Source organism: Miniopterus natalensis, chromosome 4 (assembly GCF_054644295.1).
Source record: "Miniopterus natalensis isolate mMinNat1 chromosome 4, mMinNat1.hap1, whole genome shotgun sequence".
NCBI lineage: Eukaryota > Metazoa > Chordata > Mammalia > Chiroptera > Miniopteridae > Miniopterus > Miniopterus natalensis.
In genome coordinates this window covers 36222994-36332945 of record NC_142084.1, presented here as the reverse complement: position 1 = coordinate 36332945, position 109952 = coordinate 36222994, and the positions used below count along the sequence as shown (strand labels likewise).

Sequence of the window (109952 nt, the reverse complement as noted above, 5' to 3'; positions counted from 1 at the left end):
AAACCTGTGACCTGAACAATCTCTGCCCACATCTGCTTCCCCAGCTTCAGGGGGCAGAATCCCGAGTACGTGGGAGCCATGCAGACCCTTGGACTCCCTCCCAGGGGTCCTGCGAGTGGCCCGAGTCCCGGCGCACACGGAAAGCCTGGCGTTTCTGCTGGACCGTGAGTGCAGTGCAGCGACGCTCAGAGGGATGCTTCTGGGCAATTAAGATCGAAGCAAGTGGGATGCATTCTGTCTGATGACGATGGGAAAGTCGCTCTCTGGGAGTCGTGTTCCGATCAGGGCAGAGATACCTAAAGTCACCAGAGAAAGAAAAAAATGGCTCTCAAACCAGCAGGACTTGATTTGATAAAATATCTTTCAAAACATTCAGGATGTTTGGGATTTTCTTCAAATTCCAATGCAGGGGTTGGGGAAGTGGATGGGAACATAGGTAAAACCAGACTGGCCCTGTGTGGATGGTGACTGAAGCTGGGTGATGGCTACGGGGGGTTGTTATCTTATATTGTGGATTTTTATGTTTCTAAATCTCCATAACAAAGTTAGAGAAAATTATTAACTATAAACATATTTAAACACAAGTGTCACAGAGACCAACATTACCCATCCTAATTCTGTCCAAGTAATTAACTTCCTTGAATTTCCCGGGCTCATTGCAAACTAAGCTCTATTGCGAAACAGATCTGTTAGGTAGCATTAAATGTTACATGTATGTAAGTGAAAACTCCCTTGTTCTCATTCCTGGAGAAAATATTTTGATGGCGCTAACACAGCTCCTCAATCAACTATCACTGTCTTCATTCCCTGTGACCAGACCAGGATTCTGGTTCTGATTCTAGTCTTATTACAAAGAATTATAAAAAGTATACCATCTAAGATAATATTACTAGTAAACTCACTTAACCAGACACGTGTAAGCCCATATTGTCACAACCCACTGGAAGTGAATGAACAGTAAGGGTGCTGAGGATAACCTCCCCACTGTGTGGACTGCAGAATCAGGATACCTGACTTTACACGTGTGAGGCATGCGTCTGTCTGATACCCAGTGTCATTTCATGTGTTAAATATTAGCCATACTGAATTTCGATATCTATCGCAACATCACCTATATTCATGCAAACACAAAATTCTAATGTCCTTCCCCTCCCCAGTAAATTGTCTTTCACACCCGCTGGGGTGCATGCTCTTACTATTCTGTTTGATGAAACAATATTTCCTAGTATAACAGAAGACACTATTATTTTATTTTTTTCCTCTCTTTTTTAAAAGGCTTCTTTCCATTCTATAGTCTGGTCTGATAACCTGGCATTCCCCCAGTGCCCTTCAGCCGTGATGATTGCTCAGGTACACTTGACATTGAACACAGAGCTGGAAGAATGCCTCACTAGCAGACACACCAGGACACATGTAACAGGGATCAGCCTTTCACAGCGTCCAGAACAATGAAAGGCCATGAGATGAGCACCTTCGATTTGAGGTCAAATGATCAGGACTCAAGCTCTATGAACTTTGTGCTCTTTAATGCTGTTTCCCCTTCACAAATGAGTCCAATAAAAATTGCCTATTTCACAGGCTTGTTTTAAGTATAATGCAGATGGCTCCAGTGGCAGACACTGAACTAGCTACCCAAAGGCCATTCACAGCCATTTGTCCCTTTGCCTTCCTGTGCCTAAAACTTGCACATTCCAGGAATCCCTTGCAGCTAAACTGGCCACCAGCCCAGTAAGATGTCAGGAGGACGGGTGGGCAGCCCCTAAGTGGAGCCCTTAGCTGGCTTGCTGCCTTCCTCTCTTACTTTCCAATCTACTTTCCATGAACAACGAGAGTGACCTTTAAAAATAGTAAGACAGCCCTAGCCAGTTTGGCTCAGTGGTTAGAGTGTCCACCCGCAGACTGAAGGGTCCCAGGTTTGATTCCGGCCAAGGGCACGTGCCTCAATTGTAGGCTCAATCCCTGGCCCCAGCTGGGGAGCATGCGGGAGGCAACCAATCTATGTGTCTCTCTCACATCGATGTTTCTCTCTCTTTCTTTCTCTCCAACCCCCCCTTCACTCTCTCCAATGAGTAATAAAAATAAATATATAACTAAATAAAATAGTAAAACAGATCATGCCATTGCTCTGCTGAAACCCTTCCATGGCTTTCCATTGAAGTTAGAATAAAATCCAAACTATTCACAATGGACTGGCTCCCTCTTCCTCTTCGGTGTCATTCAGTCTGCTCTCCCCCACTCGCTGCAGGCCAGCCAGACCTTCTGTTCTTCAAACATGCCAAGCGTTTTCCTGGCTCCGGGCCGTGACACCTGCTTACTCCTCTGCCCTGTGCTCTCCTCCAGTTCTTTGCATGACTTGCTCTCTCAACTGTTAGCTTTTAACTCGTATGGTCAGTGTTAGTGATGCCTTCCCTGATCAGCCTGTCTTAGAAGGCCCCCGCATTTGCCCTCTATCTCCCAACTTGTTTCATCGCGATGCCTTATCCCAATCCAGTTACTCTGTGTATTTGTTGACTTGTTATCTTTTATCACTGGAATATGAGGATCAGCCTTTGTCTACCTTGTTTATTGCTGTATCCTTAGTCCCTTGCACAGCGCCTGAAACATACGAGTCAAGGTAAAATTTCTGCTTCCTGTAAATTCACATGCTGGGGTGAAGTGGCTCTCACTGTTCATTTAAATTCCCATTTCTCTTTATTTCCTCTCCTCACAGGCCTCCTCTATTCAAACCAACTACTCGGATTCACCTCCTCGAGTTCTTCAAAGCACTTGGTAACATTTCACCACATTTAGTCTCTCTGTATACGTGTTTATGTATAAAGGCCCTCTCCTTACCATAGGGTTACATCTGATAAACCCATCATGAACTGGAAATATTCTAAATCGAAAATGCATTTAATATGCCTTAAACATGCTCAGAACACTTACATTAGCCTATAGCTAGGTAAAACCAACACAAAGCCTATTTTATAATAAAATTTTGAATATCTCATGTAAATTATTATGTGTACCACTTTCAGGCTATCATAAAGTCAAAAATTCCTAAGTTGAACTCTCCAAGTCGGGACCATCTATATGTATATATAAACACACCAACATATATTTATCATTTTGCAGAAACTTTTAAAAGCAGGTGGCTGACATGATGAGTGGTTTTCAAATGGGAAACACTTCAGGGAAGGGGATGATTGTGTAGAAAACAAATGACATTCAAATAAAAGATACTGACCGCAATGATGTGGAAACTATTATACATAATCAAGGCTACTATGAACAGAATAAATGAGACTAGTTCCTCCTCCTTTCCACCATATAGTTGTTACTTTGCAGAACAATTTGGAAGCAGGTTGCAGACATCAAGACACTTCACCCCTAAATGCTTATACAGGTATCTCCTAAGAGTCTCCCACTTAATCCAGTACCACTGTCACAACTAAGAAAATTAGCAAGCATTTCCTAATATCATCTAGAACACAGTCCGTATTCAAACTTCCAAGCACTCTTTCTTTTGGAGGTCTCATTCTATATCATATCAAATATATTAAAATGCACCCCTAGTACTGTTTTTCTGAAAAAATTTTTTTTAATGATTTAGCTACAAGTAAACCATTTATTCTGTGATCAGCTAGTCTCTCAGCAAGCATGGTACATGGTCTTTTTGAAGGGAAATACTCTAACTTACTGATTTAAAATATAATTACGTTTTTTTAGCCTGGCCGGTATGGCTCAGTTGGTTGAGCATTGTCCCATGCACCAAAAGGTCACTGGTTCAATTCCCTGTTAGGGCACACACCCAAGTTGCAGTTGGATCTCTGGTCAGGGTGCATACAGGGTCAATGTTTCTCTCTCATACTCTCTCCTTTCTTCTCTCTAAAATCAATAAATATATTTAGATATATATATAATTACTGTTTTATGAATATTAACATGTTATCAATTAATGTCAGCATAATTTTTAGTTTATAGACATTTAATTGTTTCCTAGTTTCATTTTCATATTTTGGGGTCACTCCTTTTTTTTTCAGGTCTCAAACATTTTCTTAGGTCTTCAGAAAGCACCTTGGCCCTAGGCACTGGTGTAGAGCTGCCTACTAGATAGAGCTAGCTTGCTGGGAGCAGGAGGTATGAGAGGGTAACTCAGCCTGTGGCCTCCAAAATAGAAAGGGATCTCAAGCCCCAAACCTCTGCCTCCCTGAGGCAGCCGCCATTGCCCAAGTTCCAAAACCTGGGCTGAAGTGAGGAGTCCTGAGGCTCAGAGGGGAAGAAAGGGTGAGATAAAAGCTGCTTCTAGGAGACAGCCACTTCCTGCCTACGCATCCCAGTGGCAATGGGTCACCTCTGAGGGCACTAGGCTTTAAGGCAGTAGTTACAAGATGTAATCTGAGCAAGCCTCTGCACTGGTCAGAAACTCCAGAGTGGGGCTAATTTGGAAGAGTTTGGTAGCTTTTTGTTTTGTTTCTGCTGTGGAGGATATCTGAAATCATGAGTGTCTAATATGAATTTAATTCATAAAACCAAAAAAGATTCTGGCTGTAGGAAATTTTGGGACGATGGCTCTCATAAGACAAAAACACAATAGAAAGTAGAGAAGTCTGTATTAGACACTTTCTCAACTGAGGAAGAAAGGAGTCCTATTTATGCTTCTAAGAGGATTTCATTAGTATAAGTCAACATAATAATAATTGTCTTAAGGCATAAAAGGGGACAGGTATTATTATTGACCCTATTTTGCAGATGGGGAAACTGAGGCTGGGAGACATAACATGCCTTGTAGAGGTCTTGCTGAGATTCAGTTGGTAGAACTGGATGGACCTTGCTTGCCATAATGATTCAAGAGAAAAAAATGAGGACTTCAGTATTTTAAGTCCATTTTTAAAAATAAAGAATTGCTTTGTTTTTTTAAAGCTTAGCAAAGGAGTTAAAAGCAGAATGACTTCATTTTTACTTTCATGTAAAGCTCCCAGAAGACACATGTTCTCAGCAAAGTCTGAATGCAATGCTGCTATCACACCGTGCTGGGCATGAATTGCTCATTTCACGAAGCATGACTCAACCATCACATCAGGAATGTTTTTCCTCTTAAAACCTCTTGGAGCCAAATTGTTAAAAGAATCAAGAGGAATCACTTAGTGAAATGAGTGGTCGTCAAATAGCAAACACTTTGGAGAAAAGGATGATTGTGGAGGAGACAGATGACATCAAATACTAGATGCTGACTGTGAAGATGTTAAGACTATTACATGCAATCAAGGCTCCTAGAAGCAGAATTAATGTAGTTCCCCCTCCTCCCACGGTAATATTCTAGGGAGAAATGGAGTAAAAGTGGTGGGATTAACTGTTTCATTATTTTGAAAATCTTGACTTAACACTTCATGATCTATTTCTAAATCCAGTGTATGCTGATACTTGCATTTAATGACTGTCAGAGTTAAGGGGGAAGAAAAAGACCTCACAAAGATCCTTGGGTCCAAATAGAGGAACATCACCAACCGAGCTTATTAAACCTGAAATCTGAGTTTTCAGCCCCGCCCACCAGCTACACAAAGGTTTTTACTGAATTCATTTGCTAGATTTCCATGTCCCCAATTCATTCTTACAAACTAACTGATGTCTCACTGACATTTTAACAAATGGATCCAAAACCTAGTGTAAGTCTTAGTTTGGAACATTTTGAAACAGAATGGAAAATTTAACTTTTAAAATGCTCGGATAGGAGCATGTCAGGTTACACAGACTTTAGAAATAAAGGCAGACAGATGGAAACATCTCCAAACAGACACCAGGAAGAGACAGAATGTGTCTGTTTCTCTCAAACTAACTCCTGAAGTAGCATGGTTGTTAGTATAAAATACATCCCAGATGCCTGTTGTTACAGAAATGGTGAGCAATTGGAGTCGTGTCATTTTGGGAAAGAAAAATGTCTAAGCACATCTTTCAGTTGGGTAAGTGTTTCTCTGCCATGAAATAACCAGGGAATCATCCAAATGGCCCCAATCGAAACAATTTCTTTATGGCAAAGCTGGTTTATTGAACTGCATGGGGGAAATGTTACAGTGACATTATTCCACAACAAAAGTATTGAGTTTAGATTTCATGAGGAAACATAGCAGTACACCGTCAATAAAGCATTGTCATCAATAGCTAACTACATTAGATTCTGGATTAGCTTCCTTTGGTGTTCTTAAATTAAGACTTCTCCAAAACATATCTGATGTTTTCAATTAAAGTCACAGTTTAAATAAATTCACACAGGAGTTACAAAATGTGTGATTTGTGCTTTAAAATTAATAGTTGTTTGATAACCACCATTCTGAAAATGATTTCTCAATAGTCAATGAAATAATTTATAAACATTTTAGAAAATATCTAAAAGTTTTATCCCCATTCAACTAACATGTATGTTCTTTTCAAAAATAAAACATACATAGAAAAAATTTAAAACAATAAATCATTACAAATGAGATACAAAGTTTTAAATTAATAAATATTAAAGTGAAAAAATAAGTCCTTTCACAGAACTGTAAATACTTCCTAAGTTCTTACAAAAAGAAATAATTTCCTTTTTTAAAAATCATTAATAACATAATGAAAAAACACAAATGTGATTGGAAAGTCTGTAAACTTTCTTCCCCCACTCCAGAAAATGTTTTGAAAAGCAATAAACAGATTCCCTTCTTTAAAAAACTATTATGCCCATCACAATTATTACAGCTGTCACTGTTTCACTATAAAAATAGTTACAAATCAACATTAATTTACATAAAGTCAAATCATTTTTAATTCTAGCATGATAAGAAAAATGAATTAATCTCTCTAAATACAAATAACGCCAACTTGTTTATCCTTAAGTTCTAATATTTAAAACTGAACAATTATTTTCTATAAATTTGGTTAGTTCATTTAATAGAATTATCCCATTTTTATAATTAAATTATCCGTTAGGACCATCATGATGATAAAACAAAAAACCTAAACTAGATTAGATACATATTTAATTGGCTTCATATATTCTGAAAATATTGTAAGTACAATCATCTTTTGGCTTGATTTCCTCTAAAATGATCAAGGACGCCCAGCTGGTGTGGCTCAGTGGTTGAGGGTAGACCCATGAACCAAGAGGTCACTGGTTTGATTCCCAGTTAGGGCACATGCCTGGACTGTGGGCTTGATCCCCAGTAGGAGGCGTGCAGGAGGCAGTCGCTTGATGTTTCTCTCTCATCCATGTTTCTATCTCTCTATCCCTCTCCCTTTCTTTCTCTAAAAATCAATAAAAACATTTTTTAAAAATAAAATGATCACGGACAGCAATCTTTCAGAATTAGTCAATGTGCACACTTCAGTTAAAGTTCATGGCTTACATTCCATTCATGTAAGAGTTTCATATGCAAGCTTATTCTTTTCTATGTGCAAAGTCCTAAATTCAAAGTAAAAATATTTAGGGTAAAACAAGTCTTTGAAGTGTTCTTTCCACCACTGAGGAATAGGCAAGATTTTTTTCAGTATCTAACTTGATTTTCATACTGAGGAGAAACAGCATGTTGTGGCCACAAAATTTAAAGATTTTAAAAATCGGTGTACTATAACACAATACTATTCCAGAAATATATGTACACTCACAGCAATTAGAGGTGTATCCTCAGAGCTACAATCCAAATGGAAGATGATTTGTTAATTCAGCCTTGAGTCATTTAAGTTGATTGGGGGTGGCAGAGAGCAGGAGATACTATGCCAGATACTTATCTTGAAATTACTAAAAGCTAAGAATAAGGCTCCTGTGATAGCCAGGAATCATGTTTACCTATATTCGCCCCAAGTTACAACTCCTCAGATGCTTTCATTTTTTCACTGTTTAAAGATATCATAATAAAATATAAAGCACCTTATTGTCACTTCATTTGCACTAGAATTTGACTCATTTTTGCACATTTTAATAGAATTTATTAAGAAAACAATACAAATTACTCTTTTAAAAACAACGATATCTGGAAAACTCATTGACATTCATTAGAAATATTAAGTATCTAGAACTGTTGGGAAAGTCCCTTAAGAACTGACACGCCGACACGGACAATGGTGGAGAGGGGGACTGGGGAGGGGGAAGGGAAGGGGGAAACGGGTCATTGGGGAGAAAAAGGGACATCTGTAATATTTTAAACAAAAATAAAATTTAAAAAAAAAAAGAATTGAGACCCAGCCCGGCCCTTGTGACTCAGTGGTTCAGCATCAACCTATGAACCAGGAGGTCAGGGTTCAACTCTCCATCGGGGCACATGCCTGAGTTTTGGGCTCAAACCCCAGTGGGGTGAGGGTGGGGATTGGGTTGGGAGGTAGCCGATCAATGACTCTCTCTCATCATTGATTTTTCTCTCTCTCTCTCCCTTCCTCTCTCTGAAATCAATAAAAATATATTTGGAAAAAAAACAACCCAAAAACTTGAGACCCAGAAAACATTCTATGCCTTCTCCTCCCACTGGAACTAAAAAATTGGCTCTAAAATATACCAATAATAATGCAATTAAGTCTATTAATAATACAAAAAGAACTCTGGGGAGAAGCAAATACAAGTTTTGATCCTACTGAGAACACTTCCCATTTAAAGGACATACCATGATGTGTGTACTAAACCCTTAATATTTTTTGTCAATCTCAGGAACATAGGACTGAACAGTTATTGACTGAACTCCATCATGCTCTCAACTGAAGCCTCCTTCACTGGGCTCTAATGGGAAGATGGTCTGATCATCCTACCTCTGCTTCATTTCCAGCCTCGCCTGAAAACCAACATTTTCCTTGTGTTGTCACACCGACAAACCTGATTATGTAAAGACATAATAAAGAAGTGGGCATGACGACGATAAACAGTGAAGTGCCAGGATGATCCATTATATCTGAGATTAAATCTTATGACTATCACTGTCATACTTCGCAACTATTTCTTTAGTCAAAACTCAACAGCATCGTAAAGACTGTTGTTTAGCACCAGCACGTCATCACAGGCTTTGGTTCAGGCTTCAGGGTAACTCCATCATCAGGGGGTTGACTAAGCATTAATGGTTTGTGGCTCTTAAGCTTATGAGCCAAGGTCATAAATATTGCTTCCACGTGGTCATTATCATTGGGGTTTTTAGCAGAGGTTTCAAACAAAGGCATACTGTGTGTGTCAGCAAATTTTTGTGCCAAGTCTGTAGGTACCTGAATGGCACTTCTTAAGTCACATTTATTTCCAACAAGAATCCGCGGTATATCACTGGCTAGCAAATGCTGTTTGCACTCTTCTATCCAAGATGGGAGGCTATGAAAACTAGCCATGTTGGTCATGTCATACACAAAAACAACGGCATGCACGTTTCTGTAGTAGTGCTGCACCATGCTCTTTCTGAAGCGTTCTTGGCCTGCTGTGTCCCACAGCTGGATCTGAAAATGAAAAAAAGAAAGAGGAAAACTGAAATTTCATTCCAATTATTCATACTGAAAATCTGAATCACCTTTGCATGGGCTTTAGTATGTCTTCACTTATATTACTTGGTTCCCTTCCATAATGCCTTTTCCGTGTTATTTATGGGATCTATACTTCATGATGCTAGTCTACACACCTCATAAATAATGCAAGTAACAGAACAAATATTTCAATTTAGCACTTAAACCTCAATACATCAGATATGTCTGGATGAAATTATGCTTCAAAAAATGATTTTAAAATATTAAGAGAAAACTATATCAGATTTTTACAAACATTAAGTGTCAAATTGCTATAAATTTGGTTACTATATGCCCTTGTCTACCTTTCACAGATCTAATTTAAAATACTAGACTTAATACAGATGTTGAGTCATGAGGTCTAGCCCCCAAACCAACAAATATATACATTCTATGAAATCTAGGCCCCCTTGAAAATTTTTAAAGTTTAGAAAATCACTTTTCTATCCTAAACATCTCTACCAACAAAACTATTACACTGTCTCCTAGGTGAAATACGGAAGAATTGAGGAAAATTATATCTAAAGCTAAATATAAGTCATGTGTACTTATCTTAAAACACTGAATTATCCTGCATTTAAAAAAAGAGTTAAATGATGAGGGTTTACTAGTCACAGTAGAAAAGACTAGAGGCAGATTTAACTGAAAAATGTGTACAATTTATAGATATCCAAAGTATGGACTGGAAGCCTAAACTGGTGCCTTCACACAGAGCAATACAGAAATAACAGGAAACAGGATATATTATAGATGGTCCTTAGAAAATGCCTCATTAACCTAGTAATGACTTTTATGGCTCTCCAATAAAGTATGAAGTTATTATTTCATACTTCTTGTTTCCCAGGTGTCTTGATATGATTAGAATGCATAGAGTTTTGAGCAGGATTGATGGGAAGAAGACTATGGTTGAGTCAATCCTATCCCAGAACAAAACAAAGGCTGTCTTAGGGATCAACATCCTCCTCATCACTACTTACATTTACTAAGGACTTCCACAGTTCTTCAAGGCAGGTCTAAATTCTGTGTAATTTTTTTTTAAAGTTTCATTGTTATAAAAGAGATACATGGAAAACAAAAAGTTAGAAATAAAGGGGGAAACTGCCTTAAAGATAACCATTGTTAATATTTTGGTATATTTCCTTTTCGTAGGTTTTTTAAAAAAACTTATAGACTGTGCTTAAAACATTATAAATGATTCTTCATCGATGAAATCACTTTTAAATACCTGAGTTACAAGAAATGTTATTAAAAATAAAAGATCAGCTCCAATTTCTTTGGATAGCATTTATATGAGTCATCCAAATTATTCCCAAAATACCTTTCAAAATGTTAAAGATACATTTTGAAGTGGATTCTTTTTTAATTAAAAAAATTGAGATAAAATTCACATATCATGAAATTTACCCTTTTAAAATATACAATTCAGTGGTTTTTAGTATATACCCAAGACTGTTTATCATCATTATCTAATTCCAGAAGATTTTATCACTACAAAAAGAAACCCCATACCCATTAGCAGTCACTCCCTTCTTCCCCTGGGTGATGCTGAGGAGAAACAGGAGAGACAGATTTGCCAGGAAAGATGGATTCCTTCAGACATTTGAGGCAAAGGAGGGATTATCCAAATAGCCATGTCTAGAAGACAGAATGAAATGCAGAATGATAGAGGAGGAGAGAGGTCTGGGCCAACCAAAGATTTGGAAGTTACCTTCAGAGAAGTGACAGCTGAAGTAAGAGACTACTTACTACAAAAAGAGAGAAGACAAGAGAGAAGAGAAAGTCAAGGGGCAGACTGAGTCTCACCCGGATTCCCTCTCTTAATTATCCATACAGGGTGTCCCAAAAAAAGGTACACATGCACCGAATAACTATAAAGGCAGTGTTTATTAAAATACATTTCATTTTCAAAATGTATTAGAAATCAGCTGTTAAAGTGCGTATGCAGTCTTTGGGGACACCCTGTATAAGTAGTCAGGAACAGATGCACAAATACAGACTTTATTACATTTCCTAAAAGGTCACTGATATAAAACATGCTCTCTGAAAATTTTCCAGTCCACAATTAAAAACATTTAACACATCTTATTTTTATCAAACAAAATAAAGTCTAGAATTTTATTTTATTAGTAAAGTGACATAGCGCTTTCCAGCTTTCACTTTAAGATTAAATTAGAAGAGCCCAGCCGGGCCTGGCTCAGTGGTTGAGCATCGACCTAGGATCCAAGTGATCGGAGTTCAATTCCCAGTCAGGGCACATGCTCGGGTTGTGGACTTGATCCCCAGTCAGGGGTGTGCAGGAGGCAGCTGATCAATGACTCTCTCATCACTGATGTTTCTATGTCTCTCTATCCCTCTCCTTTCCTCTCTCTGAAATCAATAAAGATATATTTAAAACAAAGATTAAATTAGAAGAAATGTCATTTCAGATTAAAGTGATAATTTTCCAAAGAGAAAATATAAACATGGTAGAAACAGCGGCACTTAAGATGTATTAACAGGTTAACAAAAAAGAAGCAAAAACAGTACATGGAATAAAGCTCTTCTATGTCACTTCAGTGAGTATTTTTTTAACACTATAATAACGAACAAAATAGAAACAGACTCAGATAAAAAACAGCCTGACAGCTGTCACAGGGGAGAGGGGTTGTGGGGCTGGGTGAAAAAGGTGAAGGTTAAAGCAAAAAACAAACAAAAAAATCATAGACACAGACAAAAGTATGGTGATTACTAGAGGGAAAGGGTAGGGGGAGGAAGAGGGCATGGGGGAATAACAGGCGATAGAAGGAGACTTGACTTCTTGACTTGGGGTGGTGAACACATAATACAATATACAGCTGATGTATTATAGAACTATATACCTGAAATCTGTATAATTTTATTAACCAAAGTCACCCCAATAAATTCAATAAGAAATAAAAATTAAGTTTTAGAAACAGTGTCCAATATAACCGTATCTTTTTCCACTACAGAAATCTCAGAACATTGCTGTAGTCTTTTCAACCACAATAAAAATCTCTCTCAAGTCTTACAGTTGGAGGTACAAGTCAATGACTAGGGCCTTAGAAAGAAGAAAAAGAAACTCAGTGTCCAGGCCCCTATTAACACAACAGGTTAGGCTGAAGCTCAGGAGGAATAATTCCCCCCAAAATGTTTTCTCCTTGCCCCTCTCAACCAGAAAGGTCAACTCTATGCTCCCAGATTCATTACAGCAGTGGTCCTGGTTTGCTTATCACTGCCAACACTCATCCCAGCAAAGAAGTCAACTTTATACACTGGGCATGTTTTATTTTCAATGTTAAATATCTCTTAAATTTGTACATGCGTGATTCATCTGTGATCTTACTGTATAAATGGCAACCCAGAAACAGGTAAAGGGCCATCAAATCTGAACTCCTTCCCTGCCTCCCTTCCCTCTATTTATTTTTTAAAAATATCCTATTCCCGTTTGGGGGGAATTTCTCTCCTCTGCAGCCGTCTGCCTGTGCCCTGCTTTATCTCTGCTTCACTCTCTGGTTATACAGCCACAGAACTGATGGTGCCAAAGAGGAATAATGATGTGAAGCCACCAGGGAAGGAGGTGATGACTTTTCTTAAGATTACCAACTACGAACGTGGCAGTTCATATATGCCCTCTTCTAATCCTCCCACCAGCCTGACGCGGTATCATTATCCAGTGTTTCAGAAGAGAAAACATAGCCTGCCTGAGGACTAGAGTAACCAACCACACCAGTTCACCTGAGACTGAGGGGCTTCCAGGGACTTGGGACTTCCAGTTTTAAAACTGCAGCGGTCTTGGGCAAAGTTGGTCAGCCTACTAAGGACACAGCCCATCGTTACCCTTTCACAGGTTCACATGTGGACCAGGAAAGCCCACACACTTTCTCCCAGAACTCCTGCTTCTTCCAAACTAAACTCCCTCTCAAACCTCAGAGGCCCCATTATTTTCTCACAGGTTCCTGGGCCTAACCTAATTCTGATGAAAAAGATTCAGCCCCTCTCATTCTATCTTTTCCTCTGTAATGGATACAAATCGTTCTTAACTCACTAATACAGGGCACCCAGAGGACCACCAATGGCAACTTGAATGGAACAACGAAAAATTAAAGTGAAAATAAAACGGCAAAGGAACCTACAGAAGGCTGATTTCTTTTCAGCCCTACCTCTCCTTCACCATCATTAGCATTTAAACCCCTTTAGGGATGAGGAGAAGGGCAGTGGTCAGGGAATTAAAAATTAAATATTTCTTGCTTCAAGGATGTAAAGGTAGAAATGAAGCAGTGAGCCTAGTTGCCCCCAGGGGGGAAATGAGGCAAAGATGAATATTCTAATTTAAAACAAAAAAGTAAAGGTAGTATGAGGAAGGCAGGGCAGTTCCTAGGGCCCGCATGTTTTAAGGGGTGGTATTAGATGGCTAAGGAGCTGGTGGTGGCTTGCAATGAAGAAGTGTGTCTGAGGTTTACACCATCAGGAGGCCTTGGCCCTGTCACTGATCCTCAATCTCCAATGCCCCATTCCAACTCCTCAGAAGCCCAGTCTTGGCCCTGAGCTTACTGCCTTCCCCACTATTTCTGTGTCCCCAGTCTCAGGAGCCACCAAAAAGAATTAAAGAATTGGGAGAGAGTGGTGCCAAGAATGTGCTTCTGGTACCCGAACAGGAACTATCATGTACAGGCTATTTCAGCAGGAAAACAGATTTTTCTAAACAACTCAATGTCACATAGAAACCTGTAGCAAAACTGGATGCAAAGCATTTCTCAAAGGCAACAGAGCCTTACTGCCACAATATCTCAGGCAGTGCTCAGATGACTGTTCAATAAGTAATACTTATTAAATGTTCCATGATTGAGAAATTCCTTTGGTCTTACTTCACTGGCTCCCAGCACAGGAGACACTGACAATGAGTCAGTGGCTGCCCCCTACACTCTTACTACTCAACAGTGTGGTCCTCGGGCCGGCCGCATCTGCATCACCTGGGACCTTACCAAGTCAGAATCTGTCTTTAAAAAAAAGATCCCTGGGTAATGAACATGACATTAAAGCTGAAGAAGCACTGCCTTAGAAGTTTGCTATATACAAATCCTTCCAATCTCCACACGAGCGTGAGAAAACATGGAGCGCACACCTTGCGCGGTGCCGGCGTTTAACCCACCCTGAGGCGGGGGCACGTGTCACCCCGGGGCGTCCTTCCCCCTTACAGTCCCCCCCCCCACCCGCTCACCTTGATGCGCTCCCCATCAATCTCCACTGCTCGCTCTCGGAAGTCCACCCCGATAGTAGCCTCCGTGCGGTCAGGGAAGCGGCCGGCGCAGAAGCGGTAGGTCAGGCACGTTTTGCCCACATTGGAGTCGCCGATCACGATTATCTTGAAGATGCGGGAGCGTGCGGGCGGCAGAAACACTGACGACCCTGACAGCGCTCCGCTAGACGTGAAGCTCGCCTCCAGCGACGACTCCATCTCCGAGGCCATTCTCCAGACCCGCCCCAATCTGAGGCGGAGGAAAGGAGGTGCAGACCCGCTGGGAAATTACGCCACCGGGAGCGAACGAGCGCGGCCAGCCCGCCGGCCGCGCTGCGCAACGTCGCGGGAGCCACCACTCCCTAGGCCGGGCGTGCGCGTGCGCACCTCCCGCCCCGCCCCCGCCGCGCAGGTGAGGCGCCCACCGCAAAGCCTCGCTGCTCCTCCCGCCCGGCCCCGCCGCTCCGCCCCGCCCCAGCGACACTCGGTCTACATGGGAGGGCCCGGGACCTGTCGGGGGCTTGGCCGCGGCGCAGGGCCAGCCTGCCGAGGGCTGAGCGGAGCGGCCCAGGCCCGGCGCCCTGGCTGGCCCGGCCCCGCCACGTCCAAGGCCTCCGCCCTCCGGAGGAAGCGGCGCAATCAGCCCGGGGGCGGGGAGGGAAAGACAGCTGAGAGGAAGGAGCTAGCGCCCGGCGCCGTCTCGCGAGAGGGCGAAGAGCCGCCTCTGCCGGGGCGTGTGCCCGGGGAGGGTCTGCAAGGCGCCGGTGCGTCGTGAGGCACCGTCGTCGACGTATTGTTGGGGTTTGTCCCTGCGCGCGGGTGCAGGCGGGTTCCCGGGCCTGCCGCCGGGCCGCGGGGCCCGCTGCGCTCCCCGCCCCCTCCGGGCTGTCTGCGCTGCGGGAGTCAGACAGCGACCAGAACTGGAGCGGGTGGGGAGCGAGGTGCAGCCGGAAGCCGGTCCGGCGCCGGAAGCCCCGGGGCGAGCTGCGGGCCGCGCGGACGGGGCAGCCTTCAGGCGTGGCAGGCACCTCGTGGTCGGGCCGCGGGCGGGAGTTCGAGGCCGCCCACCGCGTCCGCTGTATCCGCGGGACCCTGGTGCCCGACACTCGTTTGGCTAATGCCCCCGGTCTAAGTAGAGTAGGTAACATGTGAGCATCGAACCGAGGAGTTGCTGCTAGACGGCCTCTCTGATGAGAATAAAACCCGTTATGCCCTATTTATGTCTAACGCCTGGGTGAGGATGATGTCGCCATTAAATATTACTAAGCGCGCGCAGATGTTGTCTTTGGCAAACTGACCGAATAGACAAGAGCACCCAGCCTTATAGAGTTTTCTGTGGGTTACCTTGAAGTCTTCAGAGGAAACCTACCATACATTGTCATACAAAAGGTTCACAATGTGTGCAAACGTTACTTTTTGTGAAAAGGTGTTTTGTTTTGCAATGGCAAGACTATCTTATTTTTCCTGTTTGGGCAAATGCTTATGCCGTTTTGAAAGTCAAGGACAGCCCCGCCCGGGGTCCAGCGGTTGAGCATCGCCCTAGCATCCAGGGGGTCGCGGTTGGATTCCCCGGCAGGGCACATGCCCGGGCTGTGGGCTCCATTCCCGTTTGGGGCAGCCGACCAGTGATGACTCTCTCATCGATGACTCTCTCTCCCTCTCACTTCCTCTCCCTGAAATCAATAAAGATACCTTAAAAAAAAAAAAGTCAAGGACAGTGGAGAGGAGGACATGGCAGGTCTTAAATAAGAGTGCCGGGAATGATAGACCACTAAGTTCCAGGAAAGGAGATAAACTGCTTATTCCATTAGATAAAATGAAATTGTAGTTTGAGCAAATTAGTAATAGAACCTGAGCATGCCCGAAGTTAACAGGAATTTACAAAGCCTTATATACAGTAATTTGCAGCAGAAAAACTTCATACAGTCACTAATATACCAAGTTATATTACTTTATATTAGCCAGGGGGAAAAAGTTGACTCACCTGGTTGAACGTGTGTGCCAATTACATTTGTTGTTTCCAGTTACAGGAATTGGAACGTATGCTGGGAAATTTTCATTGTGAAGTTATTTTCATGAAGATTATTTATCCCAGAAACTATTACAGAGCCTTAGAATATATTCCTCTAATTTACTTCTACCTATATCTCATTCAGAGGAGAGAATCTGAAGATTTAGGGCAAAAAGCAGTTGAAGAATTCAGAGATGTGGATAATCATGTAATTTCAGAGATGCTGAAAAAGGCATCGAACATCTTTGCACCCCCAGGACTCCTGCTCTTTGTTTTTGTATTCTGGTTTTTTTGGTTTAGCTCTTGCTTAACCACATCAGAAATTCTTTATCTTGTCTGTTTATGCAAATCCTATTCATATTTCACATCCTTACTCAAGTCTCATTTCTGTGAATCTTTGTTTGTTTAGTTCAGCTCAGAATGTTCTTTGCTTTATTCTAACACACTTTTTTTTATTGTTCAAAATATTACAGATGTCTCCCTTTTTTCCTCATTGTCCCCGCACCCACTCCCCTCCCCAGGCTTTCACCACGCTATTGTCTGTGTCCATGGGTTATGCATATATGCTATAAATTCTTTGGTTAATCTCTCGACACCCACCCCCACCTTCCCTCTGAGATTTGTTAGTCTGATCCATGCTCATGTGGTCTTTGAATGCTGTTTCCACTGTTTAAGTTTCATGATGATGTGTTGCATTTTCCCAACTGGATTGTCCACTATGGACTATGGACCGAAAACTCATTGTTATTCAGGAAATGATGAATAAATCAGTGAAGTGAGAAATTTCTTGTGCAAGGAAATTATAAAGTTACAATTTACCAATTATAAACAGCTCAGCACTGCTTATGGAAAAATCACTGTAGACACTGGTCATAGTTGGTTATGAGTTTTGTATTTTCAGCTTTAGTTTGAGACACTCGTCATGTGACTATAGTATATGTTACTTAATTGAATAACCCGCTAGAATGTCAAGGTTTGATAGTTGAAGGAGATTCTACTGTTGGGAAGAATGGACTTTTTAAAAGTGGGTAAATTTTAAAAAGTGTTTTCATTTTTAAATTTCACAGTTTAAAGCAAAATCTAATGAACATTAGAGTTTGTGAGTTTGTAATAGTTTTCAGTAATAGTACTATTGTCCCTCATTTTACTCAGGAGTCACTCTTTGGCCTGAAGCATATAATAGTGTAGTTGGGGTGAAAGCTAAGTAGAGATAGACCCTATTTTCTTGGTTTCTAATTATAATACTTGAGCAAGATTGCCTGGCCATCTCTAATAATACATCTATAACATACACCTCTTGGCCACTTTACAGCTGGCGTCTCTTCCACTGGAATGGTTTATCTTGCAGGACATTGTCTTCCATTTCTGGGATATGGGGATGGTAGTTTCTAACGCACAGAATTGGTAAATGATCTTAGAGACTTATCTTCACCATCTTGAAGATCCACTTCCCCAATGTAAAAGTCCAAATGCCAGCATTAGCAGGAGGTTTTGGGGAGAAGAAAGATAAATTTGAAACACAAAGCAGTGTCAGCATAAAGTATATTGAATAATTAAGAAGGGATAAACAAATAATGTAAAAACACATCGTTTATAAAATACCCTTTATTTCAACAATTTTTTCTTCTAAGGAAGTTGTAAATAGCACATTTAACTTCAGTAATAGCATTTAACTTCAGTAATAGCTCTCTAGGAAGAATAACAGGATCCAGGGATCCAGGAACAAAGCATAGGTTAGAGTGCCTTGAAAGGAAAAACCTGGGTTCAAGTTCCTGCTCTAATGTCTACGGTTCAGTGACCCTGAACACCCAGCTGATAATGGGAGGAGCAACACAGGAAAGGGTACACACTGGTTCTTTGACCTGGCTCTCTACCACTAATTTGATGATGACCTTCCTAATTGCAAAATCTAATAAACTAGCAAGTCATTTAAGACTCTGAGACACACATCTTCATCTGTAAAGAAGGGAAATAATAACTTACATGTGAGCACTATGGAAATTATAAATGGTAGAAAATGCTTTAGATATTATTGGAGCCTCTTTTCCTCCTGAAAACTGATGTTACACATCCTGGTACTCTCCCTCCTGCTTTTCATTTTCTCATTCTCCATAAATCAGTAAAAGTACCCTTGACCTTTTGGGAAGGTGTAAAAAACTAAGTAGCACTTGTTTCAATTGTAGATAGTTTCTGAGTGAATTAGTATTAACCAGTATTTTTGTCCACTCACTTTTTTGAAAAGTATCCCATATAGACCCAACATTAACAAAAACACCAAATCTTAACACTACCACATTACCTCAACCATGTTTTTTAAGAAATAAAAATTATAGGCCACCTACATGCTTCTCCCTTCTCTAAAGAGAACCATTGTCCTGAATTTTGTTTAGAACTCCCAAGCCTGTTTTTAAACTTTTACTTTACATGAATATATCCATAAACCATACTTAGTATTGTTTTAAATTATTTTTAAATTTACATACAAGATATACAGTATGATGCCATCTAACTTACTTTTTTTTAGATTACTGTTTTGGAGGGTAATTCTTGATTCACTTAATGCTAGCTTCTTCAACTGTACAGCATTCCATTAAATGAATATGGCATAATTCATCCATTTTCATGTTACATTTTATTTCCAGATTTCATTATTATAAACAGTACTGTGATAAACATTCTGACACATCTCTCTGGCAAATGTGTAGGAATGTTTACAGGGTGGAATTGTTAGTTCATAAGATATGCATGTTTAATTTTAGTAAATGAATGAATATTGCCAATTTCCTTTATAGTGACCCCAGTGCCTGAAATTTCCTGTTGGTTTTCATCATTGCCAACAATTGATATTCAGACTTGTAAAATGTTACCAAATAGATAGTGAATTATAGGATCTTGAGTTTGACCCTGTTGACCCCAATCTTTGAAAAACTTTGATTCCTCAATATTGTTATCTTCTACTTTTTGACTATTTCTTGGTCTCTCTGGTTAGCTTCTCTTCTACCTGCTTCTGTTGGCATTTATGTCATCTTTGCTCATCCTTTTTGAGCAGTCTTGTCCAGGCCACACACTCCACTCACAACTCACTCTTCAATTACCTGTATTCTAGGTTTCACACTCATCCCTATCTGCCAACTAAACATCTTAATGGGGCTTACATGTCCCATAAGCACCTAAAATCCATGTCTGAAAAGGATCTCACTTTTTCCCTCAATTTCTTCTTCTATATTCTTACTGTTTAATGATACCGTCAAAAACAATATTTTATGCCAAAACCCTGGACATCACTAACTTTTCCTTCTCCGTTCGCTGTTCCACTTCCTTCCAACACAGTCAGCTGATGTAGGTCCCAGCTTCTTACTCTCTCATGTGTATCTTGCTCCTTTCCATACTTACTACTGTTGTCCTTACAGCTTGCAGGTTATGTTGATAAGAAGCAAGCACCCTGGAGTCAGACACAACTGGGCTTGAATGCACGTTTTCATCACTTACAAGCTGTGTGACCATGGGCCAATTATGATCCTCAAGTGTTCTGTGAAATGGGAGTGGTACTTGCCTCATATGGTTTTTTAAAGGATTAAATGAGCTAACGGATGCAAAATGCTTACTACACTGTCTGGCACGTATTAAGAGCTCAGTGAGTTATAGTTATTATTCATCAGCTCAACTTGAGTCTCTAATTAGTCTTGGCACCTCCAGTCTTGCTCCCCATTCCCCTTCCCATCACTTTAGTAATACAGTTCTCTCACTTAATCATCCTTCCCTAATTCTCCAATAACTGTCCTTTGCTTACACAAAGCCAAATCCAGACTTTTAGTAAGTATATCATCTAAGTCTCTTTAATCTGAGCCCCAGCCTCATTCCCAGATTCTACTCACTCTGTTTTACATAAAGTCCCTGAATATTCCATCTTGTTTCATGTCTATGCCTTCAGGCACATAGTATCTTTTGTCTTCTAGGAAACTCATCTTTATCTTTCCCAACTTAAGTGAACATTGTCTTTTCCTCGTACATCGAGAAAGAAATGAGTACTGACTCCTAGGGGCTTATATATTACTGTTACCGTCATTTCTTGATTTGTCTGTCTCCTTTCCAGCCTGCAAAAAATGTGAGAGCAGACTATGTATGTCATATATCCCAATGTGAAGCATAGTTACTGGAGGTAGTAGGCATTCGGTAACTACTAGATTGATAGAAAGAAGGAGGGACACTGGGACTGGCCTTATTTCACATCTTCTCAATAATTTTAAACAGCAGAGACAAATCCGCAAGTCCACTAACATCAGTAAGCTTCCATGAATGTCAAGATGATGATGGAGGATGGCAGGATTACAGGTGGTTTCCTCTAATGTGTGAAAGGCAAAGTGGTATAAGCACAAGTAAAATACTAGGGGAGAATTCAAATGTTGAGTTGTTGGTACCTAGGAAAAGATTATAAGCTACATATTTCCTGAATATGCTCGCCCAAGGTACTGCAATAGACAGAAAAATAAGTAGAATACTGACAAACAGAAAAGAATACCCTTTTGTAAAAACACGGTGAATGCTTACCATTTATAACAAGTATTTATAGTGAATGCTTGTGGTAATCACTTCATATGCCATATGTTACTAAATCCTTCTAACAATTATATGAACAAGACATTCTCAGGCCTAAGGGATCTGAGCCAGATTTAAACCTAGTTCTATTTTTACTTAAAAGCTTATGTTTTAAACTACATCATACTATTGTTGTACATCAAGCCACAGGTTTATACCAGAAATGTGATTTAGTCACAAGGATGAGAGAAAAGTAATGAAAGCATAAGGCAAATCTATGTGAAGACACTAAAACACTTGAAACCTCCCAGTTTGCAAAGGTGAGGGAAAACCATCCATGTCCTGTCAACTCAGGAATGGTGAACAGTGTCAACACTACCAGGGTCATTTATCAACTCCTTTATCCAGTCAGGAATAAACTAGACAGAATTGAGGGGTGGTCTATAAAAAAAAACTATTTTACCAAAGAAAAATAATAGGTTGGGTAGATTTGGGACATCTAACCAGAATGTTATTTCAATAGAGCTCCTAAGGCAGGTTTTAGTTCAATACATGATTGTGTAGCATGTAAGCCTCCTTTTCAGGTTCTACACCAACAGGCCAACATTGAAATTGTTGGTCCTAGAATCACAGTTCCTTCCACATCTGAGATTTGTAACAGTAATTCACTTGTTTACAAAAAAATGCAGTCCTTCAAGGAGAGAAAAAATATGAATTTCATTGGGGGTTGGGTGCCTATGGCCCTTCAGGGAGTAGTATCTACCACCCATCCTTTAAAAGCCCGCTGACTGCTTCGGTATTCATCCACTCAAAAACTCAAGCACCTACCGCCAGCAATTATATTTCAACAGTTGCTTCAATGGACACAAGTTACCATGACATCTAACAAAACCGTGAAGAGGCGATTTACATAGGGAAAAGCATGGAATTTAAAACTAACCAGAACTTATATTTTGACAGAGAATTCAAATACAAGTTCTTCCCCTTAATATAAAATGGGGGAAAGTTACTTTTTGCATGTATATGTTTGCTTGCTTCTTTGATCTCTTTGAGGAAAAAAATCCAATACTAGAAAACATTTTAAACTTCTTCCTTAGCAAACACACAGGTTCTCAATTTTGGATGCACCTTAGAGCCACTGGGGTAGTCTTTAAAAAAAAAAAAAAAAAGAACCTGACTCCAAATCATTTAAATCAGAACTTGCAGGTGGGCCTGGGCATTGAGGTTGTGTGTTTTTAGAATAGTTCCCCTGGGATTCTAACACACAACCAGGGTTAAGTCTTTGACTTAAAAGGATTCAGTTATATATCTTAAATAGAGACCAATGGTGCAGCACTGCGACTAGTGATGAACACTGGCTGTAGGTCACGTCTAGAAGTAACCATTGCCGATCCCTACCTAATGTCCCCTTTCTTGTCATGATTAAAAGGGATACTAGGCTGTAGAAAACAGAGCCCTTCAGGTAGTTAGTGTGTACCAGTCTCCTCATACTGTTTGAAAGATGAGAAACAACTACTGAGTGACAATCTTTGTAGTAACTTAATTCCATTGGACATGTTACCTGGGTGGTTGGTTGCTAAAGACATGAAGGATGGATAGATTCACTGCCAACTAATGCCACAATGAAAGGCAACTGAGAAAAGTTAGAGGGTGGTCTTCCAGTCATCTGCTTCCTACAAGGCCAGTCACAACCATTCCTGACAAACTATAGGGGGCGGAAAAAACACAAAAATTAGGTATGAGAAATCCATTTAGATACGAGAAATCCATTTGACATAAAATATACTGGATCTGTGTTCTTTTGAGGAAATTCCTGAAGCCCAATAGAGAGGGGCAAGGGGAAGAGGAATGGGAATACTTCAGATCAACAGGGAAGGGGTAAAAAATCTGTGAGCCTTTGCGGGTGACCTGAAAGTTAATAGTACTTTATTGCTATTTTCTACAATCTGTAGAGCAATATTAATATTTACAGCAAGTTTAACAAGAATTTGAATATCCACTATGTATTTTCCTAGTCACTATACCTTTATACTAAAATGTACCCAGTGTAAATCCTGAAAATTTCATACATCACATTAGAAATGGATTTACATGAGTCTGAACCAAAGCATTAAACATTTAACTTCATATTATAGACATTTCTCAGAAAAATGCTGTGAAACTGAATGCTTGAAGTAACAAGTAGGCTCTTGAAATAAAACTTTTAAGTTATAAAAAAAATTACAAGTGAAGCAATTGGCTTATTCTTCGGTCCTTTTCAATGAACATCTGAACAAATAATGTAAACAGTGTAATAATGCTAGCTCAATGTGTTTCTGAATACTTCCATTACTGTTATTAATGCATAGTAATTTTTTTTACTGTTAATAAAGGGAGGAATTAGTATTTAGTATTCCATAGTTCAGAACTTAAAAGGATCTGGGAGACAGGTCTGTTATAAATGGCCCCCTTTTCATTTAGAAAGCAATCAAACAGCAGAGTGACTACTTGAAGGCCAAAAGGTAGTTCAAAAGATGAGAGGTGGTAGCTAATTTAGTTATTAATCACTAAGGAAGAAACACCAGAGTTCTGAGAGAACACTAAAAAACCCAGGTCCTATCCCACTTACAATGAGACATCAAGCACTAGAAAATGGACCTAGTAAACTTCAGAGCAAAGTAAACTAGTGGCAAGTTTACAAAAACCCAGTGTTAGGAAACCATAGTTGTGATTAGTCAAGTGTAATGATTGGCTCAAAGCAAACCATGGGATCCAGAACATATTCCAAAATTCTCTTTACTCCTAGTGTTATTGAGGCCTAGCTGGAGATTCAGCAACAGAAAAATCTTTGTATAACAGATAAAAAAATTTCCATCATTATTCATCACCAATTTGTTTTCAATTAGGAAGTTATACCACTTGTATGAAATAGACCCTTAAAGGAGACACAAAGAAAAGCCTGATATAAAAAATGTGAGAAGTACACTAGTTTTGTTAGAGCGCCAAGTATCAACTTTTCTTTTGCTGCAAGAGCCTTGAAACAAAGCCTATATTGTTTTTGGCACATAGAACTCTATAAAGAGCACTAAAGATTAAGATGCCAAGCTTGCCTATAGTTGATAATTTAGTAAAGTTCTAATTTAAATAGTACCATTTTTTTCTTTCTTGCTACAATCCCAAGATGGCATCACTTCAAAGGCAAGTGGATAAACTGAGAGGCTGGAAACCTTTAAACCCTCTTTCCTACAACATGCTGCTCCCTTTCCTTCTGCCCATTACTATATCATAAGAGGAGTATGTCCCTCTATGGAGGTAGCAGTGTTAAATAGGCTGTATAATCTAGAGCATGTGAGAGTCTTCTGCAGGAGCATTCTTCTCTTCACAACCTCCTCCACACTACCAATACTTTATTCCTCTTGTAGGATGCATACTGAAAGGTGAAAGTGCAATTCAATAAAGGATAACCTTTTCCAAAATGTTTTATTGCTACAAATTGTGAGATTTCCAACCATCAAAACCTTAAGGTTTCAGCTCCCTATGGTGCAATGTAGCCATTTCCTAACACTTTGTTTTGGCAGTGGATTCGGCAAAGTTAGGTCTAGCAGAATGGTCAGAAACCCTATCCGTAACTTAAAGAAGAGGAGCATGAGCCAGAATGAGAAGACAACCTTCCATCTGAAAGGTCAATCTTTCTTGGAATTCTCTTAAGTAATTTCAGAATTTAAGGCTGGTAATTACTAAGACAAGTATATACGTATCTTGTAAGAAAATCCAACACTTCACTTGTTATTTTTTTCTAAACAGATGCTATACGTGGCAACTAGAATATTCCTAGAAATTGTGCAGAAGTGAGACTTCCCTGAATTTATCACAACCTACCTGAATCTAGACCACATTTCCCTGGTCTCTTCTAATAATCACAGCTTTCATTTCACAGCTCTAACAGCAACACACCATGGAGGACAAACAGCACTATGAAAAACAAGGGCCTGATAAAACCCAGGGCCCGATAAAACCCATGGAAAAGCTATTCACTAATGCCGGGACTACTTATGGTCATGCTATTAAAGATCACACTTTATTCTTGTGCATAATACAGAAAAATGTTGAAAATGTATGATTCAACTATCTAAAGTTGAGTAAACTAACCTACTCAGACTTTAATTTTTAAATGAGAAATGACAAGAGTAGTAAATATGAAGAAAAACAAAAAGAACTTTACTTTCCTATGATAATACAGGTCAAGGGACCCTTTCTTCTCAAAAAGGGTTGATAACACCAGTTCTTAGCAATAAACATAAGGCACTTGTTTAGATTACAACATCACTGCATTCTCTTTTCCACTTGTTTTTCTAACCCTGTTTCCCCCCCACAGTATCATTTGGAATTAATAGAATGAATGAGGCAAATGTGAGATGACCCAGTTGATACTACTCAGGGCAAGAGTACAGTACAATGTTTTAGGGGTGATGTCTGGACATAAAATGGACCCTGTCAAGGTCCCCTGACACCAGACAATGTATCCACTATTGAGTAAACCTGAAAGAAAATAAAATATTTATTCAATAGTTCCAATAAAATTGAGTTGGAATTACAATATATGTGTTAGGAAATTAGCTCCTCACTGGTGGCATCTGCATCGAGAGTTGAGTACTTATGAATATTCATTCTAAGACAATCTACATCATTTGAACATTGTCAAGACAAATATATGAATTCCATTTCAATATACAGTAGAGTTTAAACATAATTCACACATACACCCCCTATCATATGGCTGGTGCCTCCTCCAAACACCTCATTAGTGGCAGAGGTAGCACTAGTGTTCTTTCCCAACAGTAAGAACTTCAGTTGCCACTCACAGGAGAAGCTGAAAAAATGTTGGGTTTTGTTTTGTGTTTTTTTGCCATCTGTTAAGATGTTCCTGAGACAGGGCCAGTTAATAAAACATAACAAAGCACTGGAATTCAGTTTGTACTTTTCTTTACATCACTCAATTGCTGAAAGACTGGGATGTGGAATGCAGGAATGTACTATGAAAGGTTGAGTTTAGCACAACTGTCCAATCATAAAAGGATCAGGTCTCCTGAAAATTCTCTTTAGAATATACTCTTCATAAAAGTACCACAAAAGGTCAATTACATATACAATTGATTCATTTTACTTAATCTTATTTGCTCAGATCCTGCAAATACAGTGAGAACCTTGAGCCAGAGGCTAGTTCTCAGTGTATAGGTTTAACATTTTAAGGCTCATTTTCTCAATCAAAATAACAGTGCTCAGTTCTCCTTTCAAATTATGAATTACAAATTACATTCATAGTGCCTGCGGCCATTCCAGCCCTCAGTGAAGTCTCTGCTGGAGAGGCCCTGCACCTGCACTGCGGAACTCCCTGACACCAGCACCAGACCATTCTGCAGAGCTCCAGTCTGCACTAGCCTTCCAGCACACTACAGCGCCTCTGGCTTGCACCTCTGTTTCCACCTGTACATTTCCACAGAAGCCCAACACAGATTAGTTGAAATATTCACACAACTGTTTTTCAAAACAATTTATTGCATTATATTTGGTACCTCATTTTGACAACAAAAAGGAAATTACATCTGTAACTGCAGGAAAAAGAAGCTGGTCTGTTATTGAAAAAAAAATCTTGGGCCCTTTAAAAATTACAAAGTCTCGGGCTTGCCTGAAACAACTGAGCAAGAAATATATTCTTAGAAATGTAGGGCTTCAAGTATTACAAACCTGTGACACTGTGGAAAAATTCCAGAGGTATCTAAACTGCAGCACTTTTTTTCTGCATATCGTGAACAAGGCCTGCTGAGGTTTTTTAACTATTAGTCTCTTGATCAGTCATAGAATGGTAGTCAGGAGTTCTGCTCTTTAACTTCAAGCCATGGTAGATTTCCGTTTTTCACTCTGGGGTGAAAAAATTCATGCTTGCTAATTGGTGCCATATCACAGTGCATTTGGTTCTTGCATTACAGTTTTAACAAGTTTGGCCAAAACAATGCTAAAAGATCTGCATTGTTATTTTAGTTCTTCAAGTTTTAGTTATAACTGAGATTGTTCCAACTGATTCCTTCAGTTAAAAACTGTGGTACAAGAACACCAAACTGATCATGTACAGTGAATTTTGGAAACACAAGCGTATTTGAACACCCTCTCTAGGTTTCATAGAATCCTGCTTGGTATCTATTTGTCCCAGCTTCTACAACATCAAGCATCTGTTGTAGGTTTCTCTGTAAATAGTGATTCACATTTGCATACTTCCTATGGCCAGAATCAACCCCGTAACAAAACCAGTCAGATGCTAAAGCCCCAACAACTCTTTGTGCTCAGTGAAAGAATCCAGTGCTAAAACAGCATTTATGCTGTCTGAGATATAGTAAAATCTCACAAGACAAATTTAAAGTAATATTTCTGCCACACACCTGCTTTGTTAGCTGTAACAGCCTCCAGATTTTATATAAATTAGTTTAAAAACATGGGTGGGTAGGTAGGAAGAAGATAGGCATTCTTTTTTAACCACTCAATTTTAGCAGCTTTTAATTTTTTTAAGAAACTGAACCTATATCCTGTAATATGTTAGGTATTTTATATATACTTTTTCAGCAGGATAAAAAAACGTAAAACACTATTTGAAGGCAAAAACATTTACTCTTCTCGTTCTGTGTAAGTCAGAGCAATGCAGCAGGTGCGTGACAAAAATATTATATACTAGATATGGTCCAAAGTCATTCCATTTGCTTGTTTAATGATGTTCAAATTTCATTGGCCAGTTCTTCAGTTTCCGCAGAACTATCTCCATTAACTGTGATCTTCATATCCTCTTCATATCCAGGAGGCATAAAAGCCAAAGCATAAGGGAAAAGCTTATGACAATTTGCTCTATAAACTTCAGCAGCTTCTTTACAGTCTCCTAGGCTACCGTCACACAAGGCTTCTAATACCTCCATACATGTCTAAAGAAAAAAAAAGGTCATGTTATAGCTCGTCCAAAAGAAAAGTTTTTACTGTGAATCTGATATTTTGTTATCAAAAGATTTCTGAAATAAGAGGCCAATGTACAAACTTAAGATAAACAAAACATTTCCTCCCACATATATATTCCATTAGAATGAGTTTCTTCGGAATTGCAGGGTTTATACAAAGGATGAATGTTTAAGCAGGGCCAGGACTAAGGTTAGGCAAACAAGATGTATAAGGTGCTACATTTAAAGTGACGCTCACTTTCAGCAAGTGCTGGATCCCAGGTGACAACCTCACCTCGGCCTAGACTGGCCCTGTATATAAAAGTCAAAATTTGCATGCCCACATCAATTACTGCACTTAAGCCTTTTAATTGTTTTGGAGGCTGAGAACCAAACATTGTTTTTCAACCTTATATTCAAACTAAAGAGAACCTTAAGGTATATCCAATAACCAGGAAAGAGTCTCAAAGGCAAAGGGCACATATGCAAAAAACCCCACAAGTACTCAGGAAAATTGATAATTCTTCCAACTAAGCCCCCAAGTACATCTGCTTCTTATATTTCTAAATGATTGGTGTTGACTTGCATTTCTCATGTTTTCTTTCTTCATCTTTTCACTTGGAAAACACTGTCATTTCCAGATATATATCCCTATAAACTTTGTGAGTCTAGAAAAGCTCTGATCTAAATGCTGCATTAATTAGCAACCAACGAGTCTAATTTTTCCTTAAAGATATTTCCTTCACTTGCTATTAAAAAAAAAAAATTTAACTTTCAGCAAATGCTTTTTTTTTTTAAATCTGGCTGCTCATCATACAAGGTAGCTTTCCTTCTGTTTTTGGTCTAAACTAGAATCTGTATTTTGCAACACATCCATACTATCTTTCACTCTACTTAATCTCTTGTTATATTACAAGCTATAAAATGAGTACTTAAATTCAACCCATGGTAGATACACCTTAAATATCAGAATCTTCGCTGAGACCACAGCTTGCTCAGAAATGTGAGATATGAATTAAAATCCAAAATTAACCATGAAATGTATACATGATTTTACTACAACGTATTTCTAAAAAAACCTAGTGTAACAGGTGTTGAACTAGTTATTAAATGCCAAGTGCTCGACTGCATGTGTGCACAAACACACAATCCTCATAAATTTAAGATAAGGTAAGTTTCTGACACAGAATCATAATGGTTTGAAGAACAGTATGCGTAAATAACAAAAAAAATATCATTTGTGACAGTTGTTCTCTGGATGAAAACAGGAACAAAAAGTGGTCAGGTGCTCGTACAGAGAGGTTATAAAAAACTCTTTACCTGGAGGTTTCTGTTACTGAGGGATTCGTCAAGTGTTGTTGCCAACTCTATAGCTCGCTTCTGACTAGAAGGATCTAAATAATATACCATTTTGGCAGCTAAATGAGAAGAAAAAAGAACATTTGTTTTATTTCAAGGTAAAACCAGCATCTTATCCTCCATCCATTCAAATATAAACACAAGTTGTATGTGCACAAAGAGTGTGGCACTTTATTAGAAAAATGAGAATAGCCACTTGAAACATTGTATTTTTTTAAAATTGTAGACGGTAGACCAGAAACAGTCTAACTAGAAGGTGAAGGCCTAAGAGGGGTGGAGGCAGGGTGGATGGAGGCGAAGGGGGGGGGGGGGGGGTAATGGGGGACATCTATAATAGAGTCAACAATAAAAATTTTAAAAAGAATGATTAAGGTAAGAGAGACTACAAAGAAATGCAAATATTCTAACAGGATGCCTTTCGTGGCAGGACCATGGGTAGTTTTCTTTCAAAATTTAGCATAATTTGGGGTTTAGGGGAATACCCAACTCTGATGTCTGAGCCAAAATCTGAATTCAGAATTGCACAAAGGCATACAAAGCTGCTGGGTTTCTTAGCCAGGTATTTTAAAGCACCCTGCTAAAGCACCAGCCATGCGATCCCATCAAGTCCAGAATTTGGCTTATAGCACAGACTCTTGCCAGATGACCCTTGCCTGTGAGATGGTTTCAGGTGTGTAGTACTATCAAGTCTGCAATCTTACATAAACGAGAAATGGAAGATGATGGTCACATCCAAGTTAATTTTAAGGCCACACTGATGGGAGAAAGAAGTAGAAAGCTCCTCCTTTATCGCATGTAATATATATAACTAAATTCAGTTATACCTGCTTCTCTGTAATGCCTATGTTGAACCAGGAGAAACTACTGACCTTGATTCAAAGTCAAAGTTTTGTCTAGGAAATTTAAAATTGTATGGGAAGCATATTTAAGCTGCCTGTTTTCTTGGATTAAAATGTGACATACATACACTGCCTCTTCCATGCAAAAAATGTGTAATTTTGTTACTGACCCATTAAAATAAAAAATAAAGTTGTGTTAGGTGGTCAAGATAAGGACACAATTACCTGATAATCTGTGTGGCAATGAATCAGAATTCCTTTTCAGAAAAGTCTCATTAAAATTCTTTGGATTCGTTGCTCCAAAAAGACGATTCATTTCTTGTTTTAATACTGTTCTAACTGCATCAGGTAAATCTTTACTGTCACACACTGCTGAACAAATGAAAAACAAACTCCATTAGCAGGCAGAAAGTTTGTAGGAGTTAAAACAAATCTTCTGACAATTCAACATTTAAAGAGCTTACCTATATTAATTTAAAGAATTTAAATTTAAATGTGTCAGCGGAGTAATCTAATGAGTTTCTAAAGGCACTCAAAGACATTTCACTAACAGATCATTTATTTCCAGAAAACAGAAAGCAAAGTAGATGACAAAAGACGTAGTTCCACAGCCTTATAAACTCCTAGGTGTTACTCCTATCAACTTTAAAGGGAGTCTGCAAAGCAGGGACTTGAAGGCACCTACCTGGTAAATAATGTCACAGCAAATAGTGCTGAAGACAACAGAATTTTCCTCACCATCTCCATCTTCTTCTATACCCAAGTAAGGTATTACAAACTTATCAGTATTATAAGAAAACATGGTTAACTTCTTTGACCTTTATTTTCAGGGGCTATGTGAACTGAGCTATCACTAAGGAATAAATTCCAAAGGACAACCAAAGTATTTTCCTGTAATGAATACATGTAGCCATCATATTCCCAGGCCTTGAGATTTGGAGAGAGAAAAGCTGACCCCCACCTCTCTGGACTGAATCCTAGTTATGCTTGTTTCATTGCAGGCATACCCCAGCAATGTCGCAAGTTCAGTTCCAGACCACTGCAATAAAGTGAATATCACAATAAAGCAAGTCACACAAATTTTTTGGTTTCCCAATACATACTAAGTTATGATTATGCTATATTAGTCTATTCTATTAAGTGTGCAACAGCATTGTCTAAAAAAATGTACATGTCTAAATTTAAAAAATATTTTATTGCTAAAAAATGGTAACTATTATCTGAGCCTGTTGCAAAAAAGGTGCTGATGGACTTTCTCAATGAAGAGTTGCCACAACTTTCAATCTGTAAAAAATGCAGTATTTGCAAAATATAATAAAGCAAAGGACAACAAATGAGGTACACCTGTATTATTTTGGTATAGAGACAAAGTCTGAATCTTTGAGCCAGACAGACTTGTGTATGGACCTAGGTTTGGACAAATAATAACTTCTTTGGCTTGGATGGGCATGGCTCAGCCGTTGAGCATCGACCTAGGATCCAGGCGATCGGGGTTCGATTCCCAGTCAGGGCACATGCCCGGGTTGCGGGCCTGATCCCTGGTCAGGGGCGTGCAGGAGGCGGCTGATCAATGACTCTCTCATCATTCATGTTTCTCTCTCTCTCCCTCCCTCTTCTTTCCTCTCTCTGAAATCAATAAAGATATATTTAAAAAATAAAAATAACCTCTCTGAACCTATTTCTTAATCTATAAAATCGAAGTGATATCCAACCTAGAAGGATGACAGTAAGGAAAGGATAAATTATATAATATATAATAGATATTCAATAATAGATATATAATAGATATCCAATAAATTATAGTTACTATTTTTGTCATAGATTGAAAACATAAGTGGATTTTTCTTTGGTTAGGAACTATGGTGGTGGCTTTCAAACTTTGCCTACAACCAAGTGTTTGTACTTGGATGAATATGTATCCTAGATACACAAATTATGTGAAGCTAGTTTCACAGAATACTGATCCTTACTTTGTGCAATGCAGGCTGGTATTTTCTACTTTATTTTTATTTTAGGTTCAAATGCTGGTAACAACCCACTAAATTGCTTCCACTGTCTTAACAACAGATCACTACCCTACGTTTAAAAAACACTGAACTCTTGAGTAGTAACTAAGTAATATGTTCTACAATAAGTAGTAAGTGAATAATTGATTGATATGCCCTTTGTTGGTTAAACAGCATCTCTCTATGATCCTATAGAACTTCGTGGTTCAAATAAATGAGCTACTAGTTAAAGAATTTAGCTTTACAGTCATTATGGCTGCACTTTCAAAACTTGGTTTAAAGGAATCCTGTGGGGTATAACAAAGATGCCCCAATTTTGTGTCTCTGTTTAAGTACACACCTGTTCTTAACAAAGCTATTAAGCAGTCCACCCAACTTCTTGAAGGTTTTTTGAAGACACAGTGCATCTTTATCAATACAAATTATCACTGCTTTCATCACTTAAATTTAGTCAAAGTAAGGATCTCTTTGTAAATGTCTTTCTGACAATGTCAGCTGAACACCTGGAGAAATGGGAATAGCTAAGATGCATTTAATTTTCTGAAACAACTGTTGCAAGAAAATAGTCACATGTTCATTAATCCACACTTATCACAAATCCATTTAGAAGTGCAATTTTTAATGCATTTAAAGGAAAGTCTCTAATTCCATGGCACTTATATGTACTACTTTACTATCTTTCACAAAAGAATTGATTGTGTAAAACCAAAGTGTGGCCCTGGCCAGGTGGCTCTGCAGTTGGAGCACTGGTCCATGAACTGAAGGGTCCTGGGTTCGATTCCCGGGATATCAAGGGCATGTACCTGGGTTGCAGGTTCCATCTCCAGCCCTGGTTGGGGCCAGTGCGGAAGGCAACCAATCGATGTGTCTCTCTCTCATCCATGTTTCTCCCTCATCTCCCTCCAAGCCCCTTTCCCTCCACTCTCTTTAAAAATCAATGGAAAAAATATCCTTGGGTAAGGATTAACCAAAAGAAACAAACAAAAAAACCACAGGAAAAAAACAAAGTGTGTATGTTACTTTCGAAAACTTAAATAGTGTAAGTACATTCCATCCTAATTAAGAATGGATTAAAACTATTATTTCTTGCCTTAAATTTCTGGTTCATGATTTTGGAGTTTTTTTTAATACAAAAAAGAGAATAAAAAGAAACTTCTTTATTTTTTCTAAAAACAGCAATTCCTTCTATTTTGTATAATGTGGTTATATTATTTACTACTTTCTGAATTTAAAAAGACTGAGTAAAAACATTTCTATGACTCCATTTCTGTAACAGGAATAATTTCTTTGACAAGCCCTGGTTGGGGCCAGTGCGGAAGGCAACCAATTGATGTATCTCTCTCACATCAATGTTTCTTTCTCATCTCCTCCCACAGAGATGATTATATATTTAAATATATAATTTAAATAAGGCTTTACTTTTCCTCTGAAGACAAAACAATGTTCTTAATTGGGACAGTTTAGCAAATTTCAAAACAATGATTGGAATGTCTGGTTTAAATCTCCTTATTTTATATAATGTATGAATTCTTATGGGCCTGAGTATTTAGCAGTGAGATAACTAATTTAATAGTATTTCTAAATTCCATACGTTGTTCTAGAAAAAATTCCATTTCTCCTCCAGTTACTTAAAAATCAAAACAACACTACTTGACTAGAGTACTTTACCTACATTTAAAGCTCTTGTAGTAGATAGAATAATATGAAGACCTGGGCTCTCATCCCTGCCTCACTACTATTATCTGTTATCTTGAATAAGTAATTTAATCTTTAAGGGTCCCAAATTTCTCAACTATAAAATGAGAGAGTTAGCATAAAATTCCACCTTTCATTCTCTAAAATTCTGTAGTTGGACTTTACATTAAAACTAATGTATGGAATTCTCATCAAAATATTTGAAAAGTATGATTGTTTTAAAGCTCTTTTAAACCTACACATATTTAGTAACAAAAATTACATGACTTAAAGGATTGTGCTAAAGACCAATAAATAAGGAGATAACCAGTCCATTTCAAAGAGATTCAATTTCAGAACAATTTACTAACAAGCTTAATATAATAAAATGATTCAAAACTTCAACTTACATGTGTTTTAGAAACAGAAACAAAGGTGACTGTCAAATACCTGAACTGAACAATTCTATATCAAAATTAGTCAACATTTTAGCCTTAAGAAGACCTTCCACACAAAGACAAGAACCCTGCTTTTTGCCTCAGCTAATTTAATATGCAACAGCTTTAAAATGATTGAGTTTATGATGGTAAACTACAGATCACTTATACAGTCTCTCTCAACTACTGTAATCAAGTATTTAAGAAATGGAAAACATACCAGTACTAAAGAGTCGAATCATACACTCATGCAGCCAGGGATGACTAGAATCAACAGCAAATGCCCTCTTTACTGATTGTAGCATCAAAAGAAACTTTTCTATAAAAAGAAAAAGTGAGATATATTTTTTTCATTTGATAAAATAAGATGCCCTCTTTTGGAGGACTAAGACCTTACAAATAGAAAAACTAATTTAGAGTCAATCACATCTGAACCACAAAACATATGACTGAAGCCAATGATTTCCTCAGATTAGCAATGTCAGCTATTTCCACACAACCTTCTTTAAGAAAAAAGGTCTTATGAAGTATAAAAAATTTAGATAGTGCTCAACAATATTTGAACTAATGCCGTATCAACAAAGAAAGAAATATGAAGCCATTTCATTTCCTAACCTCCTTTAATCAAAATAAAGGGATTTTTCCTCACTACTTAGAAAACGTAATTATTTATATGCTTAAAACTATCTCCTTTCTTGCATTTCCTGACATGTGTAAGGATCTGTTCCTCTCCTGTCAATCCCCTGGCTCTTCTTCCCCCTGAAAGGTAGAGTTTTCAGTGATATTCTAGTCTCTGTCTACACTATTTGTCACTCATACCCCCATGTTCCCAAACTTCAGCAGTGCTTCCACCTGTTGAATGGAAGTTTGCACCAGAATTCTCACCATACTTCTACCATCTATGATTACGTCTTTGTAAGACTCCCCTAATTTGGTCCATTTTCCAAATACCAAATTCAAAACCCCAGGCTTTTCTGATCCTTTCTTTTCCCTTACCCTCAACACTCAGAAAGCTAAAAACACTGCCATGCCCTTTGTCACGACCCATTTCACTCTCCTGCAATGGACTGCTAATGCAGAGAGCGCTTCAGAGGTCAGAACACAGCCAAGAAGCCAAGTGAATGGAATTTAGATCTCCCTTCCCCACTTTAATCAGAACAGCTATTACATTTTACACTTTGGGAATGATTTAGGAGTACTGGTTAAAAGGAAGCAGTAGTAACTGTTAAAAGTTTAAAATTACTGGACTATTTATTAAACTTATTTTCCAAATTATAACACAATCATTGTGGAAAATAGAAAATATAATAGAAAATATTTTAGGCATTCAAATTCCACCTAGAGATAACCTCTGTTTTATCTATTTCTTCCTGGCCACTTTTCTACTGTACATATTCATTAAAGTATCTTATTAAAATGAAAATCAAGCTATAGTTAGTTTTGTGTCCTATTTTCAAACAATAGTATATGGCAACTTTTCTCCAACATTATAAGTTACTTTTGATAAACATGATTTTTAATGGATACTCTATAGAGGTACCATTTTATTCAATTTAGTTACACTGTCTGAAGACAATCTTCTATTGGATCTTACTAACCAGTTTCCCTTCCCTTCAATATGTATCACCCTCATAATTTTTTTTTTTCAATAAACCATTTGGATTACACCAATTCAATCCCATAGAATCTTTTTAGTATCTACTATAGATAGTATAAGCAACTATACTGCTCAGGCAGTATAGTCAATCTCAACATTATTTATACACACTTGTGTTTTCTTAACAAAGCTTCTTCCCTTCTATGCATCTTTCCTTTTAGAAATATGAGCCATCCTTCAAGATATACCTCAAGCATCACTTCTATTTTTAACAACAGCTAATAATAACTAACATTAATGCTTACTGTGTACCACACACTATTCTAAGTTCAACATGTATTAAGTACACACACACACACACACACACACACACACACACACACACACACACACACACACACAGGAGTTACTATATCTGACCCTAATCCTAGTTATGCATGTGCATCTATTGTTGATTTTAATGTCCAAGAAGAGATAATCATATCCTTGTACCTCACCACAACATTTTGTGCATAGCAGGCATTTCTGGGAGGAAGCTGAATTGGCATTTGCCAAAAAATCCTACAGTGGTGAGGCTGTTGGAGTTGGGAGACTATATCTAAGAAATACAATGATCAATGTTATCAGGGCCGCTATATCCTAATTGCCTACCTTTCCTAAAGTAAATCTCAAAGGCAAAAAGATGAGTTTCTATCTTGTTCTTCACCAAGTTCTTCAACGGTGTTAAAAATTTAATAGCTTCTTCCAATGGAGTTTCAACCTAACAAAAGTAAAAGATATTATACAAATGGAAACAAGATTTGGGGGGAGATGTGATGTTACTCTTTTTATTAAAAACACTTAAAAAAAATCACTTACCTGTCACCCAGGTATAACTGTCATATTTTAAATTTCCATAATCTAAAGAAGGAAGATTTTGAACTCTAAAACTCTTCACTGGTTTTTAACCATAGAGACTGTATTATTTCTGGATAGAAACTATCCAAGTAAAGAGGAAGATACAATAGAACCAGGGAAAGAAAGACAGTAAAAGAAACAGGTAAGATAACCAAAGGGGGGAAAAAGAGGGGAGATGTGAAACAGGATAAAGAGGGGTAAGAACACTGTAGAGAACATTACAGAATGAGTGAATATTGTTTTTCAATTCAAAAAAGTGAGCATAACCAAGCTATTAAAAAAAATTACAATATCCATTCTGTTTTGCTTTGTTCCACTACAATTTCTTTAGAAGTCCTTATTGTTCAAATGCCATATTAATGGTGAGATGGAATTTGAAAAGATTTCTATTTATAGAACTCTATCTCTACCACCTTTTAGTAATTACATAAATATCATATGAATCACATACTTATAATCATTACTGGGCAGGTATAATGTTTACTATGTAACTGTACTACTGTTATACTCTTAAACTGAATATTGAGACAAGACTATTCTCTGTAGACTGGGGTGAGGGTGGAGAACACCATATTTATCAGAAGAGCACTGAACATCCAGGTCCTGTATTTCTCCTCTCTCATGAGAGGCAGTAACAATTTATCCTCAAGGGAATGTGGATTTGCCATATCTGCCCAACATGCATCTCCCAGTACAGTAACTGTAGTTTCACCAACACAGACTGGCCAAGGAAATTATTTCACAGCATTTAAAAAAAAAAAAATTAAGCAATGAAGTGTTATCTATGGGAGTTACTTTGTACCAGCGTGTGAAGCAGCTGGCATTATTCTGAATACATGCTCTAAACCAGAAATCAGTACATGGCACTGCAACTATAACAGCTACAGATACTATGAAATAAAGGAAGAAATAGGGGCCCTCATAAGTATGTCTTTCTGACACATTTGTAAATATTTTACTTCTTATTCCCATAATTCTAAGTTCTACTGAATTGGAATTTGTGGTATACAGTGGAGAAATGTCTACCAGAGAAAGGAAAAGAACTGGAAAATGAAATTGCCACTGGTCTATATCAAGCTTTTCATGACTCTAGGGGTATAGACTGAAACGAGGATCACTGAGATATGGCTGCTACTAAAAAATGGAAAGAGCCCTGGCTGGTGTGGCTGTTGGTTAGGATGTCGCCCCATGCACCAAAGGGTCAGGGGTTCAATTCCCAGTCAGGGCACATACCCAGCCAAGGTGCATATGGGAGGCAACCAATGTTTCTCTCTCTCATCGATGTTTCTCTTCTCTCTCTCTCTCTCCCTCTCTCCTCCTCTAATTAGTGAAAAACATGTCCTTAGGTGAGGATTAAAAACAAACAAACAAAAAAACAGAAACAAGGAATACAGGGAAGCTGAATCAGTACAAGCATTATACTAACTGAAACCATCTCCTACGCATTTGGGGTCCTATGTTTACTGACTGGAGTAATGGATGGGATTGCCAGCATTATCCATATTCTTTTTTGTCCCTCAAAAAAAAATTTATACCGCCATGAATTTACTTAAATAAATGTAGAATGGAACTGCACTGATGGACAATGTAAGACATTTGCAAGGGCAGTTTTGATCACATTAATTTATAAACTAACCAGAAATCTAATCTGTTAAAATATGTTGTGTAGGATTATATCTCCCTACACTCCCAGCATAGAGACAAAAAGTTTAAAACTATTAAACCCTATACAGACAGAATACTAAAGACTCATTATTCCTGATAAAGGACATGTATGTATGCACAATATGGAAGAAAAATCCAGCTGAGATGAATACTGACTGAAGGCAAGGAGAACCATACGAGGGGCAGTGCACAAGGGAACTCATAAATAACAACTACTGCCTCATGATAGGATGAAGAAACAAGCAACACAGCGTCCACCAAGACTTTAGATTTTATACTTCATTAACTGAGTGTTAAACTCACTAACTAAACCTGTTCCTATTTTCCTTTTCTTCTTTTTAACAGGAACTACTAATTTAGTAATGCTTTTATTTATGTTATATATATTCTCAACTGGAGACACTAAACTTACCATTTACCACATGTAAGAATGCTCAAATATAGGATCCCAAACAAGCAAGTACAGATTATAGGCCCAGACATAGCAGGCAGCTTTTAAAGTGGCCTACAATGTCAGCTCTGGTTCTGATGGCTTGATGTAATTTGGCATTGCCACCACACTGAGTATATGGGTAAATGTAGTTGCTATTAGATGGGGGGCATCTTGGAGACAGTTATCCTAGGAAGAATGTTCTGTGCCTAACAGGTAAGAATAGTTTTTACTGAAGAGAAGTCCACGAAACTGGGAGTCTTCCATCTAGGCTTCCTCCAAATGAAGCACTTTCTGTAAGCATTATTTTGTTCTGAAACTCTACAACCCCCTAGCTCCAAAGAGTAGACTACAACTTGACATCTGGCTCTAAAGCAGCCATAACAATCTTAACAAAAGGAAAACGCAATAGTCTATTAAAAAGCCTGGTATAGAATTCTGCTCTGCAGCAGTACTTAATCCAAATAGATCCTCTCCTTTAAGACCTATAATGCAAAACATGAAAAGTTAGAGAAAAAAGTCATTAAGGAAAGTCATGGGGTAGAGAGGAAGCAAGTAAAAATAATAATGGTGGCAGCAAGTCAGTTATGGTAGTAAAGTAGTGGTAATAAAGAAAGCTGAAGCATAAAGACGGAGGGCCCCTGAAATTGATATTATCCCTGAGTAACTGCAGCTATCCATAAGGCCGAAAAGGTCAATTTTCTTCTTTTTCTAATCCTCACCCAAGGAGTAAGGATATTTTTTCCACTGATTTCTAGAGAGAGTGGAAAGGAGGGGAGAGGGGGGGAGAAAAAGAGAAAGATCGATGTGACAGAGACACGTCAATTGGTTGCCTCCCACATGCGCCCCAAGAGGGAGCAGGGATTGGACCTGCAACCCAGGTACGTGCCCTTGACTGGAAATGAACCCTTGACCCTCTGGTGTACACGCCAATGCTCTAACCAAGGAGTCACACTGGCCAGGGCGTAAAAGGTCAACTTTTTGTGCTTGCTTACTTCCCTGTATATCCCTCCAATAAACTCCTCAAAACAATAAAAAGGTAATGTATCTTATCCTAGAAAATATACAATTATTTGTGAATATACTTATCAATATATCCTTGTGAAATCCAAGCTAGATTTCTCTATAGTTCTTAAATAGCAATAATGCTATGAGATATTACTGTCACCATCTTCTCTGGTATAATTCTAAAACTATCTTCCAACTCTATTTGTTAGGTATTATAATTTTCCTTAGTTATAAAGCATTCAATGATTTTTTTAACTTTTAGTTATTAGTAAGGCTAAAACTGAACTCTAGGGTAATGTCCTCATTACTTTATTACTTTAACATAATCAATTGTGCAATTATTTTTACATGGAGTAGGAGGACGTCAAGGGCCAGAAGAGAAACTGTATAGGTATGTTATTAATCAAAATGGTTCATGTGACAATGATTATCTTATCTTGGTTTCAGCTTAAGGTATTAGGTTTAAATAGCAAAGTCCAATAAAGAAATACTGTAAACTGGCAACATGGGTTAGTGAAAGATACACATACAGAACTCACTTTTTAACAAGTGAGTCCCTATATAAAAATTTGCCTAGATATAAAAACATGCATGTTACTACTTATAAAGACACTACTTTCTTTACACATATATTTTCTCTAGCCCAAGCATCTCTGCCTAGTATTTTCCTAGTCCCAATTTATAGATGAGAAAAACATCCAAGAGGTTAGACACAGTGTCCAAGACACACAGTGAAGTATAGGAGCTGATACGTGGACCCAGATAAGAATGACTCAGAAGCCCAAACTTTCCACTACACCATATAGATTACCCTGATTGGGATCGTTATTTTAAGTTTTAAATGTGAAATGTGATCAAGGGGGAAAAAGACAATAAAATTAAAATGACTTTTTGCTATAAAATCTATAATCAAAATGGTTGAATAAGATAATTAAAAATGACAATAGCTGGTCATAAAATTTCACTCAGTTGCACTATAAACACCATTATCAAGTACCTTGGCCAGTTTCTCGGGGATAAGCTCTTCTTTTGGACCTCCAATTTCCTCATCATCATCATCCTTCTTCTTTTTCTGATTTCTCTGCTGCTTTTCTTTTTCTGCATTTTTTTTCTCTTCTTCTATCTGGGCTTTCTTTTGGGCTCTTCTTTGTTTATTACGTAGCTTCTTTAGTTCTTTGTCAGACATGTTTGCTATAGGCAATAAGTGTTAATAAAATTATAAGTATGTTAATCAGATTAGTAATGATCAATTACTACTAAATATTCCCATACAACTCCCATAAAAATATTACATTATACATGTTCATATACCAATGTGTACCTAGCCTTTTAATGGGTCCACATCTGATAGAAAGCACTGTAACCTCTTCAAAATTGTTTTGAGAACAGATGGAGACCTGGTGGTACAACCACAGCAAAGCATAAACGTATAAGAGTTCCTACAGCAGTATTAAATTACTTACAATTCTAGGAATATAACAAGCAGTTTCATATCCCTATGATTTTGGACTATGGTTTCTCCTAGTGATGCCTTCTCTATCCTTATCAAATAGTTATTCTCTACTCTGTGCTGCCACTATGCCTTATACACAGAACGGGGCAAAAGTAGGTTTACAGTTCTTTGCATGGAAAATACAATTATTAATAAATAATAACACAAGAATAAACTGTCTTTCACATACTCACAACTGTAAACCTACTTTTGCCTCACCCTGTATTTTGCTTGTCACAAAACTTGGTGTATACATGTTTCTGATTTAGACTGCAAGCAAACTGGTGGCAGAGACCATGTCTTACTTGTAATCTTTCTTTCTCAGGGCCTCACAATGAATAATTATATGGTAAATTAAAACTCTGACATTGAATATTAACATCACCCTGGCCTGATAGCTCAGTTGGTTAAGAGTATCATCCCCATACACCAAGGCTGTGGGTTTGATCTCCAGTCAGGGCACATATAAGAATTAACCAATGAATGCATAAATAAGTGCACCAACAAATAAATGTTTCTCTTTTAAAATTTTTTAAATTTTTCAAAAAAGAAAATTAACAACATCTCTTGAGGTAAAACTGAAACATCTCAAAAGTAAGTCTGGAAATCAAGACACTATGCCCACAAACCACATTCCTTTTTCATAGTTTAGTTCATGATAAAAACTGAGCGGGGAATATGATGACATGTTGAAGAGTCTATTTGGGGGTAAAAAAAGTCACCCTCTCCACCTCACATACAAAAATCAATTCCAGAAGATTAAATAGTCAAATGTAAAAATAACAAAACAAGTATTATATAAAAAAAAGATATTTATAAATATATTTAAATTTTGAAGTAGAAAAGCCCTTCCAAGCAAAACCCAGAAGCCATTAAAGGCTAAAAAAACTTATCTCATAAAAACTAAACCTTTTACATAACGAAAGATACCCACCATAAATATAGGTAAAACCTAGCTGACAGAAAGAAAATATTTGCAATACATAAACAAGTATTAGAGTTCTGAACATGTGCAGAACTTATACAAATCAAAAAGTTTAAAATGGGCAAAAGACATTAACAACAGCCAATTCACAGAAGATACATATACAGATGTACAACTCTTAAAAATCTAGGAATTTATAAATTAGGTACTTTCCCCAAAATAACAAAAAAGTAAAGGATGAATAACTGTCAGTGCTAGCAATAAAGTAAAATAAAGACAATCTGAACACAGTGTTGGTGGCAATAAAAACTGATAACCCTTTTATGGAAAGCAATTTAACACTATTTCAAATTCTATTTGACCCAGCAATTTCCACTTCTAACAGTCCATGCTAAATAAATACGTGCATAATGCTATACAAGGACATTTACTAAAGCACGGTGATGGTGAAAAAAGAAATCCACATAGATTCTTACATAGCAATTAAAATGATTAATAATGATAATAAACTACATCCAGACATGGAACAATACCATGACATGAAAACAGAAAAGTGTAAGTTGCAGGCCACTGGGTATGTTATTATCCCATTTATGAGCTTAAAAAAAATTTAAAAAGGAAAACCGAACTACAAAGAACCACTCTGAAACGTATGTGTAAAGTATATGTACACATAAAACTCTGAAAATTATAATTGTGTACAAAGGAAAGTGAACCTTTCATAGGGATGACCGTTTGAAAGGCAATAACCTTTGGGTAGGAGAAAAGTGAAAGGAGATTTCTCACACTTGTTAGGTATATTTCTGAATTGTTTCAATGTTGTATAGAGTTTACTGTGTATTATTTGTACAATAAGAGGAACAGGAGGAAGACAGGAAATGTGAACAAAAAGGTAAACAAAAAAGCCAAAGGATGTCAGTTCTCAGCTTCAACTATAAATTGTCCTGTAGAATCTTACTGGCATTTTCTTTCTACTTGAAGAAACAACAGGTAGCGACAGATTCAAGTGAAATCTGTATAAGGATTTCAATGTGTGACCTTAGAAAGTTCTAAACTGTTCTTGCCTAACAGGAAGTAAAATTTAATAGCAAATTAACAAAAAACACACAAAGGTGGTTAGCAGGAAGAAGGATACATAAAGCAACCAACAGTAACATCAGAAGAGGAATAAATTTAGGACTGAAGAAAAAATTCTAACACTTTTATGCCTCAACTCCTGTAACATTTTTGTCACGAGTCACAAAATATTTGGACATACAATTAATTTATATCCTTTTACATGCCTAGATCACTTTCATTCTGAGATTCTTTTCCAAATAATTATCTAAGGAAGATTTCTCCCTGCATACCCAGACACCCTGGTATAAAAAAGGCATGTTAAAAACTGGTCAAACAAACGATAAGTCACTGGGCAATTTTACTAGCTTGGTTTTTAATGTCCAAGCGATATTCATCTTTCAGTAGGTTAATTATAAATTATTAAAAAGAGGAATAACTAGCCCTGCCAGGCGTGGCTCAGAGGTTAAGTGTCGACCTAGGATCCAGGCGATCGGGGTTCGATTCCGGGTCAGGGAACATGCCTGGGTTGTGGGCTCGGTCAATGACTCTCTCATCATTGATGTTTCTATCTCTGTCTCTCCCTCTCCTTCCCTCTCTCTGAAATCAATAAAGATATACTAAAAAAAAAAAAAAAGAAGAATAATAACTAGACATACTGACAGTCAACGTTAATGTAGAATGCCAGCATTATTTATACAGTTAGAAATTTATAGTACTGGAGCTAGCAATTTACAGTATTGGATAAACCAGTTATTAAATGTAAAACTCATGAAATTCAACTTCTTAAAAGCTAATTATAAGTTACAAATTAAAGTCTTACTTAACTTTTGACAGTATAAACAGTATTTTTCTTTTGCTGCTTAGAGAAATTCACAAAGTGACTGTCATCATTTTCTAAGCATGTATACAGTCATCCCTCAGTATCCTCAGGGGACTGGTCCCAGGAACCCCCACCCCCATAACAAAATCCACAGATGCTAAAGTCCCTTATATAAAAGAGCAGTATTTGCATATAACCTATATTTGCATATAGGCTACAGCACTACAGCACGGTATGACTACATATCACTTCGTCTGCACAGATTCAGTACAGTGCTTGGCAGATGACAAATTCAAGTTTTACTATTTGATACTTTCTGGGATCCCTCACTCATTATTTCCTTTCTTTTTTCTTCTTTTTTAATTCTCACCCAAGGATATGATCCTATTGATCTTTAGAGAGAGAAAGGGGCAGAGAGAGGAAGGGAAGGAGGGAGAGAGGGAGAGAGAGAAACACTAATTCATCACCTCCTGTACACGTCTCAATGGGGGATCGAACCCGCAACTTAGGTATGTATCCTGACCAAGAATCAAATCCAAGACCTTTTGGGGCACTGGACGATGCTCAAACCAACTGAGAGATCCAGCCAGGGCCCCCGCCTCATTATTTTCAATCCATGTTTGGTTGAACCCACAGATGCAAAACCCACAGATGTCAAGGGCCAGTTATAGTATCTTCCCACAAGGTGCTTAACAAAATGCTCAGGAAAAATTTATATTACACAAAAACATAAATACACATACACATACCATAGTAAACAATACAACATCTTTGTGTATTATACCATACCTGTATCAGCTTCATGTTCTTTATTCTCATCTGTAAGGGGGTTGTCATGAAGCTTCAAATAGATCTCTATAGCAATTCTTGCTGCCTTGAAGTAAAATGGATGCTGTCGAAGTACATCTTCTAGTTTTAATAAGTCCACATATGATCTAAGGGTAATCTTCCTCATACAGTACGTATGAAAGTCAAACTGGTCATCAGTGATTTCTATAAAATGCTAACAAAATTGTCTTTTTTATTATACTGAAATACAGCGATGTCAAAGAAAACTACAAAAATCAAAGCCTTGGAATTACTTGTGTCCTAGTCATGAAAAAAATTAGTAAAATAAAAAGTTACAATCATTCAATATAAATACTCTGCATATCAAATAAGCAAATACAATTGGCCATCACCTAGCAAAGTATATGGCATACATGAGGTACTGAATTACTTGTTCAATGAAAAGGAAACACAATGCTTTAAAACATATATTTATTCCTTCCTTAATTATACTTAAATAAAGCTATCAAGACAAATCAAACAGTATACACAATGATGCAATATAGATTTACATGTTAAACATTCAGTTTTTATGTTCAGAATGATTTGCAAAGTATTATAATATGCAGTATTTGGAAATTTTTCTGAGAATACAAATCTGAATGCTATGCAATGGTAATACTGGTATGTAGAAGAGAAATCAATTAGCAAGTAAATCAAGCAACCAGTAACTAACACAATTCAACTAAGCTCTGGGGTTCTCTACTTAACAACAAAACAAGCATGAAATTATATAAACTATTTTTATCTGGGAAAAACACAAAAAAAATCAAAGAGGACTAAGAAAACAATGAATTTATCAAAAATAAGGAATTACACAGGCTACTGAAAGATTGTAAAAAGGCTTCAAAGCTCTTATCTCATAAATATCAAGGGTATATGGCATCACTGATCAAATCTATGACAAACAGTTTTCTAGGATAACTTGTTGACCTTTGTATGTATTACTAAAGAAACAGCATCTGTTTGAAAGAAACATTAAAAAATAAATCAATGCAACATAAGATACAAACTTTCCATAAAGATTTTTACACAATTCTTGCAGGAAGAGTAGAGAATAGGGAAATCCACAGAAAATGTAGCCTGTAATATTTCCACTATAAAAACTGAAAAATGTAAATACTAATATTTAGAAATCACTTACTATGACTTATAAAGAGAAAAGAAAAAACAACAGGACTTGCCCCAAATACTTAATATTTAACAGAAAAAAGTGAGAAACTCATATGTTCAGGGTACTTACTCTCTCAATCTCATGACATTTCTTAAGTGCTTCACCAAATTTATTCATTGTCTTATAAGCCTGGGCACATTCTGTCTGGAACCACATGCATTGCATTTCATTCAAATTCTCTACTGCTGATGTTCCTTCCTATGTGAAAATCACAGATATTCAAAACCATTTATCTTACCAAATACATTATTCCACCACAGGATTTCAGAAAAAGATGGTCAAATGATCTGAATTCTTTCAAAATCATTCTGTTTTTTAACCCATTCTCAGAGTAAGAGGGAATAGTTAATATGTGAAAGAAACTGAAATTATATTTCTAACCATTAAACAAAATATGTACCTTTGTAAACAATCAAAATATCTACATAATTGGGGTTGGAGAGTAACATAAGCAATAGAACACTAGCACATAGCAGGTATTCAATTAATATTAGTTTCCTTCACCCCTAAAAAATTCCTCTGAACCCCCATCAATATAAATCGGAGTTTCAAAACCCATTATACAACCATCTAAGAAGGAAATAATGTTTTATACTAATATCGATTTTTCCCCCCGATAAAGTGATTTAATTAAAATCCTGACTATTTTGGTATTAAAAATATTAGGAACAAACTTTGAAAAATAAGGTATACAAGCAACTGTTTATTCATAAGAAAGAACATTAGCTGTACAAACCCTTGTAAACTTTGAGCACATTTCTTCAGCCTCCTTTATCAGATTGGCTTTTAGCATATACTTTGCACACTTGGAGTTGATAAATCTGTCTGCTGTGTCCAAAGCCTGGGCCTCATCCATCCACCTCGCAGCTTCTTTAATATTCCCAGCATGCTTACAGGGTACAAAAACAAAATAAACCGGTCAGTATGCTAATATTACTATGCAAGTAATTAAGTTACCTGTTGATAAATGACTAAAACTACAAATGAAAGAAAGGTATTCTTCCGACTCTTAAGACCCTAATCAAAGTAGATGCATAAATTCTGACATAATGTAAGTTCTGATACCTTTCTGGCCATGTAGAATACAGACTCTCTAATAGTCAAGACTTGTTTTTAACATTATTATCTGCTGTTATAACCTCATTGCCTACAACAGTACCTGGCACATAATGAATACTCAAAAATAATGGCTGAATCAAAGAATAAATAATAATTGAAATCTTTAAGTGAGAACAACATAATTCAATGTAAAGGTCATAAAAGGCAAAGGGATGACCAAATTTCTACCCAAAGGAACCATGAAACATTACTGATTGGATCATTAGTAGACATTCCACAATGACCTTCATTCTAATTCAACTAAATAGTCCATTTGGCAAAGCCACAAAACATTTGAACATAACCTGACTTTGAAAAGTGCTTTTAAAACATTACTTAATTTCTTTATTTTTGGCAAATAAATTATTGGTTTGTAATCTCTTTCCCAAGAACTTTTATTACTAAATTATATTTGTATTAAGAGCCAATTTCTTTTAAGATAATGCTAAACGATTAGAATATGATTAGAAATTCTCATGCAAAACCCAAGAGTTAAAGAGGCAAAAGAGATAATATGTAAAATTCACAGCAGAAACTTTAGTTTAATTCATTATCAGATACTGATATATGACCATACTCAAATGTTAACAGGAACAAATATTTTACAGCAAATATAATTACTTTCGATATACTCTTACTACTTAAAACCAAGAAAATGAGGTATATGTGTGTGAATGTATGAGAATATATAGTATGAATAACCATTTATAAGTATATGTGTGTATATAGAAATGAGTGATCCAATTAGCATGACCATGACAAGTCTAAAAGTAATCAGACTGAGTGTGCTATGCTTGTTACTTCATGCTTTATAGGCCATCAAATAGTCATTGTTATTATAGCATTAAGAATCTAAATACAGAAAAATTTTTTATGTCTCATTACCTTATAAAATAAAAAGAGAATAGATTTTTACCTTATAGATTTTAGCTTTCACAAGAAAGAGTTCTATCAGTGTAGGCGTACTTTCAATAGCAGTATTTATGTATTCGAGAGCAATAGATGGCTGACCAATTTTGTCATAATGTTGTGCCAAGTAGTATTGAACCCAAAGTAATGTGGTTGGTGGTTCCTCTTTTCCATCATCTTTAAAAAGTGGGGGAGGCAGGTGGGAGAGGAAAGAAACCAAGATTAGTCATTATATATATACATATATACATATATATTATATATATTAAGAGGGTACCCACCTCAAAATAGGTACTCTATTAATAAAGAAAGTAATTTGAACCATGTTATTTATATATCTAGCTATAAAATTACCCCTAAATTTACAAGATCTTTGGGTGGGACCACCACACTTTCTGTTCTGCATCAAGATAGCCCCTAGCACAATGCTTTGCATTTAATAAGAAATTTACATAATAAACAGCAGATAAATGAAATCAAAGATATAACAAATTACCTAAAAGGAAACTGAAAGGGGTGGGGAAAGACAAGTTGTACTAGAACTATGAGAGTGTATTGACCAGGGAGTTATATATAAGAAGAAAAAAAAAATCAAAAGAAACCTTTCATTAATGTGAGATTTAAAAAAAAAAAAGAAGGCCCAACTGTTTAATTGGGTTTCTAGCTATATACTAAACTATACATATATTTGTGACATGGTTATTTTAAATTCTGGTGATTATTATACTCTAATATTATGCTGAATATGCAACAATTCATAATTGGGGTAGAATAAAAACTATACCCAGAAAAGAGATAAGTAAAAATGCTTATTCAATGTTTTAGTTCATAATTTAATTTTTATATACTCATAAGAAAATGTGTAAGTTAAATATACAACCCACACATTAAAAAGTGCCTTTTTAACACAAATTTCTAAAATCAGAGAATTGTTATTTGCTTTCAAAGAAAGCAATAGATTGCTTTTTTTTTTTTTTTTTTCTGGTAAAAGTAGGATGGCTCAGTGGACAAACAATAGGAGTGGAACTCACCAACTCCCGATCTGATAGATCTGCAACTAAAGTGCTGCATATTCTTGGGCATGTCATTGAACCTCTTCCACATTTGTAAAATATGTAGGAAAATGCTGATAATCAAAGGAATATTATGATGATTAACCAATGAAACCATGGTAACGCCTTCTAAAAAGTATTATTAAAATTAATCTGAGACCTAGAAATAATGATCAACCCAATAGCAAGGAGAACCCCAGGTCCCATACTGGGCTTCCCCACTGCAAGAACCAGGGCTCCTTGGGAAAAACAATTGATTCCAGGTACATTATGGGTAGTGTACAAGATAAACTGGAATAATCTTGTCATACACCAAATTGCAAAGAAGCTATCTACTACCATGGTATAAGAAGGCTGGAAGCATTTAAAACTGCAATGATTTAAAACAGCAAATATGTTTAAATCCGAGAGTTCATAATATCTTTAAGACATGTACTAGGCATCTTTGAAGGATACTACTAAACCAATTCATTCTTTTGAAAACTGGTAAAGAGAAAAAAGGTAGAAGAGGCAGGGGAGAAAAGGCAGCATTTATCTTGCTTTTCCTATACACCATGAAATATTGGCTAAGCACAAACAGATGAAAAAATCTCGTTTAAGGTTAAAAAAAAAAAAAAAGAATGATGGAATATCACCAGTTTGTAATTCCTACCAGTTGTTAACATGCATAAGAAATACTACACGCCTCCTGATGGAAAAAACACCAACACCACCCATGAAATTCTGCTCACTGCTCTTATATTAAAACAAAACAAAAGCAAACAACCCCCCAAAATATTTAAATCTCATCAAGCACCTGGTCAGACCTGTCCATTAGAAGTTTCTGCGATGATTGACAGACATGTCCTGTATCTGCCCTGTTCGATATGGTAGGCAGTCTGCTTTAGATAGCTATTGAGCAGTATTTAAAACGTGGCTACTATAAATGAGGAACTGAATTTTCATTTTAATAGCCATATGTGGCTAATGGTTATCATATTAGACAAAACAACTGTACGCCCAACTACCAATTTAAAATAAATTCAGCCCGGCCGGGCATGGCTCAGCGGTTGAGCGTCGACCTAGGATCCAGGCAATCCAGGTTCGATTCCCGGTCAGGGCACATGCCCGGGTTGTGGGCTCGGTCCCCAGTCGGGACCGTGCAGGAGGCAGCCGATCAATGACTCTCATCATTGATGTTTCTATATCTCTCTCTCCCTCTCCTTTCCTCTCTCTGAAATCAATAAAGATATATTTAAAAAAATAAAAAATAAATAAAAATAAAAATAAAATAAATTCAGAGAACAGAGGAATAACATGTTAAGCAACACCATGAGGGTGCATTCAGCAAAATATAGACTGCAGGAAAACTCAAGAAAAACATCTAATTTTTTTTTTAAGTTTCTTTATCTTTATTGTTGAAAATATTACAGATGTCCCCCTTTCACCCCCATTGATCCCCTCCACCCCGCATCCACCCCACCCTCAGGCTTTCCCCATACCAATGTCTGTGTCCATGGGTTATGCATATAAGCATATAAGTTCTTTGATTAATCTCTCCCTACCCACTCCCCCCTCCCCATCTTCCCTCTGAGATCCCTCAGTCTGTTCCATGCTTCTATGTCTCTGGATCCATTTTGTTCATCAGTTTGTTTTGTTTATTATATTCCACATATAAGTGAGGTCATGTGGTATTTGTCTTTCTCTGACTGGCTTTTTCACTTAGCATAATACTTTCTAGTTCCCTCCATGCTGTGCCAAAGGATAAAAGATCTTTCTTTTTTATAGCTGCATAGTATTTCATGGTATAAATGTGTCACAACTTTTTTATCCACTCATCTACTGATGGGCATTTGGGCTGTTTCCAGATCTTAGCTATTGTAAATTGCGCTGCTATGAACATAGTGGTGCATAAGTTCTTTGTGATTGGTGTTTCAGGTTTCTTAGGATATATTCCTAGAAGTGGGATCACTGGGTCAAATGGCAGATCAATTTTTAATCTTATTAAAAATTTCTTTAACAAGCAAATTGCAGGAAGAAGAGAAGATGGAGGGGAACCTATAGATTAAAAGAGAGTTAAGAAACATATCAACCATATTCAAAGTATAGATTTCATCTGGATCTTCAAACTTCAAAAACAAAAGAAAAAAATGACATGTCTAAGGTACCTGGAAATATAAGCATGGACCTTTCTTTCTTTGAAATTAAGAAAGTATTAATGTTCAGGTGTGGTGATATTATGGTTACAATCTTTAGAATATTAAAATATTCATAATGAAATGATGTGATGTTTGGGATCTGCTTCAGAGTAACATGGCAATAGAAGAAAGTAGGTAAGAGTATAAATGAAATAAGTTTGCTCATGAATTAAAAATTGCTGGAGCTGGGTAGTGGGTAAATGGATAATCATTATATTATTACATCTAGTTTTGGAGATGTTTTTAAATTTTACCTAAAATGTTTTTAAATAAGCTAATGTGATTCTCTTCCTACCAAATATTTTCACACAATGTTCAAAATAATGCATCTCTAGCTTAAAGGGGGAAAAAAGGTTAAATATACTAAACTTACTGACTAAATAATGAACAATACTGACCTTATAATTAAGAATTTCATAATACATTAAAAATTTCAAGATATTCTTTTAAACCAAAACTTGAGCACTTACCATTGGGGTTAAATAACCGGCAGCTTTTTAGAGAGGTTTCATAGCCTACTACTAATTCTTCTATGATTGCCACCTGGAGTACAAATAACAAACACACTTTAATGAAAAAATATATATATCTATATAGTTACTATTTCTGTGCAAAATGTGTTTTACTATTAAAGGGCTAAATAAACATTCACGCAACTTTTATAAATCTCTTAACCTATGGATAAAATTTTAAAGCAAGTGCCCAGCCAGTATGACTCAGTTGGTTGAGCGTCATCCCATGTACCAAGAGGTCACCAGTTCAGTTCCCAGTCAGGGTACATGCCAGGGTTGTGGGCTCAATCCCCAGTAGACGGTGTGCAGGAGGCAGCCAATTGATGTTTCTATCTCTCTCCCTCTCACTTCGTCTCTCTCTAAAATCAGTAAAAACATATTTTTAAAAAGTTTAAAAGTAAACCATATATTTTTGAAAGTGTGCATTAAGACCTAACTTTCTAAAACTTTACTGGCAACTCCTTTCCCTGCTAGAAAACAAGCATCGAACTGAACTAGAAATCAGGAAAAGGTTGGAGAGAAAGAGGATAATGTTGGGGATGATTTTTATCTCAGTTTGTTTTTATCTCAAGCCATATAAATAACACTCAAGTTAGCATTTGCTCTTCAAGAATCAAAATTAAATATGTGAAAAGAGAAATTCCGTAAGTAGATGATAGCATCAATGCCCAATTTCATAATCCGGGGGAAAGCATTAATAAAACCAACATGGAACAGTGCCTGGGTTTCTGAAGTTTAGGAGAATGAGTGGCTGTCTAGGTTCTGGTTTCTCCTGAGTAATGACTATACTACTTGTTCCTGGCTTCCTAAGAGCTCTGTGAATACTTTTAATTTATTAATTCCCTTCTTTGCTAATCCACCTATAATGGATTTGTTACTATAGAAGCTCTCTTAAATGACCTCAATTTAACTGATCCAGCAGATTAACACCAGCTCTCTCCATTACCTCAGAAAACTGTGAGGACTGAATGGCCACAGCTAGGTTATTCTGGTGCACCCATGTTCTTCTGCTCCCACAAGTTGAGCTACATGCTTACTAAGTATGTTTTCCCAAACCTGTTTGAATCAGTTGCATTTATTATCATCATTGCAAAACTTAATTTAATACTATGTAAACTTAAGAAATGAGAATAAAAAGAAAGAACTGTTTATATAAGTTGAATACTATGGAAAGACTCGAGGATAAATTAGATATTTTTAACTAATTTATATTTAAAGGAAACAACCATATATACCATAAAAATACACAGGGATTCCACAATTAAGACTGCTTTGCAAGCATCAAGTTCTTACTCTGCCCAAACTCAAAATAACAGACCACATTTTATAAATGTGATTTATGCAAGGAAAAAAAAGCGAAACAGTCATCAATAAAGCCCATGCCATGAGCCTCTCAATAAAAGACTGGCAAATAGTGTACCTTATGTGCTTTAGGTTAGTGTTTAGCATGTTTAATTTGTCCCATCTTTCTGATTCTTCACTGTAACTGATTTTTTTTAATCCAACCAACATGTCTTGATGCCACTGTACTTGCAAGCAAAATAATCTAAATTAAGATCAAAACACCTTCTTAACAAGCATTTGAATATTGTAATATATAGCTAAAAGAGTAACTTAACTTACTGGGACAGCAAATAAATTCTGACAGAATTTTTTTTCTACCAAATAAAAAAGGAGAAAGATTACTAAGCTAAAACTTAGTTTAAAAAAAGAAATCACTTCTGAGTTTTACCATGAGCAGGAATTAGAGAAAATATTGAAGAAATCACTAACTTACCAACTTTTCATATCTACACTGACTTATTAAAGTATACAGAGGAAACAAAAGACAGAGAAAACAAATAAGCACTAAGTTATTTAGCTAAAGTGCCAGGCCGGGCATGGCTCAGCGGTTGAGCATTGACCTAGGATCCAGGAGATAGTGGTTCAATTCCCAGATGCGGTGCCTGCCCAGGTTGTGGGCTCAATCCCCAGTCGGGGGCGTCCAGGAAGGCAGCAGATCAACGATGCTCTCATCACTGATATTTCTCTCTCTCTCTCTCTCTCTCTCTTCTCCCTCTCCCTTCCTCTCTCTGAAATCAATAAAGATATATATATTTTTAAAAAGTTATTTAGCTAAAGAAAGAAGAGGATGAAAAAGAAGAGGCACAGGAGCATTTAAACCACAAGCTAGAAAGACTGATACTAGACCCACAAAATGTGTACTATGTGCAGAGGTAACCAAGAATCAATTATTTCAACTACTAAGCAAAGAAATGAGAGTAAAAAAAAAATTTGTATTTTGCTTTACCTTTTCTTTATCTTTATATAATGACCTCAAAGTATTGAAGACTGGTGGACAACCTTTGCTGAAGTTCATCCTTAAGAACTTATCCAAACATTCCTTAAACTTCTCACCTTGGAAGAAAAAAATCCTGTTGATTTACATGTAACCAGACAACTCTAACAATGCTTACTAATATGCACACTCATATATATAAAACCAAGAAAACTGTAAATCATATAATCATTTTTATTCCTTTGCAATTATTCTCACCAGATAAAAAGTTTAATGGCAGTCTTCTTGGCACCAGTCCCCTGGGATATTTAGTCCAGGCCTCCTCATAAATTTTTAGTCGTTCTAACATATTAGCTGCAGACAAAAAAAAAAATTCTTTTTATATGTAATTTTAACTATTATATTTTTCTAACAAATTACAAATTTCTCAAAGTATATAAAAATTATATTAAACAGAAAATTTGCAGATAGGAAGAAAATTATTTATAATCTAACCACTTAAATGTATCAACAATCATTTCAGAATATTTCCTTCTAATATTTTCTTTCACATTTTAAATACCTATACTCATATAAAACACATAACTTTCTTTATCCTGTTTTGTTCCAGGTAGCCTTTCAAAAGCTGAGGACTGCTGTACTGTAGTTCTGAGAAAGGCTCAATTATTCTATTTCTATGTATGGCTTAACCACTAGCTTCTCCACTATTCTCTTCAACCTCTCCTTTTCTAACTTCTCTCTTCTAATTTACTTTGGAGCTTCTGGATCTGTCCCCTATCTTCCATTTCTCTTTCTTTTATATTTTCTCTTTTACTCTCAGGAGCTTTCCTCAGTTCATCAATCTTCTACTTCACTAATTTTCCCTCAGCTGTGGCCTCTCTTTTATTCAATCTATTAAGATTTTTAAGTCACTAACTGGTTTTCCATTTCCCAGATTCCTAATTGGTACTTTATCATCACTATTCATATTTCATCGCTGCAATTCCTTGTCCTCATCTTAGATTTCTCCATTATCTCTGCTCTCCCTTTTGCTAGCACTAATGATTACCATTCCTGTGCTGGTGTTCCTGGGGTATTAGAACATTCTGTTACAAAGTTTCTCCTGCATACATCAATATATCAGAAATGGATCAGTTCCATCTTGAGGGAAACATCAGATCATCTTGACTGAGGAACAGGCAGGCCTATTTGTAGATGACATGTTTCTGGGTCTGTCCTCACAAGTGGGTTCTGTTCATGGGAGAGGGTGATAGGGGAAAGGGGGGGCGAGCAGGGAAAGGAGAAAAGTCTCTGGACCCAAGTTTACTTGAGTGATAGAAATTTAGTCCCTCTTCCCACATAAGAAAGTGATGTTCTTTCAGCTACATTCACATGTCCCGGGCAAGCCATTCTGCTGTGGCCACAGGTTACCACAGAGTTATGTTTGCTTCTTTCCTTCAGGGAGATCTACATTTCTGTCAATGGAAATTCCCTTTCATGCTTTCGATGCTTCTATATGCATTTGTGAATTTTTAATTTAATTTTTTAAAAGATTTTTAATTGATTTTTAGAGAGAGGAAGAGGGGGCAAGAGAGAGAAACATCGATGTGAGAGCCACACATCAACGGGCTGCCTCCTGTACGCCCACTACCAGGCATTAAGCCTGCAACCCAGGCATGTGCCCTGACTGGGAATCAAACCAGCAACCTTTTGGTGCATGAGATGGCTCCCAACCAACTGATCCACACTGGCCAGGGATGCATTTGTGAATTTTTAAAAGTTGCTTCTAAATTTTTTTCTCAACTATTTCTATGAATTTGCATAGAAGAGAGGTTTCAGAAAATGCCATGTCTGCCATATTAAGTGGAAGTTTGCAAATGTACCTTTGTATGCAGATTCTGATCCAATTCTTAACCACTACTTTTCTAGTTATGTTTTTCAATGAGTTAATAAAATACACGTTAACAAAAGAAGCAATTAAAACTTAGAAAGTAAGTTTTAAACAATGCTACCTGGCTTGAGTGCCTTTTCCAGGCCTTTGTAATAGGCCCAGTTTTCAGGATTTCTCTCCTGTAATCCTCTATAAACATCAGCTGCATCTTCCAAACGACATAATTGCAACAGAAGTTCCCCTGATAAAAAAAAAACAAATTAATTATTTTCTGGTTTTAACTTTTCCTCAAATTTTGAAATCTCTTCAATGTTGGGAAGTGGATGGGTTTGGTATCCTCCTGAGTTCCCAACTCCCTTCAACAAGACTATTTACCATGTAATTTTATGGTCTCTTTTTGAAGTTCATATTTAGAAATACCATTCTTGTCACATCTTCACTTTATTCAGGTATTTGTCTAACTCCACGCTACTTTCTCAAATTCATTGAACACAATTACCAAACCACTGTAGGAACAAATTTAACATCCAAATTAATGACTCAATCTAATACCTTAAACTTATCATCCCTTACCTATAAAACTATTCTGCTGTAGCACTCATATTCATGGCCACATCCCAAACCTGCATTTTCTAGTGCTTCCAACTACCAAATAGGCATCTTGCTTTATGCTGAACTTACTTATCTTCCTTCTTCCTGTCTGACTAATCCTATCCTTCAACCTTATAGAAAAGCCATTCTTTTTTTTTCTTTAGGTCATCTCAGCAACCCACAGACTCACTGCATGTCTTCTCTGGACTGCACTACCAGTCTCATCCCTGAATGGTATCAGCAGCCCCAAGTATCAAAATCAGTCTCAAGACCTTGGATCCCTTATTTAGCAATATTAAGGCCTTGATCATCCCAATTGTTTGCTCCACACCTTCTCACACAAAAAAGCAAAGTCATCAGATGAGTGGGCAGAGGCACTGGTTTCGACAGAAATACATAACTTCATCCTTACACCCTTTGTTCTCACCAGATAATAAAAACAACACTTACTGAGTGCTTACTGTGTGCTAGTGACTTTGAAATGTTTCACATGCATTAACTAACTCAATTCTCAAAACTCTGTCAGTTAGGTTACTATTATTTTCATCATTTTAAAGCAAATAGGACTTAAACTTACTAAGGGTCTTTCGGCTAATCGTTGGAGTTAGGATTTGAGCCCAAGCAATTTGGTTGAAAGAGCGCATATTCTTAATGTCTACATCAGCAGTTCTAACCAAGGGCACTTTTGCCACATTAGGGGACATTCAGCAATATCTGGAGAATTTTTAGTTGTCACAGTAGTAGGAGAGGCGGGGGGGGGGGGTTATCGGATGAGTAGGAGCTAGCAATGCTGCTAAAATTCTGCAACATACAGGAGACTTCCATGCCCAACATCACAGTCCCAAAATCTCAAAAGTGCTGAGGTTGACAACCTGCTCTATATTAATCAAAAGCCTACTTCACTAAGAACATGCAAAATATCCTGCAACTGTTCTCTCCTACGCTATACCCAACCATCCACGTTTCCTTCCCTTAATCTTCTCCCCATTTTCTTTGTAAAAGGAACTGGTAGAATAAGGATTAATGAAACTTTATGCCTAACTATATGTTCACTAACCTATTTCAGAAGTTCTGAAATTATCCTGACCACTTGTTAATAACAATGCCTTTATTACTGGAATTCCCAAAGACTGATAATTCTACTCTCATTTCCCTTCTATTCTCTTTATATACACTGTCCCCAATACCTAATTCACTACAGGTATTCAATACATATTTTATGGAATGAACTGACGGCTCTGTTTCCTATTTTACTGAGAAAATAGAAGCAATTAGAACTCCCAAATGCCCACTAGATCTACATACCTATATACTCTTCCATCTCTTGTTAATGGGAATGAACTACTCATGTTGTTATCTAAGGCTAATCCTTCAGCTTATCCACTAGATCACAAACCCTCTACTGTATCAAATATTCTGTGTCTATTGGGTCATTCTCAAGTAAACATAAGCACCTGATATAAAAAAACCTTTTTCGAATCCTGTAACCCCTTTTATCCATCAGTTTCCCTATACAGCAAAACTTGTGTGAGTCACTTATGCATGCTATCTGCAATTCCTCTACTTTCAATCTCATTTTAATCTATTTGATTTGCCCACGCTTTTATCACCTTCCTTCCAAATGTTCAGAAAGTGCTTTTGTTAAGGTTAACCATGACTTCCAAATTGCTAAAATCCATTGGTAAATTCTGAGTCCTCACCTAACTTGATCTGTCATTCTTCCTCACTAATAAAATTATCAGGAGGAAGAAATGAAACAATTACTTAAAGAGTATTTTGAAAACTGTAGTGTACTTTCATAAAGAAATTGAGGCCTAAGACTTGCCCTTGATCATATAGCTAGTTAGCAGCCAGCCAATCAAGGAACCTGAACTAGTTTTTTTTCCAATCTAGTGATCTTTCCATTAAGTCATAAATCTCCTCCTTTTATAACTAATAGACCATTAAGGGATGACAACTCAAATAAAGAGAACTGTTCAGGATCTATAGTTCATAACTGAAGTCCAGGAACCTTAAACTTCCATTTTTTTCTTGCCAGTAGCAATATCATCTGCTCAAAGTCCATCTGGCAAATAATGGCTACCTCCAGTATGCACACAGATACTACAGTTTTCTTGTGTTCAACTTTAAGAGGAGCCAATGAGCCCGGTCGGCATAGCTCAGAGGTTGAGCATCGACCTATGATCTGGGAGATCACCTATTCGATTCCTGGTCAGGGTACATGCCCAGGTTGCGGGCTCTATCCCCAGTAGGGGGCATGTAGGGGGCATGCAGGAGGCAGCCGATCAATGACTCATCATTGATGTTTCTAGCTCTCTCTCCCTCTCCCTTCCTGTTTCTGAAATGAATAAAATCATATTTAAAAAAAAAAAAAAAGGAGCCAATGGAATTTGAAATCAGCAAATTTCAGTTCCCTAGACTAACAAGGGCAAAGCAACATTTTAGATGATAATTCCTAGAAAGTACTTGTATTTTCAATTATTTGTCATTCTTCTTTCATTTTCCATTATCAATTCAAGTTTTAAAACTATAAGACTCCTTTTTCTCAGCCCTCTAATAAACAACAGCATTAAAGATCTTTATTTAAAGATCTACCCGGCCCAGCCGGGTATGGCTCAGCAGTAGAGCATTGACCTAGGATCCAGGCCATCAGGGTTCGATTCCCGGTCAGGGCACATGCCCGGGCTGCAGGCTGCAGCCGATCAATGACTCTCTCATCACTGATGTTTCTCTCTCTCTCTCCCCCTCTCCTTTCCTCTCTCTGAAGTCAATAAAAGATATATTTTAAAAAATAAATAAAGATCTACCCCTCCTATTGCAATCCACACATATAAACTCAAATATCTGGTTTCGATTCATGTTCTTTCTATGTCCAGATAAACTATAAAGAACTTTAGGAATGTCCCATATATTTTAGTGAATCTATAGGTAGATTTTTTTATATAAGAAATCTGGTGTACACATTGTTTTGCCAATAGATGACTCTAAGAAATTTAATCCTATGTCTTATAAAACGACTTATAAAACGACTGCCTCTTGTGTTTTGATCAAAGCCTACAATATTTTAAGATCAAAAACACTTTATTTAAAGAAACATATTGAGTCGCTTCATTCAATAATTTTTATTGTTCACAATTTTTACCTATATCAACAATATTCATTGTTTAAATGTATATTTTCCCAGACTAAAAATTATTCAAATGGGTTTTCTATCATCAAAAAATTATTATATGCAATTATCAACAGCAACTAGACTTTTAGCCTTGCTCTTTGTTATAATTAAATACTAGAATAAATGACATTCTTTTAAAAAAAATACCTTTGGTTTCTTCTACAGCAAGTTTATCACAAATCTGCTTTTCATAGGTACAAAGATGTTCCAGAGCTTCTCTATAGAGACCTGCTTCCCGAAGAACTTGATTCTGATATAAAAGGAGTTCACTATATTCATAATCCACTTTATCAGGGGATGTCTATATATGGATATAAGGAATATTAACAATAAGAATTTTGTTTTCATATTAGAAAATTGTTTATACACGTTCAAATACATACAAATAGTCTAAGGATACTATCTGATTGATAAACTCATTTTTTTAAGATTAATAAATATCTGTCTAGGGAGCAAATAAGTATAATGACAGTATTAACTTATAACCCACTAAGAATCCATAAGTCCTTACATATAATAAGTAGGGGGAAAGGAAAGCTCTTACTTAACAGGAGAATGTCAAATAATAAATCTAGAAGGAATAAGAGAAAATCACCACTTTGCAACTACCAATGAAACAGTAGATTCAAGCAATAATTATAATCAATAAATGCTAAAGCTAGTGGTAAAATTTGATGAAGAACAGGCTACTCATAGTCTCAAATTGTTTATTAAAAACAAAGAGAAAAATAAGGAAAAATTAAGTTTATAGTGAAGAAACCTAATAGACACCACCTTAACCAAGTGATCAAATAGAACAGACAGACATCATGTGCCTCTTAATGTGATGGGCGGAGAAGAGCTCAACATTACTCTGTGGTTTCCTGCCAAAAACACATAACTATATCTAATTATGAGGAACCACCAAACAAATCCAAATTGATGGACATTCTACAAGAGCACTGCCCTATACTCTTCAGAAATATCAATGTCATGAAATACAAGTAAAGTCTTCAAAACTTCAAAAGAATAAAAGAGACCAAAGAGAAATGATAAGCAAATGCAAGGCATGATTCTAAAGTGGATTCTGAAATGGAGAAAAAAAAATTCTAGAAAGGATATACACAATAAATTTTGAAAATGGGCTATGGTTTAGTCTATCAATGTTAAATTTTCTAATTTTTAAATTATATAGTACTATCTATAGAGTTCACAACTACCAAGTTATTCTTAGGAAATACAACACTGAAGCATTTAGGAATAAAAGAGCATTATGTCTGCATGTACTCCCAAGTGTTTATTTAAATAAATAGATACAGGGATTATAAAGTAAATGAGTCAAATATTAAAATGAGTAATGTGTGCAAACGCCTCTATAAAATTTTTTGCATACTAGCAACTTTTCTCTAAGTTTGAAACTATTTCAAAATAAAAAGTTAGCAAGTCTATGTACACTTATTTCTTTTAGTTATATTTAGAATTGGACCTAGTTTACTAGGTCTGGCTTCTGAGTGTTACCTGTTGTGTTTTCCTAAATTCTTCTAAAATCTTTGCTGCCATTTCATAATCTTCTAATAAGTGGTAAGCAATAGCGTAACCAATCCATGATGCTCTCTGGGCAGGTCGAAGCTGAAGTAATTGATATCTTGTTTCCTTTAAGGTGAGGGGAAAACTTTTTCTTAGGTTTACGGTGAAAGCAAATGCTCCTTAAAAAGACCATATTAATTCCTCATAACACTGAGCAATTTTGCAACACAATGCTGGGAATAATAATAGAAAACAGTTTCAAACATCCATATTGTGTAGCTTTACAGAAGCAAAAATTATGTTAGGAAGCACAATTAAGTCCTGGCCTGTGTGGTTCAGTTGGTTGGAGCATCATCCAGTGTACTGAAAGGCCTTGGGTTCAATTCCTGGTCAGGGCACCTACCCAGGTTTCAGGTTTGATCCCCAATCTGGGTGTGTACAGGAGGCAGCCGGTTGATGTTTCTCTCTCAAATCAATTAAAAAACAAAACCAAAAAAAAATCAAAACATTTTCTCAGGTGAGGATTTAAAAAAACAAACAAAAAAGCACAATGAAGACTCCAAGGTAATCTTATAATTTTTAAAAAAGTTATGACCAGGTACTCTTCATTATTTCCTGATTTACTAACTCTAAGAAAAGACAGGATGGCAAAGACAGCACAAAGAAAAACATTTTTAAAAAGACAATGCCTAACTACTGAATTAAGATCTGTAGAAAACAATTCAGCAGGTACTACATGGGAAAAAGAGAGGAACGAAATAATCTAATAGAATATTTAAGAGTTAAAATGTAGCTACAAAGACAAAATATTAGTTTCAATGAAGGTAAAAATAAGAAACAGAAAAAATTTGCTTCCCAGAAAAATGGAACAACTACAGTTACATGTTAATAACAGAAAAAAGCATTGCCTATTTGAGGAATATTAATGTTAATTTTCACTGAACTAACTAAATCCTATACAGTAATCTAACTCTGCTTCACAGTAAAATAATTTATTTTTAAAATCTGATTAGTCCAGTCATAAACACAATCGCTACTGGAGGAGGGGGTAAGATCTGAATAAATTCTTTTAAAAAATAGAAAATTTTGTTATCAGAAAGTACTCAAAAAGATTTATATTTTAACAATATTTTCCCCTAGAATAAAAAAATTCTCTATTTTACTTACCCTGTAACCCTCAAGATCTCGCATTTGAATCTGTAGTAAAGAAAGGTCCCTTAAGATTTGAAGATTGTCTTTATCCCATTTTAGGGCATTTCTGTAACACTTAATGGCTTCATCATATTTCTTATCTGACCTCTGGAGAAGGCCATAAACATGCCAACCTAAAAGATTTAGTTAAGGATACAACCTAAAGGATTTAGTTAAGTCAAGAAATAATAGTCCAGTAATAATCTCCAGGAAACTCAGAGAACTATAGCTATTTATAAAATTACAAGCATTAAATAAAAAGGAGATAATACAAAGTTTTCAGAAGGTGATTTAATACAACGGAAAATAATACAGCTTTTCGAGCCAGAGAAAACAGGTCTAGCCTGCCTTGTTAGCTCTATGACCTTGGATAAGTTATTTAGTCTGGCTATGTTTCCTCAATTATAGAATGTAAATAGAAAGTCTTTAAAGCAAAGCATAGTAGTTTAGTGACTAATTGAAATAACACATATCAAGTGCTCACTGGCTGGCATCAAACAAATGCTCAATAAATATTTGCTAATTTCTAAAGAAAAAAGAGGGAATGGGTATCCATGACATATAATTATTTTAAATCATGTATATTTTCTTTAGCTAACAAGGTCATTAGGAGAGAACCCTTAGTGCAGTACAAAGTTCCTAAAAATCAACCACATATAAAATAAAAATATTCATTCAACAAATATTAAAATTTCTTAATAATTAGGATGGTAGATGACCCAAATGTGCAATCTCCTGCATGCAAAGAACTTAGAGTCTAAGAGACACAGATAGGTAAGCAAAATTACATGTTGTAAAAAGAAATGGAATAAAGGGGGAAAATAAGTAATTCCACTTCCTTAATACAGGTACTTTTCACTTTAGATCTTGATTACTCTGACAGTCACCCATCCACCCACCTTCAGTTCTGTCTGCTTTTATTCTCTCCTGCCAAAGTAACCTTTCTAAAACATACATAATCAAAAGAAAAAAATCCACTCCCCTTTCCAGAAATTTATACAAGTTTCTCTTTCAGGTCAGGTTCAAATTTTTCCATCTAACAACTTTTAACCAGGGATCCTCAACAGAGTAGTAAAATATAGACTGTTTAGGGTGCCACATATAAATAAAAATACATATTTAATATTATAAAATTTTACTTGAAAAAGTGTTTTCATAATTATGAATGACAAAGTAAAGATTAAAATATTCTCAGTTGGTTGGAACATGGTTTTAAAAAGCCTAAAACACACTACCCTTTATAATCTGGCCCCCATTATCTACCTTCCCATGTCTGCCCATTTCAATCACCTCTTGAGCACTGTAACACCTTTTAACTGCCTCTAACCTTCACCTCCTAAAAACCTACCCTCTCAAGGAGTCTTGTGTCCATCAAGAAGAGCTCAATTACATAAATCATGGCAAATAACATATAGAACACTATGCAATCATTAAAAATGATAAAAAGATAGCTACAACCATCTTAGTCTTTGCTCACCTTTTTAGTCTGGTTATTCCTGACTCACTCACTTTTGCTTTGCTGGGATAGTGATAATTTTTGTACACACACTAACATTTCATGTAATACTTAGAAATGTTCTGTATATGCTTCTAATAAGTATCTTCTTCCTTCACTAGACTAAGTTCCTCAAGAGCAAAATCCCTATCAATTCTTAGTTTGTAATACACTATAGCAGGGGCCTGGTAAACACTTGAAAATCTGCTAAGTGTTTCAGCACTTAAAATTCTGTTTGCCCACAAAATAGGCAAGAAAATATTTGTTTAAAAACTATTTAATAAATAGCAATCCACAATTTTTTCTTCTATCTTCCCTCAGACATTTGTACTTGCTGCTACCCTCATACTTCCCTGAATAAAATAAAATTTATCTAGTATAGTAATTAGCATTATCAGGGACATTATTAAGCATCATTCAATCTTTACAACCTACAGTGAGGTAGTTCTGATCACCCTCATTTTACACATAAGGAAAACAGGCCCTAAGATCACAGCCAGAAAGAAGGTGAGCTGGGATTCAAACCTAAGTGAAGCATTCTCCTAAACTTGTGCTCTTCATCAGTGCACTATATTGCCTCTAAAATTCCTCAGCGTACACCCTTCTTAAATTTATGATCATGACGAAGTCTGCAGGGTGCCTTCTCTTTGAAGCACAGGAAGAGCTTTCATAAGTATTTTAAAAAGGCAAATCCACTAATCTGTAAACAGATATGTTAGAACATGGTAACCATGTAAAAGTGTCCCCTGAATGGAGGCAGTTGCTACTATTCAATTTAAGAATCATCTCCTCTGCAGTTACATGGTAAGAAGAATATAAAACCATCAACTCCCAAACTACTGCCACTCAAGACATCCCAATCCAATCCTTACATATATCTCAAAAAGGATACACACATGACTCTTCAAGTCATTTCTCAAACCTCTACGCACCAATTCATAAGCTTCTTCCTTTTTACCCAAACAGTTCAATGTTAATCCTTTCATAGCCAGGGTTTCTATTTTTTTTTTTTTTAAATAAGAAAAGATAGGAAAAAGAAAGGAATTAAACATTAAAAATAATTGACAACAAAAAAGGCAACCATAACCTCAAAAACAAATGTTACATTACCCTAAGAACTGAAGACTATTGGGAAATTTTACAGGTTTGCACAGAATTAAAAATATTTAAAAAACCTACAAACCAAGTTAAAGCACATTTCTATACTCCAGGCCTCCATAGATTTTGATTTTTCAGATAAAAAGTACAAAAATGCATTAATATCTGGTAATTCATATGCTAACAAGATACACATAGCTCTATTATCATTCTTCAGGGGAATTCTATAGAATGACCTTATACAATGACTCCTTAAAGTATGGAAAACTTTATCGCAAAACAGACTTTACTTCTTTGAACCCAAGATACATAAAGATTAAAATTACTGTTCAATGATTAAAACATACACATAAATTATATACATACACATTTCTGATTTTCATCAATTTCATTCTTTTACAATGATTTTCTAGATACTATTAAATATACAAGTAAAAGAAGATATCACACTCCTGTCACAATCAAGAGATTAAGATTAAAAGAGAGAGTTGAGGGCAATATTAAGTTTTCAAAAAAGAAAAAAAATTCTAACTTTATAATATATATTTTATGATGTACAAAGGAATAAAAATATTCATTATAATGTATTTGCCTAACTCTTAGGACTAAAACTTAGAATTTATAGAAAAATTACCTATGAATAAAAGATAAGGTTCAAAGGTATTATCCTGAGGAAAAAAACCATTTATAGGAAAATGCAGATAAAGAAATGGAAGCAAAAAAGAAGGTAGAATCATGTACAAATTGTTATAAATCATGTATATAATAAAAAGGAAGCAAACAAATATATTTGGCAAAAAGCCAAATTAGCAAGGTACCATAAAAAGTAGCCCTTTGTTGTCAAAAAAGTAAAATATATTCTTAAAAGTTTTACCAAACATCTTGAAGTTCCTTAATTAATGAAACCCCAGGTTGCCATTAAGTTTAAGACAAACCATCATTTTACATACTGTTAAAAAATATTTTCAATTAAATTATGATACTTCATTTGCAACCTGATTTCAGAGATGTTAAAATGAGGAGAAATTGCATTTTAGAACAATGAAATTTGGTACTCTGTTGTACTGAAACTGTCATAACATTACTAACAGTTACATGACCAGTATGCATACTTTAGAAATAAACAACCTAATACCCAGCTGCCAGCAAAAAAATATTCTTAACAATGTTAAAAAACAATGTTATTATTTTAGTGAAAGTATGCAAAACAAAGCTAATACAAAATTATTACTTTCTCCCTCTTCAGAACTGAGGACACTATCAAATTAATTACCAAAGAGCGCTGTTTCCTAACTGCACAAATCTGACCTGTGAAAGCTTATTTTTCCTTTGCCTCATCTCAAATTTAGCTAAACACTCACTCTTCCTCCCCTTACTCTACAAACATCTCACCGTTGAATCTTCTACCCTCAAATAGGCAAAAGCTGAAAGGCAAAAAAAACCTTTCAGAACATTACAATATACCAATCATGCGTTAAATATGATTGTTTTGAAAAACTAATTAAGACACAATGCTAAATAAAAAGGTGTTGGTTCATCTACAAAGAACCAAATGGACACTTTCTGAATAAGTTATTATGAGGAATAAAATTCCCCAACTCAACCAAAATTGTAAAATGAATTTTTCTTACAACATATTAAGTAAATTTACTTATTAAATTAAATAAGTATATTTGTTCTACTAAGTACTTCTGCCTTTCCTACCACGCTTATTTTCAAAATAGGAGTAAGTCAGAACTCAAGTAGAATGTGTGTATCATTTTCTTGACACTAAATTCAAAATATAGGAGTCAAGGATAAGCAAGCCCATTCTCTCTGGAAAATAGTTAAGGCAGCTGGGAGTGATGTAACCCAGATAAATGAAGCCAGACAAGTAAGCAAAGCTTTACGTACTTACACTTACAAGTATACAGCATTTACACTTACCTCCATGTTCTGCAAATTTGGGATTAGAGAGGATTTGTTTACAGAATTTCAACCCATTTCTATACTGTTTATGCTCATAACATCTCTGTCAAGGCAAGAAAAAAAAATTGAGTTTAGCAAGAAATGCAAAAAGTTTAAATTCAATGCTAAATTTTTGATTCTGTTAAATACAACAGAATAATCAAATGTTATTTCCATATTCCCCTAAATCCCACTAAAAGCAGGTAAAAAAATACAAATGATTTGCCCAACCAGTGTGGCTCAGTGGTTGAGCGTCACCCCATGAACCAAGAGGTCACTGGTTCAATTCCAGGTCGGGGCACAAGCCGGGGTTGCAAGCTAGATCACCAGTGGGAGATGGGGGGTGGGGGCATGCAGGAGGCGGCCAATTGGTGTTTCTCTCATCAATGTTTCTCTCTCTCTGTCCCTTTCCCTTCCTCTCTAAAATAAAAAGCAAAACAAAATATTTCTTTAAAAAAATACAGAAGGTTCAAATACAGAAAGTAAAGCAAAACAAAGGGACAGAGTCCAGCTGGCATTGCTCAGTGGTTGTGCACTGACCTATGATCAACATCAAGGTTTGATTCTGGTCAGGGCACATGCCCAGGTTGCAGGATCGATCCCCAGTAGAGGGCCTGCAGAAGGCAGCCAATCAATGACTCTCTCATCACTGAGGTTTCTCTCTCTCTCCCTCTCTCTTCCTCTTTCTGAAATCAATAAAGATGTATTAAAAACAAAAACAAAAAACAAAGGGACCAAATATAGGTTAGGAAAAATAAAATCATCAGCTTACTTCAACAAGTGTTACATAAAGTGAAAATTGAAAACAAGTAAAACTGTAGAAATTATATTTCAAAATAACATTTCCTTTTTAACTGAAGGAAAGAAGTCTCTCAAGCTGCAAAGCGACAATAAAGTGAGTGCAAAATAATGAAGAATAATAATAAAGACCCACACCATGACACATCATAATGAAATTTCAAAGCCCAAAAAGAAAGAAAAGGTCCTTAAAAACTTTCAGGGAGAGAAAAAAACAACATATAAAAAGGATCTGTAATCATAATGACACTGAACTTTTATTCCATAGTAATAACAGAATATTGCTGAAAGGCAGAAACTATACACAGCCTTCAAAATTCAGTGTGAAATTAAGTTTCAACCTAGAATTCTATACCCAGCCAAATTATCAATCAAGTACATGAGTAATGTGACATTTTAAGGCTTCTCAGAAAGCTAAAATTTTATTTCTAGGTACTTTCCCTTAGAAAGCTGTTAAAAAGAATCAAAACAAATTTAACAAGACGACATGGAACTTAGTAAATGAGGAATCTAATGCAGAAAAAAGAACTAGAGAACAACTACTTCAAAATGAAACAGGAAGCCAAAGGCCATCATGGAATAAGTTTCTAGCAAGGGCAAAAATGGAACTGATGTACTTCATAATATGGAATATATTAATTATAAGCACATGATAGAAGTAGAGGCACATTTTGGGGAAAAGCAACAGGTCTACAGAAAATCAGGCAACTGCATAAATGAGACAGTATTAACTCCAGGACAAATAAAGGCTTATATAAGAAAGGAAGTGTGGTCTCAGTGTAATATTTGGCTTAACAGTGAAGAACACATACATAAATATAAAAATGTAAATATTAAGTACTGATTTACCAAAATATTGTGATATGAGGTAATGAAGAAAAGGAAGTGGGCAAACATGGTATTGACGAAGTTCTAAGTCCTCATTTTCCATAACCAAAAGTCAATAAATGCCCAACACCATGGCTGGTGTGGATTAGTGGTTAGAGCATCAGCCTGTGCACCAAAGGGTCAGAGGTTCAATTCCCCGTCAAGTGCATGTACCTGAGTTGCAGCTTTGATCCCGGACCGGGGTGCGTGCAGGAAGCAACTGATTGATGTGTCTGTCTCATACTAATGTTTCTCTCTCTCTCTCTCTTTCCTTCCTCTCCCTCTCTCTCTCCCTCCCTCCCTCCATCTTTCCACTCTCTCTAAAAATCAATGGAAAAAATATTCTCGGGTGAGGATTAACAACAACAACAAAAAGTCATGTATCAAGAAATAGTGATATATTGTTAAACAATAGAAAGCAAATACCAGAGAAAATGGCTACAAGGACTGAGGGTGCTTAATTCTGGAGTGGGAAGGGATGAGTGGCAGAGGGGAAAACAACTTTTTTTATCATTTGACTTTTAGGTATCAATATGTGCTTTCATAACAATTATTTTTTAAATCATTGCACTTGTTACAGAAAAAAAATAAAACCCTGCTCCTAAAAGACAATGATAATCCATGCCAGAATTCACTGTCATAAGTTTAAACACATTTTACTCACAACTTTTTTTAAAAAAATATATATCTTTATTGATTTCAGAGAGAGGGAGAGAGAGGGAGAGAGACAGTTGAAACATCAATGATGAGAGAGTAGTCATTGATTGGCTGGGGATGGAGCCTGCAACCCGGGCATGTGCCCTGACCGGGAACTGAACCATGATCTCCTAGATCCTAGGTCGATGCTCAACCACTGAGCCACGTCCGGCCAGGCTACTTACAATTTTTGAAATAATATATTCATAATCTGGGAGAGATAGTTAATGAAAAGGTGACAAAATGATAGAAAAATGCATAGTAACTTTTTACATGTAACATTAAGAAACCAACTGCTTAAAGTTCAATGCAACAGGCAACTATAGAGTTGTTCTATACCAACTATGTACTTACCATCTTTTGTTTGTTGTTTCATACCTCAAACCTAATACATCCAAAACACAACTGATTTTCCCCCAGAATCTATTCTTTACGAAGTCTTTACCATCTCAGTAGATACTCTCCCCTCAACTCATCCAATCAGATGATGATGATGCAAAAAAACTAATTATCCTTGGTCCTTTATTTCCCTCATACTTCCATCCTCTAGTAGGTCCCATCAGTCCCAGTTTCTCTGCAACTGTTTCCTAACTTTCTACCCCTCCCACAATCAACTAAGCACTCAGCAGGCTGAGTGACCAGGGGCATAAGAGAGAGGGGAAAGCAGAAGCTGTATCTTGGTAGCTATCATTAACAGAATATAACCAAAGAAACACAACACTAAGCAACTAAACTTAGTGTTCCTATTCACTTATCAGAAAGCCTAAAAATAATGTTTTTCTTACATAACTATAACAACAGTAAAAACCATTAAAGGAAACTATGATGAAAAGACTAGGCTAGTTAAAAAGGGACACCCGAGCAGGGCCAGCGTGACTCAGCATTTGAGCACTGACCTATGATCCAGGAGATCAGGGTTCAATTTCCCGTCAGGGCACATGCCCGGGTTGCAGGTTCGATCCCCAGCAGGGGGCGGGCAGGAGGCAGCTGATCAATGACTGGCTCATCATTGGGGTTTCGATCTCTCTCTCTCCCTCTCCCTTCCTCTCTCTGAAATCGATAAAGTTTTTTTTAAAAAGAAGCATTCCATTTGTCACTGTTTTCTGGAAAAAACATATATACAAAGAACAGTTTAAGTTCACTGTTCTTAAAACCCTCAATTAGCTTTCTGAAAACTTATTTCTATAAAAATGTATTAAGAGACCTACCACTTTTAGCTATGATGGAATGAGGCTGAACCTGGCCTTCTCCAATAACAACAAAACTGGACAAAATGTATGAAATAACTGTTGTCAGACACTGGACAACAGGCAGGGCCGGACTGTGAACCATGTGAAATGGGGAGAAAAAAACATGATAAACTTAGAAATTCCACCGCAATATAGATCACAGCACAGGAAGAAGAATCCCAGGCAGACCACAGTAGTCCACACAGTTGGAGACAAAGATTGAAGTCCAACAACGTCAAGCAGATGATGAAGCAAAAAACCAACTATTCAAAGAAAGAGATCCAACAATCTGCATAGGATCCCATATATCTGTTGCTGCAAATTACTGAGTACTAAGTTTTGCATATGTAGAGTAAAACTTCATGAGGCCAAACAAAGAGGTAAGTTGAAAAATTCTTAGGGCTCACATGGTACTGAGAGTTCCAAGTAGCCAGAATGGAGATAAACAGCTGAATTCAGTAAATACTGTGGAAAGGTCTATTCAGTAAAAGAAAAAACTAGACCTAGAGTAAGTATACTCTAGATCCACCCTAACAAAGCCACAGAGTGATGTATAAGTACATTCATTGCCTGCTATAACAAAGCCCAACACTCTTTAAAGACAGTTAAATCCAATAAAACAATGTGAAAGTCATAATACCCAAAATTCAATAAAAAAATTAGATTAGCTAAGAAACAGGAAAACATGGCCCATAACCAGGAGAAATAAGAGAAATGAGATGAGAATAACAAAATATCTATTATATATGTTCAAGAATTTAAAAATATAATCATATGGATAGAAATGGAACATATAAAAAAGAACCACTGCCCAGCCAGGCGTGGCTCAGCGGTTGAGCATCGACCTAGGATCCAGGAGATGGAGGTTCAATTCCCAGTCAGGGCACATGCCTGGGTTGTGGGCTCAATCCCTGGTCGGGAGGAAGCCTATCAATGGCGACTCTCTCATCATTAGTGTTTCTATTTCTCTCTCTCCTTCTCCCTTCCTCTCTCTGAAATCAATAAAGATGTATTAAAAAAAGAAGAAGAAAAAGCACTACGTCTACAGACGAAAAAAAATTATGTACAATGAAAACTTCATCAGATAAAATTAAAGCAATTATAACACCAAAGAAGAAAAGATCAGTAAAATGCAAGACACACAGCAATAGAAACTAACCAAATTGAAGAATTAAGAGAAAAAAATAACTAAGCAGAGTCACAATGACTCTACAATAGAAAACTAAATTCTAAAAGTATCACAGACCTAAATGTAAGAGGTAAATAATAAAGCTTCTAGAAGGAAATATTTTTAAATATCTTCATTATGTTGGGTAGACAGAATCCCTTAAACAGGAAAATTTTAAATTCAAGATAATTTTTTTAAAAAGGCAAGCCAGAGAAAACATATGCAACAAATATGTCTAACAAAGATCTTATATCCAGAATATATAAAGAAGTCCTAAAAGTCAGTAACAATAAGACAGTAAAAACACACCCAAAAGAGGTTATCCTAAAGGCCAATAAACACATAAAAGGTAATTAACTACATCAAAACCACAATGCCATACCATCAAATTTAATTTAAATAAATTAGACAATAATAAAGTTTTGAAGCAACTAGAGCTCTCATACATTGCTGGTAGAAAAGGAAATTGATTAAGCAATTGGCTCAGCTGTCTGGCATAAGAAATTTTATGGTATAAAAATTATACCTCAATAAACCAGATTTTGAAAAAAACTGTTCAACAGTATCTAATAAAACTAACCATACACATACACAGATGCAGCAATTCCAACTAACCAATATACCCAACAGAAATACAAACATATGTTCACCAAAAGACAGGAAAATTTTGATTAAGAGTTGAGATTGCCAAAAATACATAAAAGTGACAAAAATTAATAACATATAGGTATTAGTAGACAGTTGTAAGGCATCAAAAGCTTAATAAAATCTTTTAATTCACTCTGTATTAAAAACTGCTTCTACACCTAAGGGTTAAATTTACCAAAGCCAATACAGTAAATATGATACAAAAGAAATCTAGGTCTTCTCTGTAAAGTACACAAATCATAAAGTATCATCGCTGTGTCCTAATCCTAGCATTACATTTCAATGTAATTTTTACATACCAGAAACAAAACTTTACTAAGTAATTAGTGAAGTAGTGAAAAGAGCTGCCTTTGGAATCAAATAGTTCTGGTTTCAAAAACTAACTAGAGACAATAAAACTAGTTTGTGATCTTAAGTACTTTGCTGAGTATCAATAAGAATCCTTAAATCCTGATATAAAGCATCAGAAAAAGATATGTAAATTACTTAGCATTAATAACTCATACTTCCTGAGTGTGTGTGTGCCAGGCACTGTACTAAGTGCTTTATAGGGAAAACTCATCTAAATAGCTTTTTTCCCCTTGGATACATATCTTCATTATCATAATAAAAATTGTTGTTGTCATTTAATCTTAACAATGGCATGAAGTAGGTACTATTTTTATCCTCATTTTAGATGAGATAACTGAGGTTCAGGGAAATCACTATATAATTTTTCCCAAGTCACACAGCTGCTAAAGTAACAGGAAAAAAGACCATTCCACTTAACCATTATAACTACCTCTCCACTACAGTCAAGTAGCCTAAAACACAAAAAAAGAAAAAAAGGTGTTTTTCAAAAATAAAACCACTAACACAAGTAATATAAAGTCACTATAGAAAGGAGAGAGCTAGAGAAAACAAAAAATAAAAAAATAAACCGTATTCCCTTTTACAGAGACAACTGCTATTACCATTCTACTTTTAACAAGAAAGGTTTTTGGGGGGGATTTTATTTTATTTTAAAATATTACAGATGTCTGTTTTTCTCACCAATGACCTGTTCCACCCCACCCCATGCCCCTCCCCAGTCCCTCTCCCCACCATTGTCCATGTCCTTGGGGTGTGCGTATATGCATATAAATTCTTTGGTTACTCTCTCCCTGTCCACCCACCTGCCCTCCTCCATCCCTCTGACATTCGTCAGTCTCATCTATGCTTCCATGTCATTGAATCTATCTGTTCACCAGTTTATTAAGTTCTTTAGATTCCATGTATAAGCGAGATCATGTGATGTTTGTCTTTCTCTGCCTGACTTATTTCACTTAGCATAATTTTCTCCAGGTCCATCCATACTGTCCCAAAGGGTACGAGATTATTCTTCTTTAAAGCTGCATAATATTCCATGATATAAATATCCCAGTTTTTTTATCCACTCCTCTACTGATGGGCACTTGGGCTGTTTCCAGGTCTTAGCTATTATAAACTGTGCTCCTATGAACATCCGGGTACATAAATTATAGAGCAGTCTACTATCCCACAGTATGAAGTGAACCTGTATAAATATAATTCATAACTAGCATATAAAATCATAGACATTAATTTTTTAACTATATCTTTATTGATTTCAGAGAGAGGAAGGGAGAGGGAGAGAAAGAGACAGAAACATCAATGATGAGAGAGTCACTGATCGGCTGCAGCCTGCAACCAGGGCATGTGCCCTGACCGGGAATTGAACCCTGATCACCTGGATCCTAGGTCGACGCTCAACCACTGAGCCACGCCCAGCTGGGCGACATTAATATTCTCACTTGACATGCACAACATGACTTTATTTTATACAGTTGAACTTTAAAATACTCAGGATTCCAGGCTTTTTTTCTTGGTTTTACTGGAAATACCTTACATTGTTTTACAACACCACATTTTTTCAAAGGGATTTCACACTAACATCTCATTTAATCTTCATAACACACCAATAAACTAAGCACAAAAGATTCAATCCTTATTGTTTAGGTGAGATTTAGAAAACAAGCAATTTGCCAGAAACTACACATCTAGTTAGGGGCAAAATTGAGACTACAGTCTACATTCTGAGTCCCAGCTGAAAGCTCTTTCTACCACATTTAGAAATTTTATTAACATAATTGTTTTTTTCATAATTGTTATTAAAGCCAAAAGTTTTAATATTCTAACAGATCTAATCAACAAATCTGAATGTTATCTCACCTATGCTTTCTTTGCTCACTCAGTATTATAATCATAATTTTTGCAATAGAAATGCCGAAACCAAGGTAAGAAAAATATATACACACAAAATAAACTGAATAATTCCAAGTATTAAATTTGGACATGGGTGTCGTACTGGTCGAAATTAATTTCCATTGAAAGAGCAGTGATACATAACATGCAAGATTATGAAGGATAAACAAGAGAAATTATGAATAAATGAATGGAGTTAAGATTCGTACGGTTCCTTGCTGTGGTGGCTGAGAGCAGACATACGACCGGAACGGTAAAAAAGCTTTGGTGGCTGAGAGTAGACAAACGACCGCAAAGGGTTAAAAACCAAATTCCACTTTCTTGGAATGAGATGATAAAACTATAGCACTTAACTTTTTATTTTATCACACTTCAGAACAGTAATTAAGCTTCAGTTCCTAATGATTATGTTCCCAATTAATAAATTTGGCAGTCTTCCATATTGAAATTATACTCAATTCCCTTAATCCAATTATTTCCTGTTAATGTGACCTGTAAAAATAATTCAGAATGACATACCTCTTCAAATAACTGCTAGGAATCCATTCTACTCATCAAGAATCAGTGTGTGTTTATGGAAATAGATATCAGTCTCTTTTTTCCTAAAAGCATACTACAACAGGTCGCTCATTACAAATCATAGTAGTAGTCTCACAATTTAATGGAAAAAGTAACAACAAATATTCAACTTAGTTTACCTCATAAATTTTCTTCAAAACTTTTGCTCTTGCCCAAGGACAAACTCTAGTAGCAAACAGGGTTAACAAGAAAAATAGAAAATAAAGTACCATATTTCGTTCAACAAGTTTTTCCCATACATGTAAGTCCAGATCTTTGTATAATTTGGCTTTAACACAGGTGTTTGTCTAATTAAAGTGAAATCTTATAAAAGCAGTTTAAAATATAATAGGAGATATAAGGAGTTCTTTTTTGAACCATTCAAATGGTAGAGATGCACAAAATTTAAAAATAGGTCTATTTGGTTGTTTTGTAAAAATCCCATGTAACCACTGTTACTAAGCTCACTCAACAGAACTGTATAAGAAGGGTAACACGAAAAGATTCTCAGTTCTTAACCAAACCCATAGGCTTAAAGTCTGGGTAACTTCTTATTTTTATTTAAGGGAAGAGAGGTACAAAATACTACATATAATAGACTTTGAGCAAAGGTTTCAATTCATTTCAAACAGGCTTTGTAAAATGACCTGGTGGACAGACACATTAAGTTCTCTATAGTACAATCATCCATTTAAATAAAAATATAACTCTACAATTCCATCTCTGAAATTTGTATTTGGGGGAAGTTCTTGACATTTTGGAATTAAGGGTTTCCCTTGGTATGAAATGAATACCATAATACTCTATCTGTCCTCTTGCCTATAGCATGGGCATATGTTAATTAAAAATTAAACATAGAGTTTAAAAAAATACCAGAACACAGTTCTGGCATTATTATCTTTTATTAGCAGTTAAATTTAAACACTGCACTATAGAAACAGTAAAGCAAAACAGGATATAATTAAAACAGAATAAATTGTTCGAAATAGACTTAAAAAAATCCCATGTGCTAAATACTGGCACCATACACTCTGAGACTCTTGGTTCCAAATGTATAGGAATAACTGACACCAGATCATGCTCTACCAAGCATGAAACTAGTAAGTATAAAATAACTATTTTCAATTGAGGATTAGAGCCAACATAGGACTGTGGTCTCAGAAGGAAAACAAGGTAAATCCCCAAATCCTCTTTTCTGCCTAGAGGCATTTTCCAGACTGTAGAATAGGGAGAGAGAACCCACATAGAACCTGATAGTCTCACTGATCTAAGCACGTTATCTGAGTTAGAAACTACTCGAAAAACTAGAATTCATGGGGCAGGATACCAAAGAGAACTGTACAGAGATGAAGCTTCAGAAATCTGCATAGGCATCTTTGGTAAAACATTAAGCTGAGCAGGTACACTGCAAGATTCTACTGAAACTGGGCAAAGAACTACTACCAAGTAGCATGAGACTTTGTTAAACAGGAGCCAGACATCCCATAATATCCAATAGTATGGAAAAACTACTAGAAATGAGGAGAAACAGAAAATTTTGATCCATGACCCATACAAAAAAAAGCAATCAACAGAAACAGACTCAGAAATAGTAATGATGGAAGTAGCAAAGGCTTTAAAACAGTTACTATTATGTAATATTAAAGGAATGAAAGGAAGTCATGAACACAATTAAAAAATAGGAAATCTCAATAGACAAAAAAAAAGTTTTAAAAATGGAAATGGTAAAATAAAAAAACATTATACCAAAAATGAAAAATTAGCCATATGGGCGAAAATATTAAGACATGGCAGTGAATCTGAAGTCAGTGCACTGAAAATAAAACCACTGCAGAGAATTTCATGTGGCTGCAGTGAACTTGAAAGCATAACAGAAATAATCCAGAATGGAAGCTAAAAGAATAAAATGACAGAGATAGATAGTGATAGTGATAGTGACAGTGACAGTGATTAGATAGATAGATGATAGATAGATGACAGATAGATAGATAGATGACAGATAGATAGATAGATAGATAGATAGATAGATAGATAGATAGATAGATAGATAGATAGATAGATGATAGATGGATGGATAGATGGATAGATGGATAGATAGATACAGATAGGCAGACAAAAATTAAATGAGCTGTGAACAATATCAAGTGGTCTAATGATCTAACACATATATGTAAAAGGAGCATCAGGAGGGGACAGAAAGGCCAAAGTAGGAAAAATATAAAAATTTCAAATGTGACCAAAACTCTAAACCCACAGATAGAAGAATCTCAACAAACCCCAGCAGAATAAACTAAAAGGATAGGAAAAAAAGAAAAGAAAACCAGAGGCACATCACAATTCAATTGCTGGAAAGTAAAAGCAAAAGAGAAAACTGGAAAAGTAGTCAACAAAAAGCCTCTATCATAAAAAGGTTTCCAATTATTATCTCAGCTTCCACCATAAGAAATTAGAAAAATAAGAATAAATTAAACTCAAAGTAAGCAAGAGATTAAAAAAAAAAATTTAAAAAAAAACAAAAAACACACAGTAAAAGCAGCATCAATGAAATAGAAAAGTAGAGGAAATGAGTAAAACCAAAAGCTGGTTCTTTGAGAAAATCAATAAAATTAATAAACCTCTAGCCAGACATGTGCATAATCACAAAAGTAAACAGAAGAGTGAAAAAACTAGAGCCCCAGCTTTCTAGCCAAAGGATGAAAATAGGTACCCCAGAGAAGCATAAAGTCTCAGAAAATCAGAGGAGGAATTAGGGAAAGCAACCTCACAAAGCTGTTTACCAGCTCCAGGGTTCACCCCCAAACTGGGCATGAATGGATCTGATCCTATCCACAGGAGCAGACCAAGAACTGAACTAACAGATACATTGTCCAGGCCCCAGACTAGCTAATTACTGGGTAGCACAGAAGCAGGACAGATCGAAATAGGATTGCAAAGACTTGAAGTGATATTAGAATCACAGTCCACAGAATTGGGACTTGCAGCTGGAACCTAACCAGATTTGCTAAAACAAAATGAACACTCTCCCTTTACAGGACTTAAACAAGACCCAGAGTGTGATAACTAATATTCAAAATATCCAGGATAAAATGCAAAATTACATGGCATGTAAAGAAACAGTAAAATTTCAGCTTGCATGGGAAAAGACAATCAACAGACACCAATGTAGAGATGAGACAGATATTTAAGACTAGCTATTATAAAAATGCTGGAGGAAGCAATTACTAAACACTTTGAAACGCCTTTTTTTTTTTTTGAGGGGGGAAGGGACTTCCTTGTATGGGCTCAATACCAGAATGGAGATTAACAGTAAAGAAGCAGTGTGCTATGACCAGCCACACATGGCTCAGTGGTTAAGCATCAACCTAGGATCCAGGCAATCCGGGTTCAATTCCCGGTCAGAGTACATGCCTGGGTTGTGGCCTGGATCCCCAGTCAGGGGTATGCAGGAGGTTGCCCGATTAATGACTCTCTCATCATTGATGTTTCAACTCTCTTTCTTCCTCTCTCTGAAATCAATAAAGATATATTTTTTAAAAAAAGATCTTTTAAAATAAAATAAAAAATCCGCGTGCTAAAAAACAGATCAACAAAATTAATCCAATCTGAATGAGAAAAGGCTTTTTTAAAAATGAACAAAGCCTTAGGCACCTGTACAGTGCTAAGAAACAGAACTTTTGTCATAATATTGAAAATCATCTCCAAAACAATTCGCCACTTATACTGTATTTATAGGACAGTTGAACAAAAGCCCTAAGGTTATCTATTGAAGAAAATTCATTATCTTTGTTCAAATCCTTATTACAGGGGGAAAAAAGTTCCCTCGAAGTAGGAACTATGACATGACAAATAAACTAAGCTATTTACATTGATAGAAGATAGTGACATAAAAAAATTAAATTAAATACATACAATTAGATTTGGCATTAAGATTACATGATTTTCATTAGTATTAAATATACCTTTCCACGGTTTCCTCCAACTAATGCAAAAAAACCCAAAAACCCAACCCACATTTCATTCTTTGAAACCAATTAAAAGGAATGCAACCTCAAATCAAGTTAAATGATAAAAGCCAAACTTGGCTTAAAAGTAAGCCATGTTGAAATGATGCTTGGAACTTCTTAAAAATAATACAGGAGGTAGGGATCACAGATGAAAAAGAATGAACCAAAAGTTGATAACTGTCAAACCTAGGATATATTATTCTCTTTATTTTTTCATATGTTTGAAATTTTTCATAATTAAAAAGTTAAAAAGAAAATAAATCTTAAGTATGTCAAAATCAAATCGAGAAGCATTTAACTTACTAGGAAACTGGCTGGCACTTAGCAGTGCTACTGTATTGGAACTCTGTACTTTAGTAGTTCTACTTTGGTAAAGCAGAAAGGTGTGGATAAAGGAACATACAGCCTTAAGAGGCAAAGAGTCTAGAGCTATAGCTATTCAAGTTTAATTAATTAATATTAAATACAATTTTAAATTCTTCAGTAAAGCTCCTCAGTGATACTGCCCACATCTTAGGTGTTCAATCGCCACCTAGAAATAGTCATCAAGGAAACCAATGTGATTAGTGGCTAACGAACTGAAAACTCAGATGTAGAACACTTGCATTATCACATAAAATTCTATTGGGTAACACTGGTCTAAAGTTCAAATCTTAGAAACCACTTAATAAACAGCTTTGTATCATTGACCCAACTAAACTTATTAGAGCCTCAATTTTGTCACCTGCAAAATGTGAACATTAACAACGAGGCAGGGTTTAAGTGAAAACTAAATGCAAACATATATAAAGAACCTGCCCTGGCCAGAGTTGGTTGGTGAGTTGTCCCGTACACCTAAAGGTCTCATGTTCAATTCCAGTCAGGGCATATACCCAGGTTGCAGGTTTGATCCCCATTTGGGATGCATACAAAAGGCAACCGATCAATATTTCTTTCTCTCTCTCTCCCACCCCACCCCCAAAATCAATAAAAACCTATCTTCAGGTGAGGATAAAAAAAAAAAGAACCTAAGTTAGCTCTCAGTAAGAATGTTTAAATAAAGCACTATAATATCAGTTACAGCTTACAATATTTAGACCCAACCCAGCCTGACTGATTATAGAGAAATCAGAAATTAAAATATACCATCAAGGGGAACAAAGGGTATTTCTAAGATGATGGAAATGTTCTACATCTTGAAAGGGGCATAGGCTGCACAGGTGTACAAATTTGTCAAAACTATTAGAAAAGTACACTCAAGGCAAGCATTTCAACAGTACACAAAAGACCTATGCATTTTACTCTAGGTAAATCATACTTTAATTTTTTTAATGTTTTTTGAAAAAAACCCACAGAATTTCTGAAAAGCTACCTTTATTCTCTCTTTCCTAAAATTCTTTTAGTTGGAACATCCATTTGCAGAACGTTGCCCTTTTCATATCATATGACTTCTGGCAAACTACTACAACCATGAAAATGAGTCTTAAGGATGATTTTTCTCCTTGTAGTTTTATCCTATTTTTTAAAATAAGCTTGTCTTCTATAATAAAAGACAAAATAAGATCCACTGAGATAAGACTTAACAGATCAAGGCCATTTTATAAAATCTCTTCTTAGTCAAAACAAACCTTAAATGTCATCTGGTGCCAGTGGGCACATAGCTCATGCATGTATGGTTCCGGCTCACTCTTTACTAAAACGTTTTTATATGTACTGAGCCAACCTGTATCTCCCGCAAACTTCTGTTTACTGATTCTAGCTCTATAAGAGTTTGGTTTTCCTCTTACTCAAGCTAAACATAAATTGTTCTTTTGGCTGTTCCTTATATGAAAATTTTAAATACTTTTACACTGAGGGCCAACCTCTGAGATTGAAACAATATGGTTCCCATATGTGTATATTTTTAAAACTAGTAAAATTTCAACGAACAAATTGGATAATTTAAAATGGGGCTGCTAAATTTTAATTTTTCCAAATAAACCATTTTTTAAAGATGTTATTAGCATTTCAAAAAACAAAAGGCATTATAACATTTTAAAAGTAACAAGTACACAGTCTTAGAATAAAATAGACAAGAAAGATCTGTGATAATTTACACCAATGTTTGCTGTACATCAGCATTAGGGAGTCACTGGTCTATATTTCTCCAAGTTTTGGGCCCAGAAGTTAAAATTACAGATATGATCTTACTAGCAGCAGAACTGAATGTGACACCAACCACCTGCTTTCTAGATACTATATCCTTGTTGATGCACTGTGAAATGTGCCAGATTTTATCTTACCTTTCTTTTCATTCCTTTTTTCTTTTTGCATTAAATTATATGACTTAAGAAAAGAAAGTTGAAGGAAAGTTTAGGATTCCTGCTCAATATGAGTGAAACTCTGCTACAGGGATGCTATAAGCTACAAACCCTGACGCTAGGAATAGAACAAAATTCAATAAAACTCAAGGTATATACATATAACTAACTGAAAGACAGCTATATAATACAACTTCAGAATTATTTCAATAATAAATGCTCACAAAAAAGTTTGAAGAGAAAAATGAGGTGGCCATGGGGCCACAAAAACAGATACATAACAAATTATTCAATTATTTAAAACCTGAAACACAAATTATTTTAATGCAAGCTCTAATATTTTCAAGCATAGCACATAAAAACTAAAATGAGTTCCTTATAAGATAATGGCTGCTCCTAATTTCTAAACACTCCACAAATCCTCATAAAAACCATACAGGGAGGAAATACAGGAAATAAAATCACCATAGCATTATAAGGAGATGAGGCAACTAAACACTCCAATTTACATGTAAGTGCACAAGCATCCAGGACCAGAAGCTCCAACAGGAACTGCCCAAAAGAGCAATATAGCAGCATCTTTGCGTTGACTGAATACATGTAATATTGACTAGGATTCACTCTCAGAAGGAGAGAGCCACTTGTTGAGAGGAAGTACTGAAAGACATGATTGATAAGCGCAATGGCTGCTAAGGGAGTAAAAAAGACATGTGGCCCTGGCCAGTGTTGCTCAGTAGTTAGAGCGTTGGGCCCACCTGCCAAAAGGTTGCAGGTTATATTCTCAGTCAAGGGCACATACCTGGGTTGCAGGTTATGGGGCTGTGCGGGAGGCAAGCAATCAATGTACCTCTCTCACATCAATGTCTCTCTCCCTCTCCCTTCCATTCTCTCTAAAAATCAACGGAAAAAATATCCTCTGGTGAGGATTAAAAACAAAAGACGCTTGGAAAGTCTGTAAGACCAACAGTGGCAGTTTTAGCAAGGCACAGCTTTGGAGGAAGAGGCACCTTAGGAGGAAGTACTGTTACTTGATGGCTTACGGAGAGGGAAAGAGGGAAAGAGGGAGGAGACTGGAGATAAAGGCTCTACTATAAAACAAGATAGAACAATTGGGGAATTCAGAAGGGGAGTGTGCCCACATTCATTTTTAAAACTGCATTTCACTGTAGCAATAAAAAAGGAAGTTCTTGAACGAAGAGACTGAAGAAAAAAGAACCCAGGACCCATATCAAGTTATTTATATGAAATTTTAAAAGTGAAAAAAATTTTAGATGAAAGCACACCAAAAACCCTAGTGATAAAAGAAAAGATATAACACAACACTCCGTGACAAATTAAATATAATTAAATACCAAATTCAGACATAAAAGAACACCTCAAATCAGATATTCAAAATTTAAAACAAAGTGAACATAGTAAGATATAAAACAGGAATAGGCTGAACTCAAGAAACACGAAAAACACAAAATCATCTTGGGAATAATGACTATATTACAACTAATATAATTTCAAGAGATAGAAAAAAGGAATGCTTCTCAAATAAAAAATAAAAAAGAATTGAAGGAAAACAGATATAAAAGGCAAAGACGACCCAATAGGCAAAGAGCACTGACGAATGAAACAGAACCAATACTCAAAACTATAATTCTTGAGCCCGGCCGGGCATGGCTCAGCGGTTGAGCATCAACCTAGGATCCAGGCAATCGAGGTTCGGTTCCCGGTCAGGGCACATGCCCGGGTTGCGGGCTGCAGCCGATCAATGACTCTCTCATCATTGATGTTTCTATTTCTTTCTCTCCCCCTCCTTTCCTCTCTCTGAAATCAATAAAGATATATAAAAAAACAAAAACAAAAAACTATAATTCTTAAAAAGAAAACATCAATCTAGAGCATATTATACTAAGTGAAATAAGTCAGTCAGAGAAAGAAAAATAACACATAATTTCATTTGTATGTGGAATCTAAAGAACAATATAAACAAACAAAACAGAAACAGACTCATAGATTTAGAGATCAGACTGAAGGTTGCCAGAAGCGAGAGGTGTTGGAAGACTGGGTGAAAAAGGTGAAGGGATTGAGAAGTACAGATTGATAGTTAGAAAACAGTCATGGAGATGTAAAGTACAGCATAGGGAATATAGTCAATAATATGTCAACTATCATATATAATAATAAGTCAACTATGTACGGTGCCAACTGGGTGCTGGAAGTATCAATGGAAACACTTTGTAAGTATATGATTGTCTAACCACTATATTGTACACCTGAAGCTAATACAAAATAATACTGAATGTAAACTGCAATTAAAAAGAAAATTTTAATTAAAAAAACCAAAAAAATCAATCTACATTCTGAAACCACATTCCAAGGAAAATTTATCCAGAGTAATCAACAGAGACACATTTTGTAAAACAATTCAATTTTATAGGTGAAGGAAAACCGTTTAAACATCCAAAAAGAAAGACGAAGTCATCTACAGAGAAAGGGGAAAAGGGAGAGGGGAGAGGAGGGAGGAGAAAGGGGAGAGGGGGGAAGAGAGAGGGGAGAGGAGGGAGGGGAGAGGGGAGAGGCTCGAAGCAGGTTGGCATAAGCAACATATAAGCAAGACAACAGTAAGGCAATAGCTTCAAGAAACTTAAAAAGATGTGAGGCCCTGGCGAGGTAGCTCAGTTGGTTGGAGCATCATCCCGTACACCAAAAAGGTTGCAAGTTTGATTCCCGGTCAGGGCACATACCTAGATTGTGGGTTCGATCCCCAGTTAGGACATGTGCAGGAGGCAACCAATCAATATTTCTCTCTCACGTCGATGTTTTTTTTCTCATCTCTTTAAAAAAACCCATTAAACAAATATCCTTGGGTGAAGATTTAAAAAAAAAAGGATGTGAGTCAAGGATTTTCTATCCAGCCAAGCTGTCCTTCAAATATCAAGGCTATAAGAAATGTTATAACATGTAAGAACTTAAGAGATTTTCACAAGCATTGCTGAGGAAGGTCTACTAGACAATAAGCTTCATCCAACCAACAGATTGGGAAAACTTCAGCAAAAGGTCTGTAGGTGAATATTAACTATACTTAATTATAGAACTAAATCTAAAACATAGGTATTGATGCGGGTGGAAGAATGGCACATAAAATAACATGCTCTCACACAAAAAGTTATTTTTATAACTTTTAGAAGTCAAAAGAAAAGAGGGAAAAAAGTAGAATAAGCTCTTAACTGCCTCACACATAAGAAAAATGAGTTCAATAGATTTAAATTTAAAGCTGCCATATCTAATAGTAGAAGCCTAAATTTAAAAAAAAGAGGACTTAAGGGAATTTTTTAATGGCATAAATATAAATAAAGGTAAATGACTAGAACAAAAATATAAACCTTCCAAAATACCAAAAATACAAATATATAAATATATATATATATCAAACAATATAAGATACATGGTAAGGGCAAGAAAACAAAGATACGATCAAGTCAATGAAAAGGCAAAGTTCTTTAGACTACACTTACAATAGAGCAAGTACCAATACACATGCTTTACTATTTGTCAGGCACTTTCATACAAATCTCACTACCTGACCAGTGAGGTAGGTTAGAAAAGTATTTTCTTTTTATTCATGTTTACAAACTGACTCTTAAAAAGGGTAAGAGATAAAGGAAAGCAAAGCCAGAATTTTCCTATTGTTTTTTCCACGCCAGGAGACGACTCTGAGCAGCAAAACTGTTCCAAAACACAAACTAAAGAAATGTGTAACATTTTATTTCCTTATTTTTAAAATATTAGTCTCCTCACAAAAAATGCTTAGAATGAATTAGCCTGAAACTTTTGAAACTCTGAGTACAAAGCTTCTTCTAACAAAGAAAGTGTTGAAAGAAGTTTAAGTCTCCTTAGTGGCAGGGGCAACTAAGATGGCAAAGAATGTGACACTACCTCAGGTACTAGATGAAGTTCTGGCTTAGTAACTAGACACACTTCAGAGTGAAGGAGGCATTAGTCCAAACACAGACTGTGTGACGTCTACTTCACTAAGTTAGATAATCTACAGTCAGTCTGCTATAATGCTTGTTTTGAAAACACATATTTGCCCCAACACAACTGATTAGGGAACATTTTGAGCATAATAAATTTCAAATTTCATGTTTGCTTCTGTGGGATTTTGTCTACCAGAAATACTAGGTGAACCCAGGAACTGCACCCAGCTGAAACAAACCAAATAGGCATGCATAGCAGACACCGACAGCACCTCAAATATCTCCTAGCTACCTCAGATCACCTTGTGCAGTATAAGCCACACCCATCCACATCTGGTTGTTACTTTCCCCCATATTTCAGGTAACTCCTTCTATCACTTCGTACAATAGCTCACATGCTGTAATTCTCCTGACACCTACTGCCATAAGCAAACTTCAGGTCTTTTCCAGGTAAAGTGCAGTATTTACACTGTAGTATTTATGTCTTTGTTAAAGACTTACCATATGTAAAACTGTGCTATTATTTATATTAGGTTCTTATCTTTGTTTTTAATTTCAGTAATGAAGTTTTTAAGTGTCGTGCCCACAAGGCCGGTGGTTTTTATTGCATGATTTTGCATAGCACAGTAACTTTTAGGAACCCATACGTCTTAATATAGTACAACTTACTGAGTGTATATAAAGCACTTAGAAATATACTTTCAACAATGTAATCATAAGTATTGGCTATATTTTTAATAATTTCCTCAAAAGAATGATGCAAAGTTTATAATGTGTAAAAAAGGTCTAGCATAAAGCCTGGCTCAAAAGAGTTTTTCAATAAATGCCAGTTTGCTTCATTTCCCCTTTCTTTAAGATTCTGTCTCAGTTCCCAAGCACTGATAATCAAAGGTGATCTTGTAATCTCCATGAGAACTCTCTGAAAAATAAAAAGTACCATATTAATGGAAGCCATTATCATAAGAAGAAAATATGTTTTTAATTGGAACAACCACCACATGTGGAAGCAAACAACAGACCCCTAAGGGTTTTTTTTCTAGGTCTATATTTTTAAAAACAAACTTTCATTTCCCCTTTTATGCACAACCAAATAAAACAACTCTTACAGATAAAACACAGAAATGTTTAAATAATCTCCTCTATAAAAAATCAAATGGAATCTTTAAGATTAAAAATATCACTAGCTTCAAAATAAGCTTACAAGCAGATGCCATAATACTGTATACAGAGAATCAAAAAGATTCCACCAAAAAACTACTAGACCTGATAAATGAATTCAGTAAAGTAAAAGGATACAAAATAAATATTCAGAAATTAGTTGCATTCTTATACACCAATAATGAATTATCAGAAAGGGAAACTAAATTTACAACTACATCCAAAAAACACACAAACAAACCTAGAAATAAATTCAACCAAGGATGTGAAAGACCTGTACTCAGAAAGAAGACACTAAAAAGGAACTGAAGAAGATACAAACAAGTGGAAGCACATACCATGTTCATGAACTGGAAGAATTAACATCATTAAAATGTCCATACTACTCAAAGATTCAACACAATTCCTATCAAGATACCAATGGCGTATTATATAGAACTAGAACAAATATTCCAAAAACTTATGTGGAACCACAAAGGAACCCAAATAGCCAGAGTAATCTTGAGAAAAAAGAACAAGGTTGAAGGAGACATGCCACCTGATATCAAACTATATGACAAGGCCACAGTAATCAAAACAGCATGGTACTGGCTAAAAACAGACATATAGATAAATGGAACAGAACAGAAAGCACAGAATAAACAGAAGAGAAAAAGAATAAACCCACACCTTTGTGATCAATTAATATTTGACAAAGGAGGCAAGGACATACACTGGGATAAAGACAATCTATTCAATAAATGGTGTTGGGGAAAATGAACGGATATGTGCAAAAAAAATGAAACCCCTGGCCAGTGTGGATAGAGCACTGGCACTCAAGGGTCATGGGTTTGATTCCCTGTCAAGAGCACATGCCTGGGTTGCAGGTTCGATCCCCAGCCCCAGTACGGGTGGGTGCAGGAAGCAACCAATTGATGTGTTTCTATCACATCAATGTTTCTTTCTCTCTCCCTCCTCTCCTCTCCTCTCCTCTTCTCTCTCTCTCTCTGTCTCTTTCTCCACCGCCCTCCCTCCTTTCCACTCTCTCAAAAAAAAATCAATGGAAAAAATATCCTCAGGTGAGGATAAAAAAAAAAAAAAAAAAGCCCTGGCTGAGTAGCTCAGTTGGTTAAAGCATCATCCCAATACACCAAGGTTGTAGGTTTGGTCTCTGGTTAGGGCACATACAGGAAGGAACCAATGAATGCATAAAAAAGAGAAACAACAAATACATGTCTCTCTCAAAATCAATAAATATAATTTTAAATTAAAAAAAAACAAAACTAGACCACCTTCTTACACTACACACAAGAATAAACTCAATATGGATTATTAGACTTAAACGTTAGACTCAAAACCATAGAAGTCCTATAAGAAAACACAGGCATTAAAATATTGGACATTTCTCATAGCAATATTTTTTCTGATACATCTCATCGGGGAAGGGAAACAAAAGAAAAAATAAACAAATGGGACTACATCAAACTAAAAAGTTTTTGCACAGCAAAAAAAAAATCAACAAAACAAAAAGATAACCCACTGACTATGAGAACATATTCATCAATGATACATCTGATAAGGGGTTACTATCCAAAAATTATAAAGAACTCAAACAATTTAACACCAAAAAAACAAACAATCCAAATGAAAAATGGGCAAAGGAACTGAATAGACACTTCTCCAAAGAGGACATACAGATGGCCAATAGACATATGAAAAGATGCTCAATGTTGCCCAGGGACTTAAGGGTCCTGAATTCAATTCCAGCAAAGGGCACGTACCTGGGTTGCAGGTTCCATCCCTGGCCCCACCAGTGGAGGCACATGTGGGAGGCAGCAGATCCATGTGTCTCTCTCACATGGATGTTCCTCCCTCCCTCCCTCCCTCCCTTTCTCTCTATCCCCCTTCCACTCTCTCTGAAAAGCAATAGAGAAAATATCCTCAGGTAAAGATTTTAAAAAAATAAAATAAAAATGCTCAACATAATATCATCAGAAAATGAAAATTAAAACCACAATGAGATATCATCTCACACCTATCAGAATGGCTAACATTAATAAATCAACAAACAAGTGTTGGCAAGGATGTGGAGAAAAGGGAACCCTCATGCACTGTTGGTGGAAATGCAGACTGGTGCAGCCACTGTGGAAAACAGTATGAGGTTACCTCAAAAAATTAAAAAGGAGCCCGGCCTGGCGTGGCTAAGCAGTTGAGCGTCAGTCTAGGATCCAGGAGATCACGGTTGGATTCCCAGTCAGGGCACATGCCCGGGTTGCGGGCTCGAGGGTGCAGGAGGCAGCCAGTCAATGACTCTCTCATCTTTGATGTTTCTCTCTCTCTCTCCCTCTTCCTTCCTCTCTCTGAAATCAATAAAGATATATTTTAAAAAAATTAAAAAGGAACTAACTGCCTTATGACCCACTAATTCCACTTCTGGGAATATATAAAAAAAAACACGAAAAATTCATTTGAAAGAATATATGCAATCCTATGTTCACTGCAGCATTATCTGCAATAGCCAAGATTTGGAAGCAGCCCAAGTGACCATCAGTAGACAAGTGGATAAAAAAGTTGTGGTACATTTGCACAACAGAGTACTACTCGGACATAAAAAAGGAAATCTTACCATTTGGGACTGCATGGATAGACCTGGAGAATATTACGCTAAGTGAAATGAGCAAGTCAGGAAAAGACAAGTACCATATTATTTCACTTATATGTGGAATCCAACGAACAAACAAAATAGAAACATACAGAGAACACTGACAGTTGTCAGAAGGGCGGTAGGGGCTGAGAGGCTTGGTGAGAAAGGTGAAGAGAGTAAGCAAAAAACAAAAACAAAAACCCCACCTCATAAACAACAGTATTGTGATGATCAGAGTGAAATGGGGGGGAAAGGTAGGTAGAAGAAAATAATGGGGGGATAAATGACATGGGATGGTGAACACACAATACAATATACAGATGACATATTACAGAATTATACACCTGAAACCTACATAATTTTATTAACCAATGTTACCCTAATAAATTCAATTAAAAATGTATGATTATAATTTCCCCCTTAGGTTTTAGTAGAAATTTCAAATTGTATCAACTGAAAATGTGTTCCTATTTTATTAACCAAAAAAATCTCAGTGAAATAGAGCATATCAGGTAACAAAAACATTAACTTCTCATTCATTTATTTCTACAGTACAATTTTTATTTTACTTTTAAATAGACAAAAAAGATTGGTTTTATTAAATTAATAATTCAAGGAATTATTTTAATTCCAAATTAAGTAGTGAACAATATAATTCATAGCTTACCTAAAAGGGAAAACCCATATGCAACAAGTTAAACTAGTTTGATTTTTTTTAAGTTACAACTTAAATACAGGTTTGTACAGCATGCATCATAAAATAAGTGCGGATATACCAGGGAAATTCCCAAAAGTTAAGAATACAATCACAGGATAAAATTCCCTCCCCTCCATACCCTAATTTTTATACTAAGAACTGTAACTCTTTTAAACCTCTTCACTTGCTCTTCTTGCCATCAGCATTGGCAAATGACATTCTTCTCAAAACAATTTTCGCTAAGAATCTGAAGTTGTTCTCCTTTCAATATGGCTATTGCCTATAAATAGAGAGCAAAGTTATATGTATTTAGACGTGAACACTGATGGTTGGCTAGGCTCACTGATGGTTAAATGGCTTGCTCTGACACCCCAGCTTCCAGCATACGTTTCCAAATTCCAAGAATTCAACTTGTTTTTTTAATATTCTGAAAATGACTCACAAAGGGACTCTAAACTAAAAAAATTTCCCCCTCTAACATTTTATATTCATAATAGCATATACAGAGGTCCTTACCCCTGACTTTGTGTCAGAATTAGTTGTAGAGCTTTATGAAACTACAGATGACTGAGCCTTACTATCTGATTCAGCAAACTCCTCACATCATTTAATCCAGATGCCATTTTTCTTCCAATGCTAAAACAATTTAAAAAAATCAAATTTCCTCTTATTATGCTCTTGTGATGGGAGAAAGGCCATGTAAACAAACTAATACTATGATTCATTCATAAATGAAACATTCAAGTTCTTACCAGGTAATACAGGTTCTGCTTGATAGCCTACAATTACCTCATATAGTAATGTACTCTACCAAACCAAGGCCCCGCTTAACTCCCTTCTACAAAAATCTGTATGCAAGCACACAATCCAAAGCTCTTTCTTTCTTGCCCTGTAGTGACTGGTTTAACACTCATTTCATGTAACAAATATTCCTTAAATATCTATTATGGTACTTTATTCTAACGAATGGGGTACAACAATTAACAGAACAAAGTCTCTATCTTCATAAAACCTACATTTTAATTGTGCAAGACATGTGATAAATAACTTGTCAGATGGTGATAAGTGATATGAAGGAAAAAAGAAAGCAAGGAAGAAAATAAGAAGGTTGATTGAGGAGGACATCTCCTGGTCAAGGAAGGCCTCTATATAACATTTAGATGACATCTGAGCAGAAGTCTAAAAGAAAAGAGAAGAAATGAGCCATGCAGGTATCTGGAAGAGAAAATTCTGAACAAACAGTCCTTTGCATATGATCCCTTATATGACCTAGTTTTTTATGTCCAAAAACACTTTTATGAACAAGGAAGATATATTTGAATCAATGTTCTGAAAGAACTGCATTCTCAGAAACAGAATTATTAAAATAAGAATGCACACTAAGCAAAGAGATCCCTTCAGTTAAGGCCAGTAGGCCAGTGGCTCTTTAGCCCTCCAATCGAACAGGGCACCGTGTCTGTCTCTGTGGAAACTGTCTTTTAACTGTCCAAAATGATAACCCTCCACATGTAGCTATTTGAGTTTAAATCAATTAAAATTAAAAATTCAGTTCCTCAATCCCACTAACCATATTCCAAGTGTACAATAGCCACATGGGGCTAATGGCTATCATATTGGACAGAACAGATATAGAACATTTCCATTACCACAGAAAGTTGTATTCTGTAGTACAAATTGTAACTTTTCAATAAATCACAAACATTATCCCCATGCTATGCTAACTTCTCTTACCACTTTTCTAGGAAGGAAAATTCTGTCCTTTAGACTTTTAACTAACAACATAAATCATTCAGGCAAAATTCCAAAAATAGATTAGTGATGTACAATATTTTAAGTACTCCTAACTTAGATGTTTTTCTTACAGCTCTAAAGAGAGAAGAGAAAAGAAAGAGGCAGCAGTCACCAACCTAGCAACACCTGACTGCAAGGCAATAGGGTATGTCCAACTTTTCCAAGTGGGCTAAAATCTACAAAGGTATAGATTTTGTTCTACCCTAACAACCTCACTTCTCCTACCCTTCACCTGTATCCTAAGAAAGCGGTGAAAAATTGGTAACGTCTCTCAAACTATTTAGCTAAACCAATAACATCAAGAGTAGGCAAAGCCATAATTTTTTAATGACTTAATTTTTCACAGTTAAAATAGTGTATAATTAAAACAACAAAAAACACAAAAACCACTTATGGCAAAAACAAATATCTCTTCTTTAAAATAAAACTCCTACACAATATATATTACTTTAAACTCATACCCCACCCTTTTGCTAGACAAATTATATACAAGACACATTTTGCAGAAATTTTGACCAATTTATGACAATGTTTTATAGTCAGAAAACAGTACTGTCGGGGGGAGGGGAATGGGCCAAATACATAACAAAATTAAATTTTAGATATCAAGTAGAGTAGAACAAACCAGGCAAATCCAATACAGAAACTGAAATTTTTTGCAAACTGATGTGTATACCAGGTTTCCTTTGAAAAATTAAAGCAAAAACTGACTTCATTATTTTGAAATTGAAGTGTCAAATTTTTAAAAACACAAACTAATTTCATTTTCTACACAGTTTACTACAAATAAGTATGGTACAACTAACAAAGCAGCAGCTCAAAAATTGAATGCCGCTGAAATGATGTAAGTTACCAAGCTAGCACCATTTGATTACCAGGCATTAGACTATGTCCAACTTTTCCTTTATCAGACTGGGGGGAAAAGGCTTACAGTCAAAAGAGCTAACTGCTATAACAGCTGAGGGAGCAGAAGCAATTTTGAAAAACCAAATACTAACTAACTATACTTTTGGTAAGTAATATTTTCTTCATTCCAATGTAAGAGGATAAGAACATCACATCCCCTTTTCTTTCAGTTATTTTCACTTTTCTTCTGCATGCACCTTATTCCAATAAATCCTTTTGCACTTGACGTTAGCACTGAACTTAAATGTTTCGCTCCACCATCACCACCAAAAAAATTGTTTCTGATGCTTAATCAAAAATTGTTATTCTATGAAATAAATTGTGGTACATCCATATCACAGAATTCTAGTCAGCAATAACAAGGAACAAACTACTGATACACCCAACAACTTGGATGAATCTCAAGGGAATTATGTTGCATAAAAAAGGTCAACCCTAAAGAGTCATGTACTTTTAGTAAACATTCTTGAAATGACAAAACTATAGAAAGAGAGAACAAATTAGTAGTGGTTGCCCAAGTCTGGGAGGTAGAGAGGATGGAAGGGAGGTGGGTGTGGTTCTAATGGACTATTCTATATATCGACTGTTGTGATAGTTATATAATCTACACAAGATTGCATAGAACTAAATGCACAAATTATTACAAGTAAAATGGAAAAATCTGAATAAGACTGGTAGATTGTACCAATGTTATGATACTGAACTACAGTTTTACAAGGATTAGCATTGGGGAAATTAGGTAATGGATACAAAGCATCTCAACATATTATTTGTTAAAACTACATGTGACCCTATAGTTATCTTAAAATTTAAAAGTTTGATTTTTTAAAAAGTACTACCCTACCAATTGGGAGAAACTGAATATGAACTGGTTATTAGACAACATCAGGGAACGATTGATAATGGTATTATGGTTTTATAGAACAATGGTCTTATTCTTAGGAGATGCTTGCTGAAGCATTTAGGAATGAAGTATTATGTCTGCAACTTACTTTTAACTCTTTTCTATGTATGGGGGGAGAGAAAGCAAATCTAGTAAAATATTAAATATTAAATCTAGGTAAAGGGTTTGTGGGTGTTCCTTGTACTTTCTTCTCAACTTTTCAGCTTGAATTATTTCAAAATAAGGAATTGGGGAAGATTAAAGACAAACTGCTCATCTAAAATACACACCAATTAATCTTTTAAAAGGTTTAAAAATAAATAAATTGTTCTAGCAAAACTATACTATAGTCCCACCAACTCATCTTAAAACAAAACAAAATGGCAACAAGAATTTCATGGAAACTAGGAGTTACATGGTACTGAATGTAACTTTGATGTTTTTCAACATGAATCGACTAAATCTGTAGATCATATGAATGAATATTTTTGCAAAATCTAAGTTAGTTCAACATGGATTACTCTTTCTTATTTCTAGAAACACTGAATCCCTAGAGTTGTTCTACTTTTCAAACAACTGAAATAAATTTAAATTGCAAGAAAAAAGGCTAACACTTTGATACACGCCTCCCCAAAACGTTAAAAGTCTTTGGTTTGGCAAATACAGTTAATCCTTTCACAAAGAAATGTTTGCATGAAAGGGGCAACCCACACACTAAATGCCAAACAGAAAATGTGCTACAATGTGTTATAGTGCCAAGGCGACAAAACATATTTTACAATGTAAACAGTCCCTTCAAACATCATTACACTTAAGGTACTAAAAAAAAAAAAAGGTATACTGCACACATCGAAATGTAGGGAATAAGTGAGTTTGAGTTAGTGTCAAAGGATTCATCTCAAAAGTTCTTATATTTTCTCTGCTGCTAAATTTTTCCATCGGTGTTAATGCTACTTTATAAGAAAATCCTTGTCTAGGACGCCGCAACTAAAAGCTCTTAACTTTTCACTTCCTACCCGGCCGCCCCCATGCAATGCGCTCCACCTCCCGAGGAGAGTGACGGGGTGCGGCTGTTTCCCGCTCAGAAACTAAGAAATAAATGTTCCTTCCCTACTCTAGAAAGGAGGAAAAAAAGAGGGGCCGAGAAGCTGAAGACTCGAATATGCAACTGACTATAAGGGGGTAGTCGTTAAGAAAAGCTTCCTTTTCTCTTCGAAACTCCTTCCCTTCCCTCCTCTCAGGTCACTCAGTGACTCCGGGCCGGGCGGGGACAGGTGAATCCCAAGAGAAGAGGGAGGGACAGACGATGGAGCGAGCCGCGCTCCGGCAATGAATGAGCTGTGCCGCAGCCGCACCACCTGTTCCTTCGAAGGGTACCATCCCGATCTGCCCGCAGGGTTCCCGCACAACCCGCGCCGTGACTCCAGCCCGTATTGCCGGCTTCCCTCCTAAAGGCCGAGCCTCTCCTCCCTTCGCTCGGTGAGGGATATGAAAACCGGCAAACTAGAAGCTGGCAGAACAAGGCCTAGTCCGGGACCACGGCCTCTGAAGCGAAGAGACGGGAGGAGGAAGCCTCAGGTCCCCAGCGCACCGGCCGCAGTGGGAACCAAAAGGAGGGGACGAGAGAGTTCATTCGGCCAGGCTAGAAGTATGAAGGCGGGGTCCCGGGCGAGGGTGGCGCGGTGCCCGTCGGGCCGAGGTTACGGGTGACAGGCCCGTGTACCGGCTGAATCTTTGCCACTGCTTGCCCGTAGCTTCATACTTACCAAGATCCGCTTGAAGAGAGCGTTCTCCTTGGGCGGGAGGCTCACGGCCGGCATCGTTCCGGCTCCTCCCGCTGCTCCCGCCACCGCCCGGCTCCGTCAGTGTGTTTGTCCGACCGCCGCCGCCGTTCCCTGGCTGATTCAGCCTTGATTGCCCCGATCCACTGCTGCGACCAGGCTTCGGGTGTCACCGCGTCGCCCAGCCCCGACACCCCCTTCCCCCTCGTTGTCTTTTTTCCTTTCTCACTTAACGCTGCCGCCGCCTCCCCCCACCCACCACGGGTCTCCGTCGGCGGTTCACGTGGTAACTGAACAGACCGACAGAGGCAGCCAAAATGGCGGACGCGAAGGGCTTTCCCACCCGGGTCACACATCCTAGCACGCAGGCGCGATGACCTCCTTTCCCCACCTCCTCTGTCCTGGGGCTTGCTGGGAAACTTGGAGGCTGGCCGTCAGGCAACAGCTGAGAGCATCTGAGCAGGCCCCGCCCACCTTTTGGATGCTGAGGGTTTCCGCCGCGCTGGGGAGCGAGGACCTGGATGAACTCTGGTCCCGACCGCCTCTGCATTAAAAATAGCCTTCCTGCAGCTAGACTGGCCTTCCATTCATTGGATCGACTCTCCCAGAGTGATCATAGCTTTAAGTACTAAAATGGAGGTGATCGAGAAGCGCTGTGCTTATGGACAAAGTGCTGAACTAAGTAGCGAGAGAAAAAGAAGGCTTCACGCCAGTGGGGACTTGTAAACAGATATGGAGAGGAGGGAGCTTAATGGACTCTAAAAAGCGTGGAAGAGCTTGAGCAATTAAATGGATTTGGCTGCGGTGCTGGTGATTTAGTTTATTCCTTAAGGTGGGCCTGTAAAGACAGTCAGATCCAAAGTGTTACTTTGAACTGCAAAGAAGCATCTGAACGTTCAAGTGTGTGTTTTTATTTCGTGGTTGAGGCCATACAAATGCAGTGTTGACGACTGTCTGAGTCACCTTGAGGTAGTGGAATTAGGGACATTGACTCCCCTTCAAGCTAGTGTGTTACATTGTGACACGTTGAACTCCCCATCTCCAGAAATCCTCAGATCTTAAAAGCCTAAGAATATCTGACAAGGATACTAGAAAACTACTGCAGCAGGCAAGGTCAGACTAGATATCCACTAGGGCCTCTTCCAAATATATGGCATTTCATTAACAATCACAAACTAAGTTTTTGAAGTGGCATTCCATTGATAATCTAGAGTTTTTCATATCATATGAGCCATTTTTACCCTTGATTATTATTTTTAATCCTCGCCTGAGGATATTTTTTTCCATTGCTTTTCAAAGAGAGTGGGAGGAAGGGAGGGGGAGGGAGAGAGAGATGTAGAGAAACATCCGTGAGAAAGACACATCCACTGGTTGCCTCCTGCAGGCACGCTCCCGGGGAGGTGGGGGGCAGGGAACCAGGGAACCTGCAACCCAGGTAGTACCCTTGACAGGGAATCAAACCTGTGACCTTTTGTTGTGCTGGCAGATGCTCTAACCACTGAGTCACATTTGCCAGGGGCCCTTGATTATTTTTTATGCTCTCTCTCCAGATCCTGAATTTGATCCATAGCATTTTTTGCATCATGAATCATTAAATAATATGTGCAGTACCATTGCTCTTTTAAATTTATTTACCCGGATATTTTCCTGGTTTCAGTTTCCTCTTCCTTAACCTTCTCTGGAAAGTGTGAGTTAAGTAAGATGTCTCCCAGTGGAAAAATCTGGGACTAATGCTTGGGTTTTCTGCTATTTCAAATGCCCTCTCCTTCTGCCAGGGTCATAAAGTTTCAAATCCTAGAATCTCTCAATTTCTGTGATCTCTCTTCAAAAGTTTCATTAAGAAAACTGTATCTACAGGAAACCATGTTTGAGTTTTGGAATATGGCCAGTTTTTTTTTATCTTAACCTTTTTAAAAACATAAAACTAAGGCCAAACTTAGAATTCACAAAAACAGTTGTTAATCTTTAGGTTTAGGGTTTTCTTTAAGATTAGGTTTAAGGTCAGAGTTAGGGTTAGGTTTAGTGTTAGGGTTAGGATTATATTTAGGATTAAAGTTAGATTTATGGTAAGTAGTATGGGTTGGTTTAGGGTTATAGTAGGGTTAGGTTTAGGATTAGGGTTTGGTTTAGGGTTACAGTTAGACTAATTTTAGAATTAGGGTAAGATTTAGTTATGTTTAGGTTTTGAGTTAGGGTTCAGTTTAGCTTTAGGGTTAGGTTTATGTTTAGGGTTAGGGATCGCTTCATAGCCAGAAGTCCCTATAGCAATATTATTTGCTATGGTTTTCTAAATTTATCCTGTAAATAATATACTTTTTTCCTGTTGGGGAAAGACAATTTATTGTCTTTTGAAACAAACAGTTTCCACCAGAAGCTAAGCACCTAAATAGATGAGCCAGCAATATACTTTGGCAATGTTACATTCTTTTTAGCTGATAACAAATAAATACCAATTTTTAAGATTCAGTGAATACTAGTCTGAGTCAACATTTATCTGAGTCATATCCTAGTTAAAATGAACCTACAGATACAGATAACAGTTGGACCACACAGTCAGTGACTTGATAGCCTGAACTCAACAATAAAATATGTACTCTGATAGATCACCACTATTTGACAGATGGAAATCCCCTTTATGCTGTGAATGAGAGCTATGCATATCCAAGGCTAGATGGTGATGGTGGTGGTGGGTAGTTCATTCGCCTTACCCCAAATATCTGCATGTGACTATTGTCAAAATACCTCTTCCCCCAAAAAATTAACCAAAAGTAAATAAATGAATAAATAATTTATCTTGCAAACTTTAATTCTACAAAAAGAATATGTAGAGTGAAATTTATCCATCTTCACATATGTAAGATGTTCTCTTTTGACACTTTTATGCCTTAATTATTAAGTACTTAAATTTTATAGAAATACGACAGAAAAGAAATCTGTGTATTTGCCACCCAGATTTAACAAATGTTAACATTTTGTGACTACTTCTGATTTTTAAATAAAAACTTGCAGATACATCAGGTGCTCCATCCCTCTCCAGATCCTGAATTTGATGTATAGTATTCTTGTGAATCATAAATAAATAAACATGTATGTAGTGCTTTTACATTTTATACTGTTTCAACTCTTGCTCTTCATGAACCCTCCTTAGAAGGTGTGAGTGGAGTAAGAAGTTTTCCAGCGGGAAAATCAGAGACGAAAAAGTCTGGTTTCCTAGCTGCTATTCAAATCTCCTCTCCCTTTGCCTGGGTCATAAATAAGGTTTTAGCATTCAAATTCTGGAGACACTTAAATGAATGTCATATAGCAACTTCTACCAAAACATCATAGCTATTAGCTCCTGGCTGGAATTGCCTCGCTGAGATTCTTTTCAAGATGTGGTCTCACCTACGGCCGCCTACTTCAAGTGTAGGGTTTCATCAGCTCTAGCAAGCTGTGAGAAATGTGCCTATACTTCATCACTCCCCCAAAATATACACCAGCAAAAGGATGCCAAAAGGGGCCAAAAGAACAAAACAGCCTTTTCCAGTAGCAGTACTGGAACTGGCAATTTGCTTATTGGCTCTGTACACTCTAACTCAGGCTTCTGTTCCAACTTGTTGGATGCTAGCAAAAGCTGTGTCAGGACAAGCTTCCAAGGGATGGTGTAAAAAGGATATACAACTGACAGGTTGCTGAGTGGACAAGAAGAGAAGAAGTTGAGAACCAACAACTGAGTCAGCATATTAGCTGAGTGGTTTGCTTACTTGAGCATGAGTCCAGGAGACTCAAACTAGGTTACAAACTACAAAGTGACTCACAACTTGGCAATCTACGTAGCCATCAATTACACATAAAAGTGAACCAAAAAGCATAATACAATTATTCTACTTTTTAGTTAATTATTTTTGGTTAAAATTTTTTTCAGCAACATAGCTAAAGAAAATATAGAAGGAAGAGATTTGCTAACATTTATTTTGCTTTTAAAACAAACCTAAATGGCATAAGGTTTAAAGAATGAGAGTATTAAAATTTATTATCTCTTTTACCTATACATAGTTTTACAAGGTCTTTACACATCAGATCAAATTGAGAACTGAATGCACAAAAATCTGGTTCAACCGTGAAAGACAAAAACCCACTGATCACTACAGCGCTTTTAACAGGCAAAACCAAGGTGCTTACAAACTCAGTGTCCCAACGACCCTATACATAGGCTTTATGTTACAGATGTAAAACTGAGGCATAGAGAGGTTAAGTAATTTGCCTAAAATTCATGCAGCTAAAAAGGTGTGAGCAGGAATGGGGCTTTGAACTTGGCACTTTGAACCCTGCCCTTCAGCTCAGGGCCTCAGGGGACCGTGCAAGCCTGTCAGGTGGGCTAAGGCGGATCACTAAACCTGGAACCCCAGTACCCCCAACTGTGTGATCCTGAGCTGGTCAGGGGCACTTATTTTAAAATGCGAGGATTCTGTTTTCCTCACAGGTTGTGAGGCTTTCCTATGACAGTGAGAGTAAACAGACTTTAGGAACTGTAAGAGAGCCTTACACACATAGAGTATAATACGTCACCTTGAATGAGTAGCTTGTCTTCTCTGAACTTCTCTGTAAGTTGAAGATGATAGTCGCGACCTGTCTGGCGATCGTCGTGAAGATGAAATGGGACAATGCATGTAAACCACAGGCTGCATTATTGCACAGCGCCTGGAACACAGGAGTCAATCCACATGCTCTCTGTTGTTCAACACGACACTTCGTGCTCAGTTTTCTGGCTCCTGACGGTAGGTTTTGCTAAATCTCTTGACGAGTGTCCCTGGGGAAGGGGTATGATATAGACTCTCGGAGGGCAGAAAAGAGGATAAACTACCTCGTCCCCCCACCCCTACCACACACGCCCGTAATCATTTCCTCCCTGACCCCATTTTACAGACGGGAGACAGCGCAGCGGAGTTAGAGTATCCGGCTCTAACTGCGATTCTCAGTTCAAGTCTCGGTGGAGCCCGCGGCGGAGCGGGCGCGTCCCGCGCCTCCTCCCGCCAGGGGGCGCTCGGCCGGGCGCCGACCCGGGAGAGATCCGGCTGGGGAGGCGGAGCCAGGCCCAGCAAGATGGCGCCGCCCGCGATGCTGCGCTCCTTCAGCAGGCTCCTGGCCCCGGCCAGGCTTCCGAACCGCTGTGAGTGTCCCCCCTCGTGCAGGCCCACCGGACCCGACCGCCCAGCCTGCCCTTCCCAGGGTGAACCCGGCTCGCAGGGGCAGGAGCTGTCTGCGGCCCGGGCTCGTCCTGCAGTGACCTTCGCCGGCCTGTGACGAGCAGCCCACGCCCGTCCCCACCCCTGACTCGCGGCCCCCAGTCACCCACCGCCGACCCACCCCCTCCAAGTGCCACCGGACCCCTCGTGGTCTGTGCGAACGGACTTCGGGTTCCTCCTCCCCCATCTTTGCCGGAGGGGAGACCCTGTCCCGGGCGCTTCCTCCCCGCCCACTGCCGAGTCCTCCGAGCGTCGGCAAAAGCCAGTAAACGAGGCTGCGAAGGCGTCTGGGGGGCGGGGGCGCCCGGTCTGGCCCCGCCGGTGGCCCGGGGCGAGTGGCTTGACCTCTCTGAACCTGCTCCCTTGGCTGTTTAAGGAGTGCGTATGTGGGCGGGGGAGGGGAGGGGGGTTGAAGGGAGAAATAAATGCGATAGTACGCATGATTTTTCCAACAAGGCGGAAAGTTACAGATTTACAGACTCTGTCCCCTTTCAGCGTCAGCGCGGTCGAAGTTCTATGTTCGGGAGCCGCTACATGACAAACCTGACTGGCTGAAAGTTGGGTTGACCTTGGGCACTTCCGTCTTCTTGTGGGCCTATGTAAGTCTTTACTCCCTTACGTCGTGGGACCCCAGCACCGTGGGGAGGAGAAACTTCAGTGTCAGGTTGAATGTTGTGAGCAAATCTCCCATGCGGTAGGATAGCTATATAATTGCTGATAACATATTTCTCCGTGAGGGAAATCCCAAGGACTAAAAATACTCAGATTTCAGCGGCATCGAGAAAATATGATGAAGCTGAAATTTCTCTCATTCATTGTTACTTAGCATGGTTTTGTTATGAATGACAGTTTTACTACATATCATCCTTTATTGTATTTCTTAGGATGGAATCTGGTTGGGGTTTGATTGAAGTCACTTTTTTCAGATGACATAGAGACAAACCATCAATGAACAAGCTGCATAAATTAAATCCCATTAGACTTCTGAAACATAAAAACATAAGATTTTAATCATTGGTTTGTGTAAATACATTGTTGAATACTGTACTTAGTGTGTAGCAGCCTTTTTTTTTTTTTGTCTTTGCAATATGCCAAATGCTTTATATCTAAAAACTCAATCTTCTAAACAGCACTATGTTGTAGGTACTATTATTGTTGACCTTTAATAGATGCAGAAAAGCCTTGGAGAAATTAGTTTGCTGAGCCTATTCTCCCTAATTTCAGCACTAACGACACTATAGACTGCTCTGAAATACTGCCTCCCTGTAGATAAATTTTTTAAAAGTTGACTCTCAATGTATCTGCGCTACATTAATATTTAAAATTGTTTTGTACCTAAAGGGTTTGGGGCTTCCTCCACTGCCCCCTCTCATTAAAGTGGTTCAGCTCTTTCAAATGGGAAGGAGTAAGAGATGTTGAAAGTCACAACCTAATCATGTTATAATGAAATTTCATACACTCTTTAATTTAAAGTTTTCCTGAAAAGGAGCTTGATTACTGCTGAGAGCTCTGATTAAATTTAAAATCTTTGATTACAGCGAATGTCACCCTGCATCACTCATTATTCCACTTGCATATGTCAGACAGTGGTTCTAAGAAAGCGCCTGTCCTCTGTGACATCCAATTATTACTCATATAGTTAGGCGTGGGGTTGTTCATTCACTCACAGTATCAAATTTCTAAGGTTAGAAGTATAATACCAACCAGCCTGGACCCCATTTAATAACCAAGTCCTGCTTTGTTGTGTTGCTTAGCCTTTCGGTGGGAAGGCATTCCATTAACTACCCATTAAATGAAGTCATTTAGTTGGCAAAAGTTGAATTTAAACTTTTAAAGGTTGCCTTCTCAAATTGAGTACGTCAGATTGTGATGAACAAGCCTATACTTTTCATAGTTTTTGGACTTTTGCATCTCTTAGTCTTTTATTTCTAACTAGAATAGTTGTACTTGTTTTAATCCTTATTCATTTGCAAAATATAAATATTAGTTAGCCTCCTCTTTAATTTACCAGGAAGACTACATTTCTAATTTTAATTGTTACCTCCTTCTAGCTTATCAAGCAACATAATGAAGATGTTTTAGAGTATAAAAGAAGAAATGGGTTGGAATAAACTTTTTAAATACTAATACAGTAAGTATGCAATTTTATAGGATGAATAGATTATGCAAGTTAATTTGAATTCTTTTTAAATAATGTATTTTGGTTGTTTTTTTAAATTAGGTTTATGCTTTTTAGCACCTATATTCCTGTCTGTGACAAATTTATGAATTTTTAATGCCTTGACTTGAGCATCACTTAGCATAATCATTTTTAACCATCATGCTCTGCCTCTATTCAAAGAATATTATATTTAAGAGTGAAACCAAAATCATATTATTTTATTAAATCTAATAGGGCTATACACAGTGTCTTCATAGCACTTATAAGTTATTTGTGTATATATTTCTTAATATCTGTTTGTCATATCCCACACTTGAGTGTAAATTCCAACAGGACCTTTATTAATCATCATGTACTCAGCAACTTGCCAGTGCCTGACCCAACTAGGAGTTTCATATTTGTTGGACAGATGAGTGTATAAGGGCAGTAGATGGTTAAATTTTTTACTGAGTGACCATTTCATTGTGATTCTTAGTACAACTAACACCCAATTGAACAATTCCTGGTAAAACATAGCTGTGAACAAGGTAGCATACTCTATGGTCTGTGATTTAAAAGAGTGAATATATATATACATATGTGTATGTATATATATATGTACATATGTGGCATAATTTTGAAAATCCTTTAAAGAAATTCTGTGTTAATACTTTTGTAAAATAAAAAAAATCACACTTAAAATCTCAACTTTCATAGATCAGGTTGATTAAAGTAAATAACTTATTTCTAAATAAGTAATCACTAATATACACTTTTTCTCCCATATTTAACTCTCAAATCCAGCTCTTCAGGGTTTGATTATCCAAATTTTTTGCCCCCCCCTCTTTTTTTTTTTTTTTAACATTAATATCACCTATTTTTTTTAAACTTGAAATGAGGAGTTGATATTCTTTGTGGATTTATTTTCTAGACTTTCCTTAATGCTCTAAGATGAATTATTCGGAATGGTCTAATTTTAATATTTCTGCTGGTTAATGCTATAGTTTTAATTTTTTTCCCTCTTCATTACAGGTACTCCACATGTAGCGATGAAAGCAGTTCCAATCTGTTGAGTTGTAAATGTGAGAGAAAAGTTATATGTGAATATATGTCGTCAGCATTTGTGTTTTGCATCATTAAATGAAAAAATAAAAATACATCTGTATTCTTCAGATTGTGTAGATTGTGACAATGTGTAGAAAATGTCGATTCTAAGATATATTGTTAAAAGTATTTCAGTGTGGAGGATACCATCTGATAACAGGGTCAGTGGTAATTAAGGGCCATTGGTAAGAAAACTTAAGGAGGGTAGATTAAAAAGTCACTGCTGAAGGATTTATTCCATCTATTAACTTTTAATTTCTAACCAAAACACTTATTCTTTAGTGTATCAGGGTGATAGAACTACTTTATTACTCAAAATACAAAAGAGCACACTCATTTCTTCTAGAGGAGTCATTTTGGTTAAGTCAGAAAGTAAAATTGAATCCTGTTATCAGAGTTTCTTCTCACACCATTTCTTTGAATTTAAATGGTTTGAATTTGAATGAATCAGTTGGATGACTGGTTATGTCAACACAAAGCTTGTTATCCCTTTTCTGTTAATATTACTTTTATCCAGTGATTAGCAAACTCCTGACTGTTTCAAAAAGGAGGGAGGAGAGGAAAGGTTAAGAGACACAAATTAAAATGCACTTCACTTATTCCTCATCAAAACCCTTTCTTGTGAATCAATTAAAACTTATTTATATGCCACTTCGTTAACTTGTAATTTAAACACTTAGTGTACCATACATTTAAAAATGTATTATTTGTGTCTCCATTCTCATGTTAAGTGGAAAGGTTTATTGCCTTATAATTGGCTTTATGTGTGTTTTGGGCTCTAGCCAACACTTATTGTGGGAGATTCATGACAATATCTTGGGAAGTCACTTCTGAATATAAATTAAGAGTTAAATTATTTCGAAATAATTATTGAATCCAAATTCGGTGAAAGACCAGATATAGCAGTAACTGTTAACTTTTGTCAATTTGGAGTCCTAGGTGATAGAGCTGAAAGGACCTTAGGGGTCATGTAGACCAAGCTCATAATTTTACAGATGCAAAACCAGCAGTGAAGAGTGACTTGCCCAACATCACTGTGGTAAGTAGAATAATGGACCCCCAAAGATAACCATGTTCTACTCCCTGGAATCTGTGTACATGTTAGGTTACATGGGAAAGGGGAATTAAGGTTGTAGATGGAATTAAGTTTGCTAATCAGCTGGAATTGAGATGGGGAGATTATCCTGGATTAGCTGGCTAGGCCTATTGTAATTGCAAGAGTCCTTATAAGTGGAAGAGGGATGCACAAGTGTGTGTGAGAGAGAAGAGATGTGAGAAAGACTCAACTGGCCATTGCTACCTTCAAAGATGGAAGAGGGCCAAGAGCCAAGGAATGGAAAAGACAAAAGAGTAACACAACCCTGTTGTCACCTTGATTTTAGCCCACTGAGACCTGTGTCTGATTTCTCACCTACAAAACTATAAGACAATAAATCTTTTGTGTTTTAAACCACTAAGTTTGTTATAGCAGCAGTAGGAAACTACTATTGTCACATGGCAGTAGAGACGAAGAGGTCAGATATCAACTCCCAATTCAAGACACTTTCCACTAAAACACTTAAAAATTCATATTCCTGAAGGGAACAGAAAACTATAAGACACTTGAAATTTTGGAAACTGATAGCCTTAGTTGGAAATAAAATGTAAGTTCAATAAACAATATCTACTGTATGTCTGGGCTTGAGAATAGTTACTTTGTGTAGACTTCCATCTTCATTGTGCCTGTATAACTCCAGGGGGAGCCATTCATGAAGAACGGGGCTGTCCATAGTGATGGAAACGTCCTGTCTGCTGTCCAGTACAGCAGCCACTACTCGCATGTGGCTACTGAGCATTTGGAATGTGATTAATGCGACCGAATTTTTCATATTTAACTTTAGTTAATTTGAGTAGCCACAAGGGGCTGGTGGCTCCTGTATTAGCACGGATGTAGATTATGCTATGAGTAAACACCTAGAGTTGTGCTATAAGTGATGCTGAAAAGAAAAAATTCTAAAATATTGAAACCTAATCAAACTATGTTAAGTTGGAAGAAGGTTATAAGAATATAGGATGACTTACCCCAAGAATAGGAATACTCCTGGGATCAGAAATAATTGGGGCCTGGGAATCAAATATGATCAAGACTTCTGCTCTTGGCTTTGGTGCGTGTGTATCCGCTTTACAGCCTCTGCCAGTAGACCTCTTCCTTGATCTACAGTGTAAAGAGATGGCCACAGTCAATAGTTCCTGGGTTTACATTTCAGTTCAAGGGAGTCACTGGACTGAACAAGAATTCTGATTCTAAATTCCCAAGAGGAACTGTGGTCAAATGATGGTTCCTCAATAAATAATGTGAAAGACTTTTCATGAAAAAGACGATGCAGACAAAATGTAGTTGTATGTCAAATACAGTCAAGTTTTTTATTAGGTCAAAATCAGGTAGACATTTTTTTCAGATTTAGTGTCTTTGAGGTAGTCATTTAAATCATTTTAAGTTGCCATGGGAAAAACAGGCAATGTAAACTCAATTCCAAGTATAAGAAGTTGTTATGGGTTGAATTGTCCCCCACTCCCCCCCCAAAAAAAAAAGATACGCTGAATTCCTAATCCCCAGTATCTCAGAACTAGGGAAGTAGGGTCATTGCAGATGTAGTTACTTAAGGTGAGTTCATACTGGAGTGGGGTGGGCCCTTAATCTAATATGACTGGTGTGTTTATAAGAAAAGACAAGCACATAGGGAGAAGACAACCATGTAATAATGGAGGCAGAACTTGAAGTGATGCATCTACAAGCCAAGGATTACCAGCTAACATCAGAAACTAGAAGAGGCAAGGAAGGATTCTCCCATACAAGTTTCAGAGGGGGTGTGGCCCCGCCAACACCTTGATCTCAGACTTACAGCCTCTAGAATTGTGAGAGAATAAGTTTCAGTTTTAAGCCATCCAAGTCTGTAGTAATATGTTACGGTAGCCTTAGGAAAATAATACAGAAGTGTTTGGAATATCATGTTTATTTTGCTACAGAAGAGAAACTGAGTAGATGGGGGAGTGGGGAAAGTACTGAGTGACCTCCAAGAATAGTTTTAGAATTTAACATCTTGATTACCTTATTCCCTTCATTTTATTTAAATATTTTAGGCCATCAAGAGGGTGCTTATTAGGGCTTTCTAAATTGCTTGCTAATTTGTCTTCCTAGATGCTCTTCTAAATTGTTTCACTTTATAACCATATTGACCTGTTGAAAGCACAGGTCATAACCTAAAAATTTAGTGCTAAGAAAAACAAAGCTGTTTCTATCTGTGGAGTTTAGGAAATTACTTGATTAAAAGAAAATAGCTTTTAATTATATAGCACTTAAGCCTTGAATAAGTATGATTAATAGTGCCAGTAGAGGATCTCACAATATGTTTTCAAAACTAGTATCTTTGTCAACAGAAAAACAAGAATCTAGGGTCAGAGATTAGGTGGAGGTCATCTTAGATAAGCCAAGTAATCTCTGACCCTAGATTCTTGTTTTTCCAAAAAGACCAGGAAAAATGTCAAGGATGTTCTCAAAGGCAGCACTGTAAACAGTGTGACTAACAGCTGGGAAACCATGGCCCAAGCCTCACAGAGTCTTCTACAGGAAAGACCTAATGTTAAAATTCTCACGGGTTTGGGAGAAACAGCTTGCCACAGAGTGAATCTGACAACCCACAAGCATGTCCTCTCTTGAAAAATGTTTGAAAATGTGGAAAGAGTTCACCACCAAACTGGAAAGTCACATATCCTCCAGGAGCAGTAGAGTAGGTAGAAAATTCCCTTCCATCCACGAGGCATGAGCTTTTAGCTAAGGTGAAAAAGGACCTGGAGAAGTGACACTATTTCTCTCACAGTTTTTGCCTTTCCCAGCAGGGATGACCACATCTAATCTAGAGGATACAATAAGCCCCCCACTGGACTTTACCATCTATCAGATAAGTGGTGGAACACAACGGATCCTGTCGTGTGTACACTGAAAGGCAGCAGGACAAGTAAGGGAAACTTGAGCTTTGCTTACCCAGGAAGTAGAATCTAGCACTGCCTCTTCCAACTAGCTGAGCATGTTTCACACCTAATGTGCTTCAGAGCTCACAACAACCCTGTGAATAAAGGAATTATCCACATTTTACTCAGACCAATGAATCAGTCCTGGTATCTGACTCCCAAATTCATGCTCTTAACCACACTATTATGCTACCTTGATTTTTTTCATATGTAACAGTGATAATCAACATTCCCCCACCTACTCTTTAGGAGTGTTAAGAGGATGAACTACAAAAATAGGTGTGACAATACTTTGGGGAAAGTTTTAAAAGCCCTATGTAATATGTGTGTTACTTTTGCATTGTTTAAACCAGTTTGGTTGTAACCAAAGACCTTAGATTACATTTATGATTGGTATCTGGCCAGAGATTTCTTACAATCATTGACCCCATTGATGGTGGGACTTGGTTCAGTGTCTCTTTAACCTGATATTTTAACCTCTGTGAGTGATGGCAGAAATCATATCTTGTTCATTAAAGAATGCCCTGGAACAATGTCTAACACTTTATCCCCAATAAATGTTTGTGAAATAAATTATAACCAATCCCCAGCATCTAGCACGGTCCCTAGCATATTGTAGGCATTTTGACAGATACTCACAGTTTGATGGAACCTGGGGATGATCCAGAAGACCTCAGACTATATGCAGACCCAGACTCTACACTGAGTTCTGAAGGGGAACCTAAAATAGTGTCCTGGAGCGGTTGTCATTCACAAATATTCACTCAGAAAGAATTAGTTTTAGGGAGGCTTCCAACACATTAAATACCTATAATGCATGCAGTATAAATGCATTTACTGCCTTTGACTCTTCCTCTCATTGGCAATCAAATAAAAATTTGATTGAACTGTAGTAGTAGATAGATTTGTTTTATTTTTAGATTTTAAATCAGGTCCCTACAAACTCAGGTGGTTAGAAGTGCTCTGGACAGATTTGGTTTTATTTGGTCGATCTGTCCTAGCTGCAAACAGTTCATTAAACATTCTACATCACCAGTGAAATAGCTAATGGCTAGTTGCAGGAGGATGTGTACCTGATGCTGGTCAAATGTAGCAAGAGTACTAACCTTTATTTTGTTACTTCCAGGACTACCTAACTTACTGGTGGAGGGTCTGGGGTCTAGCCCCGTCTTGTGCTACTGGAAGTCTAAATTTGACCTCTCCTTAATCATAGATTACCTAACTGTTCGTGTTAAGTGTTTGGTCCCTAGGATAGCTAGCTACAGTGAGTATCAAAAAACTCAGTTCTGACCACTGGTTTGTACTCTTCAAATGAGAATATGTTAAATATTATTAGAACTGTGTTCAGAACTAGAATCTCCAAAGAATGTTTAGTTATCAAGTAGCAAATGAACAAATATTTTGTCTGCAACATACCTTAGAGAAGTTGGAATTAGAAAAACGATATTCATGTCCTTTTTGTTTGTTTAAATGACTGTTAGCCCCTAGACATTCCCCCCCACCCTGTCATTTGCTGAAGGTAATAATTGCCACCTCCCTCAGAGGGTTGAAATGAGAACTAAAGGAGATAATATGTGAAAGTGCTTTATAAACTGTCAAGTACCAAACACACATAAGGGATTATAGTGGGACATGATCCCTACCAAAGATTAATCATTTAACAAGATAGATCCAGAGACATAGAAACATGGAACAGACTGAGGAATCTCAGAGGGAAGGTGGGGGTGGGAGGATGGGAAGAGATTAACCAAAGAATTTACAGGCATATATGCATAACCCAGGGACACAGACAATAGTGTGGTGAGGGCCTGGGGGGCGGGTGTAGAAGGGGTCAATGGGGAAAAAAGGGGACAGAATCCTTTCA

At 36.9% G+C, this 109952-nt stretch overlaps 3 protein-coding genes across 4 annotated transcripts; 1 reads left to right on the top strand and 2 right to left on the bottom strand.

The window, feature by feature from the left end:
• Positions 1–8681: 8681 nt before the first annotated feature.
• Positions 8682–15085, bottom strand: RAB33B (RAB33B, member RAS oncogene family). The gene is made up of 2 exons (XM_016210203.2): positions 14693–15085; positions 8682–9411 (listed from the first exon to the last, which is right to left on the bottom strand). The coding sequence occupies exons 1-2, from the start codon at positions 14939–14941 to the stop codon at positions 8971–8973; spliced, it is 690 nt and encodes a 229-aa protein (XP_016065689.1). The 5' UTR covers positions 14942–15085; the 3' UTR covers positions 8682–8970.
• An 8076-nt stretch (positions 15086–23161) lies between these two features.
• Positions 23162–95711, bottom strand: NAA15 (N-alpha-acetyltransferase 15, NatA auxiliary subunit). 2 transcript variants are annotated; one of them, XM_016210190.2, is made up of 20 exons: positions 95597–95711; positions 67296–67380; positions 65164–65268; positions 62753–62910; positions 61577–61711; positions 60227–60380; positions 56438–56557; positions 54705–54800; positions 54459–54565; positions 52127–52199; positions 48435–48604; positions 47157–47309; positions 46490–46618; positions 45208–45421; positions 41120–41313; positions 36774–36882; positions 34746–34844; positions 30634–30777; positions 29531–29628; positions 23162–28201 (listed from the first exon to the last, which is right to left on the bottom strand). In XM_016210190.2, the coding sequence occupies exons 1-20, from the start codon at positions 95648–95650 to the stop codon at positions 28001–28003; spliced, it is 2598 nt and encodes an 865-aa protein (XP_016065676.1). In that variant the 5' UTR covers positions 95651–95711; the 3' UTR covers positions 23162–28000. The 2 variants fall into 2 exon arrangements, with proteins under 2 accessions (XP_016065676.1, XP_016065675.1); XM_016210189.2 differs by having other exon boundaries at positions 30634–30780; positions 95597–95709.
• Positions 95712–100685: 4974 nt separating this feature from the next.
• On the top strand, positions 100686–105083 carry NDUFC1 (NADH:ubiquinone oxidoreductase subunit C1). Its single transcript, XM_016210194.2, has 4 exons — positions 100686–100760; positions 101332–101435; positions 102888–102967; positions 104009–105083. The coding sequence occupies exons 1-3, from the start codon at positions 100694–100696 to the stop codon at positions 102945–102947; spliced, it is 231 nt and encodes a 76-aa protein (XP_016065680.1). The 5' UTR covers positions 100686–100693; the 3' UTR covers positions 102948–102967; positions 104009–105083.
• Positions 105084–109952: the final 4869 nt, after the last annotated feature.

Excerpts from the sequence above, each read along its gene's own strand:
- RAB33B (XM_016210203.2), bottom strand. The coding sequence starts at position 14,941 with ATGGCCTCGGAGATGGAGTCGTCGCTGGAGGCGAGCTTCACGTCTAGC. Across the intron at positions 9,412-14,692 it reads TTGATGGGGAGCGCATCAAG|ATCCAGCTGTGGGACACAGC; the intron begins GTGAGCGGGTGG and ends TTTCATTTTCAG.
- NAA15 (XM_016210189.2), bottom strand. The coding sequence starts at position 95,650 with ATGCCGGCCGTGAGCCTCCCGCCCAAGGAGAACGCTCTCTTCAAGCGG. Across the intron at positions 60,381-61,576 it reads AATTTAGGAAAACACAACAG|ACATCCCCTGATAAAGTGGA; the intron begins GTAACACTCAGA and ends ATCCATATATAG. Across the intron at positions 30,781-34,745 it reads GATTCGACTCTTTAGTACTG|CAGTGTGTGACAGTAAAGAT; the intron begins GTATGTTTTCCA and ends TCATTTGTTCAG.
- NDUFC1 (XM_016210194.2), top strand. The coding sequence starts at position 100,694 with ATGGCGCCGCCCGCGATGCTGCGCTCCTTCAGCAGGCTCCTGGCCCCG. Across the intron at positions 100,761-101,331 it reads GGCCAGGCTTCCGAACCGCT|CGTCAGCGCGGTCGAAGTTC; the intron begins GTGAGTGTCCCC and ends GTCCCCTTTCAG. Across the intron at positions 101,436-102,887 it reads CCGTCTTCTTGTGGGCCTAT|CTTATCAAGCAACATAATGA; the intron begins GTAAGTCTTTAC and ends ACCTCCTTCTAG.